This window comes from Cyanistes caeruleus, chromosome 1 (assembly GCF_971803275.1).
Source record: "Cyanistes caeruleus chromosome 1, bCyaCae1.hap1.1, whole genome shotgun sequence".
Lineage (NCBI taxonomy): Eukaryota > Metazoa > Chordata > Aves > Passeriformes > Paridae > Cyanistes > Cyanistes caeruleus.
This window is the reverse complement of record NC_141701.1, coordinates 25,940,895-26,085,073: the sequence shown is the minus strand read 5'-3', so window position 1 is coordinate 26,085,073 and position 144,179 is coordinate 25,940,895. Positions and strand designations below refer to the sequence as shown.

General features: G+C 38.0%; 3 protein-coding genes and 1 long non-coding RNA gene across 25 annotated transcripts in view; 3 read left to right on the top strand and 1 right to left on the bottom strand.

Annotated features, from left to right (window-relative positions):
- Positions 1 to 50,190: 50,190 nt before the first annotated feature.
- Positions 50,191 to 61,702, bottom strand: LOC111924571 (uncharacterized). Of its 4 annotated transcripts, XR_015285154.1 has the most exons (5): positions 61,540 to 61,702; positions 60,768 to 60,817; positions 58,188 to 58,371; positions 53,522 to 53,600; positions 50,191 to 52,917 (listed from the first exon to the last, which is right to left on the bottom strand). It is a non-coding gene; the product is annotated as an uncharacterized LOC111924571 (long non-coding RNA). The 4 variants fall into 4 exon arrangements; XR_002861714.2 differs by lacking the exon at positions 61,540 to 61,702 and having other exon boundaries at positions 60,768 to 60,848; XR_015285155.1 differs by lacking the exons at positions 58,188 to 58,371; positions 60,768 to 60,817 and having other exon boundaries at positions 61,540 to 61,625.
- On the top strand, positions 60,947 to 80,875 carry RIPK2 (receptor interacting serine/threonine kinase 2). Of its 4 annotated transcripts, XM_086883309.1 has the most exons (12): positions 61,166 to 61,301; positions 61,523 to 61,642; positions 64,793 to 64,946; positions 66,069 to 66,224; positions 68,502 to 68,659; positions 71,667 to 71,716; positions 72,059 to 72,220; positions 73,619 to 73,704; positions 73,898 to 73,987; positions 74,822 to 74,927; positions 78,985 to 79,164; positions 80,280 to 80,875. In XM_086883309.1, exons 3-12 carry the CDS (start codon positions 64,911 to 64,913, stop codon positions 80,603 to 80,605), a joined length of 1,350 nt encoding a protein of 449 aa, XP_086739435.1. In that variant the 5' UTR covers positions 61,166 to 61,301; positions 61,523 to 61,642; positions 64,793 to 64,910; the 3' UTR covers positions 80,606 to 80,875. The 4 variants fall into 4 exon arrangements, with proteins under 4 accessions (XP_086739424.1, XP_086739435.1, XP_086739447.1 ...); XM_086883298.1 differs by having other exon boundaries at positions 60,947 to 61,642; XM_086883321.1 differs by lacking the exon at positions 61,166 to 61,301 and having other exon boundaries at positions 61,634 to 61,797.
- A 790-nt stretch (positions 80,876 to 81,665) lies between these two features.
- On the top strand, positions 81,666 to 105,796 carry LOC111924569 (Y+L amino acid transporter 2-like). 14 transcript variants are annotated; one of them, XM_086883339.1, is made up of 14 exons: positions 81,666 to 81,711; positions 83,410 to 83,561; positions 85,183 to 85,279; positions 85,395 to 85,477; positions 85,976 to 86,119; positions 91,651 to 92,168; positions 93,550 to 93,675; positions 96,305 to 96,449; positions 97,288 to 97,411; positions 98,140 to 98,243; positions 98,516 to 98,612; positions 99,675 to 99,824; positions 102,041 to 102,224; positions 102,928 to 105,796. In XM_086883339.1, exons 6-14 carry the CDS (start codon positions 91,667 to 91,669, stop codon positions 103,017 to 103,019), a joined length of 1,524 nt encoding a protein of 507 aa, XP_086739465.1. In that variant the 5' UTR covers positions 81,666 to 81,711; positions 83,410 to 83,561; positions 85,183 to 85,279; positions 85,395 to 85,477; positions 85,976 to 86,119; positions 91,651 to 91,666; the 3' UTR covers positions 103,020 to 105,796. The 14 variants fall into 14 exon arrangements, with proteins under 14 accessions (XP_086739465.1, XP_086739497.1, XP_086739500.1 ...); XM_086883371.1 differs by lacking the exons at positions 83,410 to 83,561; positions 85,976 to 86,119; XM_086883374.1 differs by lacking the exons at positions 83,410 to 83,561; positions 85,976 to 86,119 and having other exon boundaries at positions 85,358 to 85,477.
- Positions 105,797 to 134,545: 28,749 nt separating this feature from the next.
- OSGIN2 (oxidative stress induced growth inhibitor family member 2) overlaps positions 134,546 to 144,179 on the top strand; it is a 14,476-nt gene continuing 4,842 nt past the window's right edge. The window contains exons 1-4 of one of the 3 annotated variants that reach the window (XM_086883265.1): positions 134,933 to 134,984; positions 135,060 to 135,254; positions 137,864 to 138,018; positions 142,623 to 142,759. In XM_086883265.1, coding sequence (XP_086739391.1) covers positions 137,952 to 138,018; positions 142,623 to 142,759 — 204 coding nt within the window. In that variant the 5' untranslated portion in view covers positions 134,933 to 134,984; positions 135,060 to 135,254; positions 137,864 to 137,951. Of the gene's footprint in view, positions 134,895 to 134,932; positions 134,985 to 135,033; positions 135,255 to 137,863; positions 138,019 to 142,622; positions 142,760 to 144,179 lie in introns of those variants that run through there. The other 2 variants (XM_086883257.1, XM_023920792.2) reach the window with 2 other exon arrangements.

Sequence of the window (144,179 nt, the reverse complement as noted above, 5' to 3'; positions counted from 1 at the left end):
CTGACACAGGTTTTCCTGTGGCTGTGGAATCTTCATCCTTGGATATACACAGAAAACCTTTGCATACAGTGCTGGCAACTGTTTTTAGGTGGCCCTGCTTTGAGTGGGGGAGTTGGACCAGATGAACTCCAGGAGCCCTTCCATCCTCAGTTATCCTATGATTCTGTGATTTTTCAATCCTGTGTGAAAAAGATTAGGAAGCAAGTTTGCAGACTGGAAGTCTGGGTGTCCTTCTGCTTTAAGCAGAAGATCAGCCTACATGCCCTCCACAGAGCTGTTTCAAAGTCAATTTTTCTGTTTATTTCACAGAACCGTCAAAGAGTATGCCAAAATACTTCCATTGGTTTTCCACTCTTTCACTGAGGAATGATAGCAATTTACAGCTGGAGAATAATTATTGTGTAAGTACAAAAATTTGTGAAAATTTAAGACAGGAATTACAGAATTGTAACATATAAAACAGACAAGAGCCAGGCATCATTTGGTTTGAGGACAGACCTTGGCATGCCTTTGACCTATGCCAGCTAGCACACATTCCCAGATAATTCCTGGGCGTATCAGAGAAACTATCATAAGCATAGGCAGTCCATGTGTAACCAACCTGCTTTGGAAGGTACAGGAGTTCAAAAATTCAGGTAAGGTTTATGATTCATTCACCTAGCAATGTGTTTTCCTTATGACAAACCATGCAAAAGTACCAACAGGGGACCACATACCCACCACGTGGGTGGTGCTACATGGGTTTTTCTCTGTCTAATCATCACCAGAATGTGTTCAGAAAATAACCAAGAGAAAACCCACCTGGAATGCAGACATGCATCCATCCATGTTGTCAGGTAGTTGCCTGTACAGCTCAGTTTGAACAAAATGGAACTGATTTCTTCTCTGTTCCTGGTTCTTCCTGAAAAATATAAGCAATAACTTTTTATCCCAGTCAGTCTTATTGCTGAGAATGTGCAGATTGCTTTGGATGCAAGATTTTACTCTTCCAAAGGGTGACATGATCTGGAAACACCTCAGTCCTGTGCTGAGGTGGGACATTTGCCAGGTCTTATATTTAACAACTCCATTCTCCCTTGCCTATGCAAATAGTAGTCTCTCCCATCCTCTTCTCCCTTCTCCTCAGCTTTGCAGCCTTATCCCCTGTCTTTGACCTCCTCTGGCATCTGTCAGGTCCTTTGTAGACCACTTTAATTCATTAATAGGGAAAAACATCATACAGCTTTCTAGTTCTGTTTTTGCAGCTTTAGCGTGTAAAAGTGCTTCACAGAGGGATCTGGCACTTGTTAAGGTTGGTACAAAATAAGCAGCAGAACTGCATGTCTGGAAGGGAGGTGGGAAAGAAGAGAGAAGAAACAAAGATGCCCCTTTCAGCACGAACCTTATTGCTGGTGTCTGACTTTGTAACACTGTCTGAGAAAATTAATTGTGCTTTCCTGGTGGCTGTTCAAGCTGCTATTAGTGCACAGTCTACTTCTGGTTTTCAAGTGAAAATGACCTTTGTGCAGTGAAAATAAAAGAAGTATATTCATCTGCCACCATGCTCCACAAAGTTGGCAGTTGTAATTTGCCCTCAAAAGAGAATAAAAAATTTAATATATCTCCTCTTGCTTCTGCTGGTTTGCTTTTTTTTTTTTCCCCTCACTCTTTTATTTGCTTTTACTCTACCTGGTTTACTTTATTCATTCAGAGCATGCAATCTGAAAAGTTCCACAAAACAGACAAACAGATTAAATCTCTCTGTTGATTGAGAAGTCTCAGTGGTTATTCATATTCATTTCCCTTCCTCATTCACCCCTCTTTGCCTTCAGATATTCTCAGATATGGGGTTTAATTCAGGTGCTTTCTATTTTACACTTTGGAATGCATTATTCATAGTAGTGCCTAGGTGACACTGTTATATGAGAATTAGTCATCTCTTATGCATTGGTTTGCCAGTAATTTGTCTGACTCTCAGACTGATTTAATAAAGTATCTAATTATCCAAGGAAAATTTCTTTGAAAACATATGAATGGATTTTTCAGTTCATTAAAACTCTACCGTGATTTCTTAATAGATATTTTTTCCAAAGGGTAATTGCAACTTATATATAAATAATGTAAATCTTTATAGTTTGTTAAAACTTTATCCTTCTGCTGGAAATGGTTGAATAGACCCCAGGGATTTTCACAGAAGCTAATTTTGGTTTTCTAAGGCTCATCTTTTCTAGCTGTCTTCAAAGTCAATGGAGAGGTAGGCTTTCAAGGACAAAAGTAGGAGGTTTCCTTAGGTGGTCTGATCACCCACTACATTCAAAGTCTGTTATGTCTGCTCTTTCTTTGATAATAAGATCAGACACTTAAGGGGGCTGACTCAGACTTTTATCCTGCAGAGAAGTTTAACTAGGATCTCTTGCAATCTACTCAGTCTGGGCTAGTAGGTATCTTATTTCTGAGGTGTCCTACATCGCATGTGGATACATGATCTCACACCTTGTACATGAAAAATCACTGGGCAAGTTACTAACATACAGAGAAATGTCTGAGTCAGTATTTTTTCGTCCTCACTGTGCTTCAATTAATTTAATTGTCATTTTACTATCTGCTGGGGCTGACAGGATAGTGAGACCTATAGCATTCTTTGAATTGATGAGGAAATTCACGAAGTTAAGAGCCTTACTGTGGAAGGTGATCTAACCCCAGAGAGTTCTGACAGGAATATTCATGCTAGGAATAGATACCAGTAAAAAGGCAACAGGAGTGACAGTCTTAAAAGGTGATTGGCAACATACTATAAAAGTAAACAAATTTGAGGTTATGATCTCAAAAGGTGCAGGTTCAGACAGCATGACATATTCAGGTCTAAAATAATAATTGCTGGACAAGAACAGTCCAAACAAGCCTCTAAGAGAACATTCTTTCCCAAAAAGGAGAAATAAACTATTGATATGCAACACTGGACATCAGCTTTTGGACTGAAGAGAGAAACAGCAAAACAAGATTCTAGTCTCAATCCTCTGTGTCTTGGCATGTGTGCTGAGAGGAACAATAAAGTCAGAAAGCAGGGCAAGAAAACATGCAGAAGTATGGTATGGCAATCAATGAACACAAGGTGAGTATTTCAAAATAGGAAAGTGAGTCGATGGTGTCCAGGGGAGACACAGAGCCCCACCAACAGGGTAGGAGTGGGGCAAGTCTTAAAGCAGTTAATCAATAAAGGGATAAACCACAATCCCTTTCCAGGTGGAAAAAAATGTTTTCCAGGTTTATTCCTGAGGATGAAATGAGGAAAACAAAAATTTAAAGAAGCAAAAAACATTTGCTATCCAATGTTTCAGAGGCACCACCAGCTGCAAGATGGGACTCCCTTACTGAACGGACGTGAGTGGCTTTATGTATTTACACCTGTTTCATCTAGATGTGCTGAAGAGCAACCAGGTTCCAATTAGTGCCCTTGTCTCAAATGTTGTCTTCCTACTTTCTCTTCTTGTCAGGGGGAAAAAAATCTATCTATCTGTCTGTCTCTATCTATCTATCTAAGTATCTATCTATCTATCTATCTATCTATCTATCTATCTATCTATCTCTGTTAGAAAGTCTTACAAGACATGTGTTTGTCAAACACTTGCTGTCAGTAGCTTTGCACAAAGACCAGAGATGACAAAATAGTAATATATATATATATATACATACATATATATATATATATATATAAATAATATAGTAATATAATAGCAATCCCCTCTAAGGAGTTCATGGTAGCTAATCACTTAGTGTCAGTGATTCTGTCCAGCAGCCAAATACATGGGGGGCTATCAGACCCATGATCTCCCAGAAAACTTTAAAAATAGTCATTCAGATCAATGCTTTCATGTTAACATGCTCTTAAGAGTAAGCTAAGTATACTACAAACCTGTCAGAATGAGACATTCAATATAATCATTCTTGGGGTTAATTGAAATTTCTTTTAAAACCCTGTAAAAATCTCAGTGTTTTTTGTTAGGCAGTACTATTTTTCATTCAGATCTATCTCTTTTTTTATATTTACTGCTCAGTTGGTTGGAAATGAATCATGTTATTATTGAGAACTGAGAACAAGGTTTATCTCACCAGGGTATAATAAATCTTGGTTAAAATACCAATTTATTTTTTAATGTAATGATTCTATGTTTGAAAAATGTTATGTTTGCGACAAAAATCAACAAAAGCCAGGAAATTCAAAGTTAATTTTGAATCATGTCCATAAAGCACCTCATTAAGCCCTCTCATTGTATGCTGTGTGGAATCATACCGTTTCCAGAGACATCTTTAATTGTTCATAATAAAAGGGCATATTAAGGGCAGAATTAGTGGACATCCCTGATCCAGCAATAAAATAATCCTAGTGTTCATATGCTCTGTAATCCATGAAAGGTGGTTCTGTCTGGATTTAGGCAACAAAACACTCTTCTTAGTGTAATCTGGAAAAAAATAAAGCTCCAATGGAAGAAACAAAGCCTTGACTTAGGTGTCAAGCAAGGCATATGAGAAATGGAGAGAGCTCCATAGCCTTCATCCAATCAAAATTTTATAAAATCACTTGTTGCTTTAGCATCAGAATTATTTGCATGTTCTTTGCTGAATGAGCTACTTAATTAAAAATTACAGTTCATCAAAAATTGTCTCCTGTAGCAAGATCTCAATTGTTAAGCATTTCACTGATGCTTAAGCAAGAACTGAAGCCCTCCAAGTTTTCCTGAAGGGTCACCATACGGGTGGCAAGAATCACAATGTTTTCAGAGGTCATAGGTTTGAAGCAAACCCACTTTATGCACTCCCAAGCCATTTCACAAAACTTTAAAAATCTCTTTGAAGAAAAAAAGTTCAAAAATCACTGAGACAAGTCTTGTAGTTGTTTGGATTTTTCTGAAAAATCAGATCTTAACTTTTTGGGGCAAAGAAAATAGGAAAATTTGAAACATTAATGTTCTCCAATTTTCTACCATACACCATGTCTACAGTACATATAATTTGGGGTTAAAATATTTTCGCTTTTGTCCTTGCAAGAGTTAAACTAGGGGAAAAAAGCACCCAGGTTTTCTTTGTTTATGAAACACATGCATATGCTGTGTAGATCTTCTGATGTCCCTGGAAGTGGAGTGTGACAGTGTGACAGTTTAGCAGAGAGGGACTTAATTTGATTATGAAAAGGGCCAGTTTAGAATGGTTTTATCTTCTGAATCTCACTTACCTTGCCATGTGCAGCATGTGGGGAACCTAAATCTTGAAAATTGTGCAGGGATCTCAGTAACAAAGAGATGGGTGATGCTCCTGAGTCCTGCAGAGGGGCAAAGTAGTGAGTGTGGGCTGATGCTCTCTGGGAGGAAGCAATCTGGGATCATGGGGCAAAATCACAACCCCAGCATGGAAGCCAAGAGCAGCTGCTCCTTATTATGGAAATGCAGGGACTTTTTGGTCTGAGCCTGAGAAGGCAGGGTAGAAACAAGTCTCTATATGCTGAGCTGGAACCAAAGCCTTTCTGGAGTTCCATCCATACCAGCAGGGTAAGGCTGCTGGGACATCATCTCAGCTGCCAGAGAAGAAAAATCAGTGGAGGCATGCACTGGCCTGGTAGAAATCCCAGGAGAGAAGGCAGCATCAAGGGAAAACAAGGGATGCTATTGGCATGAAGGAACTAACTGTTCCTGGCTGCAGGAGCACATGGACAGGACCTTTGTGGGAGGAGGAACCCTCTGTTCCAACCCTACACCATGGGATGGAACTGGCAAGGTGTAATTTATATGTACATACCTGAATGCTTGAGAATATATCCATAGAAAACAAAAAGCAGCCAGGCAGAAACACCTCAGTGCTGTCACTGGAGGAGATAATGCTCATACTATGCTGGGAGAATTTAGTTAATCAAACCACACTAAATTCTCTTAGAGACTAAGGAACTTCAAGAATAATGGATTAGAGAGCTTTGAAATGGATGTCTGATGGAAAAAAATAAAAACAACAACATAAACAAACCGTACCAAACAACCATACCCACATTAGGAAAAATATTTTTATTGCAAGATCTCTGAAAACCTCAGCTCCTTCCAATCTCTTTCTAAAATCTGGGAACATGCAATATTTCAACTTCTACCAAAACTGTCTCTGGTTAGATCCTGCCTGCTTGAACATGGATTTAGAGATGCTTATAAGACTCTCTGTGGGGATTCAAACAATATCCTGAGCAACTGCACTATGATTATCAAGATCCTTTAAGCTGTCTCAAATCAGGAGCCCCAAAATGGAAATATCAAAAATCATCAGTCACTTTGAAAATTTAGGTCATCTTTTTCTCTTTCTCAGCAAGAGTTCTCTTTGATCTGTGGCTTTTTTACTATTTTTTCCCCCAGTTAAGTGAAAATAAGCTGCAAGAGAAAAGTCAAATCTGATTTACCTGTCACTCAGAATCACAAGCTTCAGGGCTACAAAGTGTGCAAATATCCTTTGAATTGACTGTCACAAAGGCATTTTTAGGTGGATAGATCTATGTTTGTTACCTCAATGTTCTCTCAAAGAATACCAACAAGGCATGAGCTTTGTTTTGGATCTAGGGTGTCTATAAACTAGCCTAACCAGCAGAGAAACACTCCAGGTATTTTAACCCTGTTATCCTGTTAATTTTAATTTCAAGAAAATAATTTTACATTTTTTAGAATTTATTCCACTGAAAACAGAGTCAGAAACACAGTTTCTGAGTACCTGTAAATAGTATGCTTTGGCCAGAATCAAAATCGTTCTGCTTGCACTCAGAGCTTGCTGACACAACCTTTATAAATTGATTAGTAGTAGCAGGCAAATTAACATGTTTGGTGCTGAGATCCTGCTTCAATTCAGAGTTCATTTGCCATGACTCTCAACATGTTTTTAGACATGTTATGCTTCCATATTAAATCTCTTTTGACTTACAGGCATAAAGCAAGATTTAAGCTACGTTTAGGCACCTAATAAAGAAATTTTTTCACCTATTAAGTTGCTGCAGAGCTGTGAGAGTTACTAGGGCTTTCCTCCTTAGATTAAATATTTCCTTATTTTCCCTCTGAACTACCTTAGACACAATTACTTGGTTCTTTGGTCTTGCCAGGACCAAACTCCAGTCTTTAGATAAGGTACATCCAAAAACCCAAATTCTCCCCTTCCCTCCCCACAACAGGATGTCAGTGTCTAAACCATCTCTTGGCTCCATTTCTGGTGAGTGCCATTCCTCTGGGAAAAGCAAAAACTGTTCATTGCTGTCTGTCTTGACAAGTTCTTGACAATTACACTATTACTTCATCCTGCATAAGTAGGAAAATGACAAGTAAGGTGGCTTTTTTCACATGCCAGTGCCAAAATATTGATTCTTTAGTAGGAAGTACTGAGTTAATTCTAGCTATGTCTAATTTGTATTAGCTTAATCTGAGACTTAAATTTTATTGTACTTTAAAGAATGTTCCATTGTGCTTTAGCAACATTAGATAACTAAAACTGTAATCTAATTGAATAGAAAGGTACTAGAAAAGGTTTTGCAAGCATGAATGATTTGGAATATTTCAAAGTGTATAAAAATGTCTTTGCCCTTTTATTGTGATCTCTAATCTTGTCATTGTTGTGCTATATCTATGACTACAAGAGCATGCCTAGAGAAAGGACAATGTTACTCACTTAAAATACTAGCAAAACCAAAATGTTCTAAATTTTGCAGGTATTATCAGTGCTCCCTTACCTAAACTTCTGTATAGAACTCTGTATTCTGAAGCTGTATTGCACCTCAAAAGCAGTTGCAATTTGGTGATGGATGAAACAAGCTATTCAAGTTCAGTGTATTAAAGTGCTATGACACCCTTTGGGAGAAGGTATTATACATATGTATCAGAGGTACTATTGCAAGGCAGAAACTCTGCCAAATGTTAAACTGAGACTGAAGCCTTACAGCTGAGTTGTTAACCTCTGGAAACAGGAGTTTAAACTGCAAGTGCTGAGCTAACTTTACCTCTGGGGGAGAAAATGGTAATAATGAAAAATTATGCAGCTTTCACCTCCTCTCTAAAGACAAAACAAACATTTTAAGCTTCATTTTATACTTTTTCTACAGTTAATTTAGACAAGCTTGTTGGCAATATAATATTTCCTGTGCTTAGTAAGTAGTATTTCAATCTTCTGAATCCCATTCAGCAGGAAAATCACGAGGGTAGGTTGCTTTCATCTTTGGTTTGTTAGTAAAAGAGAATTCTGCTCTCTGCTTTTTTGGTGCCTCCATCAGAAAATAAAACAAACACATAACATAAATGTGCCAGATACTTAGTGGGTCCCAATGTATAAAACCACAGGAACAAGCAAGCTGAGGGGAAAATGGAGGTGAAAGATGACAGGAAAAGTATTGTCACAGATGAAGCATCTTATGTTGTTATGTTTAAAAACAAGAAAGAGAGAAAATGCTCTTCAGTTGTGTGGAAGGTGGTAGTAGGAAGAAAAAACCTGTTCTTTGGGGAGGCAGGGAGGAAGGAAAAGTTTCTTCTGCTCCACTCAGAACCAATCTTTGCAACCTCTTGGAGATAAATGTCACAAAGCAGCCTTAAGTGACTGGATTGTATTTATTCATTGAAAGTCATTCTCATTACATGTGATTAATGCTTTATTTCTTCCCTAAATATAGCTGCAGGTGGGGTAAACTGGGGTAGGACTTCCATTTCTAGCTGTGGGGAGAGAGGAGATACAGCATTTGGAGGCAGGATTACAAGGTGAGAAGAAAAGCCCAAACCAGGAATTTAAAACACATGATCCCTAGCAGAATACCTGTTGATATTTTCTTTTTTGGGGGGGGATGCAGAGGTTTGAACTTGCACAGACACTCATTTAACTGTTTATTTATCAAACACAAACATAGAACATTTGGGATTAAAAGGACCCTAAAAATCATCTAGTGCCAACCTCCTTGGCACTTTACACTAGAACAGGTTGATCAAAGACCCTTCCAACTTGGCCTTAAACTCCTCCAGGGATGAGGCATCCACAGTTTCTCTGGGCAACATGTTGCAGTGCCTTACTACCCTCACAGTAAGAATTTCTTCCTCATATTTAATCTGACCCTACTGTTTTTCAGTTTGAAGGCTTTCTTTCTTGACCTGTTAGGACATGCCCTTGTGAAAAATCCCCTTGACTTTGTCATAGGCTCCTTCAGGTGCTGGAAGGCTGCTACACAGTGTCCCCAGAGCCTTCTCTTCCCCAGGCTGAGAAGGCAAGACCCCTGGCTAAGGAAAGCATGCCCTTTCCACCAGTGTGTGGCACCAAGTGGGCAGGAGAAGGCAAGTTCAGCCTCAGAGGCTGGTTGGCATTTTCCACCACCAGCCCTCAGGTACAGATGTCTCTAAGATACCCACATATGGAAGCTGTGGAAGCAAATTGTTGTCCGCAAACTTGTAATGCCTTGAGAGGCTGCAGTAAATAATAGCCAGCACAGCTGGTCCCTGGAACAATGGGACCTTGGAACAATGCACTGTATGCATTTTCTTATCTGCACCCTATTACTTACCTGCATTGTATTTTCTCCTGGCCTCCAAGACTCTGCAAATTGCAGGAATACAGGTTATGCTCTGTTCCCAGAAAAAATGTGTTCCACCAATCTACCAAACACCAGAGCTATGAAATGTCAGTTATAACTCAGGATTGTTATGTTTCACACAGCTTTTGCCATTTTTGTGTTCCCATAATCGAAGGCACAGTCAACACCAAATGCTAAACTAAGGTTATCTTTCCACTGATCAGGAAGTGTATTGGACCCCATTGCTGTTATTAAACTGTCTCATAAACCAGTTTGATCCACAGAATGAATTGACATTCTTATCCTTCCATGGCAAGGAGACAAAAGGACAAAAAAAAAAAATCTAATGACCTTTCAAAATCTCAGATAAAAAGTTTGAATGAAGTATGGATTTTTGAAAATATTTTATTCTTGTGCCATATTGCATCAATAAAAACTGTTTTTCAAATTTTCCATAATTACGTTTAAATGAAGGCATTAGTAAAACATTATGTTGACTTAAATTGTTGATTTATAACCTCTGACCTCAGGCACAGGCTGCCATGGTAAAACTTCATTGCCATGTGACAATTCTTCAAAACACTGATAACCTCAGATAAATGCACTCAATTTTGATATAATGATTTAATTAATTAGTGTTCTTCCAGAATAAAATATTTCTGGGTCATTTCCAGATTACACAAAACAGTTGATTTACTCTCATACTTGATTGCTTCAAGTAACCAGCAAACAATCTCTAGTCTCCTTTCTGTTCTTTCCATCTTTCTCCCTGCCAAGTAAATCCCATTTTTAAAAAGGCATAGTGTTATTATTTTTTTGTTTTGTTGGTTTTGAACACATCAAAGCTACAAAGATTCAAGAGCGGTGTGAATTCTGAATATCTACTTTCTTTGGGGTGTTTTTTTAGTAAAGAATTGTAGGCAGCAGAACAATAAAGAATGTGCACTCCTCTGCTCATTACCTTGCCACTCCTTGGCCTGCCTTTTTCCAGTAATTATATTTCTACCCACAAGACACAGGTAAGCAGAAAAGGGGCTGCTTCTGCAGCCAGTGCTCCCAGCTTCTGTGGAGCCTCCTCTCTGCACTAAACGCTAATGCTCATTTATCATACATAAGATACACATGTAGGAAACAGAGGGCATGCTAATTTACTAGTAAGTTTTTTACACTTTTGATTCTGGTATTTTATCATATCTACATGCGATGGCTGTACAAGTTTTAGGTGATGTTACAGGATTTTCAATAAGTTCTGTATATTCCACTATGTTTACCATAAAAAAAAATAAAAATATAAAACCTGACCCATTTTCAGTGGCCAAGCTGAAAAATAGAAAAGAAAAAATATAAAAAAGTTGAAAACAAATTTAATTTTTACTTTTTTTTTTTTTTCAGTTTTACTGATCCAGGTTACTATTGTCTGGAAACATAACTTAAATAATGGTAAAAATAGAATAATTATTTAAGTTTATATGTTTTTATATTTGCTGATCTAGCCATTGCCCTGAACATCAAGAAAAGTCATCTATCCTGACAATATGTCTATATTAACATCTCTGCTAAGGGAGGAGACCAAAAACAGATTTTCTTACATAACCCAGTTATGAACCCAGTTTATAATAAGATACTTTAAAACCCAGTTGTTAGTAAGGTGCAAATATTTACTCTTCTGAGGCAGATTATTACCCATACTGATCTTCGGGTTAGTAAGACTGCAACTTAAGAAATCTGTACTCAAGGAAAGCAAGAAACACATCTTGAAAAATGAGAGATGTTCTATGCTTGAGGAATATTTTTTTTATTTTGGTTGCTTTTATTATGTGTTTTAATTGATGCTGAAGGAAAACATTTAGTCAATTTTATTGTAACAGTTCAATGCAGCTGCTCACATGTTGGATTATCAGGGGTATATATGCCAGTAAAACAGCAAAGATTATTAAGCAGATCTAATTTGGAAAAAATCAATATGTCTTTCCCATTTTTCATGAAGAAAATCACCACCACATTAGGATGACAAACATATCACATCCATGGTATTTGAAATGTTCCAGAAAGTATGAAATCCTTCTTAGGAGTCAACCCTTGCTTAAGTATGTGTGATCAGGAAGATTTCCCTTCTCTTTGCTACTCAACCCTTTTAACTGTTTCCCACAGTAGAATTCATTAAGTAAATTCAGAAATGCCAGGAACTACATTTTAAAAAGGCAGTTAACATCTTCATTAACTTTTTCCCATTACACAGCTTTTCTTTGCTTTGAAAGAGGACTGTGTGCATGTTGGATTCATGCAGAGAAAAGAAATTGGAAAAATTTCCAATTACACAAGATTTAATCAAACATTGCCTGCAATAGGCATACGTGTCTGGGGGGTATCTAGCTACTTTACTTGGACCCTTGGTAGCTGCTAAGTTCAAGAGCTCAGTAAGATGCTCAAAACAGAAAGTGTTTCAAGTACTGTAAAGAAGTTGAACGGAATGAGGATAAATTGCTTTTTCTCTCCCACTTCATATGAACTGTTTTGATCCTGATGTGTTCTGCAATCACTCTGTTAAAGCTGTTTGACTCTTCAGGCAGTTCAACCCTACTGCTGGAGACCTAGAGTATGGCATCAAAGTGATCACTGGTAAAACGGGCAATAAATTGTAAATATCAACCTTCCATGCCGGTTTTACCCTTTGATAAGAGCTGAGATAGTGCCCTGAAATAAAATGTCTCCTTCTACACTTCAGCATTTTCACTTTGGAAAAGACTAATACATTTCAGGTCATATAGCTTGCTCCCTAAAGTGAGATATTTACTAATTTAGAAGGTGCTATCAAAAATAGCGAGGAATAGGAAATGAAAGAGAGCAAAATAGTGATATTTTCCTGGCACAATAATCTCTGGGGCTTTGACCCAGCAAAAAATCCTCTTTTCTTAATCTGGAATGTGCTGGCAAAAGTTCCAAATAAGATATCAGGAGAGGGAAATATATTTCTGTGGTGGAGAGGATTGTATTAACCTATCATCTTTCCTGAAATGATTACATTCTTTGAAATGATTCTTCCTTAAAAGCCACAGTGGTTTTGTGTACTAACTACAGAGAGAGGCAGAACATCAAACATTAATATCTTGGCAACATCTTCATCTGACAGATATGACGTGGTTCAGGATTCTACTTTCATTTTCCTTTAGTGTAAGATTCACGTGTTAATCATCTTAGATGCAAGTAAATGTATTTAATCATATTTGCAGAAAAAAAATAAGCACTCTGTTGTAAAAGCATTCAGCTTTCTGTCAAACATGGTTTATGTGAGGTATTTTGAGATCACCAGAAAAAAACCCAAATGGTATCTCAAAAAACAACAACAACAACAATAGCAACAATATATTTCAAAAAAATAATAATCTCTTGGATGGAAGAAATTTTTTTCACAAAAATGCTAACTCCTTTGTGTTCCCACTCACAATATTCAAATAAAATATGGAGATTTTTACAACAAAATTTTGCAATTTTAAACAGTCCTCTTGATTTTAAACTTGATTTTGCAGATTACAATTGATATGATCTTTCTTTTCATGGTTTTCTGCTTAGTTGTTAGTTAGAGTGCTGTAATTAAAAAATAAAAATAAAAAAATAAAAAAATAAAAGTTTGCTATATGGCTAAGTACCATGTTAAATAGAGGTGTATTCCTTATTTGTGGAATGTTATGTTGAATTAAATTTACCAATCCAGGAGGCAAAATTCAATGCAGATTCCAAATGAGGACACAAAAAGATAACTGTCCACGTTAAAAGAAGTACTGCTGATAAGAAGTTGTGCATGATTTGGTTGTAATAATCTTGGATGCAAATATCTCTTGGCCATATAAAAGCAGCATCCTGGCTACAGAAACCAGAGGCATCTGAACATGACTAAGAATATTAGATCCAAACCACTTTTTTTCCTAAATAATTTTTTTTCTTTTATCAGATGTGTGTTAATATGCATTCCAACTTACTATTTTAGTTAAACAAAAATAAATTTCTCAGAGCTATATTGAGTTTACCATGGAAGTACTGACGTACCTTTTCCCTTAAATATAACAAGAATTCTACATAATTAGAAAGCTTGTCTAAATTCATGTCATTTTACCCTCCACTCTAAAGTCTGTTTTCTACCTTAACATTTTTTTTCCTCAGATAATTATAATTGCTGAAATTTTTGAAGCTGAAGCACTAGCGTTTTTTCTTAATTTAGAAACTGTAGAATCAGCTGGCTGGAAATGAACCAATTAAATGGCAATGTCTTTGTTCCAAGCACTTAAGCTCCCACATGCACACAGGTTCATCAGAGGATGAAGGAAATCCTGGAACAGTTACTGGTCCATTGTGATAATATCCACTTTCTAAAACAAGAATGGAGATCTGAGGGATCCTTTATGTGAATTTAAAAGCATTATTCACTTTTGTTAGCAACATATGCATATATGTGCTTATACATTGACAAACCTTTAGCTCTCCTGTCCCAAAGATAGTTGATTGCTGCACTTTCTGCTCATCATTCTCCAAACCTTGGGTCCACCTTTCATCTTGATGTGGTCCACAGATCACTGAAGGACTTAGCTACACTGACTTGTAGGGGACAGCTAGTTTCTGCAGCTACCTGACCTACCATTTTTTATATCCTTTCCCAACACTTTAGGCTTGTGATAGAGGATCAAAGAGCTCTTGTTACATATATGGTTTTCTTTGACATTGTTCTCTATTAAAAATTAAAAAAATTCTAATCATACTATGGAAAACATCCATTCCTTAGAGTATGACACAACACCAGAAACAAGGAAAATCTCCAGGAACCAGTGAAGCTCAGGGTCCCACCTTGGGTCATTTGGCCCTTGTCAAATGGAGATTTCATCTTACAGGAGATGTTCCTGGCCTTCAGCCCTGGCCCTGTAGATTCAGTACCAAACACCCTCTGCCACTGCTACTTGCCATTTTCTTGAAAAAATGGGCAACTGCTCACAGATCGTCTTCCATCAGCAATGTTTGGGTAATGCATCTCTATTTTATATAAGGTATACCTAGAGAGAATACATAATAAACTATTGTGCTGAGGCATTTATCTTTGCAACACCGAGGGATGACTTGGGAGCAATGTATAGTAGCCATGAAGATAAATAACACTGCAGGGCATAATATCATTTATAAAATATTCCTGGCACTCTAGGTTCCATTTCATTATTAGATTTTTAAAAAGAACCATTTTCTTGGTTAGTTTCCAGAGCTAGCAGTCACAGAGGCTAATTTCAAATTGCTTGAGGCCCTGGAAACAAAGATGTATTTGTGCAAACATTGCCTTAAATGCCAATAAAAAATGTGAGCAGAACCCACTCAGCCTTGTAAGTGAATTATACACAAGACAGTTTTTCTCATCACAAAACCCCATCTCCCCCAGATTTTTCTGTCATGCATTAGCATTTACAGGACAGCTTTCAAAGTGACAAAACTATTGGACAGGGAAAAGGATAGCTAACTTGGATGGTCAACTTATATAGCTTTCCAACACAGAGATCACTTCCTGCAGTGAGCACTTAATTTTGGTCAGTCCTTCCTCTTTACCTATCTCCATTGAGATCTCTCCTAGATTATATTTAAGAAGGATGGGGGACAAGAGCAGGAAGTCAAAGGCAGATCAATAGGAATGGTTAGGTGTCAAGGATTGAAAGAATTAGGTGGTTCAGCCTAAAGAAAAGGAATCTGGAAGGAAAGCATGGCAGTTACTGCTATGCAAATCACTAAAAATATTTGAAGTAAAAGACAGGATTAAATTTTCTCTATGTCTGCAGTAAATAGAAGAATTTTAGAAGACATTGAGGGAAGTTGAGGTTAGACACCAGGAAAATTTTTGCAATGTAAAAGTAAAAAAACAACAGGATAGGTTACTGGAAATGTGAAATTTTCACCACTGGAAGTCTGATGTGAGTATTTATCTAGAGATAAAACAAGTGCAATTAACACTGCTTAGGATCCAGGAGATAGACTCTCTAACCTTCTAAAATCTATTAAGACAAAGATTCTGTGATGTGTTAAAAAATACTACATAATAAATATATGCCTAAATGCTAGCAATAAAGTAGTACAAATATGAAATTAATCATAATTATTCAGCATGGCATCTTATGCCAGAACTGTTAGCTTTTTCTAAATGTAATGGCACTATTTATCAAGAGAATGATAAATTATTTATCCCAACAAATGAGTTTAGTTAGCTTAGACAAATGGGTTATTTTACAGTCAATTCAGTATGTAGACTTTAGACCTGGTGGAGAAGAGTTTAAGCCCATTTTGAAACAGACTGTATTACTTGAGATGATCAGTTGCTTTCCCCGCACCCTAATTTTTCACCTGTAAAAGGAGAATAATATCTTTTTCAGACTTTAATTAGTTACAGTAGGAAGATGTAGTATAAAAATGGAAATAAACTATTTCCAAGGGTGACCATAAGTGTAAGTAATTTCTTTAGATAAACAAATTCCCTGGGAAAAGGTAGGAAAAACCCAATAAATGTTTTAAGACTGAAGTCCTCACTGTCTACTAAATTACGGGATTTTTTTTTTCTTTTTAGGGTGCAATTGGTGGCAGTGGTTTTTCCTTTTGAATGTATCTTTTCTATTTCTAATATCATGTAATTATAGGATTGTAGCAATGAAACCAGGGCTTATTCCAAACAACAAAATTTTAACAGCTTGTATCTTCCAACAGATAAAATAAATTATACCCATTAGTGTAGTAGTAGACCACTTCTTTTAATCAAGCAGCATAAGATGAAGCTGAAATTATCTGTACACAGCATCAAGCATCAGGAATAAAAGGCCAGAATTACCATTGGTATCATTTTATTACTATTTAATAATTTCCCTAAACAACCCACAAGTTAAGGTGACATTTTATGGGTATCATTCCAAAGAATATTAATTCTTTCATATTTTGGGAGAGCAAGCATGGCAGATATAAAGATATTGAACCTTAAAAGTGTTTCTTTGACCAAATGACTCTAATGGCCATCAATTTGTTGTGAATAATTGTTTTCAGTCAGATATATTTGAGTTTATGCAACACAGTTTATATGTACTTTTCCAGAGAGGTGGATGGGAATTTAAGGCCAGCATGGAATGAAAACAAAGATTGTATACCTCTAAGGAAAACTCCTCCTGAAATGTTCAGAACCACATCCTATAAGTTTCAAACTGTCTCTTCACTCACGATCACTCAGCACACAAGCTTGACAAACCAAATAGAAGCCCTCCACCAGTGCTAGACTCCTGCTACCTGAAGATGTAACAACCCACTAATTCCTCCAGTTCATTCACCTGAAAGTGCAGATGCAAGAGCTGGATCTCTCATCCTGGGGGAGGAGGCTGTACCAGGGACTCAGCTCAGACTGTATTTGATCTTACCTGCAAGGTGACTGAGGTGCAGCACTCTGCAGAGGTGAGTGCTGCCTCTGTACCTCCTCCCCTTGGCTCTCCTGTGCACAGCAGGCTCTGACAGAATTTCTCAACTTAGTTTGTGGTCCTATGAGCTGAAATTGGCCCTCCTTATTCTTTTGGTGGTGTTAAATGTCAGTTATTTGGGGATTTGTAGTCATAATGCACTTTTTAGACTGCTTCTTTTTCTCACTTGTGGTTAGAGGGAGTGGCATATGTATTTTTAACTAGGAGCTATAAAACATAAAGACACAAATCTTAATGCTTTAGCTGAAATGCAGTGAAAAAAAGAATGTCATAAGACCCTAATTTCAGGTCTATTTTTCTGATACAAATTTACTAATAAAGTACATCTGTTTGTGAAGCATGATTCAGAAGAAAAGCATACTACTTCTAATAACTACATTTGTTTCATTGAATCCCTCCCTCAAACTAGCAGACTCTTTTCCCAGTTTTTACAAGAAATGAAAAATGAAACACTTCTATTTGACTGAAAGATATATAACTCATTTTGGTTTTGATGGACTTGCCATTTATGGCTCTCACATTAAGTTTAACACATTGCAGCATGTCACTATGAGCCTGACATGCAGAACAGATATAATAACATTTCTTCCCTGATGTTCAGTCTTGGAGCATATTCAGTGACTGCTGTCATAGCTGGACCCGTGGTGTGAGGTAGATCATTTTGCATGTGTCACAAACACACACTCATGCCTACATATGTGCAGGATCCAAGATTGTAGAGAAGCCTGGATGAATCACCTCCAGTGCTTCTCTTTTTTTGTCAGCTAGGTTGGATACAGGGGCGTCTTTTAGTGCAAAGACTTCCAGGATCATCCTCCACCTTCTCTCTTTCTCACAATCTCTTTACTTTTTTCTTCTTTTTTTTCATTGTATGTAGTTCATAAGTCCTGGTTTTGTTTCAGTCTTGTTGTTTTTCATGCCATCCTCAAAGTATATGAAAACAATGTTCATACATAAATTGATTAAAATGTCTTTTGATAAAGTGAGACAAAGAAATTTGGTTCACTGATGCTCTTTGTGTGACAATACCAGAAGATCCAGGTCTTCTTCAGAGACAGAATAATGTGTCAAGGAAGATACAAAAACAAACAAACAACAAAATAACAGCCAAAACTGCATTTAAAAGCCACATATTAAACTTTACATAATGTAGTCTATTCCAAATATATCTGCAAAAATTTATCACTAGAAAATATTGTATTCTCTCTTGACAAAAATAAGGAAGAAAATTGTTCCTATTTTACAGGTTGAGTCTAAGAGAAACTCCAACCCAAAATCTGATGTGATGGTTACTCCTTTTTTCCTTTGAGTCACTGCACTGGAAACCATTGAATGGGAAAACAAATGGTAGGATAACATGCATTCCAGAATCAGGAACATAACATATGCACATAATCTTCACTTTCAAACCATGATTTTGTTCAAAGAGATCTCATGCATCCATATAGCTTTTGTGTTTCTCAAAATTAATTTCATATTCTTACAGAGAAGTACGTAATAAAATATTTTTTTCACAACTGAACATCCAGAAGACCAAATTTTATAACATTTTGAAAGATCTTGTAGGTTTAATTGTCTTTCTTTTTGCTTATTCATTACCAAGAAATCTTTTGGTAGGTGTCCCATGACATATTTCAAATACTTTGCTACAACACTAAATAACTTTTGTGTTACTTGAAAATTAGTGGTGAAATTTTTTCTTTGTGTGTGTACATACTTCTGTTTCTCAGAGTGCTTCAACACAACTTTATTGGCTCAGCTTTTTCTGCAGGATGTCACCAACATGGGTATTTAAGGAATCTTTTGTCAAGTTATATTAAAAGGGTATTGGGTTTTGTGTTTTTATTTGCACTGTGGATAGTACTATTACTAAAGAAAATCATAAAACAAATGAAAGTGGTCATCTGATGGCCTAGAGAAGAATCAGCCAAAAGGTGTATGAAGACAGGGTAAATTGTGCATCACAATTTAGAGAGTGACACCAAGTCATTGGCAGTAGAGCTATGTTTTTTTCCAGGTGGAAAATATGTTGACTCGTCAAAAAGTTCAGGTGAGTCAAGGATGAAAAGAACATTTAGAATTCAGTGCAGCTACTAATGGAAAGCTAAAAAAAGGATATTGTGTCTTCCTAGAAAATAATCTTCGGAAAAGATTTAATCAACCTAGCGAAAAATGCACTTACTCTCTTAAGGAATGAAAATGTTTCTGCCTGAAATTCAGGTTTTTGAATATGGCTTTCAGACCTTATATTGCCAAATATAATCGGTGCATGATATTAGAGTAATGAAGACACCATGAACTCTGTCATGTTACTATGAAATCAGTTTAACAAAGGACTTCTTTTTTAGGGCTAGGTTCTCAATCACACCTTAGGGAAGATGAGCTACTTGGGGGCAAACTTCAGAGTCTCTAAGACAGATTTCTGTAGATAACTGTGTGCTAAATTACAATGAGCAGTGAGCTCTGTGACATGATGCTGCTTCAGGAACAAGAGAGCCTCTTGCACTCCTCTACACTGATGTTGTGGCTTATGTGAGGCTGTGGAGACCACGTTTTAGAAACCTTTTCTTATAAACAACTCTCCTGCCGTCTTCAGGTAAGCATCTATTTCCTCATTCACTCTTCTTGGGTTTTGGTATTACAGCTTTAAAAACTGAGATTAATGAAATGAGGAATTTGAAAAGCAAAATTATTGAGGGGCTTCCCTATGATACTGGGTTGCAACTAATAACAGCAAGCAAAGGTGTGGTCCAAGACTTCCTTCAACTGAGCTTTGAAATGGAAAAATTCTTTACAGAAACATCTGGAACTGTGCATCTCAGCGGTGGATTATCCATCCTGCCTCACCACAGACTTCAGGGGAATATCCACTCCAGCACTTGGAGCACCTCCTCCCCCTCCTTCTTCACTGGTCTTTGTGTCTGCAGAGTTGCTGCTGTCACATATTCTCACTGTTTCCTTTTGGCTGCAATTGAGCAGGTTATTTTCCCCTTGTTGCATCCATTATCCCAGGGGCACTACCTTCACCCCTGACGGGCTCAGCCTTGGTCGGCAGCAGGTCCAGCCTGGAGCTGTCTGACACTGACTCTGTCGAACATGGGGGAAGCCTCTAGTTACACCTGAAGGCCTCTACTTCTAAAATGGCTATGAAAACCCAACTCAGGACTCCCAAACACAAGTTCAGTGAGGTCTTCTTTGAAGGCTGTGGAACCAAATTAAAATCTAAGCACTTCAATTCAAATTTCTAGCACAGTGTCTTGCCAAAGATGGAGTTTTGATGTTTCTCCAAGCATTTTTCTACTAAGCTTGATGTCTCAGGTGAAAAATGACATTAAGCCAGATGGCATAGCTGTAAAAATATGTGAGCAAAAAGAGAGTCCTAGAAAAAAAAAGTAAATTTAAATGCTAAAGAATAAAAATGGAAAAAAAAAATTCAGAAGTCCCCTAAGCTATTCTATAGAAAGGTTTGAGTGGTGCCCAATGTAACAAGTAAAAGTCAAGCTAGTGATGGAGAGGAACTAAGACTAAGCAGGAATGTGCAGGGGTGGGCAGAAGTTGGAAAGGGATGCCACCATACTGCGATTGGGGTAGAATGTAAAACACTGAACAGCCACCACTGAATATATTCCCACACTCTGGGACTCTAGCTACAGACAATAACTTAGGAGAGAAATTTTAACTATACAGGGTATTATACTCTGGCAGGTGTATCACTTGATTGAAGCACTGCCAGTCTCTACAGTGACAGCAAATCATGAAAGCAAGACAAGTATGTGAGTTAGTTGTACTTTAGGAAGGTAATTCTAATTCCTCTCCTTGAAACATAGCTATAGGTGTTTGATTTTTTAACACAAAAGGCAATCACATCCCAGAACGAAGATGAATGTCTCTTCATATTTCTAACATGCAGGTGTTGAAATATTTTTCTTTCTCAGTGTAAACACACATAGTGCCTGAAGTACAGCTAGGTGCAGCAAGTTGATGGGCATCAAGCAACACAAAGCAGTAATCCGTCAGCATGGCAGAGCCGCAGGCTCGAGGCAGAGCAGCAGCTGCTAGCAGGTGCCTTATTTTATGCACCATTATTTGTGTTCAACCCCTTCCCATTCATTGCTGAGGAATGGAAAATTTGACGTTACCACTCCTAAAAACTGTTCACACTTCAAATTTCTATAACGGTTCCATTACACTCAGTGTATGTTGGACTAGAAACTACAACACAGAAGCACAGGTGTGGTATTTGCTGAAGTCAGGCAAAAAAGGACAGAAAGTTATACAAGCTATGAGGTAGGTGTGGTTCATCTGTCACAACGTGAACAGGTCAGTGTTTAACAAAAAGAAAGAAAGTTGTGGTTTCACAGGGCCAGGGATGACTCACTGTCTGACAACACAGACTCTAATGGGGCTTTCTGTGAAAAGGAGCAGACACAAACCTCCCTTTGCTCTGCACTAAAAGCACAAGATGAAATGTAGACATTACCATACACTGCTTCAGGTTTCAGCAGACCCATTCCTCTACAAATGAAATAGAAACAACACTTTTTAATCAGCTAAACCATATTTTTACAAATATTTGTCTCTGCAATGGTTTTTATTTTCAAATAAAAATAATACAAGAGAGTAAGAATATCAAAGAACCAAGCAGGACTATAACATGAACATTTTATTGTAGGTTTGTTTGTAGTTTGGTTTTGGGTTTTCTTTTTGTAGTTGCAGATATGTCATTAAGCTTTCAGTTTTTTGAAAGTCAAATACATTTTGTGAAAGGAAAAAAAGCAGTCACTAAGAAACACTAGCCTCTAATATACAAGAAAGCAAATCCCATGGCAAGCATAAAACCCTGTCAATTCATAGCCATACAGCAATACCAGCTATAAATTTGATCTAGCTTATTCCAACCAAACCCCTTGTTATCTCAGAATCCTTAATCTCCATGTTGGGCACCAAGAGGATTGTCATGGTTCATCCTCAGCTAGCACCACACAGCCACTGGCTCACTCCTCTGCAGTGACATGGGGGAGTGAATTGGAACAGCAAAAATGAGAAAGTTTGTGGATTGCAAAAAAGACAGTTTTTTGATAGATAGGTAAAGCAAAACAAAACAAGTAATTCATTTGCCCATGGGCAGATGGGTATTCCTGGCCACTTCTAGGAAAGCAGGGCTCCATCATGCCTAATGCTTACTTGGGAAGACAAAAGTCATCATTTCAAATGTTCTCCCCTTTTTTGTCTCAGCTTTATAAACTGAGAGTGACACCATCACTTGTCCCTCTTGTCAGCTGGGATCAGCTATGACCCCACCCAAATCCATGTGCACCCCCAGCCTCCTGACTGGTGAGCTGGTGAAAAAGCAGAAAAGGCCTTGGTGCTGCGTAAGCTGTGCGCATCTTCCAAAAATCATGAGTGAAAAAAAGATATAATTAAGGTAAGCAGGAATAAGGTGCATGAAGAAGCAGTATAAAGTGACTTTCATAAATACAAGAAAGATTAAGCATAAGGTTTCTAGAACTATTTGATTCTAGAAAAAAGTTATAAATTCATTTATATGCCACAGGAAGAAAATGTATCTTCACGAGCACAGACATAATGCTAATCAAATAAATGGATGTCTCAGTGTTTTAAACCAACAAGTTTTCCATTCAAGTCAACAAGAGCTATTTTCCTAAACAAAACTATTCATAGCTGTAAGCAATATTAGAACACTGGACAAAAACCCTACACCACTATGGCCATCACAAAACAATCATAATTTTACCAAAGCTTTTGATTTTTTCTTTACTGTCAGAAACTTTGAAGATCCACAACAGAGTGTCTGACCACAAAATAAAACACCCTAAAATATTCACAATAACATAAACTGCCTTATGTCCTCCAAAAGGACATATTTGGAATGAACTTACTTTCTATGCTTTCTTGCTATTCTGTTTAAGGATGTTATTGTCTCTTGGGACTCAACATTTTATGTATAATGCAATTAAGATGCAAAATTTGCATAGGTAATGTAATTAATTAATGTTAGTTGTGTAAGCTTTACTGTGAACACCTATCTAGACATCTTGTCATATAAGTCCCTTCCTATCCAAGAATCAAACATCCCATCCTGGAAAGAAAGATATTTCCTGTGGACAAAATATTTCATTTAAGTCTGAGTCCAATTCTCAGATTCTTGGGTGCACAGATCTAAAGATTTATCAGTTATTCAGTTTACCATTTTCAATATAGACTTCCTCAAATGACAGCTACCTTTGCACAGTATTAAGCTGAAGTATTCTAGGAATTGTTTTCCAAAAAAATTACTAGAATCTTTCTTTGTGCTTCCTATAATCCCCTGTTGGAACTATTGTATTCTTACAGAAGCCTACAGCCATAAAAGTGTCATTTCAGTGCTTGTGTTCAGTGCTTCATTTGTGATTAGCCTATACTACTAAAGAGTCAACTATTTTGAATTAGAAACACCAAGTTACTTGAGTGAATAAATGTGCTTGTGGGCATAGGATCCTGGACTGGATATGAACTTTTCTCATTGTAACAAACTTAACAGTGTAGCTTCAGGCAATTACTTAACCTCTTAAACTCCACCAACTCCATCTGAGGACTAGAAATTGGTATTTCTCTCCCCCATACTTTATATGCTTGACCTGTTTGAAATTCTTGTAAGACAAAAAAATCAGCTTGTGTAAATGGAAGAAATTTTCTAATTCTCTACAATATTTTTTACATCAGGTTTTGAGACACAGTCTCTTGTGTGTGAGACTTTCAGATCTGAATATCGATTCACTGTGTAGGAGCTTATGCATTGAAGAGAGTAAATCATCTTTATGGAGAGATACAAAAAACATTTTCTAAGTATTCTTTCTCTTTCTTCCCTATACCAATGTGGTTGTTTCCCTATGTCCAGGTAACAGGAACCACCATGTCAGTTTTATCAATGCTCTGTTCAGACTACGAAAATGAAAGGGACTTGATTCAGCATGGAAACCTGCTGCTATACAAGGTGTGCTACAAGGAGGCAAACTTGGTAGTGTCAGCTCAGTAATTATGCAACTGAAAAACTGCAGGTGGGAATTAGCAAGCGCTACCTAAGTGAAACAGATATAAGTACTTCAGTCCTATTTGACTCTGGATATTGGAAAAGTCAATACCCTCACCCTCTGAAAATGTTGAAAACTCAGTAAATAAGAACACTTTTTCTAGCGTTGTATCTCTATCTGCCATGCAACAAAAATATTGTCATATAAGGCCAAAAAGAGAGATCCAAATTCAGATTGTACGTATTCTGTACATTGTTAGTGGTTGGTTCTGTATTCATTTATTGCTAAAATAGCTGTAGTCTGTAGGATGCTGCCAAAGCTACAATACACATGTAGTCAATACCCCTCAGTCCTACAGTTTCTCTTCTTTTCACACAATTACATTTCAGCCATTTATATGTAGAGCTGATGATGGTTTTCATGTGGATGTTACTCAGGTCTTCACCTGTAATACATGCTCATAATTAGAGTTACTGGAAATCTATAAACACCTCATTGGAGCCCATGCAAGATTTGGTGTTGACAAAAACACCAGATTTTTGATTCTTCTACCAATGACAAGCCTATAGAAGAAATTGCTCTTATTAGACTCCAAGGGCTTTGTGTTCATTTACTTTTGGGGACATAGTAAGATTATCCTTAATCTGTGTTCTGTCATTATTGTGTAGTGGACTCATGCCTTCCTGTGTTCTTTCTATTTATACAGCTGAACAACCTTTTGCTATTTGTTTAATTTCCTTCACAAAGTCTGGCCCAAGAAAGATTTTGGCATGTCTCACATTATCCCCATACTACTTGATCTTCTAAACATAATTGCATTGCTGAGTAGAACACTTTCCTGTTCCTGGTAGGGTGTCTGATTACTACTGCAATTTTCTTTGTGGTTTTTATTCATCCAGTGAGATACAGAGTCCTACCATAAAATTTCCCCTAAAGTTCAGAACATAAATTGTCCTTTTCACTCAGTAAAATTTCACACCTCCAGTTGCTAGTCCTCGATCTTTTCAATGCACAAACCTCAACACGCTCATTCACATCCCAGATGCCAGACACCATGATACTTCCTTAGCATCTGGAAAAATTCTGGCCACACAAGCAATCAAGAGACACAGTAACCTCTAAAAAAATCCATTCATCAGACCATCACCCAGATAGCTCGTCTTCCACCATCACCTTCTTTGCATTGTCCTCTTGCCTGAGGTTGATTTGCCTCACAGTTTTTGCCTCATCTAGCCTGGCCTCTTTTCTAGTTCTGGACAGATCTCATGACTGTCACTGTTCAAAGAAGGATCTACAGACCCATAACTGAAAACTGTTGTATATTCATTTATGCAACTTATCTAAGAAATTCACAATTGTCTCCTCTTGTGTTAACAAAGTTAGGAATTCTCCTCTTCTATATATTTGACCTTTCAAGTATCAAACTAGTGTACTTAGGGTCTCAGTGTCCTGTCAAAAAATTCATAAATTTTAAAGATTAATTCATGTCATCAGTTAGAGCTTTTTCTATCACGTGTATCCTATCTATGCCCCAAGGGGACAAGTCATCATGGCCACAAACAGCTGACCCATTTTCCTGACTATCTCTAGGAAATAAGCTATTATTTACATTTTAATTGGTCATTTTAACTTAGGTCATGTCAGTGAAAGAGGTCATATTAACCACCCTTGTATGTCCATAGTACTATGACTACTTTGCATGCACCCCCTGCCATGCATCAGAGTTATGACAGAGGTGACTGGTTCCTTTTCAGCCAGCAGCTGCTCCCTGACCTCTCTAACACGAATCTTAAGTGTAGTAACTGCTGCTCCCTTTTGTTGATGCCATTTTTCCTGAGCACTCTCACCTGTTCTTGGTTTGATAAATGTCTCCTTCATCTCTTGCATTCCCCTTTCAGACTTGCACAAACAGAAGACTTTATTTTTTGTATGTGGAGGGTCCAGTACTTGCCAGCTTGCACCCCTGGTTCATTTCCATATTCCCTGACCTAACCTGAACACCGGTTAACATTCTTTTGGCAGCTCCCACTGACATCCATACTGGTGAATCCCTCTCACTCCCAGGAAACAATGAGGCCAGAAATTATCTCAGCCACAGCCAAAACAATATGCAGAGCAGCCAGGAGTGAATTGACCCTTGATTGTTTTAGACCCCATGCAGCATGCGTGAGTCGATGCTCAGAAAATGGGTTGTGCATTGGGCCATATGGTGAGGGGCACTGGAATGACAGGAGCTGCTCATTTAGGAGGGATGAGCACCAGAGGCTTCACAGTGTGAGGGGCCATGGTGGAGGTAGGTGTTCACATGCTCTATAATTGATGTGGAGGGATATAACTGCTATGATGAAGAATTAGGCTGCTACGAGGAGTAGCAGTGTAGGCAGGCAAACCTCATTTCTACAACCATTCTATACCTGCAAGGATATCTTAATTTCTCCAAATAAATGATACAAATCTGTAAACAGATAGCAAGCTTCACTCTGCAAGACAGCAGTAGAAATAACAGCTGGAGAGACGTCCATGGCACCAAAAGGAAAATTTTGCAAAGTATTTTTAAGAACTTTTTTAGCAATGTATGCCGCTGCTTGGCAAAAGTACTGAACAAATCTTACAGCCAAACTTTGTTAAAATGTCATCATCTTTAATGCAAATAGGTTTGTTTAGTACACAACCTCACAAGAAGTACAAAGGTGGATTATTGGCTCAGAAATTAAAACCCTTAAGCTTTGAAATACCGAAAGAAAATTAAAAATAAAAAAAACCTCAGTGAAAATTTCCCTTGAAGAAGAACTTTCTCAAAATGTAAATATTTTTAGACAGTAAATACTGCAAAGCTTTCATTATCAATGCCATTATTATTGCTTCTGCTGCATAAAGACATCTGAGAAAGTACATGAAAACTACTCAGTGAACCCATTAAAACAGCAGCATTATCTGAAAAACAAATTCTAATAACACATAAATTTAAAGCTCATAATAATCCCATAATAGGAGAAAAAGAACTATTATTTCAGCATAGACAGTGCTGGTATGGGGTGTGATTTAACTTGAATCTCACAGCTCTGTCAGACTAACCAATGCCCTGGGTGCCTTGATAAACTACAAGAAGCAGATGCATAATAAGATAACTCAGACAGCTTGCTGAAGTTTCATCTGCCAGTGGGACCCACTTGGTACAGCCAGAGCCCTTTGCCAAGTCTACTTTCTCACTCTGTACATGGCACTGCTCCAGCAGCAGCTCTGATCTATCCAGCTGCTCCACACACAATCTCAGAAAGAGATCTTTCATTATGCTTACTTACAAAGGCCTACAAAGGACAATAAGACCTACCCACTACCCCTTAGCAGGTGGTTCAGCATTTTCAAAAGCTGATTTTTAAAAGCCCTAGAGGTGACAAAACTCAGCTTCCAAAAATGGTTCAGGGCAAAGTGGACCTTGAGCCCAAAAGAATGTGAGGGCTCAACATCAGAAACCACACTTGGGATTTATTAAGCTCTAAAGTTTTAATAGAAAATTCTGACACTGTAAAAGTACTGAATTTCTTATGTGTAGGTCTTGAAATCATTTGGCTTCCCAGCTATATTGCAGTCTCTTTAGAAGGTTTCTTTCTACGTGTACATGCTCATGGCAGAGGTTTAGCTCCTTCCTTGAATTGCTCCACTTAAGCTTGCCTAACCTTGAGGGAATCATGATCTGAGGGATCTTCTGAGCTTCAAATGAGCCAAAACTGCTGTCCCTGGTCATGTAAATCTGTGAAATTCCTACAAAGTTCATCCCATAGCTCTGTGATTGCAGCAAGCCATGTTACTCTGTCATGCCTTTGCTGAAATACAGTAGCAGAACTTTGACGTTTCTAAAGGATATTCTATCTTCCAGGTTTAGCTTGGAAGAAAGAAGTCTTTGGGGAGACCTCAATGCAGACTTTCAATATTTAAGGGGGTCTTATAAAAAAGATGGATAAAGACTTTTTATCAGGTCTTGAAGTGACAGTATAAAAGGCAACAATTTTAAACTGAAAGAGGGTATATAAATAAATAAAAGGAATAAATTCTTTACAGTAAGTGTGTTGAGGCACTGGAACAAGTTGCTCAGACAAACTGTGAATGTCCAGTGCCTGGAAATGTTCAAGGTCAGGCTGGATGAGGCTTTGAGAAACCTGATCTAGTGGAAGGTGTTCCTGTCTGAGTCAGGTCCCTTCCAACAAAACCCATTGTATGATTCTGTGTTTCAATGACTCTATTTATTTGTCTTATTTGAAGCATTGAAGTGAATAATACAAAATACAAAATAAGAAAAATACCAGATTCACCTAAAGAGCTGAATAACTATGCTAGTAGTATTTATATTAAGAATGTAAACCCTCCTTTCCTTCATGTAAGCTATTGCACAAACACTCAAGTGTTTCTTAGGAAACAAATTCATAGGATCTTCCTATAGTGTAGCAATCACACTGGGAATCAAACCTCTCAAAACAGACAGGACAGTCATTCAGCTAAATGGTACCAGAAATCTTTCTTGCAAGGGTCCTTACAATGGCCCATTCACTAAACTATATGTGCTGATAAATTCTTATGATCCAGTGTTTTTTTCTGTGTGGTGCAGTAAACAGCCTCCTGGAGTTTGTGCTGTGATGTCCTCATTCTGCACATTTCTTACCAGATCCCACACCTATTTATTATGATTCCTCAATTTTGATATATTCCAAAATTGTCCTTTACTGACAGTTGCATGTCTCAAAAATTTGCAGATTCTTTCGTTATATTTTACATAATGGATGCATATCTTGCATGTTTTAATACTTCCTCATTAATCCTCAGATTATTTATGGAGAAAACATCTGCATCCATTGATTTGGAGGTTTCTTTTTATTGAAAACAAAGCAAATAATTTCTTTTAATTGAAAATAAAAGAAATAATGATCTAAACATTTATAGATCCTGATTATTCAGAGACATTCTTAATCTTAGGAAGTAACATAAACTCTTTGTCTCTCTTACTTTGGCTACCAATCACTTTTAAGTAGTATAATTGTGAAATGGACTGTTTAGATGCAAAACATTAACTTCCACTAACAAACTTTTGCTTAAGTAATGAAACTGTAACCACATACTCCACATTTCTTACTACAGCAAATCAGCATTGCCCACACACTCAAACTGAAGATTATACAAGCACATGTACTTCTCGTTAGGTATTCTAAAAAAAAAAACTGACTTGAATTTAGTTTAGGGATACTTTACTGCCTTAGCTGGCTGCTCCCATATTTTGGGGTCTAGTTTTGTGAAGCTGAAATGTGATAAACTGAATATAAGCTGGCTGCCTCTTATAGATCATTAATAGGACAGGAATTTTTTTTTTTTTTCAATGTGATTTCTACCCTAAAGTGAAAGACAATGCTCTGGTGAATTTAGTGAAAATTTGGGTTCTGTAATGAGCATGGAGTCCAGACTTTTGGATTATGATCTTTGACATTATTAAATTATGCATAACTTTTTATGGTTTCTTTTCCCCATTACTAGATTGAATTATTATAAAAATTAATGATTTTCCTACCAGATCCTTCAAATAAGGATCAGCAAGTCAAAACTGAGATAACTTTCAAGCCATATAGTCTCTTTAAAAACCTGTCAACAGACTCCAGAAAAACAAGTTCTAGAACTTGAATATCCATGAAGAAAAAGTTCTGAAACAGATTGGGAAAAATTATTCAGCATAAGATTTTTTCAGCACAAAACCAGACATGTCAATGACATTTTTATGTCCTTTTCATAGGAAGTTGCAGAATGAAGCCAACCAATCTGCAGAAATTGTACATGTACCGTAAGTCAGCAAATATTCCTCCTGTTGCCTGGGCTGTTTGATCTCACAGTCTAGAAGAGAAGCAGAACTATATTTAACGACTCTCACAGCCAGAATTTCAATTTAAAAAACCATCCCTGAGCTCTATAGTCCTTTGAAATACAAAACCCTCCTCTCATTTTCCTGTTCAGAGAGCTTGAAACAGATGACGGCAGGATCCCTCCAGTAAATTGCTGACAGGTAGCTGTCTGCCAGGATTCCAGCCGGAAGCCAAATTCACAGAGGTCAAGGGTTGTGGTGAACGTTATGCATCCACAGACAAACCTTATAACAGCCTAGTACAGAAGAGAAGGCTTTTGAGAACCTTCACAAGGATGTCAGAAGAAGTGTATAAGGAATGGGCAAGATATGCTTCAGTCCCTTGCACTCGTGACAGAAATACTGGAGATATTTTATCAGTATCTGGATTATCAGGTCCTCAGAAATATATTATTCGTAGTTTGCTCATGTGCTATGTCACCATCCCAAAACAGTTTGTTAGTACTTTACTATTTCATTTCTTAGGATGACTAGCAAATTCTTCTCTGCCGCAGCAATATTTGCACTTTCTGTTTAAAGGAGAAGCTGGGGTTCATCACTGTAATGCAAGCAGCACAAATATTACTTCTGGAGTTTCGTCTTTACCTTTGAAGAAAAAAAGGACTCTTCATGTAATTCCTATGTTACATTAGTGAGAAGTAAGATAACCTAGAGGTCAAAGCCCCTTCAGTTGCTCTTACCAAAGAAAAGTTTTACATGGGTTAATGTGTGACAGATGGCAATGACAGACTCTGCAGACTCATTCAAGAAAGTAAGACAACTGAGGCTAGAACAAGAGTACTGACAACAAAGAAAAGGTAAATTTAATAGAGTTTGTAGGCACTAAATGAAGCATTAGTGGAGATTTGCAGAATAAAGTAGGAGAAAAGAGTAAAAACTTCCAATATTCTCTGCACAACAGTGATATTCAGGTTGTGGTGGAGCACAGAAACACTGGTAATAGGGAGTTTACCTACATTTCCTATTTAACTGTCCTCCCTATTTTCCTCTGCTTCATGTTTGTGTGCTTAGAATGATAGGTGACACCAATTTATTCTAGCTTGAACTCATTCCTGCTTTATCCACTCTGCAAGTAGCTTATTTAACTTGAAATGCAAAACCATTTCACATTCCAGGACCTAAATGCAGACAGTGTAAGGAGCAAGTCCTTTGCAGTTAGAATGATGGGTTGTGATTCTATAAGCATTTAGTGACAGGAAAGAGCTTCTATATATTCCACTCCCAGTCAGGCATCTTAACTAAGCTTAAAATTTCTGTTATAACATCCTGTAAGTATGGCCATCTCTGTTTATAAAGATAAACTTTATTTCCTGATAGTCCAAGGTGAAACATTGTGGGCTTTTGAGTGAGGTGGGCATCTTGGTTACATTTTGCAAACAGGGATTTCTCTCTCTCTCTGTCACATTGTAACATAAATAACATACCATGTATGAATGCATGGACAGGTTTAAGGCATACTGCAACAGCTCTTTCTCTCAAGAGTCTGCTGGTAGTTTGATAATGGTCTCAGACCTTGACATCAGTGCCTTCTGGCAATTGACCTACACAAGACATGTACCAGCTAATGATGCTGACTGTAGATAAGGGATAAAAAATACATGATGAAGATAAATCTTCCTTCCTTACTAACAGGAAAAAAAAAAAAAAAAGTGGTAAAAGAGTGTCCTCGATTACTGATATACAGAGAATCTGAAGAGCCAAAGGCTGTTTACAGTGAAATGACAAAGTGGTGATGGAAAATCTCTTTGGCAGCATGTGAGGAAATGGGGAAGTGAGCAAAAGACAAAGGAAACAGACAATTTAAAATTTCCTGCCTGCACAAAAATCCTATATCAACCTTCCTAGCTCTACAGAAATTGCAAGTTAAATGTTTTATTCCTCATATTTATTTATTACTTTTAAGTGCCCAAATTTTATACAATGCTTCCAGAATTGAGTGGTGGTTTATGCTAAAAGGTGCACAGCACGTTGTTAATGTGAGATAGGGAATTGCTAGAGGTGTTATTTGGAATATTGTGTGCTGGGCTGGTCATCTGGTCATCTATGTTCAAAAAGATAAAATTGAACTGGAAGAGAAGCAGAAACAATCTACAGAAATGATTAAGAGAAATTATTAAAGAGAAAGACTTACAAAGTGACCTTGCAGAGGTTGTTTAGCCAAGGTTGTTTAACCAAGCAGTAAAATAAATGGAAGAGGATAAATGAGGACTCTAGAAATACGTCTTTGGAGGAATAGAATGGCTTAAGCTAAATACATGCACTAACATAAAATCAAATTATTATAAATCAATCATGAATAAATCTATTCTGAAAATTCCTAGTATCTGAGGAGTAAAAGTTTAAGACTATCCACATAGGCTCTGGGAGAAGTGAAGCTAAACTTGTTTTAAGATGAAGTTCAGTTGATGTATAGGGAGATCTATATAACAGAGTAAGGAAATGTCTGGGACTGGGGCATTGGTGGCTCACTTCAGACCCCTACAGAGCAGCTAGTGCCATATCCTCAGGCACTGCTCCTGGCCTCCAGCTGCCAGTCCAGGAAAGTTCTTCTACAAGATCTGAGTAGTATTGGCCAGATGTATGTAGATTTTTCAGGTAAGTTGTAGTGTTTCAAATGGGATAGGGTGACTGTCTTTAAGCTTCTGAGTCAGGCTGTGGGCATGGACAACCCCAGTAATGTCATAGGCAGAGACATACCCCAAGAACTGGAACTTTATGAGCCTGTATTGAATTTATAATGTGTTCTCAAGACATTTTGCATGTCACATATGGAGGCATGGGAGTATTTCACTGGGTGGATGCTCTAGTTTGTAGGGGAGGCAGATTTTGCTTTCAGTTTTGAAACTGAAAAGCATTCACCATAACTGCAGGGAGGAACCATTTGAGGGTCCTAATGCATTATATACATTCAGGCTGATGCTAAGGGCTAAAGAAGGTGTAGATCAAGAGAGGGGGTTTCTTGCAAGTTTTAGTTTAAAGAACTCTTTTCTCTTGCCTTTCTATATAGAGAAGAAAGTAGTCAGTCCTTGAGTGAGTTTTGTTTAACATATACTATGCTAGTAGAGAGATGTTCTCGGTTTCTCACTCATGCTTCCCATGGCACAGCTGTGGAACTTTGCCTGTGTAAAACTACAAATTCAGTACAGGGTGATGAAGATGCTTTGCAGTCTAGGGGATTAGTTACTTGGGGAGTCTCTACAGCCTTTGGAACTTGAGATTTTTTTCTCTGTTGTCCACAGCTCTGGGTGTTTTAACCTACATGATCCAGACTGTCTACTAGGTTATGACCTGGACAGTATCTTCCAGCCATATGCTTCTATTTTTATGGCCATATTAGCATAATAATCAATGCTGAATTCTAGGAGAACTTGTATTATGCTGTCCTGAATTTTCTGTGAAGGCTAGCAGTATGTATTTTTACATTGATTTGCTAGCTCCCAGACAGGTTTTTCCACATGTTAGAATAAATGCTATTTTATTTTAGATGTTCAGTGTCTTTTCTGTGCTCTGGTTCTTTCCCAGAATCATCTCAATGGATTTTTAGAGTTGCTTGCTTTTTTGCTACAGTTACATATTTAAAAGTACCCACACAACTGTAAGTATAAAGTAACATGCACAGAGAACATAAACTACACTATATTAAGCTGTGAGCATTGTACGTGCCATCTGAGTTTTCAGTTGTTTTACCTGCGGCTGCTATGTGGTTATGAGGAGGGGAGTATAAATGGTAGAAATTAAAAGCAAGAAATAAAACATTTAGCAATACAATGTGTCTATAAAAAAAACCTTTAGCATAATAGGTGGGTGTGTCTCAAGATCTCAGGCCTTATATTCAAAAGCTGTCTTGGGAGAGATTTTGGGAGAAAAATAACTAATAAATATAACAAAAAATAAAAAATAAAATAAAAAGTAACAAAATTACCTCCTGAGACAGCCACTGCTTCAGGAGGGGGCTGGGTGGGAATCTGAGTTGTCACAGGAATGCAATGCTGAGTCAGAGTATTCTTGTGGGAAATGCCCCAGTTTAGGATGCCTGTGAGTTTACCAGGGATAGTGAGCCAGCATGTAAGCTGTGACATTGATCTGCCATCCCCCTGGCCTGGGCATGAGGAAGCAAATCAGGATCCTGGTGCAGAGAGCTGTAGTTACTCTTTCCAGTACCTCAGTCATTAGTCACAGCTGTCACCTGAGACTTGGTAGCTGATTCCAGGCCAAAATCAACAGGCTGGCTACAATCACAGAATGTAAGAATATATTGAAGGAAGCAGGAATTACGCTAGGTACTATGGCTCATATTTTAGTTCCTTGCCCTAACACTAGAAAAAGAGGAGGTGGAGCTGAAACCAGTGTACAAATCACTGAATCACTGAATCACAGCATAAATTAAGTTGAAAAATACATCTGAGATCATTGAGATCCAACCACCATATCAACTAGACCCTAGCACCTTGTCTGGTCTTTCCTTAAATACCCCTCTAGACAGTGATTCCACACCTCATTGGGGAGTCCATTCCAATATCTAATCAACCTTTCTGTGAAGAAGAAATTCCTCCTAATGTCCCTCTCCCCCTGATGCACATTAATACCATGTCTTCTTGTCCTGTCTGGTTGCCTGGGAGAAGGGACTGACCCCCACCTCACTACAGCCTCCTTTCAGCTACTTGTAGAGAATAATAAGGGCCCCCTGAGCCTCCTCTTCTCCAGGCTAAGCACCCCCAGCTCCCTCAGCTACTCCTCATAGGTCTGGTGCTCCAGATACTTCAGCAGCTCTATTGGCCTTGTCTGGACACGTTCTAGCACCTCAATATCCAATTCCCAAATTGATAGGGCAGAATTTTCTTTTTGCTCTGCCGTGTTTTAAGCCACTTTAGTGTAATAAAAAGCTTTCTTGACCTGGACCTGAAATGAGCTAAAAGCATGCATTAAGGTCCAGAAGACCTCAGGTTCTTGCTTTCTGAGCTGAGTTAAAGTGGAGATCCTGACTGAATCCATAAGTCTGGGCTTTGCAGTCACTGATATTCCAAATCCAGCTGCAAATTTAGCATGCGTACGCTGATGACTGAACTCAGGGCTAAGGTTCAGTCACAAACTATTGCAACTTGCTCTGATACAGAGGCAAGGCACAGGAAGTCTGAAGGAGGCACCTGTGTTTAGCCAACAGCTGGACAGTGATGAATTGTGTGCAGGAAGATGGCAGTGTATAGACTGTGGATCATTTTATTGTTTTGTTGTTTTCCTATGTAATGCAGTGTTACTGTGAACAGGATCTTGAAAATGCTCAGCATGCTCACAGTTCCCAAGAGCAGAACAGCAGGTGAAGAACATTTTTCAGGCTTGCTGAAGCAATCCCAGCTTAGCACACAGGCATCTGATATCTGAAGTCTCTTTTATATGTGTAAGAACCACTGGATTCAGTTCCAGGCAAGCAACCTTTTCTAAAGTCTTATTGAGATCAGAGAGTGGTATTGGTGGAAGGATTTTATACTTTATTTCAGAAGTCCTTTTAACTTCATCTTAGCAAAGGACTGATAAAATTTTTGTTAACAAAGTTAACAACTCATTTTTTATGGATTCATTCTATATGTGTAAGCTTTGATACCCCCTCAAGGAAACTGGTGACATGTCCTTCTATTTTCTTCATGACAGCGACATCAATTTTAAAGGAATTTGTCTTTAGCATTGCCATTTAGCACTAGCACTCTAATTAGGGCTCTTTTTTTATTAGAGATTTTCCCCCAAAAAAAAACTTTGTATGTTCTGGGAACATAAAAGGTTAAGAAAACCATATCTAATTCCAGAATCAATCTAATTGGAATTTTTAAGCATTCAGCTCACCAAAGCAATGCTATCAGGTGCTTCTTTGCATCACATTCTGGTGAAAAGAGGTCCAATAGATGAATTCTCATCCCTTTTAGGAACACAGAAACAAACAACAGAGTTCAGCAAACACAGGCTGGAGAGAGAAATAGACTTGAATTTCTGGAGGTATTCTTTTCTCACAACTGGAAAAGTAGGAATCAGACCACATGTACAATCTTTGTTCCTGGCCTGCTCCATAAATTAGTTCATTCTGTTTTCCCCACAGCTTGAATTTTTTTTCTTCTCTTTCATCCTCTGACAAGATTCAGCCTGTCAACCCCAAAGTCGTGCTAATATGACTATTACTATCCTGCAGGCATGGGACCATTAAGAAGGATAACCACTAAAATCTTGTATAACAGTGTGGCACAGTATGGTTCATATTTGTTTTTTGATATCAGCTAAAGCAGTAGAATGACTTGAATGTTCTTCTTTCTGTATTGGTGAAGTTGGAGTTTTATAACTTGAATTTGGAAACAGGAAAAGAAAAGTTGCAGCTCAGGACCTGACAACACTGTGTAAAACAAAAGGGAGATCAATTGCAAAGCAAAACATCTTTGAAACTTATAAGAATTTGTATTCTTGAATTAACTCCTTGCAATTAAATATCTTTATAGCCATATTAGCCATCATATGTCACAAATGCATTTTGTCTCTTAATAAAAAAATACAAGCAATTGTGATTTAAGAAGAAAATATATTAGGAGTTTCTTGTTCCATTTGCCAGAACAATAGTAGCAGGTTACTTATAAAAACATCATCTCACAAGCCTTATTTTCTCAAATGCTGCAGTTGTCTTCTACTTTAATTTTTATTTCATGGTATCACTTTCCTCACACCTACATCCCTGGCCTTACTGTTTTGCCAGCTGATGGTTGCATGAATCAGCCTTAGATACAAAAGGCTGACTTCTGGAAGGCAGAGTTATTGAGGACAACTGATGACAAAGCACTGAAGTTAGTAGATGTTAGCCATTAAATTGTTCTCAATGAATGAATCCCCCAACAGCAAAAGCAGGGCTCACCAGACAATGAGGAAAGTGGCTGGATGTACTTGTGCAATGCATGGAAATAACATGACAAAAAACACAGTGTTCTAGACTGGAGCAGCATCCACTTCTCCTCATTCTACAAAAACATATAATGAAGACATTTATTACAACAAAAGTAAGCACAGAGCAAAAAAAAAGACATGATACAGATGTTTGGTTCTACATGTCACAAATAAAGACCAGATATAAAATAGAGCAGGGAAAGTTAGGTTATAATGAAGGCTGACATTTCACAGACCTTAATTCATGCACAGGTGTTCAGGTTTGATCTCTTGGATCAGAGTCAAATTACTGAACTTAAGTCATATAAGCTAACCTGAACTCTAGTGCATTTCAAAAGAAGAGAATCTAGGAGATAGAGGAGTTGGTGACAAGGATGTGATGTCTTCATTCAGTTTTTAATGTTTTCCTGAAAGCTTGGCCAAGTCTGATCCTGCTCATTCAACACTCATTATCTGTTGGAGGGCAGGTATTTTCCTGCAGCATTTCTACCAGTTTAGTTTCAGAAAACCAGAAATCCAGTCTGTTATCCAAATGTGAACTCTGAGGTCAGCAGGGGAATGAATTCACACTCTTGCTCCTTATCCAAACTAGAACACCTAGACATAAGGTCTACAAATGTGTCTGCCTTATACCTATAGTGTCTACCCAGCTGTGTCTTTAGGGCACTCACATTTGTGAGACTACATTCCCTGCCTCCTTCAATTACACATATCCTATTATTAAAGTATTATGACCCAATATCTCTTATATTCTTTGGCTCTGATTTTATGGGAGCCCATAAAACAGAGTCATATCTTCCTTTCTGCTAAGGAACCGATTGAACACCTGCTGGACTTGTGTGAAAGTCTTTCTGATGACTTCAAGCAATTGTGGAACAGCTTCCAGGTAAAATGCTCACTCAGTTGCTTTGAGTTGTGTTTTTAAGTTAATTTAATTGTTATTCAGTAGTGCTGCTTTGTCTCAGAATCAGTGCAGGACTTATTTTGTATTGTCAGGAGCAAAGATTCCTTCTGCTGAGAGGACAAGAGATTTTACAGACCCAGCTACAGTTTCTGTAGTTCCAGTGCTTTCCCAGCACCTTCCAACACCAACACTTTGGCAGCTGCCAGCAAAATCTGACCTCAAGCACTGTATCAGTTTTTCACATCTACTGCTCTCTGCAGTAACATCTTTTATTTTTCACTTTTACCATGATTGGATGTATTTTGCATCGCTTTTTTTCCTCTATTAGCTCAAGGTCTGACAATAGTGTAATTTCATGGCTACAAAAAATACTATTTACATTTAAAAAATAGTCAAGTATTCACCTGGATGAAACCTAAAACTGCTCCATGCTTCACATTGGTCTGTCTACTGTTCTTCTTCCCTCTGTGACTATATTCTTACACCATTGCATCATGAGGCATGTAACACAGTAAAGTACTGCCAGCAACAGCCACATCTCTGTCCAGGGAACATATCCCTTTTCACTCAGCAACTTCTCTGCTGCAATGGGTATGGTTCATTTCCTCTCACTGAAAAGCAGGTCCCTAGAGGAAAGTGCCTGCTGCACATGAAAATACACTGTCAGGCAAAAATGATGTATTCTTTGGTTTAAATGTTTAATGTGATTCCATGATGACCCTCAGCCCACACAGCAGGAACTTTTAACCTAGATGGTACTGGGCAACAGAGGGAATCAGTTAAACAAATGTACTTTCCATTCAGAAAGTCACTCCCTATATGTTCTAGCACTGAGCATTTTTATTGCAAAATTAGGTTTGTTTGAAGTAAAGCTGGCAGATAATTTTGTGATTAAATAATTGTTTGTCGGAAACTGTTGATGTGTCCAAATAGAAAGGTATTACTGAGAAGTCCTCACTCTACTTCTAAAGGACAAATCCAAACTGCTCAAATTCAGACAAATGTCATGTCCATTGAGTTAAAAACAGTTTCAGGCTGGCACATGGAGGTAAAAATCCAGCCATGATGTTCTTGCTTTGTGTATGTCAGATCATGGATCTGAAACTCACACACCCACATACCCAGCAGGTCTTCTGTTTTCTGGACTATTAAGTCATCTTCCCTTATGCTCTCTCCAAACAGATAATGCAGTTATCCATGATAACTGCATGTGGAGTGTAGTATCTCCAACAGGAATGGCTGAGGCACAGAAATTTGGTCAAAAAAGAAGGAAGTGTGGAAGGAAGTGCGGAAGTGCGGGAGGGAGGGAGGAAGTTCAATCCTAAACAGAACAGAGCCTTTAACAGAGCTCTAGATTTGTAGAGTGCTAGATGTTGAGATATTATTACATAATATGGACTGTCTTTTTCGCTGGGAACTTTGAAAAGTCCTAATGCCATCTCAATGTATAATATCCACACATGGCTCAAAACATCAAATCTGCACAAAAAATCATCATGGAAGATAGAAAATATTTTTTACTGAGTTTAACTCAACTGTCTGTACTACAGGAGTGGGAAAATCAGTACTGCTTTGCACTTGTGTGACCCTTTGAGAGCTCATATTCATTTTTAAGGAGTTTATTAACTCATGTTCATGGATTCCTTGAGGTAGGTATTAGCCTCATTTTGAGAAAAATGTAGTATCAAGGTAACTAGTTCTCCATACTAAATAAAAATTAATTGACAAAACTGCAAAAAGAACATAAACATATTGATCTCAGCCTTACCTATTACATTATCCTTTACTAAAAAGCGTTCTTCCTTCTGAAGGTATCACAGTTAGAGTTGAAGGAAAAGATGCTCTTTCACCTTATCTATCTTGAGTTTTCTCCTTTTCTCCTATTCCACCAGAGGGGTTCAAGTGCTGTCTGAGAGGGAAAAGAGAATTACTTAGATCATCCAGTACTCTGTATTATAAAGCATATCCATAAACAAAGCAGTTTGAAGTATTTGGCCTTGGATCTCCTTTCCCAATGTTGAACAATCTCTACTGTACACTAGAGAAATGATGAGGGATTTTTTTACAACTTTTTCATTAGAGCATCACACTTCAACAAACTATTTCAATGAACCACTTTCTTTTTTTCCAATGAAAACACGTTTTGCTGAGAAATTTCTAATCACTTGACTTTCAGAATAAGTTAATAAACTGGACTTAAATCCTGAATTCCTTCTTGAGGCATACCTCATCCTTTCAAGGGTTTGATCTGCCAAATAAAAATAGTTGGTAGTAGTACTAGAAATAACAGTGTTTTATCATTTGTAATTTCTTAAGAAAGCAATTTTACTCATAGTGAAAACCCCTGGGCAAGTTTCTTTTGACTGCAGTGACATCTACTGGTATCCAGAAAATTTTCTGGACACGGAGAAAAAAATCAAAATGACACTAAGTATGGGGTCCAGCAGCTTGGCATTTTACTTGTAAGGAAAGACAGAAAAAAGCAGATGTTCCAGAGTTCAAGCATGTATCCTCCTAAGGACTGCAGGCTTGCTCGTGTGTCTTGATGTCAGAATACACAGCTCAAACGGAGAGAGAACAAATGCAAGCGTTTTAAGAGGCAAGGGAACCTAGATCACCTGATGCAGGAGGAGGGGATCACTGCTCACTTTCTGTTCTGAAGTGAACAAAAGAAAGGAAAAGACTGCAACAGGGAAAAGAATTCAAGAGTGCTGAGCAGTCTATGTAAGCACCAGTACTGGCAGATGTAGCAGTGGGCTAATGGCTTGATCTGTCAGACATCTCCTCCCTGAGACTGAAATCAAACACCAGTAAAGTGAACCCAGCACAGTGGTTAGCTGAGGAGCTGCAATCCTGCAGAGACCACCCTCGAGCATCCAAACCCCATCTCCTGCTTTGTTTGAGTGTTGATTGCTTCGTGTAGCCTCCAGGAGACTGCATTCTCAACATCGACATCTTCCTTCTCACTAACATAGTCCTTGTTCTGCCTCTACCTCTCAAATAGATAGTGGGTGCTTAAGAAAATACTATATAAGAACTAAGGATTTCCTTAAGATACTCATATAGCTATTTTTCATTGTAAATTCTCTCCTGCCACATTTTTTATCTGGGGTTTAACCGCAAATTCATAAGAACATATACTATGCTCATGCGGCATTGTCAAACACACCTTTGAAGAAACACCATGTAGAGTAACACCCTCAAAAGTTATTTATACATAAGGATCTCCCCATTTTCTTTCTCAAACAAACAGAAAATCTTGTATTCTTAAGCTGAACTCTATGTGAGAATATACACAATGGAGAAAGTACCTACAAATGTGTCCTTTCTTTAGTAATGGCATAGGAGCATTTTGAAAATTAATACTAAGCATATTCCGATATCAAACTCTTACTAGATATTTCTGATATGACTGAGAAATGTATCAAGAAATATTGTCCAATGCCAATAATATAATCCTAGTCAAAGTAAGAAAGCTGTATTTTCTAATGTATTAAATTACTCTGTTCTCTTCTGTCCTTCAGTGAAAATCAAGAAGATGTACATTAATGAGAGCCACCTCTCAGGACTTCACAAGCTTCCACACTCTCTATGCCTCTATTCTGTAGTCATTTGGAGAAGCACTGGGAGAAAATGAGTTATGAGTCATGGGAAGAAAATAAAAGGCATGTCACAAATATTGAGATTAAATGCAAAGGGAAATGACAAGTACTGGAAATATGAGCTGCCTAACAAACGACAGATAGTAAAATAAGGCAAGTGCTGGAAATGGCAAATAATACAAGAAGACAAATGCTGGAAAGAAAACACAATGAAATAAGAGAATGAAAACAAATATAGAACTAATGGCATCATTGATCCTAAGGATTCTTGAAAGGGTAAGACAAAAACACTGAAACAAGCAAAGCTTTAGGGAAGATGTTAAATTAAAGCACAGTACTAAAAAAGAGATCAAAAGATTCACTTAGAAGCTTGATCAGAAGCATCAGACTTGTCACTGATGAGCTCTTTGTCCTTTTTTTTTCTTTGTTGTTGTTGTGATGGTGGTGGTGGTGGTGTAACTTCAGTATACTCTCTTTTCTGGCATATTAAAGTACACTTAGATACTATCTTCAGCACTGTGGAAATTTTTTAAGATCTTTGGCCATTGTTTTAATGCAGCCATTCAGATTTTGATTTACACCTTGATTAGCCTTAATGACTTACAGAAAGTACACTTGCTAAGCAAAGCAGAAATTTCTCCAAGCTCATTTATTGATTCTAAAGAAAAAAGAAAGAAGAGACCATGAGAATAAAGATTAAAGGCCACAGTCTCAGCTGAGATGTATGAGTGCAGTTAGATGAGCTTCTGATTTATATTACTTAGGAGCTCACCTCGAGATTCTGTCACTGGGAGAGAACTTCTGTAATCTGCTATCAGAGCAAGGCCTAGGGAGGAAATAGATTTGCAGTTAAGAACACTTTTACATTTTTAAATTTTACATTTACATTAAGAACTATTTACTTTGCCTAACCTAAGGCAGCTTCATCAGGCATCTGTTCTCAGTGACATTTGACTGGACACTCTCTGTGCACTGATTTTGGGTGAAACCAAGGGAAGATACAGCAAAACTGAAAAGGCTTGGAAGTAACTACACCAGCACATTTATGAAAAACCTTACTAGTGTGAAACTAATAAGTGAACCTGAAAGTACTGGAGAACTTAAGGAGGAGGTAGAAGGTTGACTTATATCACTAGGAAGATAAAAGTAGATAAAACAGTAAAACTCTCATCAAGACAAATGCTAAAATTATCATGGTTAAATAAGTAATAAAACTGCAAGTAAGAAGACTACAATGCTAATTCAACTTCCTAATATCTATTGATTTTTGCTTAATTTTCACGAATATAATTTCTTTCTGAGTCAATACATCACCAAGAGAAGTTTGCAGGTAGTATTCCATGATCATGGACTCTAATATAATGATGGCATCAGGTATAATAGATCAAGAGATTACTGAAAATTCAACTTTATTTTATACAATGTTATAAAATTTGTCAAACCAGTACATTCAAGCAGATTATCTTTGCACTGATTTAACTTCTACTTGGAAAATAATTACCTATATTTGTTTAAGAGATGCACGTAAATATCAAATTGCATTGATGTCAGCCCTATCTAGGTTGCCTTAATCACAAGGATTTTTTTCCCCCAAAATCAATAATGAAACGTGAGCTTCACTGAAGAGGGTGAGTTCCAAAATTAAGAATTTACAAGTTTGCATGAGGAATGAGTCATATAAAATTAATGATTAGCCACAGGAATCTTGAACACATAAAACTTTTTGTCATCTGCTGAGATTGCACAGCCAAATTAATGTACATGGGAATACTTGCTTACACTCTGAGTTGTATGATTTGTTAATGAATATATGAACAAACATGGCTTCAGTCATGGCCATGTGGAATTCTTACAACTTTTCGGAAGCACAAGCCTTAGAAAATATACCCAGAAAAAAAATAATGTCAATATTTAAAATGGCTAAAGAATGACATCCAAGAGCTTGCTTTAGTCTAATATGAATTTTGTTTGTATAATGATATTGATTATTTGTTTCAAGGACAAACTTTGAAGGGGGTAAGAAAACTATTAATATTAATATTTTAAACTCAAAGAGAAGGTTACTATGATATTTCAGACCACTCCAAATACTCTTACATAAATGGTAATAAAGCCAAAAATTACAAGCCCCTTTGCATTTCCTTGTGGTTAAATCCATATGCAGAATTAATACTAACCAAACTGAAGGTGGCATGTCAAGATCAAAGCATTTGTATTTTAGTCTTCCACTCTTTAGTGCTGGAAAGAACAAATTACCAAGTTCATAGTACCATGCCTCTTATCCAAAGATCTTGATGTGCTTCATAAACTTTAATTAAGCTTCACAGCATGACTACCAGTCAGGCAGAAATCTTATCATTTTCAGAAAAAGTATGACATGGCCTTCATTCCTTGCACAGTTGCTCTGACTACATACTGCATTTTCTCTGCTGTGATGTATTGTGGAAAAATATATAATGGCAAAGCAAAAGACCCCAGCATGCCCAACATCTATTAGCTTAACTTCTTCTGCTTTTATTTCTTACTTTTTTGATAATAGCTTAAATGGACTGTTGTATTTTTTACTTTACCACTCTATTTGTGTATGTACATCTAAACTGATTTTTTAAGTTAGAAAATGTTATAATTTAGGTTGCATTTTCCTCTAGAATCGACTATAGAAAATACATCTGAGAAAAGCACACAGAGTCTACGCAGATTTTTAAATTAGTTGCCAGAGCAGTTGTACTTCTCAAGAGCACAAATCCTTTTCTACCCACATTTGCAAGCATGTAGAGCAATTAGACCAAATTTCCTTTTGGGATACTTGAACCCCTCAAAAAAAGAGAAGACCACCATATAATTAAGTGATCCTTTTCCTTCTTCATAGAGTGCCTAAATGTTTATGCTTCTTTTAAATACACTGCTATAAAGTAAGCCACTAAAGTGAGAGGGATATATTCATTAGCTTTTTTGCTAATTGCAGTTGCAATGTTAGTGGTCTTGGGATACTTCTGACCAAAACCATGTTCATCTGGATACAAGCCATTTGAACTGAAGTTTGATATAAATAAGAAAAACACATTTATGAAATGCTGGATTTAAACCAAAGTGCAAATACCTTGAAAGAGACAGTAAATTATGAAAGTATATGTGATCAGCTTTCCTAGGTATCTATGGTTCAGAGCAACAATTAAAAAATATGTCTGAAATGTAGCATATGCAGCTCAGTCAACAAAATATAAATCAGAAGAAATACTGTGCAGTGTGAAAACTTTGCAATAAATTGTAATACTTGATGAGTTAAGGAAAAATTCTACAGGACTGTTCTTAAAGCATGGAGATGTGAGTAAAAATACAAAGCCCACAGAAAAAAAAAACCATTTGTGATAAGGAGGTCAAAGTATTTCCCAAAAATATTGAGAAATTATGTATTACCCAATTTATTTGAGGTACAGATGATGTTAGCATTTAAAATTGAACTGGAAGGCAATGTTTTCTTCAACAAATTCAATTCAAAGCCAAAACAAAATAGGAGCTGGTAGCATGAAGATGTTTCTGATTTAATAGACCAGGTTTTGTCAGAAGGACAGTATAAGCAGTGCTATAGCTCCAGTTAGAATGGGATCACCTCATGGGCTCTCCTGGTGGCAAATGGTCAGGTTCATGTGCAGGCTTGGAGATGCCTGTATCTGTGACCCTCCATGGTGTTATTCAGTGATGAGGCAAAGGCAGAAAAAGTTCCCTTTCTAATCTTTTTAGAGAAATACATGTATTTCAACATTGATTAAAATGTTATCTGTAAGAATTTTTAGCTTACATGTACTTATAGCAGTATCTTCTGAGAAGGAATATGTATGCAGGTTTGTGTCTGTATGTTTGCTTACATTTTTTCTGTTATGAACACTAATAACTTGAAGCTGTAATTGCTAAATTTTATTTTAATGAAAGACGTTATCTATAAAGCTTGGTATACCAGCTTCAATCAATCACACACAATTTTCCTGGCAGGATATATTTAACCTTAGTCTCATCACATTGTAGCAGTATCCATAAAGTATAAAGTGTTAGCAAAAGAGTGAATCTGTATATTTAATCCCATTACCTACAAAGTTTACTTTATAATGGAGTTCATGGGTATCACAAATACCTCTTTGCCCTGCAAGGGCTCCAGCACAGGGCTGTGCCCAGCATCCCAACATACCAGCCTTGCCCTTCACTGCTGCAGTGACACTAAAACTGACAATTTGTGTCATATAAAAATGACAATAAGTGTCATTATCTCCTTTCCCATAAGACCTGCCTTCATATTACTGAAAAAAACAACAACAACAACAAAAAAACCCCAAACCAAACAAACAAACAAGCTCTTCCCCAGTCTTTTATTTCTTTAGTTATACGACATGAATGTTTTCTGCTTTCAAGTATTTTAGGTTACATGATACACTTTGCCAAAACATTATTTTATGTATGGGCCATTCACTTTAGAGTTGGATTTGATGGTCATTGCATGTCCCTTCTATTTCATGTTCTGTGATATATGAGTATCTATCTTATTTTAAAATTCTTTTGCATGCAAACAGAAGAATTTCTCTATTGCTTTCAGTCCACAACAGCTTCTGAACTGAAAAATCTACATCTCCAGATTCTACACATATGCTATATACCAGCTTAGCCTCTGTACAGATTTATTTGACCCTCTTGAAATCACTTGGCTGCTGAAGAGATAGTAAGAAATCATTAATAATTTTAAAATCTGCAAATTTTAAGAATATTTAAGAACATGCTGTCACGGCAATAACTGGTTGTGATAGCAGCTCCTAAAAATACTCCTGAATTTATTATACAATTAGCATAGACATGATTCCAAAAAGAACCATTTCATAGAGTACTTTTGAGGGCCTAGTGCCAGTGCATTAATGTTTTTGGTGCTATAAAATCACTGGAAGACAATCTGTTATGAATAGAGATATTTCCTTTGCAGTGAAGGAAAGTCTGATTTTCATGATCAAACCTTTCATGGCTTCTTGGAAAATCTGGTACCTAATAAAATTATATAGTAGGGGAAGTTCCCCCACGTTGTAATTTTTTATCAACAATAGTAAGCTTTCATCTATTTCTATTAACACTGTGTTTAAAATCAGGTCAGACATGGTTTCCAAAACATGAAACAGTTGATTCAGCATTTAACTCACAATAGCACTTACCTGTAATAGTCAGGGAATTCTGCTGCTTTATTGACATACAGAATAAAGAAAAAAATTGAGATCTCATTTAAAAATTGGCCTCCAAAGGGGTGTTCTGATGTTAGCCTGGAGGAGTATGGCATAATTTAAATGTGATTTTTATGTGCAGAGATAGAGTTTCAAAGCAAGGAACATAACTCCTCACTAAATCATCGTGAGTGCTTCACTCGTAAAAAAGCTGCTTGCCTGAGCATTCTGTCAGTAGCTTAGTTATGTCCTTCTGCCTGACAGATGTGGAATAGTGTGTAACAATACGATGATGCAGCATTAGCTTACTCAGCACTCTTCTGAATGCAAAGTGCATTAATGGTCGAGCTGCCACAAAGTGTCCTGAGACAGAATGGAAACTACGGCTCGGATTAGTGCAAGGCATATCCATCCTACATTCTTATATTGTTAAACAGAAGCGGCACTTCAGGCAACTGTTTAAATGTCTCGCAAGATTTAACTAGAGAAATTAGTTATTTTTTCATACTTCAGAGAAAAGAAAAGTTTAAATTTCAAACAATATTTTCGTATCAATCAAGGACACCAGCAATCATAATTGCTAATGAACTACTTCCAGAACAGCAGGGAACAACACAATCCCCTTTTCCACAGAGTAGCTGCCACAGCAAAGATACTGCTGCATTTAATTGGAAATATAATACAGGGCCCTGGAAAATGTGTCTCTGGAAATGAGGCTTCAGGTATCTTCCAGATACTGCTAAGACATTAAGAATCAACAGGGTGCAGGTAGCAGGTTGTCAGTGGGCTATTTTAAAATTTAGCAAGCCCTTCTACATTAATAATTGGGAAGAGAACCCAGTCTCCAAAAATTTAGTTTACCAAAAGCAAGAGCAGAAGTTTACACTGACTGTGGAAACAACAGTTATAGTCCATTGCAGGTTGAATTATTTCACAAACTAAATATCCCTCTCATAAATTGTTTGAATTGGCACTGGTTAACAACAAATTGAATTTACAACTGTACAGGTAGAAAGAAAATGCAGAAATTGCACTTTTGAAGCATGTGTCCTTGGCATCTACTTTAGAATGAGATAACTGGATTCAGGGGTGATGATTTTTCTACTCAAACCATAAAAGGCGTCTAATGACTTGTTTAGATTAAGACATCTATACTTGTTTAGGTTATTCACATATCAGACTCTTCAAGACAATAAAAACAAAGTCATTGTATACTTAAGAGAATGGGACTTTGATAAAAAGCAGAAATCTTAAAACTGCAGGTGACTTTGATGTACCCCTTAGACTCATTCAGTAAATTGAATGAGAAGCATATAGAAGGCAAAAAACCAACCAAACAAAAAAAAATTCAAAACAAACCCAAAAAACCCACCACACACACAGCCCTTATGGTTGATCTTATACTGAGGGAAGCCCCAGATAAAACTGAGAATAGAACCTTGTTTACTTGACAAGCTGTTGCTTCTACTCCTGTTCTCACAGAAACTATTTACAGCCAATTAAAGAGCTTTAGGCTTTATTAAAACAGCATATAGGTACAAGTTATAATTAGAAAGAAAGAGATCTCCCTGCTGTTCAGTGCTGTAACATGCCTTTTCATGGGCAAACTGTGCTGGCATTTGTTGTCACTGGCACTTGGAGTAGATGATCCTTTTAAGTCACTTCCAACTGAAATATTCTAAAGTTTTGAAGAATTTTTAGAAGGAACCCAGGGCTTTCAATGAATAGTCAACACTTGAGACCCTCAAGGAGTCAACAGAAAGAAAAGCAAAACTTACTTCCTGCTTTTTGGAAAATCAAAACAACACAGTCCTAAAAACAAAGATAAACTTTCCTGGGAAGAGCACACAAACACCAAGAAACAGAGACATTATGAATACACACAGCTAGAATGGCATTGCAGAGCAACATTAATTGACCTCCTCTGGGCCAACGGGCTTCATGAATGCTCTGAAACATCTGCCAATGACAAGTCTACAAGTCGTGTCTCTTAAGTAATGCCCAAGTTCATGCAACATATCCTCCTCCTGCTCCTGCAGCTGCTTTATTGCTTCTGTCAGCTGTCGAGGCTCAGGTGGTGCTGCTGCAGGCAGCACTTCCAATGGATGCCAAGCATAAATAAATCACAACATTTTAGCCAACTGATGCAATTGCAAGCACATGAAAAGTCTAATGCAAGCACATGAAAAATGATTGACAGAAAATTACCACCAAAACAAATATTGTATTAGCTGTCAACTTATGGTAGTGAAGTTTTATTTGTAAAACACTCTTACCTGCACCGTTTTTTGATGCAGGAGATTCAGCAGCTTGTTTTATTAATTAGGTCCCCCCCAAAAAATCTTCTTTCAGCACAGGTAGACCACAGGATTTTGAAAACTTCTTTGTGATCATTATTAAACAATATTTTTATCTAAATCATAAAGAAAAAAGATATTTCAAATATAAGACCACACAATTGTTTTTAGATTTTATTCCAAAAGAATGAGTACCTTAATTAAACTGAATACTCATCTGGATAAGAAAAGCTATGAAAAGTTATTTTTGTGGCCTTAAAAGGTTAGATTTTCATAGTATGGAAAAATAAAATACCTTTTTTAGTTTAAACTCTGTGAAAAAATAAGATAAACCAATGACACAGGGCTAAGATTCACCACTTCCAAGGCTGCCTATTTTGTACTTACCTGTTTTGCTGTCCTTTAACTTGAATCTTTATGGCTGCTACAGAAGAAACAGGCACATTTCAGCAGGGAAGTACTGGTTTTTCGGAAAGGTGTTTTGGTTTTTTTTTAAATTTTGTTTTCAATAATTTAAATGAGATTTCTCAAGTCATGTATTTCCAAATTGTACTCTGTTTTTCCATCTCTACTAACAAAAGGCATGGAAGGAATTTCAAACCTTATTTTTGAAAGCATTTATTAACAGTATTAAAACTTCTTCTACTGAGAAAAAATAGTCAGAGCAGCACATTCATATTTTGAACACCTTCCTTAAATGCACACTCTTAGATGTCTAGAAAGTTCAGTACATTCTCTTAATGTTTTTTTTTAAGGAATACAACTAAAAATGTATTTCCAAGATATCCTTCAAGAGATGGGCTTCATCAAACTGCCACAGTACTTAGCACCTTTCCTTTGGTTGTCCTTTTTTTGCAAGACTGTGGCTTCCAAGCTGTTCTCCCAGTGATCAAGATGAAAAACATACATAAAAATATCCCCCTCTTCAGGATAGAGCTTCTTTGGCAAAGGCAGCACAAACTCTCTCATACAAGCTTTGGCACCAAGGGGAAGGGAAGGACAGAGCCATTTTTTTCACAGCTAAATAAAGTTCCCAAGGGCTCAAGCTATGCTAAGAGTAAATAATGTGTGTCAACAAGTGTCTAGGCTTCAAGACTTCATGCATTTTCTGCAGAGGCCATAAAAGAAATACCTGACTCAGAGAAATGAATGTAGGTCTGAAATTTCTTCACTCTTTGTAAAGTTCTTCAGGGATTTAGACAGTTACACCTAAATGGCTCTGCCTTTCTGGCACTTCCTCTGCAGGCTGAAATTCATGAGTACACTGAAAGAGACTTTAATCTCTTTCTTGCTCTCTTAAATCCTCTGTGCTGACCTGAACTTAAGAAACAGAAAATAGGACCAACTAATGCAAAAGCTGATCAGCATTTATTTTGATTTTCTTTTCAAATGCAAATTATAAAATATACCAGGAGAGAAATAATATCCAAGCAATTATTTTAAAATACTTTCCATATCTTTTAACTCTAATACAATCATTAACAGCAGTTTATGGCAAATAGTTACCAAAGTTGATAACAATTTTGTACAGCTGTTCTTCCAAAAAGTCATGTGTTCTTCTCTAGCACTACAAAATGTATATGAATACTTTAAACTGCATCAAATAAACACCTCTGTAACAAATTAAAATACTGAAAGATCTCATGAAATGTGCTTGTGTATGAAGGATAGTCACTAAAAATATACTGACATGTAAAAGCTTCTACCCATAGATTTGTAATACAGATGGCACCTTAAATTACCCTGAGTATATTTTAAAGGGATTCTATGAAAAAATAAGAAATTCAGATCACAACATTTTTTATAGTTATATTCTACAAGGACTTGAGGAACACACAGAAGAAAAATCTATCCTCCCTCAAGAGTGTTTCACGAAGCTGATTATTAAACAGCTGTTTGAAAAGATGTGTCAAGCTGCTCATCTGAAATGTCACATTCACATCCTCACAAACATAAAAACACAGCTGAAATCTTTTCAAGTCCGGATTTGAATGACAGCAGTGACATCGAGCGGTCATTGTTGTTAAACGCTGCTGTGTATTGGCATGAAACCCCTGCTGTGATGGTAATGCCAACGTGTGGACAATGCCAGTGGCACACAGTGCCAGGTCAGCTCTTGTGCAGCAGCTAGAGGGGAATTCATTACAGACTGTCAGCCTGCAGGTTAAGTTCACTTTGCTCTCCTGAGCAGCAGGTGAGCACAGATCACTCACTAGTCAAGAATTCAATGAACCACTCGTAGTTTTGGTGCTCACTAAATCATGTTCCTAATATGTTGATTCTTTCTTCACTCCCTTTCCAGTGCCTATTGCCACATCAAGAGAGGATTTATACTAAAAATTCCCCATCCTTTTGACTCCTCTATGTTTTCATTGGTTTGTTTCATTTCTACATTTAAAAATGCTGCTCACACATTAAGGCTGTATGTAGCCTTAGCTGTGAGGCCAGACACCTTCCATCAGTGACAAACTTCAGAAATCACTGGAACCCTTCACAGGATTGAGTGTAAACATGGCTCTCATTCAAAGCACATCTCAATAACACATTCTCTGCTCAAACACACTTACATATCATGCCCTGCACCTGCAGGCTGTGCCTTCAACAGAAAGCCCTTATCAGAATCTAGAGCTATACTGAGGGAACATGCTAAGAGTCCAATGTAAAAACTTTGATCTTCAGAGTTCAAGGAAGAAGTGGTCTTTTGTCTGTATGACATCTAACAGCTTCTGCACATGGTGTGAGATTTTTGGAGGAACTGATGAATAATGCAGAAGAGGAAAACCTTTTTATCGTTGTAATAACAGCTCACATGGATAAGCGACCCCCTTCTCAAATTCATATGGTATGCACAAAATGTCCTATTTCATTTGCTAGTTGCTTTCTTATTCTGATGCCCCTAGTCATTATTCCCTGATATGCTACATTGGAAATAATTTTTTTCTGCAACATTTCTATAAGAAAACTAATTGAGAGTACTTAAGTATTGGATATTCAAAATGGGGTCTAAGCAGATGAAAAACATAGCAAACTTTGGTACATACACAGGAGGCTGAGGTATCAAAAGACTTTCTGCAACTGAGATGATTCCAGCACAGACCTGCAGCAGTGCCCTTCCTGGAGCACCTCAGAGCACTGGTAAAGATAACCAGCACAGGAGAAAAGGGAGATGTTTCCAAGCTCCCAAAGAATGTACAAAGATGTAAAAGGATGGCAGCTGGGCCCAAAACATAGTCTGTATATAGAAACATTTGGAGGAGTGGAGGAGGCCCATGGAATTGGAGAATAATAAATATCTGTTAAGGGACCCAGGATAACACTTAATGAGAATATATAAATCTGTACATTGAGTATAAAGATAATTTAAATAATGCAACATAAACTGGGTTGCTAAGAAAATATTTCAGTAATGAGTTTTAAACACAAAAGGATAGTTTGAAGAGGTATAATTGTATTCAATTATGTGGGACATAAGCATGATGCAAATGGTATGGATAAGGAATGGAGATTGTCTTGAGTGTGGCTGGGATGGAATCAACCTTTCCACAGCAGCTCTCAGTGCTGTGCACTGTACCTGTAGTTAGGAAGGTGTCAGTATCACTCACAAGTGTTTTGGCTACTCCTGAGCACTGCTCCCACAGCACCAAGGAAGTCTCTCCAATATCCTCTGGGTTATTTTACCCCATACAAAGGTGAGTACCCCTAAAGGCCAGTAGGCTGGGGGTGGCCAAGTGCTTGAGAGAGTACAAGGCCAGGACAGCTGACTCAAGCTGAACAAGGAGACATTGTAGTCAGCAATAAAACTAAGATAAAGAAGAAGGAAGAGGGGCATTTTTCATTCAGGTGTTTATTTTCTAGAGAATCCACTATGCACACCAAAGCCCTGTTTCCCAGGCATTGGCGAGAGATCACCTGTGATGGGAAGTAGAGAATAGGTCTGCTTTCCTTTTGCTTCCATGTGCAGTCTTTCCTTTTTTCTGATTAAACTGCCTTCATCTCAGTCTATGAGTTTTTCTTCATCCTATATTCCTCCCCTGGACCCTGCTGAGGAGGGCAGTGATAAAGCAGCTGGATGGCACCTGGAGACAGACAAGGTGATCCTGTCACTACTTTATACAGCACAAAATCAGTTCTTCCCAGCAAGCTCTTCCCTGCGAGAACTTGACACAATAGAACTTCTGAAAGGTCACAGCCTAATTACAGCCCAATTTATTCTCCTATATGTGTCTTTCTAGTTGTCCTGGCCATTTCCATCAATAAAACAATTAATCATCTGTATTATTTGTCTGACACCTAAATAGACTGCTGAAAAGGTATCCAAAAGGTTAGAAGCAGGCATCTACTCAATGACAGCATGAAAACAAAATCTCGGTTTGTACTCCAAAATGTACAATGACTGTGTTTTTCAAAGAAGTATGGGACACTTAGACATCAGAAAAGGCTGATAATTCTTTTTTAATTGTCAGGCAGACATAGCACCTAAAAAGCAGACACTTTTAGAGCAACAGTCATAAGCTAGGAAGTTTTTACATAAGCCAACCTAAAGCTATTATCTCCTTCCTGACAGTCCAAATTGATGGTTTCATTATAAAGAATTGGGCAACTAACATATGCATAATAAATGAATAACCAGAACTCTGGAAGATTTCTTTTTAAATATCAGATGCATAAAATTCATCTTACCTGTCCTCCTCCTTGTTATTTTTTCCCTCTTTCCCATCTCTCCCTTGTACTCTTCAATTATCTTTGATCAAATTAGACACTATTTAAGAAAACGGAATATATTTTGAGCTGTCTGTGTTAAAAATTTTAAGTACAGATATTTATAACCCAAGATTAAGCCTTTGAATTAATAAATAATAAAATTAAAAAATAAAATAAAATAAATAAAATTAAATTTAAAAAAATAAATTTAAAAATTGAGCATTTTCCTAAAAGAACTTTAAACCCTTCCAGTCTTACAGAAACAGGTTAGACTCAAAGTTCCAATCTCAATTTGTCTCAGAGGTTCTCATTTAACTGAAACTTAAATGAAATTAGCTTCCCATTTTGACGTTCAAAGTGCAACAGGAAAACAAACTTAATTGTTGTAAAACAGCAATGTTATCCTGTTCAAAATTCTAACTCTTTTTTAGGTACTGAAAATTTTGTATAATCATAACTTGGTAGATTTTCCAGAATCAATTTCTCATGACAACAGTTCCTGTAGTCAGTACTTCTGACTAAATCACAGTTGTTTCCCTGCCCATGCTTCTATGCAAGAGATGAAAATTATTTACATCCTGCATATTTCCTCTTTTATTTTGCCTATAGGTACAGCACAACTACCACAATATAAATACCTTCAGCTTGAAGGTCACGTTCTAAACTAATTTGTATTTGATGCCCTGAAAAGGCACTTTTTATAAAATGTTTGAAATTTGGCTTCAATAAATTGGTTGAGATATGGATCTACACTAGAGTTTTTCACTTACTGAAAATATTTACACAGAAATGTATTTCCAGTTTACCAAATCATACAAACTTTCTCTTTTTCCTTGAAGACCACAAGGTGGCATGTGAAACATATGATAATACTAACAACATACTTGAAATAATACAGTAGAAAAGTGGTATGCAGTTCTACCAGATGACCATAACATGAATATGCAAACAGTTTTAAGAACCAGTCTAAATCATTTGTAGGAGTTTGCCTTTTTCAGTCCAAGCTTTTTGCACTGGAAAAGGAACAAGAGGTGCAAGCCTTCCACTAACAAGGAGAGATTATTCTTTTTTTATATAAAAGTATATTAAGGCATTCTAACAGATCACGGGCCTTGCTACCCACAGAGTTATCAGAGTGAACTCTAGCAAATTTCTTCCAGGATTTCCATTTAGCCATAAGAACCAGATGACCATCATGTATGCATGCTAAATCTTCATTTTAGTGAAAAATCATTAGAATATTTTAGTAAGCATGAAATTTTTTTTAATGGTATTTTAAAATGGAAAACTATGGACTCTGGCACTGTTTTGCTACACCATGGAAATTCTGAGCCTGTTGACACTGATGTCTGAGTACAATGAAAAGATTTTCGCTTATCTCACATACTTCTAAATTCAGCAGATCCAGGAGATGCCATTGGGATGTCTAAAGGACACCAAAGATCTAACAGTGTTAACTGTTAGGAGTGATTGTTGAGGTATCTTCTTCTCACGTGCTTTACCCAAGATGATAATATTACATTTTTGCCATTACCAACAAAACTTGAGTCATGTTGATGTGTCCGGTTTTCTGAATTGCACTCCAGAGAAATACCTTCATTCCTCATATCACTTCAAATGCATTCCAAACCCGATCTTTCTGCTCCATCCCAACTACAATCTCAGCCCTTCTAGGTTATTTTACCCTGTATGAAGGTGAGCTGTGGTAACCCCAGGCCAGTTAACTCCTTACAGGCATTTCCTGTACTGACCAGGTGTCAGTGCATTCAGGGAAGACAGCCACATAAAAGTGGCTGCTCCACTCCACAAACGCTTGTCAATGTGTCATGTTAATGACCTGCTAATACCTACGGGCATTCAGACAAACTGAACCTGTAAGAGGGTTGCACCCTGTGTAAACGGAGACCTCACTTCATACAGGTTTTGCATATATATTGCTCAAGAAAACATTCCATCTTCATTTCTGTTTTGGTTTTTTGGTCTAGTTTCGTTTGGGGTTTTTGGCCTTTTTTTTTTTTTTTTTTTCTATTTTAGAGAATTTACCCAAGTGCAAACTGTTACATTTGTGACAAAAATATGCCTTACGTTACTCCCAGATGACACATGCTAATTGTTTATACAAACAGGAAGAAAGGACCATGTGTTTATGCCTGAAAAGATGATTAACAGGTTGATTCATTATGGCTTACTATAAATTCTGGGACGTGTAAGCACTGTTGCTAAAAGTCATAGACTTTCAACATAATACTTATCAGGAAATATTTGCTCCTAAATGAACAAGAAGTAATTGCACTTACTAAAAAAAATACTGAGGTTTTGACTATCAGAATCACAGAATCTAGGCAAAAATGGACCTTGGAAGGTTTTCAAACCTGGAGCAGTTAACTGGGGCTATTTTTCCTATTATGAATGTAGTCCTGTATGCTACAAAGTATGCTAAGTTCTTACAAGTCTTAACTCCTCATTTCATTTACAGATAGGCTGCATCTTAATTTGATTTCAAAGCACAGAGATGTTGTCAAGTAAACATGCCAAATTTTCTCTTATTTAAGTGCCAACACAAACCACAAAAAAAGCAAATGTAAATGTATAACATTTCCAACTCCCACATTCCCACCTGGTTCTGTGCATCCACTTGATTATCTAGACCTTGCCTTGCAGTCTTGTAATTAAGTAATGAATGTTTTTCTCCTTTATGACTCTGTCATGACTGACAGCTTGACAGCTATTTGGAAAGAATTGTAGCTATTCAAGCTAGAGGACAGAGCTCCAACACATTATGTATTTCTGGGAACTGAAATTACAGACCTAGAAGATTTGTTACACTCCAGGAGGTACCTTGAATCATAAAATCATAAAATGGGTTGGGTTGGAAGGGACCTTAAAGATCATCTAATTCCAATCCTCCTGCCATAGGCAGGGACACCTCCACTAGATCAGCCTGCTCAGAGCTCCATCCAACCTGCCTTGAACACTTTCAGGGATTCACAGCTTCTCTGGGAAACCTGTTCCAGTGCCTCACCATCCTCACAGTAAAGAACTTTTCCTGGTATCTAATCTAAATCTACTCTCCATTTGATTCCATATCCCCTGTAACTACATGCTCTTATAAAATGTCCCTCTTCATTTTTCTTGTACAGTCCTTTCAGGTACTGGAAGGCTGAAAATACCCCAAAGCCTTTACTTTTCCAGGCTAAACAAACCAAATTCCCTCGCATTTCCTTGTGGGAGAGGTGTTCCATCCCTCTGATCATCTTGCTGGCCTCCCTTTGACTCACTCCAACAGGTTCATGTCTTTCCTGTGCTGGGGATCTCAGAGCTGGATGCACCATTCCAGGTGGCTCTCAGCACAGCAGAGCTGAGGGGCAGAATCACCTCTCCTGACCTGCTGGCTTTGCATCAAATATGCTGCACTTGTAGAATAGTTTAAATTTTAAAAGAGAAAATAAAAGGGAAAAAAAAACTTGCTCCAAGTCACTGCTGAAAGAAAATTTTTCAGCTTTCTCTCAGGTGAACTAATTTTATGAGAAACACCAAGAAGAGCAACACTTTAGACTGAAAACCAAAATAAAGGTTATAACCTAGGAGTAGGCGAAAGGGGGAAGCTGAAGTATTTGGGGAAATACTCAGCATAAAAAAATGCACATAGACTAATCCTGAATGCAGAAGAGCACTGAATACCTAATACTACCTGTGCTTGTAAAGTTGGAGATGACAGGGAATGCTCCAAGGCCTGGCACTCATCTTCCAACAGGAGATAATTCTGTAAGAATTTTATTAGAATAATCCTTTTTGTCTCATGAGAAATACTGCTCTCCTAATAATCTCCATGGTTCAGAAATCAGAGCTAGGAACTGCTCTTAACTGGCACTTCTGATGCAGATTCTGTTTTGGATGGATGACAGTCATCCCATGCAAGTTGTCCTTGTTGCTAAGAAATGGTCAAACACATTTTTATTGGATTCAGCACCTAGGATGGACCTGGGCTTCACCTGGCCCCAAAGGATCCACATGTAAATGTACAGAAGAGTACCACAGTGTTATTGTGTCTAAGGAGAAGCTTTCAAAATCACTCCCTCTTTTCCTTCCTCCTCTGCCAAATTTTTGCCTCTTCATTACTTCCACATGGAAAGTTTCACTGGGTTCATGTAAAGCCAGGGGCTAGGAAGAGGACCACTTTCATAAAGGTGCTCAGGTCCCACAATCAAGTGGAGAAAAGAAGAAGCTGAGTGGAAATAGCAAATAAACATTGAAATGTTTCAAGTATGGGATGGCTTTGCTAAACTGCTAGGGCTGAAAGAAAATGCCTGTTACCTTCAAAAGAGCACTAGAGTTTATCCTTATATTACCCTCATGATGTGTCATCACCACATGGGCATCAACAGTAGCACAACAGGGAAATAAAAATCCAGGTGACTCAGAAGCATCAAACCTCAAGCACTCCCTCCCTCCTTCCCTCCAAACTTCTAGAAAAGCTCTCAGCAGCTCTGTTCTTCAATTCAGCCAGCTGGGTTTTGTCAACATGTTGTAATAGCTGGGTACAAGTACTTTCATGCAGCTCTCTTAATATAAAATTGTGTCAACAGACATCTAAAACCATAGGAAACAACTTCCAAAATAGTTCACATGCTCAGGAATGGCTCACCTAGAGTGTGGCAAACACTGACAAGGAAGGGTTGATTGAGGCTGGCAGGAGAATACACAGAGGATTTCAAGGGCTGTTGGTTTCCATGGTTGTAGCACTCATTACCAATAGTTCTGAGCAAGTGTATCATTACATTGCCAGTGTGACAGCAGGCAAACCAGGATCTCAGCCAGAATCTAAACACCTGATCCATTATTTCAGAAAAAAAATGCTTGTTTCAGTAAGAACAAACGCAATTGAAGAGGTTACTACCACTGTCCTGCAATGTGGTTAGTACAAAATATTCAGGCAAAATATTACAGGTGATTATAACCAAATATGCCTTATCTTTTTATGTAAAACCTTGAAAAATCCACAAAATAAAAAGTGGGGACAAAGGCATTGTGATTACTGAATAAAAACTCATTTTCTAAAACAGAACCTTTTATTCAGCTCCAAAGACACACTAAAATTTAGAGACTATCAAGTGCTAAGAGAAAAAAAAAAAAGCCATTTCCCAAAATTTTTCAGAATATTTTATAGGCAACGGAGTCTGTCATGTTTAATTCCAACAGCAAACATATAGTAAAGTAGTTTGAGATATAAAATCATCATCATGCAACCATGCTTTCAATCTGTACATCTTGTCTTGACAACAAAGAGATTCTTGCTGTTGTGGAAACACAGTCAATCTGGTGAACTGAAAAAAACCCACAACTAGATTTGGTGCTTAATATCCATAAAAATAAAGGCACTAAATTTTTTTGGTGGAGGATAAGACTGAAAGAAATTGGGGAAAAAAAGAGTCTTTATATTAGTTAAGACATGCAGGTAGTGTGAATTTTTTGAAACATACACATGAATATAAAAAGTTGCATGTATATCTATGTATAAGAGGCCTGGTTTTCAGGTGGAGATGCACAAGAAAAGATATGCATTTTGTAGCCTCTTCTCAGCATCAGTGTGAATACCTGTTTACAGTAGAAAGCGAAAAGCTCTTTCCAGACTATGCTGCCCACAGGGAAGAATGTCAAAAAGCAAATACCACCTCAGTCTGGAAAGCATGTTTAATTTCAGTTGTTATTTTCCTTGATCTTTTACAGAGATACAAGGAACAGAAAGTGTTTTACAAGTCAGCATCATGATGTACTAATCACACAGTAGCTAGCTGCCCTCCTAGATTTCGCAAGCTTAAGGAAGACTAAGCCCATTCCCATTGCTTTTACACTTTCAGAACTATTTTTCCCATTTTAAATTCAAAAAAATTATAGTCATTACAACACTAATCAAACCACTATGAATACTACACACAAAAAAAAAATTCCCTTTGCTGTGGACTTTTCTTACCTCATTATCAGTGGGGATTTTCAGGAAATTTCCATGTGAAAGGAGGAGTCAGAGCCAACACTTAAAAATGAAAAGGACCATGTGGAAAATCTCACAAATTAAAATTTCAAAGAAGTAAGCCACAGGCAGCTATTTATCTGCCACATGCTATAAATACTGTTTCTATCATTTAGAAGCAGTATTTAACAAAAACCTTAGATTTATCAAAAATTTAGTCTACCTTACTTAGGACCTCAGCCTGGTCCCCAAGCTGCCATTAGGGTTAGGGTTAGGGTTTGAGGTGTCACAAGGACTACAGCTCCAGGAACACTGGAATAGGCAGGACAAGAGAAGCATTGCACTGCTCCAACAGCGCTGCCTCCACATCCACTTTTAGAACCACAATCATTTTCCTGGGGTTTAAGTACTTTACACTGTAAATAAACATTAAATCAACACAGCACACAGTAACATGTTCTGCAAATAAATTTTCAACATAGTGACATCTTAATGGCAAAGACTCGTGGTAATTGTTGTTTGCATATCATTTGCTTTTGGAAACAAAATCTTCCTTATACATCAAATTTAAAATTGTATGACCAATGGTACTACCAACACAGTTAACACAGAGAGGGATATGCATAAGCAGATACCCAAAACTTGCATATTGCAAGCATCCTCAAGATTACTGTTTTGGAAAACCCCCTAGTGTGTCTAAAGGACACAGACTAACTGAAAACTGAAAGTAGAGTAAGTCACCTGTTGCTTTATGTGGTTGCTTTTATGTTCATAAGGCTGAAGCACTTGGAGAACATAAATCATCCAAGATACAAGAAAATTTGAAAAAACAAAAATCTACTAAAGTTCTAGGACCTAGATAGAACTGAAAAGTTGTTGCCATGTCTTAAAATGAATGCTGTGAAATACTGAACATATTGTATTTTGAAAACTTATGTATTTTCCCTCATTCTCTGGTCCACATCCGTGAGTGGGAGAAAAGAGAGGAGAAAAGCCACAGGGGTTTAGCCCCTGATCCACATGCATGGAAAGGCAAGTTGGCAAGTGACTTTAATTTCATGTGTGGAACTGCCACTACTTGTGGAAAGCTACAAACCTCTACCTTTAAATTGAATTACTTTGTTAGTCTGTGAGAACTTGGCTCGGTGAACAAGCTTTACAAAATCTTCCTGCTCAACCTTCATCTAAAACTCTCATAAATACATCAGGTATCAGGCAGCTCGTCATGAGCAGGGGCAAGGGTGAACTTGCACTTACTGGAAATTTCGAAATTATCTTTTTGAAATGCCGCTATCCTGAAAATCTTCCTAGGACAAACACGGAGGAGTTAAGCGACTGTATGAGACAAAGATTTTCTCACTTTGCTTGAGCAATGAGTATACACCGGCTGGGGCTCTGAGCAACATGGTCTAGTGGAAGGTGTGTCCCGTCCTGGCAGAGGAGCTGTGACTAGATGATCTTTTAAAGTTCCAACACACATAATTCTGTCATTCTATTTAGTGAACAATTCACTGCGGCGATCTGTGCTCGGCTCTGGCATCCTGCATCATCTATCGAGAGCCGAACTCGCACACCCCTCCCGGCCCCGGACGCAGGGGATGCTCCCTCGGACAGCGTGTGGGGATGCTCCCTGCACGGCCCAGGGATGTGTCCCGGCACGGCGCTCCCTCACGGCGAGGCCGGGCCCGGCCCGGCTCTGCGGGCACCGCCGGCACCGCGCTCCCTCGGCTCGCTCCTCCCAGCCCGGCTGCTCCGCCTTCCCCGACCCGCGAACCGTGGGACGCTTTTTCCGTGAGGAAGTGGCTCGTCGGTGGGGTGGAAGGAGGAGAGAACTGCTGCCCAACTGGAGAGCAGGCGGGGCAGGGAGGTGCGGGGGGAAGCGAGGAAGTGGGGCCAGAGGAGCGGCGCTCCGGGCCGCGCTGCGCCCGGCGGAGTGCGAGCATGAGCGGCGGGGATGCCGGTGGGGGCCGGACGGGCACCCTCAGCTACGGCCTCCCCTCCATCCCCTCCAGCAAACTCCCAGACTTGCGTTTTATCAGCCGGGGCGCTTACGGGACCGTGTCCGCCGCCCGCCACGCCGACTGGAGGGTCCCGGTGGCCCTCAAGTGCCTGCAGGGGCCGCTGCTAGACAGGTAACGGGGTGGGCCGGGGGCCGCGGCTGGGCCATGGCCGGGGAGCGCCGAGCCGAACCCGCCTTTCCCTAAAGCAGCCCCCAGAAACGGTCCAGGTGCCGGCCGCGGTGCCCGCGTGGGCTCCTGAGGTCTGTGGATCAGATGCTGGTGTTTCGGTAGGCAGCCTTGCTTTAATTCCACGAGGAGAGGGGGTCCCACGAGGATGATTCAGCTTGGGCCGAGAGAAAGCACGGGCCGGCCCCGGAGCTTCCTCTCTTTGGATTATTGTAAAGGGTTGGTTTCGGTCTCGGTCTGTGAGACACTAAGTTGTTTCTTTTGGAGTTTTTTCTGCACCATGCAGCTGGAGCCCTCCTCAAGGTGGGATTGACAGGGTTTGGCTTCTTGCTGGGTCTGTTGGTTGCTAACCATATTGCTGAGGTATCAGCAGGATACTAAAGTGTGGTGATTACTATAGATTTAGTGTTTATAGAGACATATAGTGTTCTATATGTCTCTATAGTTACATATGTTACATAGTGTTCTATGCACTAGAGATTGCTTCTAGAAGAAGCTTCTCTGGTACAACGCAAAATTCTTATTTTCCCCAGATCTCACAGTACTGAGAGAATCTGATTTAAAATAATAGGCTTCTAGGCCCCCTTGTAAAACTGGTATTTTCCGTGTAATAATCGGGTTTCCCGTTTTCCAGGTATCCAAGTGGCAGCATATTTATTACAGGAGCTGTCACTCCATGTAGGGGGGCAGCAAGTTGTATTTTTTCATTCATCTCTGTCTTATTCAATCCCCATAGTTTCAATTTGTTAATGTATCAGTGTAAATTTGCCTCTTCTTAGGCTGTCTGAAGCCTACCTGACTGTAAACCTGCCTCTTTGTCTTATCTTGGTGTCTTCAGGCTTTTGCTTCAGGTTTCTTTGATCTAGTATTAGGTCTTTAGGTAGGAGAGCTTCACTCTGAATATCTTCTAGTCTCGCGACTCAGTGTACTTGAATATAAGACATGTTTTAAGCTTTTTCACCTCTTATTGCCCAGGTTTGTGTATATACAGGCTTTATCTCTGAAATCTTGCCAGAAATGGAATCTCAGTTATGTTGTGTTTTCTGATAAGTTAAGGGAGCGGGGGGGACGGACCAATGTTGTGGGATTTTTTGTTTGTTTGGGGATTTTTTTTTTTAATGTCTGCTTAAATCCCATCTAATTGGAAATACAGTCTTTATCCTCACAACACAGCTGGGAAAAACCACCAAGGTGATTTTTAGCCTTGCAAGAATTTGGAGTGGGACATCTAACCTGTGAAATTATGATTAAAAGGGCAAGTGAGGTAATCAAAATAATTCAATCACCTACCATATATCATGCAAAGCCCAGAAATGCTATCAGAAGACTCAAAGTGGTAAAAAAATCCATTATACTCTAATCTCAGCAGCAAGTGCTTTGTTGTTTGTACAGTAGGCAATATAAAATGCCAGCCTGTAAATGCTGTCATGAAAAGGGATTCATGGTGCCATTAATTCCCAAGTGGGAAGTGTGTGCTGTGCATCCCAGGATGTGGTATGTGACCAGCCAAAGAGCAAAGCCAGTTGGCAAGCTGTTGTGGGAATGTGCTCTTTAGGCATTACTCAATGCTATTCTGGCATGGAGCAGACAAAGGTGAAGTGACTGACAGACACAGGAATAGACTTCAGTATGTTGCAATTTGTTTCCTGACCACAGCTGAATCCCATGCTAATGTGCCTTACTTTCTGGGAAAACCCCAAAATTCCTCAAACCTAGTCATTTCTGGAGAGAGGGAGGAAGGTGTAGTTGTGTCTTCTATCCTATGCTTGTCTCAAAGGCTGCCTTTTTACTTCTGTTGTTTCCTGTAAGTTTCCTATAAGTCTTTTTCCATCACAAAAATAAAAGGACCTTAATTTCATATTCATCTAAATTCAAAATTTCCTGCTGCTAGGAGCTGCAGGCTTTAGTTCACAAGGCTTCTACTTTTTCCCATATAGCGTGACAGCCTTTTCTTTGTGAGTGCTAAACCCACCTTGATGGATCCAGACTGCCCTGAGTGCTTTGGGGTGTGCCCTGAGCTCGATGGGAGGGCTGTGCACATAACACAGTGCTGTGCTGAACAAATCGTGGTGGGCATAGCCCTGTCCCCCAGCACAGCCCTGAGTCAGACTGGCTCACATCCAAAGGATCTTAAATGTGTTGTAAATGTCCTGTGTTTGAATATCCTAGTCATGTACTTGTCCCAGTCTCCACTGATATAAGATCTAAATTCTTTTTTCACTGAATTATGCTTCATGGTCCAACTATCCTCATTGACAACAAACCCATTTCTTTCAAGACTATTAGAGATATAAGACATACCAAATAGTTTCTATTTTTAGGGATGAAACTCAATCTTAAATAAAACTTGACCTTCTCAAATCCACGAGCTGCAAGGTCTCAATTTGTAAAGATGCATCAAAACTACATTTTTGAGGAGTTTCAAGGTAACAGATCAAATTCAGGCATCCAAACATCATGAGGCTGGTCTGTTCCTGCTTCCTTTGTGTCTAGGGGATATTTTTTCCAGAGAGTGATTCAAAGCAGGGGTTGTTTAAGGGAACAATTTATGTGAAAACAAAGCATGATTAATTGTTCAGTTTCCTTCAGAAAGGAACTTCCTTCAGAAGTCAAAAGTGCATTCCTTTAACCCCTATTATTTTAGTGTACATCAGAGTCCACTAAATTTAAATGGTTGGAGAATCATGTGTATTAAAATCTCTACTTTCTAGGAGATAATATTGGGTGAAAACTCAGGGTTTGAAGGTGTTCAGTAAAGTGGGAGAAATGCATTCTGGTTGTTACAAGGAATGGTAGAAGCTGGAAGTTCTGACTGTATCCTTATTTACTGGAAACATGGATGAAATGTGTGAAGGAAATACATTTGTGTGGTACAACAAAACTAGGGAAGCTGTCTTGTCTTTGCATTTACAGATTCTGATTTGTCTTACACTGTCTTGTTCTCAAAACAGCATGGTAGAAATTAAATGGTGAAAAGGTGGTGATATTGCATACAGGGATATAATTGACAGAGAATAGAGTGAACCCAGCATTTGCTTTGAGTTTCCTAGTACTGGTATGGTAATGTATTTTATTTGTTTGCTTGTTTTATTTAAGCGATAGAAACCACCTTCTAAAAGAAGCAGAGATACTGCACAAAGCCAGGTTTAGTTACATACTGCCAATTTTGGGAATTTGCAACGAGCCTGAATTTCTGGGGATAGTAACAGAATACATGGCCAATGGGTCATTAAACCAGCTATTACATGGGGTAAGTGTACTTATGGTCTTTAAATATGATACCTGGCTGCTTCAAGTAGATTGCAATTTCCATAATTAATTAGTAAAGTATTTTATTTATAATATTTCATGCTAGAAGACAGTCATTATCCCTAGTAGTTTTTGGTGCTCAGTTAGACCTGTATCTCAAAAAGACAACTAAACTTAGCTGACATAAGTTTTGTTAAACTTTTTTCTTTAATAAAGTGACCTATAAGGAGCTTTATGTTGAATTATTACATACAGTCACTTTAAAAATCTCAGTTGTTCTCTAATTAGATTCTGAAATACTTATGCTTTCTTCAGTCTGGGTTTCTGAATTACTGCCAATACAAATATTGATTTTTTTAATGAGTTTTGAATAATTAAAAAAAAATACTTCAGTTTATAGAAGCCAAATATTAATAATATAAACAAGTATGAATATTTCTATCAGATCTTATTCGCTGAGTAACTTCTCTTGTGCTGAACTCTCAGTTGCTCCCCTTAGCTTGGCCTGAACAGTGTTGTAATGCAAAGCGACTGCAGTTTTGTCTCAATGGCACTAAAGTCCACGTTTAACCAATATACATCTCGTGCCTTAGAGAGCTCAACTGTGTGTTTTTCATAAAGGCATTAGCATCAATGTAACTTTTAATATTTCAGTTGAGTTTTACTTTTTTTTATTTGTTGTTACTGTATTATTATTTATACAGGTAGTGTTTTGTGCATAGTTTCAATAGTTTTTTTGCTCCCCAATGTCAGTTGAAGATACGATTACTGCCATTCTTCATGTAGGACTCAAAAATTGTGGGTTGCAAGTTTCGTGCAGAAGTTCATCTGTAATTCATATTTCCATATGAATGAGTAATGTAATAAATTTTCTACATCATGCATAGCAGTCATGAACTACTATGTGAATGCTAGGGAATGGAAACATAGCACTGCCTAACTATTATTTTTTGATAATGTTTCTTTTAACAGCTAATGAGTCTTAAAGAGTTTGTGTAATGTATATTTGTAAAGATTACTGCTTGCCCAAGTCACTTTCTTCTTCTTATAAAATAGGTCTTTGTGTATGCTGTTAGATCAGAATAGAGGATTACATTCTGGTTTTGTGGTTTTATCTTGGCAGAAAGATGTATATCCTGACATTCCCTGGTGCCTGAGATTCCGCATTCTTCATGAAATTGCTTTGGGAGTAAACTATTTGCACAACATGAATCCTCCATTACTGCACCATGACTTAAAAACCCAAAACATTTTGCTGGATGATGAGTTTCATATCAAGGTAGGGTTATTTAATTCTTCTGTTCCTCAGTATCCAAAATGAGTGAAAGTGTTTTCATTGTTGTGTAGAGGAGGAAGGCTGAGGTTGTGGCCATGCAGAGAGGATGTAATTGTATTATGGATTTTTTCTTCTGTCCTTGCAGACAAAACGTGGGAGTTTTTCTTTTGGAAGCTCTGTATTATTCAGTTGTGGATTTTATCTGTCTGAAAAGACCAGAAAGAATTTGGGCTGCTTCTGCTATAGCAGTAGTTGATATCACTCAATAGTGGTGACACTCTTGTTTGTCAGCCTTTCAAGAAAGCTACATTTGGCCCTTTCTGAGAAGAAAATGGAAAGTGTTCCTGCCGAGGATGCTCTGACAAGTTATTTCTGATAGGCAGTAGGTCAAATTCAAATGTAAATGCTCTACTTGATACTTACCATGCAATATGGACATATCTGCTCCGTTGATGTAGTATAAGAACATGTAAAACAAGACTGTGAAGTCTTACTTGGTTGGAAGGTGGCTTTTGTGAAGCTCCTTAGAACAAGCAAATATACATGTGGAAGTGTCAGTAGTTCAAAACTTTAATTCAGCCTTTTAAAATATCACTGCCATGATGCAAAAAAGACACTGAAAGTACTTCTGGCAAAATGTTTAGGTGCTTCCATAATTGCAAGAGTTAGGTTCATTTTTTCTTGTTTTTTTAAAAAGATCTGTTTTTATAATTGTCAGAATATGTTACTCAAGTAAATGGAAATAAGAGATATTGTGCACTGAATATATACTTAGAAAGTGAATGTTTCAGTTGTTACTGTAGATTTAGTCTCTTTGTGAGTCCTTTGAGCAAAGATCCACTGCTGGTTTCTTCCTTTTCTGTTGCACAGAAATTTTTCTTGGCAGCAAAGTGCCTCACATGGCTTTGTCTCTGCTCACACCCTCAGCAGGTCATACTTCCTCCCACTCAATTGTGCTGGTGTTGCCAGCTCTCGAGCTTCCTGATAAACCTGATCGGGGAACGAGTCCAAGCCATTTTTTATCCACTCTCTTTTTAATCTCTAACAGCTTTGGTGTGGCCTGGTGCTCTGCCTGATCATATCTGAACAGTTTCTTTGCTGAGGCTATTGAAGGGAAGAGGTTAATTATTGCATACCTGCCCAGCCTCCTGTAAGGAGTGTCCTTAGGGTTTTAAGTGAAGCAAGATTCTCTAAATTAGTACTGTTGACAGGAAATGCAAACAAGGTTTTCATACTTGCCAAATAGAAGAGATACTTCGTATGTATAGAGGTAACACCATTGACAGAGTGCTTCTGACTGTCCCTGATCTACTGAATGAGAAAGAATCAAGACTAATTACAATGAGGAAGGCTTGATGAGAATGAGTTGTAGAGAAGAAAGCTTAATTTTCATTGTGGATTTTGATGTATGCTCTTCAGAAAGCTTGTTTCTGTTATCTTAATTGACACAGCACTTGCACAGGCATCTTTTGAAAATGTTTTTGATATTACGCAAATGCTGGGCAAGTGCAGAGCTGGTAGCTGGTTGCTTATCTCCCATGTATGCCAGACACTGCAGCTCAGCCAGCAGGTGCATTCTGCTAAATGTTTCTTTCCTTATCCATAACCTAATCTGACATCAGGTGCCCTGGCTCATGGATGCCTGAGGATGTAAACTGATGTCAGTTTCTTCTTCATGTAGAGGCACTGTATCCTGTGGAAAGGAGCAAAGGCCCAGAGTGCACAGTAAAGTAAATATTCAGCAACTTTTTGCAGCACAGAATTTCAGAATATCAAATTTATTAATTCAAGATTAATACATCATAGTTTTGGGAGTGAGGTGAAATGCCCTGAGATATTTCTGTGAGAGGAGCTGCCTCTGGATATTGGCAAGCTGAGTTATGTGCAACTATTATGATTCATATTGAACTTGTGCTTTCTTCATAACCAGGGAGCTACTAGTAATTAATGATTTTTTGTTTGCTTCTTTTTAACACAAGGAAGTGATTTTCTTCATATGGTACAGCTATCTACAGCAGATTCCTCAGCTGTAGCATACATGAGTCCTTCCTTAAAAGAACAGATAGAGTAGTGCTATAGGGACAGCATGAGTCATGAGCTGGGAATGCTTTATGGACTGGAGTTGATGTTTCCTGTTGCTAGGAGAACCACATAGCTTTTGTGTGTCGGGTTAGGAGCTTTGGGTGACCCCTGCTTCTGGGCACATTTCAGGAATTTCTAACAACTGTCAGCAGATAAATCCAGTTTTTCTTCTCAGAACAACTGATTTGACCTTTCCAGATTGCAGATTTTGGCATGTCCAAATGGCGTGTCATATCCATGTCGCAATCACGAAGTGAATCCTCTTTGCCAGAAGGAGGGACAATTATCTACATGCCACCTGAGGATTACAACCCCAGTCAGAAAACCCGGGCAAGTGTGAAACATGATATCTACAGGTAACTCCTGTTGTTCTCTAGTGGGGCTTGAAATCTGAACTCAGATATGATTTACTGAACCTAGATTTTAACATATTCTTAGCAATTTTATTCTTTTCAATGATAATATCATAGCTATATTGGCTAAATTGGGAAATAAATAATTGAGTGATAGCTGGATTTAATGACTCATTTGTTTTGTGCTGTGACAAGTGTAATGCTCCAAAATTAAACTGAGACTACAGAAATAGGTAGGGGACTGGTTTCTGTAGATGAGCATACACATACAGACAATTCAGGTCAAGAAGAAAGCCATTCATGTAATCATGTAGAATGTACTTGGGGAAAGAAGAAAATGTATTTTTGGAAAGGAGGCAGATAAAAACAGGATAGTGGGTTTAGAGAAAGTAGTTACAATTATCTCCTTAAGGAATAATTTACCTTATGAAAGTTGTGGTAGTTTTGTGTTGGGCAGTCCTGAGTACAAGTAGTAGAATAGTTAATAGAGTGATGGTGGCCCATATAGCGAAAGGAAATCTCTCTGAGATTATAACTGAGTTACAATTAGCTGGTCTGAAATGGTTTGGAGAGCTCAGAGATTACTTGAAAGATTTTGGGAGGAATTGTCATAGTGTAAAGGAAGATTGAGAAGGCATGAACTGGCTAGTCACTGTTACAAAGTCCATCATTCTGGTGCAGTCTGCCACCTTTACCTTCACTGATCTCTGACATGGTGGTTGTATCTTAGTGATAGATGACTCAGTCTCAGAGGGTCCTACTGACTTCCAGGGAAATCACTATTTCCCTTACCCTTAGAAGCACAGAAAGTTCCTTGGAATTCCTGTCCAAAGAATACAGATGACAACATACCTGTTTTCCTTACCCTTTGATGAGAAGATATGGATAAGGAAAACACTGAAAAGACAGCAAGGTGTATTAAGGGGAAAAAAAGGGTGACTGGCAGCTATATGAATGGGTGGAGATGAAGAAGACAAATGTTTCTTAGAAAGAAAATAATATTTTCAGACGAATAACAACCAAATAGGAGAAAATATGAGAAGACATCAGTAGATGAGTGTAGAAAACAGGTAATTTAGGAAGGAAAGAGGTTATGTGAGAAGAAAGAAGAGAAACTGAGACAACATTGGAAAGAGAGATGTTCAAGGCAGGAAGACATGAAGGTTCAGAGACAGTAAAGGATCACCAGAAATGCCACACAGGAGATTCTGTGCTCACAATCAGATGGAGATGCTACAAAGCAGAAATAAGAAAGGAAAACAGGAATAGTGTATAGGGGAATGCTGCAGTGATGTAGAACTGAGAAAATAATCTTTAACTGTAGAGAGATTCCAAACTGAATGAAAGATATTACTAAATATTTGGATATTTTTCTGGATGTCTAATTAATTGATCACAGCTGAATGTTGTTGAGATACTGAAGCTAATTTGTGAGGAAGTATCTTTCTTAAAGAAACAAATTGTTTAAACAACAGTCAAGCAGTTTAATTTCTACAAAAGGGATTATTTGCTTTACAAAATAAATCAGCCTGCATGGATCTGTCAGGAATACATGAAAAGCAGACTTTATAACAGGGAGGACTGCTTTTATTAAAAGCTGCATGAGTAAATTTTATCATTGAAGAATGTTAAAATACAAACAGAATAAATAGTTAGGTGAACTCAATTTATATAATTTGATTTTAAGCACCAATTATTTGTTTTTTACTTTGTTTTTCCTAATTCTTACTTGGTAGCTGTCAGATGGTACAGTGCTCTAAGGCAGTTAAATGTAACCTATATGCAAAGCTGGGTACTTCTTAGTGATGCAGGAAGGAAGCTCAGTACATTCATACCAAAGGTGGGGAAAAAGCCTTAACAACAATTTATCAGAGTGATTATTTTCTGGAATGACACTGTCACAATGCTTAATAAAGACTTGGACTGAAAACATGGAAATACACGCTTGTCAGCACCTTGCATGTATTCTGAAGTTATGGCAGCGTTGAAGCTTTAGCCTCTTTTTACTCAGAAAAGTCTGAGTAGTGGAACCAGATACTTGAATACAGTGGTGGGATTAATATTAGGACTTTTTAGGATAAATCATGTAATAGAACTTCATTCAGATACTGTAGAGTATGTGAGGAAAAATTGGAGAGGACCGAGAATTCAATGCTGCTTTTAAATTAAATCAGCTAACCTTATTTAAATTACAAAGTTGTTTAAAATTAGCTCTTTCTAGTATATCCTGGTGGCTAAGGAGAGTGACTAGTTTACTAGACATGGGGCAAGTTTGTACTCGCTGAACTGCTTGCCATTCATGTTGTTGTGAATGGAAAAGAAGGTCACTGGTTTGAGTAAGCACATCTGTGTTCAGTCTCCTGGCATTAGGTCAGAGTAGTCTTCCCAAGAGTCTGTTTTGGAAAGTGAATGCTGTGTGTAAGTGACATCTCTCCCTATGGAAAAGATTGCAAATGTTGAAAGCATAATATGGGGAGGGAGGAAGCTGGAGTGGGCGTCCCAAGTGCAAGTTTGTATCTTACCTCTCTGTGTCACACTGTGTTGGGATAGAGCTCTGTGTCAGAGCCATCCTCCCTGCTAATACTCAGCTTCCCTTTGGAATGTCAGGGAGTGTCAGTCCATACTGGGAATATTCCAGAGTATTGCAGTTAGGACAGAGCAGTTAGCTCTCTGGGGCTCACTTTAATTTGTTTGCTGAGATTTAAGCTCCATGTATGTAATTCACAATGTGTTAGCACAGACAAGTGGATACAGATTTGGAATAGGAGTTTATATGCCATGGATTTTGTCTGTACTTAATAGTATTAACTAGTTCTAGATCAAGTTACCTGCTTTCATATAATAGATTTCATATGTTCATGTCATCATTTTAGTTAGCTATAGTCAGTCCCATGTGTGCTTACAGGACCATTTTACCAAAATGTTTTAAATAAAATGTAAAACTGAACATATTGTGTTGTTAAGTGTTGGTAGTCTAAAATAACATCTCTACTTTTTATACTGTAAACAGTTATGCAGTTATCATGTGGGAAGTAATGTCAAGGAAACAGCCATTTGAAGGTAAGTCCATGTCTTCCTTTAATTTATTTTTCCTGCTTTACCTAGAGGTTAAATGTGAAACCTGGAGACTTAATTTTAGGGGTTACTTTCTAATAACTTTTAAACTTGTTGAAGAACACTTTGAAATACTTTTTGAATTAGATTATTTTTTTAGTATCTTTTTCTTTTTTAATCAGTTTAGTTTCATAAATTAAAAATACTTTTTCATTAATTAAAAAAGAAATATAACATTATTTTGATGAGCTATAAATTCTATGTCTGCAAGCAGAATTACTCCTCCTATATAGTAAGCTCTTTATATTGCATATATTTCTAATGACTTCACAATGTCTGTTTTGACAGAAGTTATAAACCCCTTGCAGATAATGTACAGCGTGTCACAGGGACAGCGACTAGACTTGAGTGAAGGAAGTCTACCAATGGACATTCCTCATCGAGGGCTTATCATAAGACTGATGGAAAGTGGCTGGGCACAAAACCCAGATGAAAGACCATCGTTCTTAAGTGAGTTTACCTTGCCAGAGTTCTGTTGAACATGGTACTTACAGAGCAAGGTTATAGTCGTGAAAGGGAAGTGTTAAAGATGTCAGGAGATCTATGTGCTCAGTCTTGTTGCTTATAATAAGGTGCTTGGCTGCTTTCTTCATGTCTGTAAACAAACTTTTATGAAAGGAATTATGTGTGTGCTGCAAAACCAGGTTGGTTGTTGGAGTCTTGTGCATCTACCGTCTCTTAATTTACCTGTAAAAAAGCAGCATGTTTTGTTTAATTACTTGTGTTTGGAGGTTTTTTTTATTGTTGAAATTAATTTGGGGTTTTTAAGGGGGGGTGGGAGAAGTGAAGTATAAAATGAGTACTGTGGGATTTACGAGCACCCAATCAACACCAAAGGACCATTGCACACAAGCTGTAGTGATTTCAATTTGTATTTGCATCTCAGTGTAAATCTCTCACTGACACTTTGTTTTACTGTTCCATCTCCTTTATCAAGCAAGAACTGGAATTTTTTTCCAATCAAGGGAATGTGTCTAAATACAGTGTTTTCCAAAATCAAAAAAGAATAGATACATGATATTTCCATATGCATTTTTGTTTTCCTGTGCCAACTAACAAAAAAAAAAGTAGCAATTTAAGTGTGTGGTCACACTGAAGGGAAAATTATCTGGGATATGTACTACAGTGTGAGCTAACTTAGATTCTCTTTTTAGTGCCATGTGTGTAGTAAGATGGTCTTTGAAAAAAAACATGTATTGCTTTTGCCACTACTTAACTATCATAAAAAGAAAGAAGAAGTTGCAAAACTGTTGCAAAATTAGGGGAAGTACAGCTCACTGCTGGGAAATTTAAGCAATTACCATAGCATAGGGATGCAGACACACTGAGGCCAGTGTCATTTGGTTTCACTGGATGTGATAGGTCAGTGCTCTGACTATCCCATGTAATCTGGCCCTGCCTCATGCCTTAAGCATGTATTCTGGATATTGCTGTGTTGGGAGTGTGTTTATTTTTCTGGTATAAATCTTTAACACCTCTTCTGGAGTGGGAAGACAGCAACACACTCTGAGATGGTATTTGTTTCCATTCAGCTGATCAGGTAGCTGATGGGGCTACCTTAAAACACAGCAAACTCACCAGTCTCTCCATTCCATGAACATGAGACTTGTGGTCCAGCACTGTCCTGGATCTCTTTTGGTATGCAGTGATGAGGTGGCCAGGTCAGGGCAGGATTTCTGTTGGTGGTGTAAACTGTTCTAACAGAAGCAAGCAGCTTCTGTTTTAGCAGTGTAAGTGGTTTGATAGTGTCAGACAAATTATTTTTGTAAATATGAGGAAGACACTTTAGTACAGTGACAACTTGATTTCCACTTCAAGCCATTCACCAGGTACTCTTCCCTTGTTTAGAATGTTTAATAGACCTGGAGCCAGTTCTGCGAACATTTGATGAAATAGCTATGCTGGAAGCAGTAATTCTGTTGAAGAGATCGAAGGTAAGTAGCTTTTGTTACAGTCATGAGTTAGTCAAATAAGTTGCTAGTTTTCACTTGCTAAAAGAAGTGTAATCTCCTTTGTCATTTCTCCTCAGTTTCCTTTGTCTAATCTTGTATCTGTTTGAAACCAGTGTTTGTGCGAGGCTGTAATCTTACAGCAGAAATTTAATACAGGTAAATATTTCTCTTCCAGTCACTATATGAATCACAAAGTATTTACAAGAGTGGAAAGAAAGCAAATGTGGAACAGATATCTCTAAATATACCTCTGAATCCTGAAAAGGTAAATACTTTATGTGTTGCATTTGGTATGTCAGCATCCTGCGAGATTAAAGGAAGTTTAGCTTGGTATGAGGAGTTCTGTACTTTACTTTCCTGTGCAGTCAGGAAAGGCATAAAATGCATTACTTGAGCCAGACAAATGCAAAGTCATATATGTGAAGATAGTAAAGGGTGAATATGCAGAAATCAGAAGGGCATCTAAATATGGGAAAGCTCTAAATATGTCATGAAGCTGTCCAGGGGAGGTTTAGGTTGGATATCAGGAAAAGGTTCTTCACCCAGAGGGCAACCAGGCACTGGAGCAGGCTCCTCAGGGAATTGGTCACAGCACCAAGCCCAGTTTCTGAAGTGTTTATACGATGCTCTCAGGCAAATGATTCTTGGGGTGGTCTTGTGCAGGGCCAGCAGTTGGACTTAGGATCCTTGTGGGCCTCTTCCCTCTCCACATATTCTGTAAGTCTGTGATCCCCTCAAGAAGGAATGCAGCACAAAATGCCTGCCAGTAGTAAGAGATTGTCTACTGCTCCCTTATACCTCTGCAGAGTTTGCTTGTATAGGGTCATATAGATTTGCATTTATATTTTGATTCTTAATGCTGCTGCTGCTTTTGGTTCTTACTAGTAGTTAAACTTGTACACAAAATTGCTGTCATCTTTGAAAATACATAAGTATTGGGATTACATAATTTCTTCTGATTTATCGTATTTTCATTGTGCTGTCTATTGAGCATTTAGATAGCAGGGAAAACATAGGTGATGGGAAGGTTTTCTGTAAAAAAATTGCAACTTCATATTTGTTTAATGTTCCTGTTCCAATCCACCTGGATTTCTTTCAGCCAACGTACTATAGCTCCATACAGTGTGATGCACTTCCTCTTCGGAGCATCTCTCCAGATACATCAAAATTCAAGTCTATTCCCCAGTGTAATATCCTCTCATCAGGTGAGATAATTTGTGTAAATTTAATTTGCCATTGCAGCTTTACATTCACATTGTGACATTGTATTTGTGTAGTAAAAAGTTGGGTCCTCTATGTCAGAAAAAAATGTCTTCTGTAAACTTTGTGGTCTGGGTAAAAACACCACATTTTTTTAAGCTCTGATTTTCTGTTCCTATCACCTGAGAAATCTCTACAGGTCACAGGTTCAGTTTTCCTATTCAAAGTTTCCAGTGCAAGTTTCTATATAATTTTTAATTCAATAGGTAAAAATGTCTTTAATAGATTGCTTTGCAAAAGTATATAGTGTTATCTGTTCTATCTAGAAATGGAAGCTGTGTTCTTACTATGTTTTCATTATGTCTAGAACTAGATTAAGTCTGTAAAAAGTAACACTACTGAACTTTAAACTAGACTTTAAGGTTTTTCATTAGCTAACACAGTTTCTTAAAGCACTTCAGATATATTTCTACTTACTTATACTCTTTATGTGATTTAATATATTTTAGTTCTTTTCTCTGAGGGACTCAGAGAGGCTTTTATTTCAAATTCCAACATACCTGGACAGACCTTTTGTAGCTGTCCCATTTTATGAATAAAAGTTGGCAAAATTCTCTGAGAAAACTCAATTTTGAGGTTTTGCTGACATCAGAAGCCAGAAAAATACAATGGAGCCCAGGTGGAGTAGCAGTACATTCTGAAACTAAAACTGCATTTAAGTTTCTTCTCTTGACACAATGTAAACATATTTCAAAAGATTAGAGTGTCCTCTGGCATTTTAGGGACCAGTAGTATGAAAGCAGACAAGGCTATTGAATTCACTGCTATAATATAAAGGCATCAAAAAGTATTCTGAGGTCCTGCAAAACCAGAGATACTCTAAAAGAAGTAGGAGAGCACAGGCAGTTCCTTTTTCAGCTCCTGTTTGAACACATACACAATTTTGAACTTCTACTCAGTGTACTAGAAAGGTATAAATACAGAAAGAATTTGGGTAAATAAATTATGGGAGGCATAAGCACTTTCAGTTACTGGAGAAAATGGCAGAAAGCAAGTACAGGGTACTTTGGCTGTATCTCAACTGAAGCATTTATCTGTACAGCAAAAAAACCTCAGTGATGAAGATAACTCATACTTACCTAGCTTAATAAGTATGTTGTGATGAATTTTAGAACATGGAGTATTAGTTTGAACATGAGCATGGACTACTGTAAGTGTAATCATAAGATAATGATAAATATCATTATGATAAACATAAGATAATGATAAATATCAGCCTTTCTTGCTGCTGGTTTTTGTTATAAATTGTTGTATCTGCCTATGGAGGGCTTCAATGAAAATTTATTGGTACAATTAATCTGATTGGTCAGCTAGTGGTTATTTTATAGTCATTCCTTAGATTTTACTGTGTTTATGTATAGATACTGTAAAACTTGTGAAAATAGTGCCTATAAAACCCTACTGCAGAAGTGTTTGTTATTACTTTGCCAATAGCTGCATCAGGTAGTGTTGCAGTGGAAAGCAAAACTGACATTCCTCTTGCTTTTCAAACTCAGATGCAATTGTTTCAGGTGAAGATTCTATTCCAGGAAGCTGTTAGCAAGAGAGGAGTTTGGCATGGCCAAAGGCAGAAATTAATGACTACAGAGTCTAGCTGAGTTAATGACTATAGATTATTGTTTTTTCCATCAGTACAATCAGAATACTTTTTCAGAAAATTGCTTCTTCAGAGTTAAGGCTTGTCTTCTAGCCTTTAGCCTTTCTTTTCATCTTATTTTTTTCCCTACACTAGCGAGCTTTTTGTGGGTATTTCTTTAAACAGCTCTTTTCCCTCTTCCCATTTAATTTCTGATACAGAGAGTAATCCTTTAATATACTTTGTTTTGCTAGATGAGCAGGATTCACTCTTTTGAAATCCCTTTGTAAAATAAACTTCTTTATTCTTAGTATCCTAACAAGTCCTCCTGGTGCATGTTCTAACTTAAGTCATTGAACTACATAGTATTATGTGTCTATATATGTATGTATACATAGTACAAGTCATTGAGCTACATAGTATTATGAGAGACATGAGAAACTTTTTTTGTCTACGAAATTCCCCTTACTTAGTATACCTTAGAATTTTATTTTTCCTTTCTCACAAGGTCCTTCCTTGCAGTATTACCTACTGAGGGATTGTTTTTATTCCTCATCTCACTTCTAATCGTTAGCCCCAGCTTGAAACAGAAAGTCTAGATTTCATATTTTTCCATCTTTTTTCTATTTCTGTTACTCCTGTCTTCTAGGTCACCTAAGTTCTTTTTGAGTAACTTGAGTCAATCTGTTTTTTTCTGAATAACATCTGAAAAACTCTCATTAGCTTTTTTGTGGGTTTTTTTTTTTGAGGGAACTGGAGTTGTTTCGTTTAGCCTGGAGAAAAGGAGGCTCAGAGAGGAAATTTTGCTCCTTTCCTCTCTGCAACTATCTGAGAGAAGATTGTGGCCTGATGGGGGCCTCTTAACTGCCAAGCAATAGCAACAAGCAGTAGGATGAGAGGAAATGGCCCTGAGTTGTGCCAGGGGAGGTTTAGATTGGACATTAGGAAAAATTTCTCCATGGAAAGAGTTGTCAAGCATTGGAACAGGCTGCCCAGGGAAGTGGTTGAGTCACCAGCCCTGGAGGTATTTAAAAGACGTGTGGACGTGACCCTTCAGGGTATAGGGCAGTGGTGGGCCTGGCAGTGCTGGACCCAATGATCTGAAGGAAGGGTCTTTCCAATGGAAACGATTGTGTGATTTTATGATTGTATTTTTTTATGCTGTGGTCACTGGTCAAGGTCATTCTCTCATACCAGTACAATCCCAGTAGTTTTGTCTTTATGTTATGAAACTAAATATATGTGCCCAAAAATGTATAACAATCTATCCCAGCACAGCTGTTTGAAATACTTTCCTGAAATGATCTTTTACTCACAGTGGTTGTCTCCTAATCCCCTTTTCATGCAGTAGATAATATCTGCTGCTTCACAGTAGATAGCTCTGCCCAGCTTTCTCTCTTGTTCATGAAATAAAATACTAGTTACTATGAGTTCTAGTCCACCATTTTAAAATACTCAGAATGGAGTTTCTTCCACATTTTCATATTCCTGCTCTGTGTACTTACAGACATATTCTTCTACAGGTCAAGAAAGAGCTGGGAATACACCTTCAGATTTCCCCATTGGACAGGTAATCTCAAACTGTCCATGGGGCTACCTCATTGTGTCTTTAGATGCTCATCTGAATTCTTGCATCTCTGATTCTTAGTTAACATCTTAGCTATTGTGTCTTTATCAAGTGACACTATGAAAGTCTAATCAAAGTTATTTGCAGAGTTAGGCACATGTCCTGTAGTTCATTTCTTATCAGCTGTTTGTCATCTCTTTCTTGTGTCATTCCTACTGCTGCTTTCATATCTGTCATCCTTTTCTACTATAAAAAAAATCCTAAAACTAGAAACTGTTAAACTTCCCACCTGATAGAAATCCTTATACTTTTGTTTGCAAAAGTTTATGTGAAGCTTTCATGAGGTTATATTCTATTTTGATGGACTACAAAAAGCTTCCATATGCCTCCCATTGAATGTTAACTTCTCCCACTGTTCTTACTTTTCCCCCACCTGAATCTTCATTTTAATATTTTCACCTTTGTTACAGTGCCATACTTCATCAAAATAAATTGGTTTGCTTTCCTGCTGACTTTCAGTTATCTCTCCAAATATTCAAAGGATTTATTTTGTTCTTTTTGTCCCTACAAAAATTTTCTCTCAAGCAGAGCTTTTTCGTTACTTTTCTTACACTCCCAATATTTCTTTAAAATAAAGCAGGACCCCAAACCGTAGCCAAGCCCTGGTAAAATAAAAAAGGGACATAAATGTACTCAGAATTTGAGTATAAGGACTAATTTGTTGTATATCATGTAAAAGTAGTTGGTTTATGGCTTCTTTTGTGAAATTGCTCTAAATAATCTCTGATGGGTGTATTTTATTTGAACACAGAAGTAATATAGCTTGTTCTTTTCCTTCTCTTTTTTCTTGTTGTCTAAGATGGAGATTCTGGGTGTCTACACTCTCTCAGCAGCCAGAGCATGGATGGAAATCTGTCTGTAACTCAGAGTGCCAGACCCCTTGTGCATCCAAACAGTACTGTTCTCTCATCTGACAAGAATATTTCAGATGCCTCAAGTTCTGCATCCTCTGTGCTGACATCATCACCAATTCCTTCAGGTACAGCAAACACCATTTGGTACCAAGACCCACAATAAGTGTTCTAACATTGAGCATATGTCTAATATGAAATGGAAACTGGAACTGCTATTCACCTGCAAAATGAAAACAAAATATCTGCAAATTAAAAGTGCAAAACTAAGTAATTCTGTCCTTGTAAACTTACAAGGTAAGCAAAAATGTGACCAAGTACAGGTACCTGTAGCTACTAGCTTTTTTTCTCTCCTCTTAATCAGATTCCTGGTGCCATAAGTCTTCTTTATCCCATTCCCTTTGCTCATATTGTTTTTCCTATCTCGTACTGCTGTAGAAGTGCTACAGACCAGCAAAACAGGAGAAAAACTTAGCTCAAACTTAGTCACCTTGTTGCATGTCACTTCTTACTTTTTAGGCTTTCCAGTCTTCCATTTAGTAATGGTGGGGCTGAGAGAAGCAGCAGCTGTGTCAGCATCTCACCTGTAATGATCCTCTGTGTTAGTTGAGAGCCCACTACATTATATTCTTATGCATCAAATAGCTGTTAAAAGTGAACACAAAAGTTAACAAAAATAAACTTTAATGATTAATTATTCAGAATTATTTTTTTAGGGGCCACACAATAACATGCAACTTTATAAAGATCTGTTGCATCTCCCCTCTTCTGGAAATATGAGAATGAACATCTTCTCACTGTGTGAAACCTCATCTTGAGAAAAATACCAGGAAACTACAGGGATGTTTTCAGTAATTTTCAATAAAAATCCCCCTGGAAAGTGAATTTACCACCTGTCTCTTTTTAGTACCAGGTCGGGTTGAACACTGGAACAGGTTGCCCATGGAGGCTGCAGAAGTACCATCACTTGGAGATGCTCAAAATTCAGCTGGACAAGGCCCTGAGCAACCTGAATTATCCTTGAAGTTGGCCCAGCTTTGAGCAGGCCATTACATCAGATGACCTCCTTGAGGGTCCCTTCCAAACTAAATTATTCTGTGATTCAGATAGAATAAATACTCTGACCACCATATTTGTCAATTGGATCATTTTAACAGCTTTTTTTCAGCTTGTTCTTTGTTCTGTGGCAATATTTGTTGTCAGACAGTTACAATCCCTTTTTTCTAATCCTTTCCAATCTCAGATTTTGTATTGGAAACCATACAACAGAATGTAGCACATCAGTGGATCCAAAGTAAAAGAGAAGAAATTATTGATCAGATGACTGAAGCATGTTTGAATCAATCACTGGATGCTCTTCTATCAAGATTTTTGCTCATGAAAGAAGATTATGAACTTATAAGCACTAAACCTACAAGGACATCAAAAGTACGACAACTTCTTGATACTTCAGACAGCCAAGGAGAGGAATTTGCCAGAGTTATAGTACAGAAGTTGAAAGATAACAAACAGCTAGGACTTCAACCTTATCCAGATATTGTATCTAATTCTCAAAGACTGCATCTTTAAATTTATTCTTTCTTTTTGAAACCATGTGAATATTTCTTACATGATTCTTGATTCTATATAGTATTTTATACATGTGCAGCTTTGTCTTTACTGTGCCTTTCTAGAGTCTCAGAAATGGCCCTGAGTTCTAGCCTGCATTTGGTCAGTGACCAAATAATAAGTTGGAGTGCAATCATAAAGCCAAACACTTGACAGTTGTTGACTCATTTTGTAAATGTATTTTGTTTATACATGGCAAAGAAAAACATTAAAGTTTTACCATTTTACATATTTGCTGTTTATACACATCCTTTCCTTTCATCTCACAGGACTGAGACATCCCATCTTAGCTTGGCATGTTGGTTTTTCTCCTGCCATCTGCACTTAGAAAAATCTAGGTGTTCTTTCCTAGGGCTGTTCTGCTGTGTGAATAATAAACTTTCTTCCTTAAGCCATGCTGGTGTGCATACAGGAGACGAGTGGTAGGTGGGAGGAAGTTTACATTGTGTTTTTACAGGATTTTTTTATTGTTTTGGTTTTGGTTTTTTTCCCATTTTGTTGCCAGAGCAAGTGGCTCAGACCACTGTATAAGAAAAATATTAGTCCAAAGAGGAGCCCAAGAGCAAGGAGGACACTGTGCTTGTCATCTTTGTTCAGTTCAGAGGTGATATAGTAGAAAGGCTGCAACTATAGCATTTTACATTGTGTGGTTATAACCACTTCAGCTAATCTTGAAATCATAGTAGGGTGAGATCCAGAAAGAATTTACGTAGGGGCATCCTCAGTTAATACCTCTTGAACATTTCCTTGGTCATCTGCCTTGCCTTTGTCACCTGCCATCTTACCACCCCTTACCTTTGTCATCTGCCATAAATACTTCTCATGTCATGTTGCTAGATCTTTTAACTTTTATCTCAATTTTATTTTTGGTATTTACATAACGAACAGTAGCTGGGTCTGTGCACAGATCAATCATGCCCTGCCTGGCCACACTGGAAGTAATGTGCAGGGGTCTCTTCTGCTATGACCTGCCTTGACCTTCTCCAGATCACATCTCTGCTGTCCTTTTTTTTGTCTGAAGGATGGTAGCATGTTGAGGCACAGATGGGGCCACCAGAGAGGAAAAGGTACGTGGAATTTTTTTTCAGTTCGTTTCACAAGACCTTAGTGACTTTATCTAGATGACCTCAAAACTAGTTAAAAAATTACTTGCTTTAATTTGTCAGAACATAGCACAGGCAGATTATTTTTGAAAGCACTAATAAATAATTTCTATTTCTGCTCAGGCTGTCTAAAATTTGAGGAAATCCAAACTCTGCATACAAGAACAGTGAAGTTTACCTAAATTACCATATAGAAAAGAGCAGATAAATGAAAACTCCTAAGTGATGGCTGTTTCAAAACCTATGGAGATGTGCTTCAATGTATAGTTTATTGGATAGGAGGGGTTTAAAATTGTTTCTAATAAAGTATGTTTTGGACATAAACTGGATATTTGCCTTTTATCCTGCTTGCTGGAGTCTGTAAAACTAAAGTTAGATAGCTGAAACCAGGGCTATGGTGCAATGAATGCTTGTGCTTTTCCTGGAGCAGACCTAATGATGTCTAGCAGGGGAGAGAACTGAGGAAAGGTGGTGCCAGAACTGTGTGTTTCACTGCACATCACATTTTAAGAGACAGTTGTTCATTATTATTGGTGCTTAAAATAAGATTTGTGTCTTGCAAGGTAGCAAAGTAACATTTCTTCGATGTGTGTCCAAAATTCATCAGGTATTAGGAACTTTCTTGAGGACCCACTGTCAGACAGCTATGTGAGGGAAAAGGGCATCCTGCAGCTTTCAAAGGCTCCCTGCTGACTCCTGCCTGTCTGTACAGAACTTGCTTGGTTTCACTTAATTGCAGTGATAAATGTGGCCCTATGGAGTCACATTCAGGAATGGTGCTGTCACACTGCTGCAATCAATGTGGGCTGTTCCTCTACGTGTGCTATCACCCTGAGGTGGCACAGTTGCAGAAAAAGTAATTTTCTTTCCCCAGCTCTGAAAATGCCCGTCTGTAAGGCCATGAGCATTCCAGCCAAAGACCAGCCCTCCAAGGAAACCCTGAGACCATTCAGTATAAAAACTTGGGCCAATCTCCCTCTTTCCTTGGACCCTGAGCCTCCCTCCATGATGGACTACAATCATAGAATAGTTCAGGTTAGAAGGGACCACTAAGGCTCAGCTAGTCCAGCCCTTCTGCCACGGTCAGGGACATCTTCAACTAGATCAGATTGCTCAGAGCCCTGTCCAGAATGACCTGGAATGTTTCTAGGGCATCAGACAGTACCACTCTGGGCAGCATCACCCTGTCCTCTCCAATGTGTTAGGCACACACAGGTATCCTTAAGTGAAAGAGGGAAAGAGGCAGCCACAGCTGGGGCTACAGAGATAGCAGCAAGGGCATTTAGGAGAGTGATTTGGGGTCATCATGAGGGAAAAGAGGTGAAGGTTGTATGCTCGGCCACACAGAGTGAAGGGTGTGTGGAGGTGACAGACATGAGAGTCAATATGAGCAGTCTGACACTTCTGTTGTTTTACAGTTGTTTTAACAGTATTCTGTACAGTCCTCATTTCTTCCTTGCAATTCCTAACAGATTTTCCTTCTTTTTCATTCCAAGGGGAAATGCTACTGATGTTTCAAACTGACAGAAAAAGCTTTTCTCTGAGTCATAATAGCTCACTGAAAGCCTTTCAAAATGTGCACATAGAAATGTCTTTCTACATGTACATGGGGGAAATAGAAACATAGGACTACACATATTATTTTGTGTTTGTTTGCATTAGATTTTGTATGGTATTTTAGCACCTTGTCACTTAGTAGTGGCTGCTCCTTGTGTTCTGCTCCCATACCTGAAGTTAACATGGTTGGAAGAAGTTTGTTGGTCTGTGAGCCAACACCTTCATGGTTCAACCTCCTTCACCAACTTCACGGTGAGGTAAGTAAAGATCTGATTTTACCAAGATGACACAGATGGTAGCCTTTGTCATTCAGAGTCTTGCAGCTAATGGTAAAAGGGTGTTTGGCAGTGTGTTTTCAACCAGGGTTCAGTGTAAGTGCATGTGTTGTGGATGAGGACAGTAGGGGCCTGTGCTGGCTGACGCACAGAGGGCAGAGTTAAGGAGGAAGCAAAGGACTTGGCAGGGGCACCACAGAGCTGTTTGCTGCAGCTGAGCAATGGTATGAATGAAGAGGGCTCTGGAAATAATTGAACTAGTCTTGTTTCCAGTGTGCAGTATGAAAAGCCTTTCTGTAATGGAAGTGTGGGCAAGAAACCAGAAAATGCCACAGGTTTATTCAGGCAAGCGTGCCTTATTTTGCTGTTCAAAAAGGAATTGCATGTTTATATGTAACAAGAGAAACAAAAAAAATTACTGTGAACAGTAAGTTAGTACAGGAGAAGCCTCACTGCAAACATTCTTATCAAATCCTGAAATACTGTAAAAATGAGTAAGAAAAACTTGTTACAGAGGCACATTAACTTCTTCACATTATCCATCCTTCTCACTTAAAATGCAAGATTAAATGTAATCTTCCTTGGCAAAGGGACTTTTAGATTTTGTGTTTACAGTATAAATGTTCAAGAAAAATCCTTTTCATGCCCAGTGCATGCTTTATGATTGCTCAATGTTGATTTATGTGCTGTTCCTGTAAATCTATGGCAAATATCCAGTCGTGTGTAACCATGAGGGTCAGACCAATAGAAATACGGGAGGCATTAATGAAGAAAAGACTCTTTTTCATGTTCCAGCATGCAGCTTCTACAGGCTTGAAACAAAGAACTGAGGCTGGCTCAGGAGTGGCATAAATGGACAATATAAAGGTGCTCTGATAGCAGAGTCCCTCAGTATGACACACAATCAGAAAACCAGTTTGGTGCCCCAAATCAGAAACAGGACAAACTCAAGTTCTAATTTCAGAGTGGAAGTAATTATGCAGTCTTGAAAATATGCATTCTGGATTTTAGGCTATGGTTTGTTAACATTGCCCTGGCAGAAGAAAAAAGACTTTGAGATGGCAGAGGCCCTGATTAAGGAACATGGTTCTCAGCCTCTCTGTTTTTCCAATAAGGAACAACATCTCTGCAAAACAATCCTGTTGCCAAAGTGCTTTTGCCACGTAAAAATGTACGTAACCACGAACTTGCAGGCAGCTGGAATTGTGCAATCTTTTCAGGCAGACTTAGAGAGCTCTCATCCTTCATAGATAAAACAGCTTGAAAGCTGTTTACTAAAAGAATTTGTCCTATACCTGCTTTGAATAGGGTTTTAAGGAAGCACAGCCATTCTGTGTAAACATTAACATTATACCTGTCTCAATCTATCACAAAAGGCATGTTTATATAAGATGTTACTTTAAAATGAAGAAATAAGAGGAGCTCTGGCTTATAAAAAAAAGACTTGTGGTTTTTTTATTATTCTTTTTGGTCACCGTGGATTACAGAATGGAACGTGCAACGTGATTCTACGCTCCTGCTTGTTTCTTAGTTGGACTGCTCAGGCGTATTGGAAGGATATCTGTGCTTGGATTCAAATATTTTATTTTTCTGTGTGGATTAGTGGTCCAACCTGATGAAGTGCTGTTATCTGGTGCCTCAGCTCTAGTGACAAGACTCTTGACCTGCTGGATCAGCTCCTTCCAGGTGCCCTTTGGCACGTGAGTACATCTTTCTTCACGGAAAACAAAAATCCCAAGTTAGTACTCTTGCATTCATTAACTTTTCACTCTGCCCAGGAGATTTTATTTTCTGGATGTTTTCTTGTTTCATTAGACATTATGCTGTATACCATACTGGCTTTGCTAAAGGACATCATAGGACAAATATTATTTCAGAAGACTAAGTGAATACACTGGGTAAATAATTTCTTTGCTTATTTTTAGCTTAGATTTTTTTTTTAAACTTGTTGATCTGGTTGATCTTAATTTAATTCAATACCAGATCAACCTGTTTTGGGTCTCATGCATCATCTATAAAAGACACAGGTCTATAATTCTGAAGTTAAGAAAAATAATTGAGTTGATTAATATTTAACAAGGCATAGGTTAAACTTAGAAGAAAATTTGGGGAAAAAAAACCAAAAATATTTGTTTTTTTGAAATTAAATAATGCCTATGATTTTCAGTTAACTGCAGCTCTTTGCTAGTCTGCCCCATCTGAAAGACTTTCTGATTTAGCAAGTTGTGCCACTAGAATAAACATCTTTGTGTAGTGTTAGTAAAAATTGCATTGTGGCTTTCTAAATCATAAAGAAAGAATTAGACTGCATTATTATTCATGGTTTCAGTGACACATGGATGAAGGATTTTTTTTTTCCCCAAACTTTCCTTTTATTTCTATCACAATTTTCCTAGGAATAGAGAGCAGCTGTTGCCTGCTTCTGCCTAATGACCTCAGTTGAGGCTGTTTGGAAAAAACCACATTCCAGAAGAGTCTGAGATCTTTCTTGAAAGCTCTCATTGATTCTAATGTTCATGCTACTGTAATAAAAATAGCAGGTAAGGCAAGGCTAAATGGAGAGTGAGAGACGAGGCTATTCATATTACCCATCCTGGTGAAATAGAGTTGTTTATTTAGAGCAGCAGCCTGGGAGGCACTGTTCTGTTACAGCAGCCTTTCTGCTAAAGGAAGCAAGCATATCACCTACCCTCTGGTAAGCTGCTAACTTCTTTTTAATAGCTCCTTAAATTTGGGCTACAGTAGCTTTTTTCTCAAATCTCCTCTTTGATTTGCTTTGGAATGGGAATGGAGTGCTGGGGGCGGAGCAAGTCCCTCCTGTGGGAAAGCCGGTCTGTGACCATAGTAATGCCTTTGGAGCGTGTGAAGCAATAATTCATTGAATATTTTTATAAACATAGAAATTGAAAACCAAAAGGAAGTATGCTTGTTTCCTATTGAGTGAGAAATGTTTGTTTCAGATGAGATCAAAGTGGATTTTTGTTGCTGTTGTTCGAGTTTTTAGTATTATAATTTCTGAGAGTATTTGAGTTTATGCTGTTTCCTCATACTGCATAATCTTGTTTTGTTTGCTTTCCTCATCCGGAAATGTCCAACAGTACAATTTGCCATGAATACTCCCTTTGAGACCTGTTGATGCTCATACTCAGTAGTAGTCTTTTGAAGTTTGAACTACACGTTTTTGGTCATGTTGAAAACTGCTTGCTCATCTGATTTCATGTTCCAATAGCTATTAATATAAATGTATATGGGGTTTTTAACTTTTGGTTAATCTTCTACAGGCAGGAGAAAACTGCCCAGAATATACTTGAAGAAAGTAAGAGATTGCTCATGACTTTTGCAATGGCTATGCAAAATCTATATTGATACATTTTCTACATGCATATTGATTTCTAATACCCATATAATTAAAATATGCTAGGTTTTAATTTTATATGTTATTCTTAATCTCTCTAGTTTTCTGACTGAAACTAGAAAATATTGTGAGTTTATCAGTTTTCTTAGCTGGTTTGACTTGGCCTGGTTCACTGGTGGCATAGCACACTTTCATTATTGAGAAATTTTGTGGAGGTAGACATAATTCACTGAAAGAAAAGACCACAAAATGAGATATAAATTTGATGTCCATGTTCCAACATCTTTCAGAGGAGGTGACTTTCTAAATGCCCTCATCTTCCAAGGGAATCTGCTGAAGGCAACAATAATTTGTCTCTGATACCTTACAGATTTACTAATATTTCTTGAATTAAAAGATGAGAATTGCTAAATGCTCTAACAGATAGGGGCACCTCAGTCCCTCTGGAAGATTATGGAGCAGTTTGTGAGACTTCACAAGTCTGTGAGTTCCTGTGGAACTACATAAGCACTTCCCTGACCGAGCCTTGCTGAATCATTTGGCAGAGGTGAATTATCCCTTCAGAAGGAAGTTGTCACTCATGAAGTGTAGACCCCTGAATAATGGGAAGTGTCTGAGAAAATCCTCCCCTGCCAAACCAGCTCAATAGTAATTTATGGAAGAACTGTTTTTGATTTCAGCTCTACTTTTCAACTACTATCAACTTGTCCCTTCCTCCTTCACTTTTCTGTATGACTTTTGGCAGAGGATCAAGTAAGAAAGAGCTACTGAGAATTACCTGAATATGGTGTTACTGTTTTCTTTAATTTCTCAGGTTTCAGTCTCCAAGGTCCTTTCTGTTGCTCTTTGCACATCTGGGAGGTAAACATGAAGGTGCAAAGGATTTAGGGCCGTTTTGGCTGTCTGGGCTCTCAAGGCACTGTGCTTTCCCTGAGAGGAAAATTTCCCTCCATTTATTGGAAGAGTCCCTAAGGGAAAGGAAAATCTGCCTGAAAACAGAGTTCTGAAGTTGTGTAACAGAGCTCACTTCCTGACACAAGGCAGAGGCAAGTGTTGGCAGCTGTGTCATCCAGCCTGCTGTGTCCTCGGAGGCACACTGGCACATTGATTCCAGAAACCAATAGCTCTTTCTGCTCATCCCAGTCTGTGGGACCAAGACAGCAAGGACCTTCCTTAGCATCAGAAAGCTTTTAAGCTTTACTCCTCAGACTTCATGCTCAAGAGTTACTAAAAATACCTGTACTGGTATTTTTGCTGCCATAAAATTTTATCATCACAATACCCAACCATTTTAAAGCAGGATGCAAAGAACCTCAGTTTTTTAATTACTGCATAAATTTAAACTTCCTGGTCTCAGGTCTCTGACTGCTAGAAGCTTCACCATAAATGTTTGTCATCTACTATAATACAGGATTTTACAACTGAAAATGGCCACCCCTGTAAGAAATCACCTTATTACAGCTCTGATGGTTGTCCCCACCCAATAAGCTCTCTCAGTAGCTTTTGCTGTCTCTCACTTGGATTATATGCATCCTCAAAATCTGACCTAGATGTCCAAATGATGGAGAAGAGCTATTAAAGCATTCTTGAACATGTAAGCTTCTCAGCTAAAGCTTCTTGGCACACCAGTTTGAGGCAGAGGCAACAGTGATGGTCCCAGAAAGAGGACATGGTGGCATGAGGATGAAGTGATGACAGTAGGACAGGACTGTTGACCAGGTTCAGTAGGAGAAAATGTAACAGCAATAAATGCTTTATACACTTGACAAAAAAAAATATTCTTTTGCTATTGTACAGGGAGATCTGTACAGGAGACTATTTCCGATATTCCACGTGTTTTCTTAATAGCAGTAATACTTTGCTGAGAACAAGCATGAGTCATGACTCAGAGAATCTTGATTATTTAAGAAAGACATAATCTTGAATAAAGAAATCAGTAACTGCTCCAACATTTTTATGTCACTGAATGAAATCAGTGCATTGTCAAACTGCTGGAAATAATACCATTGTCTTGGTGGAGAAGGACAGACAGAGGCTGTTTCAGGTGATATAAATTAATAGTGAAGTTACATATCTTTGTTGTGGAAACTGAATCTCTTACCCTTTGATTCTCAGGCCATACCTATTTGTAGATTTATTTGAGTGTCTGGGTAAAAATTTTGCTCATGTGACATGTCTCAAAGTACTGAATTTTGAACTGTTTCTTCTACTTGTTTTTCTTTCATAATGGTTTCATCCACACTCACTTATTTATGGAAGAAATACTTCCCTACTCAGCTCTGGTTACACATTTTTAGAAATCGGAAATAATCTTTTGGTAGCGCAAGAGATAAGAGAAAAATATGCAAAACATGGTGTTACTTAAGAAAACAATTTAAACTTTACCTTTGTGCTTTCATGAATGCTGCAGATTGTAAAAGTGCTACTAGGCTTTGGTGGCATTGCCAGTTTAAATTATCAAATTCCCTTTAGCTAGCCAGCCATCTGTACTAGACATCAAAGTTCAGGTTTGATACCATGTACCCAAGTTACCTGTACCTACCAATTACTTGATGCATTCTTTTTTACAGGAAAATAACTGTATCTTACTTACCGGTGAGGCTTCATTTCAGGAAAAGTGATAGCTGCTGGGTTTGATCACTGCTTGCATAGCTCCACTTTCCCATCACCTGGGTAGCAACTGCATTTTAAATTCCCACATCCTTGAGCTGTCCCAACTGAAATATCTTTGCATTTCAGCTCACAGCCAGAACATGCATTTAAAAATCTGGAAAAAAAAAATTAAAAAGTTGTACATCAAGCATAAGAAGCACAAGATAATTTTAAACCAGCTATGATGAAAAAGGAGTATTAATACAGAATTGTGCCCAGATTTTTAGCATGCTGCTATCATGATAAATTCTCCAAATAGCTGCCATCATGGGAGGGGTTTCTGCCAATATTTCACATAGCCATTGAGAAAAGAAATGGAGACAGGAAGTTCTGGAAGTATTGGCTTGTATTTTGGGGCTGGGAGGGTGACTTTTTCCTCCTTTCTGTCACACAGAAGGAAACAGGTGAGGGTTATAAGGAATTTAAAAGAAGATGTATGAATGCTGTATTGGATGCATGAAATTTCTCTCTGCAAACCAGGATAATGCCTTTTATTCATAGAGGGATGATGTGAGAAGTAAGAGGAGTCACTTGAGTGTGTGAGGAGGAGGTCAGAAAAAAAAAAAAGGAGACTGCAGTCATGCTTGGGCACTTTTGACAAGAGTTAATATTTAACTTTATTCCAGTGTTCCCACAGTGTTCCTGTGGTTAAAGAACGTGCCATTGGGATGAGAAAAGCATTTAATCTTTAAAGAGAATTTGGCATCTTTTAATTTTTAATACTCAAGAAGTCTTGCTTGCTATTTGATCAATTAAGAAAGTAAGTTGCATCAAAAAACCCGGGAAAGAACACATTGAATTATAATATATTCAGGGTTGCTGAAACAGTCATACTTTATAAAGGAAAGCAGACCTTTCAGGATGTTTGGGGAGGGCAGATGGTTTTAAACTGGCCATTGACCCACGTTTTAACATAAATTGTGAATCACATGTAATATGTAAATGTAGTGTGTAAACATTTGTAATCAAATGGGTTTTGTTTTGCCAGTGTTTCATGGATGAGCTTTGTTCTACTAAGAAAACTTGGATCTAAGTCATAGAATTTTGAGGAAGGTATCTTCAGAAGTTCTTTATAGTGTGTGTGGAGGGGGGAAGGGAAAGAGTAACAAACGTCTTTTGAGACAGACACCAAAAATTAACTGTTGGTCTAAGGACCCTTATCCATCAGCAGGACCCAAGAAGTGGGACAGCCACAGCAGTCCTGGGTTCCTCATCCCCAGGGACCTCAGCCCCGGAGCTGTGCATGTGTGCATCACACGCACATCGGTGCACTGATCCATGGAGCTATGCAGTTAGGTCATTTTTGCCAGCTCCCAGCATATTTGGATCTTGTCCTGCAAGCACCAGAGGGAGATGCTTTACAGGCATGTTTTTTTGGACTCTCTCATACAGAGGCATTCCAGGGACAGAGTGTTCCAGACTCAATCCCTGTGAATGTTAGTGGCTTCTCCTGAGAAGTCAAGTGAGGTTAATAGCTAACCAAGCTGCAATATTCACTGCAGCAGCAGTCTCATCTCTGGGAGCAGTAAAACTCTTTTTTTACCCTTACATTAACATTTACCTTGTGAAATTAGAGGTTTTGAGGCTCCTTTTCTGTCTTTTCTCTGGTGTTCCCCAGCAGAACAGTTTTCAAGTGAATGTCATTTGATGAAACAAATAATAATGAAATTAAAATTCTTTCTGGGATAAGAACAAATTTTAGGAAGAGGTATTCTTAGAGAGGACACTCCAGCTGTATGAGAATGTATTACCAGGGATACAGTGTCTCCTTCCTTAAAATATTTTCAATAACATAACATAGAATTACAATTCAAGACAAATAATAATAGTGAACTGAGAGTTAACAGGCTTCAGAATCTATCACCAAAGACAGTGGCTTCATATTTATCCATTGAAAAGATATGCAACCATAAAAGTTAAGAAAATTCACTAGCGTGCTGTTCCTGTATTGCAAGGTAAAATCAGGCAAAATAGTTTTCTTTGCATCATTTATGCCTTGTATGTTAATTATCTTATCCATGTTTCTGATGCATTAAAAAATATGTTCTCTCCTCTTGCTTTCAGGTGATGTGATTTGAAGATGCCAGCCCCTTGGCAAATATGCTGCGATAAAAAGTCCAGAACTAGAAATGCAAAAGCTGAAATGGACAATATGGCAGAGACAAGTGAAAAAATGCAGATGAAAAAAGAAATCACGTTACTAAATGGAGTTTCCTTAATTGTAGGGAACATGATTGGCTCTGGCATATTTGTATCACCCAGAGGTGTTTTAATGTACAGTGCTTCCTATGGACTCTCACTCGTCATCTGGGCGCTTGGTGGGATTTTTTCCCTGTTTGGAGCTTTGTGTTACGTTGAACTGGGAACATCCATTGTGAAATCTGGAGGCAGTTATGCCTATATTCTGGAGGCATTTGGGGCCTTTGTGGCCTTCATCAGACTCTGGTCTTCCTTGCTAATTATCGAACCAACAACTCAGGCAGTGATAGCAATCACATTTGCTAACTATATTGTTCAGCCAATTTTCCCCCATTGTGAACCGCCGTATGATGCAGTCAGGTTGATTGCAGCTGCATGTATATGTAAGTAGTGATTGCTAGAAGTTAAGAACTGTAACTGTATGTAGCCAGAAGGGGTTTTTCTAAATTTATATTTCTTTGAATTCTGTGAAAATAATTATTAAGCTATCTAAAACATGTTCTTAGAAACTAATAATTTTTTATTCAGATGTATTGTGTTTGGGGCTGGTATTACTAGAGAGGGAGAAGAGGATTACAACAATTTGGCAGGGAGAAATTGTGACTGTTGATTAAAGATACATGGATGTCTATGGTTTGCTGGCCTAACTGGCTGATAGGACACTGTCACATGCACAGATTCATTTATGAAAATGAAGGCAAGAAGTTCTTTGAGCATGTGTGGTTGCATGCTAGTGCCCTTACTATATAGAATGATTTCTAAATTATTTTCAATGTGAGCATTACAAAACATTTTTTCTTCCTTTCAAAACCAAAGTATAGATTATAGGCAGGTCAAAGAAGCAGAAGCAAAGACCAAGACTTCTAGATAAGAAATAGCTCACTTTGATCCATGCTTGGGAGCACTCTAGGTCACCATGCCACATTTGTTCTGCTCTCTTCTCCATCAGCTGGGCTTTACCTGGTGCCAATGCACACCATTACCTTTCCTCATTTACCTCTGTTCTGAATCATGGGATTGCAAGAGGGAGAAGTTGCCTGTGATATCATGTGTGTGTGCTAGAGTGAGAGCAGATGGGCACTGACCTGCTGCCAGCCAAGGGACAAACCTGACTGCAGGGAATATGGCAAAAGGAGGAAAGGAAAACTGGCTGATCCCACCCGCTCTCTGCAACCAACTGCTTTGGTATTTTTGTTAGATTCTGTAAAAACTGTAGATTCTGTAAAAAACATCGAAAGGATGCTGTAAGTATGTGCTATGCAGTCTTCAGACTCAGGGCCAAAATGTGAATGACACAACTTCAAACCCATGAGCACAGAGTAATAGCTTGCTCAATTCAGTGTCTTGTCACAGCATGCAAACTGTTTCTGTGCAGAAATTGTCCTTATTCTATACCTAAATTAGAGCTTAACTCAGCATGAAGAAATTTATGATATACAGGATATAAAGAAATGAATGTGAACAACTTCGTTGAGTTTAATAAAATGTAAATATTATTTAAAAGGAAAAGAAGTCCTAAAATTCAAAAACTGATGTGTTTTGTCTTACCTACTGTCATGGAAACAGTGTTCTTCAGAAAACCATTGTGTAAATTTTAAACCAGGTATTTCATTTTAATAAATCCGTGTGGTCCTGAAGTGGAGAAATTTGATTCTGTTTTACCTCTTAAAAGAGGAGTGGTATCTGAAAAGGTGCGTTTGAAATATGGCTTAAGTGATGTTAAACATCCAGTGCTTTTTTCATGCATATTCTTTTTCTTTGCAGGTTCCTTAACATTTATTAATTGTGTTAATGTAAAGTGGGGTACCCGTGTACAAGATGTTTTCACATATGCAAAAGTTATGGCTCTTATCTTGGTGATATCTGTTGGTCTTTACAAAATTGGTAAAGGTAAGAATAATTTTCATTTACGTAAATTCTATGAAATGAACCATATATGAGTTTCAAAATCCACATAGGGAGATCCTTAAGACTTAAATATGAAGTGTTATTTATTGTGGAAAAACAAAAGTCTGCCTTAGGAAGATCAGATGTATTTTCTGGCTTGTTAAGCAATAGGGGATTAATTATTGAGGCCAAGTTCTGCGCTGCTTGGTCTGAATACCAAATAGCAGCTGAATTGGCATCACTTTACTGCTGACTAGTTTAAAGTCAGCCTCGGTGTTGACTCATGCATTACCTGTCCTATAACAGGACAGGAACAGAAGTTGTATTGCTTCTCACAGTTCCCCCCACCACCATTCTTGCCCTACCTCACCCCACTGGCACCACCCCCAGCCAGGGGGTGATGACCAGAGAGGGTGAATCGTAGGTGGGGTTTGTGGGAGGGCATGTTTGTTCTAGAAACAGAGGAGAAGAGTGTAACAGTGCAGTTCTGTGAATCACTGTGGTATGGTGTTACTGTGAGGCATCACAGGGCAGCTGAGCCACCTCCTATCAGCAATAACTGGACTGAACTGAACACACTAAAAAGCTGGAGAGCAGTTTATTCTGGTGCCACCTCAGAGCTTTGCATATGGCAGTAGATTTGATTTTATTAATTTGGGCCTCTGGCACAGTGAAGTCTCTTCCAGTTTTAGCTCTGCTGGTTAGATTATTAAGGTTTTTACATTTTCATTTCCTTTGAAATTCTTAAATTGTATAGCCGTTTTATCTTTGTTCAGTTGAAATAAAAGTGGTTTACCCTCTTCAGTTTAGGAATTATCATTTTCTCCTGCTAAATTAACTTATAAATCCTAACAAGCATGCTTACTATTCCATGTTTGCTGGCCTCCTTTCCTTGGTGGCAGTTGCATCAGCTGTTACACTGTAAAGCTACATTAGACTTTAGGAAAGCATTTTTGTTTAGCCATTACCCCTGCATGTCAGTTGGCACCAGCTGGCTGAAGTCCAAAGAAACCTGGACAACCAAGCCCAGTCCTAAGGGCAGAGATGTGAAGATTCAGAGAAGCAGCATTGCTTAAGGGTCCCAGTTGCATGAAGGAGTAGTTCCCCTCACAAAACTGCTCGAGTTTTGCAAAAGTGTGATTCTGTGATGTCACCTCTGTAGCAGCATTGCCCCTGCTTTCAAATTGCCTCTTTCAAAATTGCCTCCTGTCCTGCTCACTGGTGTGCTGTTGGACCCAGGGGCTGCTCCCTCTGGTCCCACATACGGCCCCTTTGTTTCCTCTGCATTGCTCTGGGGGCTCAGGGAGGGTTAAAGCACAGAAAAAACATTATGGTGAGGCACACAAAATGCTGACAGCTTTTACTGGCAGTAAAGGCCTCACCTCTGCTTTGTTGAAGCAGAACCAAGCACTTAAATACAGGAAAGACTGTGAGGAGGAATGATGCAGACTTCTGGAGGAAGCTGTGATCAGGTCAATGACCCTTTTAAATTCAGCAGCTGTTTAAATTAAAAGAACAGTTATGATGTTTTAGCCCCTTCATATTCTTTCTGATGTGCTTGGATATACTTCTTGTGCTAAAGGACTGTAAATATATCTGATTTTGAATATGAGCTGTCTTTAGCCAAAGGAAAAAAAAAAAAAAAAACCGAAAATCTTTTCTTGAACATTTTGGATTTTTCTTTCTTTTATCTTCCAACCATTTTCTTCTGCAAAGTATGTGTACATCTTATAGCTTCTCTTCTTTGGATCAGACTCCTGATCTTCGATACTGAATCTTTTGATACTACTTTTGTAGTATCTATAAACTCCTTAGTTGAATCAGTGCTTTCATTTTACAAAAAAAAGACGTTACTTTCTTTCCTAATTGAGTTTTCAGCATGTTTCTGTCAGTTCTTAATACTTAACTCACTTCCATTTTCACTAGACAGCAGACTTTCCTTCTGCAAACTAAGGCCTTTCTTCCCCTTTCCAGGATGGCAGTGAAGGCTTATGCAGTTTCACCAACATTTCGCCTATTTTGCAGCATTCTGCAGGCTGTCATCTCAACCGATGGAGCTAAACTACAGCAGAATTTTGAAAGGAAAGATTTTTAATCTCTTCTCTTAGTTCTGGGGAACAGCCTTGTGGGTCAGAGCATCCTACTGAAAACCACGCCTAAAGGAGGTCCCCCTCTAGTGGCCACTAATTCATCCGGTGAAAATAAAAGCACAGCTGTTAGGAAGAAATAGGAGAGAGAGATTCAGGAACTGAAACTGGGTTTGCCAAGTACCTCATCCTGGCTGCCAGGGTACTGCATGCCCTTGGTATGGCTCCCTCCTTCGGTAGGGTCAGCAGTAATGTCAGAAGAGGACTGTGAATTCTGGTAGGATTACAAAAGTCACATCCAAAGAACAATCATGTGAAAATGTTCTGTTTCCTCCCTGCACAAGTGTAGCTGTCTAAACATCTGCCTGAAATTCTCCTGTTTGTTAAGTAAAAATGTAAGTTGTGTACTTTTAGATACAGTGATCAAACCTGGATGCAGTGGGGAGTTATTTCCTTTTGGTTAGCTGACACTTCAGGTGTAGTGCCCTTCTAAGTTGCAATCCTTGAAAAATGTAACAGGCAATTGGCACCTGCCATTTGTACAGGGGAAACGGAAAACCTGAGAGCTCCATTCGAGAGCTCAGCAACAAACCCAGGGATGATCGCCCTGGCTCTCTACTCTGCCCTCTTCTCCTACTCAGGATGGGACACACTCAACTATGTCACCGAGGAAATGCAGAATCCTGAGAGGTAAACACATGCTTTTCCTTTGAATCACTGGCAGGTGATGGCAGGACAAACCACTCTGTATCTGTTTCTGACTGGAAATTAGTTATTTTCTCTTCAAAAACCTTATTTTTTTCAAATGAAGGAGTAAGTAGGAGAGCTCTTTCTGATTATTCTGTTCATTTATCAGTTGTATCACACTAATAAATCATTTACGTGTATATATGTATTTTACATCTTACACTTTGGACTACAATTTTTAGAGGAGAACAAATCCCTGCTGAAAGCAAAGAAAAGCAAAGGTGCATCTAGCCCTCTAAAATTCCCTGCTTCTTTTCAGTTCAGCAGAATTATTTTTCCAAGATATTTTTTGCCACCAGTAGAGTAAGACTGTGTCAGATTTATGACTTTTATGATGTGATCTTCAGCATTACTGTTTATGGGAAAATATCACCTCCTCCCTTCTCTAGGGATGTCAGCCCTGTTGAGTTGTGTGCATCAGCCATTCAAGCTGAAGGAAAAAAATGCCACAATCAAGAAAATACCAAAGTCTGCACTTAAATCTCATTATTTGAGAGCTCTCTTAAATTGCTGTATATAACAGACTGTGTATTAAATTTACATGTATTAATGTTTTAAGGTTTGGATTTTTTAAACTTGTGACAGACACACAGGCAACAAACTAAGCTTTTTATGGAATTGTTTCACACATGGCTGCATGTTATTTTGTCATCCCATGATTCAAAATGATGGATTACAAGACATGATAGAGATAAAAAACGCTTGAATCTGGGAACAATCTTCTATTTAAGTATTTCTCATTTAAGTAACATGAAGTAATTTTTCCATTTTGCTTTTTCAGGAACCTACCTCTTTCTATTGCAATTTCAATGCCTATTGTAGCTGTTATTTACTTATTGACTAATGTAGCATACTATGTAGTGTTGGACATGTCAGCTCTCCTCACAAGTGATGCCGTGGCTGTGGTAAGTTGTGGAACATAACCCAAACAAAAAACACTACAGGAAAATTTCAGGTAGCATGCTTGACAAACAACTGAAATATTGTCATGCTCAAGGCTGCTTAAAATACCTTTTTCATGTAACAGTACCAGTATTTTAGAAGATGCATATCAAGAACGTATCTATATAAATATGCTCTTGAAAAATCATCTTGTATACTCTGCAAATCCTGCTCTTAACACTACATCATAGGAAAGATGCTTTTGCCAGGATCAGAGAGCTATAGAAATTCTGGGTGGTTGAAGAACCATTTTTTTTTGTTATCATTCTAATGCACAGTATGCAATGTTTAATGCACAGCCACAGCAATATTTTCAACACAGAAGTGTGCGCTGAAATGTTTTTTTAAAACCTTATCATTACTTGATACAGAAATAAAATGATAATTCATGGATTACTACAGCTGGGATTTGTCAGAATACTTTTAAGCCAATACATCATCTTCTTTTCCATCATTGAATGAATCTAGGCTTAGAATTTATTTTTTTTAATCTTTTTTGGTATATCTGCCAATTTTATTTCGATGCTGGTCAGCTCTTCCAAATTCTAATTTCCTAAGTAATTTTTGGGTGCCATAAAAATGCATGGGCTATGACACTACATTTGGGATGATGTGTTTTCATGAGAGTTCCTCAGGATTATCCATATGCCTAACACAGTGGGCCTCACCATTATTTTTTTTTCTGTTACAGACATTTGGAGGTGAAACCCTTAGTCACGCCAAGTGGATAATTCCTATAGCTGTGGCCATGTCTTGCTATAGTGGCTTAAACTCATCAATTATTGCAGCATCTCGGTATGAAATCTAAGATTTATTTTAAATAATTGAAAAGGAGTTATTAATAAGCATTCTTTACTAATGTTTGATAATTTTTGCCATGCCAAGTCATTCATTTATGGAGGTATTGTTACAATCAGATGTCTTTTCATGACCAGCACCATTTGACAAACTAAAGCCACTTGAGAAGAGAGCAGCACTTACAACAGAGTAATAAAAAGATTCTTTCTTTGCTTTGTCAGGAAGCAAAAAGCCACTGCTATGGTTGAGTTTCCTTAGTCTTTTTTTAGGCTTTTCTATGTTGGAGCCAGGGAAGGACACCTCCCTGTCAGTCTGAGCTTGATTCACGTTAAGTGCTTCACACCAGTCCCTGCTCTCCTGTTCAATGTAAGTGACACCCCAGCCTCGTGCCTGGCTGGGGTAGTTGGGGTTTGGACCTGGGGTAAAACATCTCTGCTCTGCCCTGGACTTCTCACAGGCTTCTCCTGCCCTGGAGACATCTTCTGCAAATGCCCACAACTTCTAAAACTCATTGAAGGGGTGGGAGTGGTGTTATTTTGTATGACAGAGGTTTTTTTTCAGTGAAAAGAGAATGGCTTGATTCATGTTCATAAGCTCTCCAAACAATATTAGAGAGAAGTACAATAGCATTGCTGAGAAAACAAAGAATGGCTAAATATGTAATGGTATAGACAGGAGCTGTTTAAGTCTTTAATGTGAGCTTTTAGAGTGTCACTGGAGGAGAATATGTCAAGAACATCTCTTTGTTCATCCACCCTGCCGTAGGCTGATGTTCTACCACTGCAGCTATAACAGGAGTGACAAAGCCCTTAAAATTAAATTTCTGCCATCAAATGCCTATAGCTCTGTTAATTTTTTACTACTGTTACTATGCAAATGAGATCTTGTGACACAAAATTGTAGATCTATGAGTTATAGCATTAGTGGAAATTATTTTCATAAACAATCCACATATTTGATCATGCATTTTATTTGGTGTCTGCCATTGCCCCATATTTATGAATATTCATATAATTTATGAATAAATTATCATACTGATCTTGTTTGACATTAAATAATTTACTAAAATTTATAATCTCACTATGAAGACTCTTCTCACAGGGTTTCTGTTTGCACTAGTAAGATGATTTTTACTCTCTTAATATACCACCATTCACATTTTTCATGTGGAAAGTGGAATTTTTTTCTGCTATTTTGTCTGTTAAAATAGACATTGAATTCCTGATGGTTTAGGTCTTTCTGTGCAGGCAGTATAGCACACCTGCAGGGAACCAAAGTTATTCTAGTGATCTCAGTTTTTGAGTGGACTGGGTACTTTCAAGGATCTGCTATCCCAAACCCATACAAATAGGTTGGAAACAGGCCAGTTAATAACTTTACTCTGATTTTATTTTTGCATTAAAAGGTCTTTGTTTTTGTTATCTCTAGGGCTTAATGACTTTGCTTTATCTCCTTGTGGAAGATGTTTTCCTCCTTATTAATTACTACTGCTTCAACTACTGGCTCTTTGTGGGTTTATCTATTGCAGGACTAATATATTTGAGATATACTCAACCACATAGACCACGGCCTGTTAAAGTAAGTAAAAAAGACAGGAAGAAATCTCTAAAAGCCATCTATTGCATGTGTTTATATGATCTTTAATATCACAACCATAACAGTACCAGTTGTGTTATAGATTTATTAGCCGTATAAATTCTTTCTAAATACAAGATGAAGAAGCAAAACCCATCAGAGTCCACAAGAACATCAGTTCCGGTAGTTTTCCTGTGATATTGAAATGATATATACCATTTTTTATTTTTTTTTTATTCAGACTTATAATATATTTTGTTTCAAAACAAATAAGGAATAGGAAAATTTCTGGGGTTCTTAGCCCATCCTGGATGAATAGCAGACCTCAGTAGAGCTGGTGATGGATGCTCCAGAGAGATTAATAGTCTGATCAAACCTACATGATTTAACAAACACAGTAAAATCCCTCCAAAGCCCATAAATGTCCACAATTCTGCCCACACAGAAGTTAGCTTAAATAATCAAATATATTTTGAATATTCCCTCCCACTGCATAGTGGTCATAGACAGTAAAATGCAAGTTTAATGCTTGACCTAGAAGAGCATTTGACTATCAGTTAGACAAGGGAGACTGCACAGAAACAAAGTGTGCCTAAAACCTGTTTCTAGTGTTAATCCAGTGATTTTCCAGGAAGGAAGGATGGAAACACAGCAGGCATACAAAACCATGCACTGGCTCCATTTGCTGGCTCCACAGCCTGCATTTTGGCTCTGCAGTGATGCAGTAAAAATCAAGAGAATTACAAATTAACACCCCCCAAACATTTCTTCTTTGTCAATCTCTCTTCCTAGACTCCTGCATCATTTTCATAAACACATTTTTTTTCCATATAAGTGTAACATCCTGATTAAGTTTAAAAAAGATTCAAACAAACATAAAACATCCTAAGCACTTGCTGCTAGAAACCTTCTCAATTTTCCACAGCAGACTCAGTTTTCCTGAAGCATGTTCACACCCAATTTCCAAACTTTCCCACAGAATATGTGGAAGATAAAGATTAAATCTTGCCTTATTAGCAGTTTTGCTTCTGACTCTGCTAAGGATTAGAGTCAGATTATACACCATGGCTGTTTAATTCCTGTCAGTATTTGCCAACTTAGTCAACTTCACATACACCATTTCCTTTTTTGAAATGTAGCAGTTGGTTTTTATCAACTTACATTTTTAACCTTTATAAGCATTTATACCAGTAAACTCTCACCAATTTCAGCTGGTATTCAAATGTTAACTCCTGGGTCCTTGAGAAGGCTCACTCCTAGAGACATTAAAAAAAAAAAAAAGTGAAAAAATCCATAAAGAAGTTATTGAAACTTTCATAGAATCATAGAATCATAAAATGTTAAGGTTTGGAAGGGACCATAAAGATCACCTAGTCCTAACCATCCCTGCCACAGGCAGGGAGAATTTCCACCAGAACAAGTTGCTCAAGGATTTATCCAACTGAGCCTTGAACTACTTGGGGCATACACAACCTCCCTGGGCAACCTGTTCCAGTGTCTCACCACTTTCACAGTAGAGAATTTCTTCCTAACCTAACCTAAATTTCCCCCCTTTCAGTTTGTACCCATTACTCCATGTCCTGTCACTACAGTTCCCGACAAAGAATCCCTCTCCAGCTTTCCTGTAGGTCCCCTTAAGACGCTGGAATGTTGCTATGAGGTGTCCATGCAACCTTTTTTCTTTTTGGTTGAACAGCCCCAACTTTCTCAACCTGCTCTTGCAGGGAAGGTGCTCCAGTCTTCTTATCAGCTTTGTGGCCCAACTTTCCTTGTTTGTGATATGATACTTGTTAAGTGCCCACACAAAATGGTTGTAAATCTGTCCATTAGTTCTACAACTTCAAGATGGTAATTGAAGGTCTAGTGAGCTAGTTCCCAACCAAAACCACATGTGAAAATCCAGAACTGAAGCTGGAGAGAAAGCTACCCATTACTTAAAATATTTCTTTCAAAGGTTGATCCTTTACTAATTGTAAAGCAACTGGGTTTATGCAGGCCTGAAAAAAATAAAATAGTCAGATTCTCAGTGTGTACCAAATAAGAGGCTCTCAGCAGTGTACACAGAAGCTAAAAAAATATGCTGACTGTAAGCAGTCAAAAGATTCAGTACATACTTTTATTATTGATATGTCTAACTTTAATCTGCAAAGCCTGAATTTTTACAATAGAGTATTTGTTGCATCTTTTAACAAATGCTGTAATTTTTTTTGTCTTCACAGCTTAGCCTCTTCTTCCCTATAGTATATTGTCTATGTTCCCTATTCCTGGTTATAGTGCCTCTCTACAGTGATACAATCAATTCCCTTATTGGTGTTGGTATTGCCCTCTCAGGCATACCTGCATATTATTTGGGAGTCTATCTGCCAGTTGAAAAACGACCTAAATGTCTACTTTGGCTCTCTGGTAAGTAACATCATGTCCCAGTCACCATGACAAAACTTTGGTCAGAAGAAGGAGAAAATAATTTTTCCTAAAATTCTTTTCTTTATAAGTTTTGCTATGATTTGGTATATGGCATGTCTGAGATCATCTACTTTATCTCATGGTCCTGAAAACAAAACCATGCTTACCTGTACAAAACAGTCCAATATGTAGATGTCATATGGTCATCTGATATTTGTGGTGCTGAGCCTTTGCAGTATGAGCCTCAATAAAAAGGATTGTGAATACTAAACCTAAGCATTTTAAAGGAAGGCAGAAATACCAGAACATCTTTGCTTCACTTTCTATCCAAGGAAACAATCCAAATCAGATGAGTCCACAGATTTTCAGAAACAATGAAATAATTAAATATGGGCTTGAAGGGTGGTTGTCAGTCCTCAAATTGAGGCAGTCTTGAAAAGAAAATCTTTAATATTTTTATTTATTATATTTTTAATTCAGCTATCAATTCAATGAAAATGTTGATGAAAATCTGATTAAACAAGAATTTCAGTTTCGTTATTGACTCATTTTGCCTTTATCTATTTATAACATATGCTTAATTCTATTCATTAAGGTGTTCCAAGATTTTCCTAGTATCTGTGTAGTGTTTTCAAATCCTCAAAATCCAGATGTATGTCTAAGATACATTATAAATTTCTCTCACACATTTTTGCCAGTACAGCTACAACAACGAAGTATGTTCAGATGCTCTTCTACTGTGCTCTGTCAGACCTGGACATAGACGTGGAACCCACAGCAGCCAAGAGTAAATAGAGTTGCCTCTATGTTGAGAATTGTGCCTTGACATCTCCTATCTGGAACAATTTTTATCATCTGAAGTTCTCCCCAAATGTTCAGTCATACTAGAGCACTAAGCACTGTTCTGTGCATCAGTCTGATGTCAGTTAAGTCGTGATGGTTTTATAAAACACTATGTTTTCCAGGATTTCTTTTTAAAATTCTGTTTGTTAATAGTGAGTTATCATGTGACATTTTAAAGCTATAAAGCACTTAATGAACATTTATTAGTGAAGTGCTAAATATTAAAGGCAAAAGAAAAGTAAAAAATATTAGATCAGATCTTCGAAAGACTCAAAAACTGAGTTTGAAAGCAGAAACCATAGTGTTCGTCTAAAAATATAGCTAAATTCTTAGCCAAAGTGAAAAAAATATATAATTCTTGCTGGTAGATATGCTTTAAGTCAATGTAATATTCGTGTTAAAGTATTCTAATGCATAATTCCTGGTATACATAGTTTACCAAAAGCAGACAACCAAAGGGTTTGGTCATTTAAGCTAAGTGTGAGAAATTCTAATTTGATGACAGTCCACATTCATTATTCATTTGTAGGAAATGTATTTCCAACAAACAAATGATACCATTGTACAGAAGTACTTTTACTTTCCAGCAGAACATTCTGCCATGGCATTGAAGGCACTGAGTCACATTCCAGCTAGTGTATATTCAGGGAAAACACTTCACCTTCTCAGACGGTCTTTTGCTTGCCTGGAAGTATCAGAAGTGTGATCCCATTAATCATACTGATTTTTCCACAGCAGAACTTACTCAAGAAATTCACAAGAACAAATTAAAAACTGACATTTTTCAAAATTCCTTGAGCCCCTTCTTAACCCTTGAGACTCACCAGTTTCTGCTGGCAATGTAACCTGCAGGTCTCCTACTGAGCACACAGGGAGCCTCCAGATGGGTCTTCACACCACACATTGTGCCTGTTGCACAGTACCCAGCACAGACACTTGCAATGGACAAGTGCACCCATCAGTGGGTGCCATGAAAGAAAAGGGCAGTTAAGAACTAGGGATGTTCTCTTGAACGTTGCATTTTTCAGGGTGACACACAAGAATGTGCAACTAGTCCTAATTCTTAGCCTCCTGAAATGGAAAATATAATAAGTGTTGTTAGTAAACCAGCCTTGCAACCTAGACCTTCAAATTCTTCAGCTCTAATATGGTTTGCTGATATGCAGTACCATTCGCAATCCTTGTTGGCAAGTCATACCTCCTTTCTGTTTTTATATTTAAAAGTAACATATTTTGTTTCTAATTTGAATTTCACCATTCCTCTTCAATTAACCTTAACTAAGGTAATTTAATCTTACAGTAGCTTCTAGAACTGTTGTGTATTATTGATGTCTGCTCAGAGAAAGAGCGATGGAACAGGCAATTTTTACTATTTAAGCCTCTCTTCACTCCCTCCCCACACTGCAAAGTCATTTGGAAGATTGTAATTTCGTGCATCTGGGGTGTAGTTTAGTTTGCCCAGCTCAGAACCACATACTCTTCACACTCAACACATGTCTCTGGTACAGTATAGCACCACTGTGATCCTGCCCTATGATTGTACAGAAATTCTGCATTTTCACCTCATCTCTTGCAAAGCACTGGTTGGTGACAGAGCTGTGGTTCAGAGACAAAGACAGAGTACAAACCCTCCAGCGCAAAGCTGACCCTCTGCCTCCACAGAGTTCAAAGTCATGCTGGGTACTGAGCCATGTCACACCAAGACAGCACTGTACCATCCTCTGAAGTTTTCCAGTGCAGGACCAAAGTTTCTAAATTATTTGGGTCACCTGAGGTGACATCTTAGGTGGTAACAAGCAGGCATTACAGGAATGCAATAAGAGCTATGAAATATGAACATTTCCAAACAAAAGTCTGAGCTGAGAAACTCCTTTCATTGTCTGTTCTTTGCCAAAACCTTTTTTTTTGCATGACTCTGTATATTTGTTCTGGCTGGGATAGAGTTAATTTTCCCCACAGCAGCCCTCAAGGATGTGCTTTTCATTGCTGGCTGGAAAGGTGTTGATAACACACCAGTGCTTTGGCCATCGCTGAGCAGTGCTGGCACAGCATCAGCGCTGTCTCCCCAACATTCCACTCCCCATCAGTAGGCTGGGAAGATCCTGGGAGGGGACACAGCTGACCCAAATTAACCAAAGGGGTTTTCCATACCGTGTGACATCAGCTTAGAAAAGTAGGAGGAAGGTGGGGCATTTGTTGGTTTCAAAGTTTGCCTTCTGGAGAAATCACTATCCATGCTGAAGCCCCACTTCCCAGGATGTGGTTGGACAATGCTCTCTTTTCTGATAGAAAATAGAGATTAAATTTTTTTCCCTCTTTGTTTGTGCACACACAAACTTTTTCTTTTGCTTTAGTAAACTACTTTATCCCAACCTACAAGTTGTTTTCCATCTTATTTTCTCTTCCCTGTCCCATTGAGAAGGGGGAGTGATGGAGCAGCTTCATGGGCACTGGGAGTCCAACAAAGGTCAACTCAGCACAGCCTTTTGACTTTCTGGGCATGATGCACAAGCCTTTGTTTTGTTTCTGGACAGAAGAAGAGTAATAGTCAGATACAAGTTTATAAATGTAAATAAAAGTACTGAAATTCTCTGGACGTTGGAATCTCAGAAATGTTAATGTGATTGTTGATTTTTCACTCCTTACAAATGTAAGTTATTGTCAAATATCTAAAGCAAGTCGTAGATGCTGAAAGTGTTTAAACAAATAAACATTTGATTCTTGGCAAATGCTATAGCTGTGTGGCTTTAAAGCATAAATATTATACTGTGAGATAAATTTACCCTGCTTCACATCTCACCAGCTGGATTGCCAGGAGAGAAGTTAGACTAACTCTTCTTTGTGTTCTCTATATATCAATTAAAAAAGCCTTTATGGAAGAAAGAATTTCTAGTTGGTCTCAGATGAGACATATAAGCAATTCAAGCACTTTCTTGCTCTAGGAGTTAATATTTATTCTTCTACATTATTACATTATTCACAGATGCTCAATTACACAGCGAGACGATAAACCATTTCACTTTTTCAGAGACAGTCTTGGCACCTAGGCTAAGTATCTCTTCACTAAATATCAAAATATTAGGAGGGGGCTGTTTGAAATCTAGTTTGGCAGCTGGCTTCTCTCTGGTGGAAGAGACTGGGATGTGGACCACACTGAGAACCTCTGGAGGATGCAGCCCCTGGAGGTGAAGGCTCGGCAGTAGCCTGCCAGACTGCAGGGACAAGAGACCCTGGTAAAGAGCCCATATGCAGAGCTTGGGAAGGACCTTTCAGGACCAAAAGCTGGGCTGATACAGTATGAGAGGATAATACTAGCTCTTATTTAGAATTAAGAACATACGGGATTCTTGCTTCTTACAGAAAGTCACAGCTCTTTAAATAAAAAGAGGAGGATTGGTATCAGATGCCATTTCTGTATCAGCAAAGGAAAACAAGCTGCTGTTGGTAGAGGAAGCACTGTCAGCCATAGCAAGTCTGAAGATACCTGGGCTTTGCATGAGCCTGAAGAGGCATAAGGGCTGTTGTGTGTTCCCTGGCTACAGAGGTGAGGTAATCCCTTCATACATCACACAGGGTGAGGATATAGAGGCGTGAAACTATCTGAGATTGCACAACTGGACACTGGGACAGGTCACAGCTCTGTTACACTCTGGAAGATGAAAGGCCTTCACCACATGTGAAACTTGAAACTGAAGGTACTTCCTAATATATTTCTTGAAATTTACCTTCATTGTGTAACCGAAACTTAAGAAGTATTGCACAATTTTTCAATCTGTACTACGAACTTTGTCAAGTCCCTATTTTGGTAAGTTAGCAGGTTTTGTTCCCATTTTTTTCTGTATGATTGATTTTTTGACTTAGGAGGAGTGACAGCCAGGCAACTATATGAAGTTCCACAATTTTATAAGCTGCTCAAAAGCTCTAAAATTGAAATAAAAGAAAGTGAATAAGAAAAATAAAATGCAAACCTAAATATGCCACACAGTAAGGGGAAAATTATCTATTTTGTCTTGTACATCAAGAGCCTTGATTATTAACACAAGAAAAATTTATAAATACTTATTTAGGAGCACACAATTAATGTATTGGAAGTTACTGAAAAACAAAAGATAAGTGGGCCACTGAAATGTCTGGTTATTAGCTACCTTGAAAGGTCAATATTAGCATCAAAAGAATGAAGTGGAATTTCAGTTGCATGACCATGGGTTTGAAGCATGAGTGGTCAACATTAAAGAAAATGATCAAGAGTTGATCTTCTTAGAAAGAATAAATGAAAATTAATCTGTTCATGCTACAATTCAGTTAAAAAAACAGTAGAAATGAGTAGGTGTTTAAACAGCTGTTCATCCAAAATGTTCTGTCTGTGAAGTGATAGAAATGAATACAGTTCAGCATACACAGAGAACAAAGATCAATTCAGCAATATATTTACATAATGCTCAGAAATGTTCATTTCCCAGAGCCAAAAACCACTGGGAGCAACACCTGCTGGAGGGAGGGAGGGCAAAAAGAGTTTACACTGGAAGAAAACCTTCTTGGTGATGTTTGAGAACATTCTACCTACATGCAGAGACCAGAGGGGGAAAAAAAAGAAAAAGGAAAAGATCATGCAGTGGTTTAAAACTGTAATAAATCCTTCCTGTATGTAGAAGGGCAAAGAGTCATTTAGAAACAGAAGAAAGGCAAATTTGATAGTAATGGTCATAAATTAAAGGACAAGCTGCTGAACCAGATGATTTGCAAAAGAATTTCGGAACTGTTGCAATGCACAGTGTTTATTCAGGTCAAAATACGGTCTTCTTAGTGATATTACCTATTCCTGATTAGACCTTCCTCTTGCCCATATTGTGCCATCATATGAGGAATCCTGCAAATTACATTCATCTTTCTCCTGCTATCTTAGGACCTGTCTGTCTCTGAGACTGGGTGATCATGGAAGCAGAATTTAAATTGCCAGTGGAGTTACATTTGACTCCACAAGAGGGAGAGCTCCTCTGCCTGATGATATCACGAAAAAGAGCCTGTTGTTTTTACACCTTCTGCTTGGAGCAGTAGAACCAGAGCGCTGTGTATATTCCTGCCCACAGCAAAAGTCCTGAGATGTACCAGCTTAACTCCAGTGTAAAGTGTCAGCTATATATTCTATATAATAGATATAACATATCATAACGTATTTACAACAACCTGCTGCAAGTCCAATGAAGATGAGATTAAAGTTCAAACATTCCTCTTTCTTTATAGGATTATCTTGGTGTCTGTAGCAGCAGACAGATTTTTTTCATTCTGGCTGTTTCCAATATGTAACAGCATGAATGAAAAGGATTGAGGACATCCTTTTCAGAATTCCCACATTAAGCATAAATAATAAATGAGCTAATCATAGCTAAGGGATAATAAATTAGCTATTTTATGGAAATGAAAAAAATTGTTCTGCTTGAATGTCTAAGTAGTTTTCCATCCTTGTACGTCCCTTTTTTCTTCTCTATCTTTTTGTCAGATAAAACTTGTGAAATATCCAAGTCTCTCTGCTATTTGGTAGTGAAGAAGTATTTATAAACACACTCTTTGGAAACTACAATATTGATATCAGTTGCCTGTTGACCTGCTGCCACTATGATATCAGTACATGGGCAGCTATGGACTTTGTTCTGTAGTTGTTATTTTTCCATATCACTGTTGAATTAATTTCTACTTTAACTACCTTCTAGAGTGATCCCCTAACTCTGCTCACTTAGTGGAATACCAAGCCAGCCTTACCTTCCATCTCAGCTTATGATCTTTCATCTGCTGCCAGTAATTCTCTCAATACATCAAGGTACTCTTAATCAGCCCATCCCAGTAATATCTGCAAGTAAACAATAGGCACAAAGTAGGCAAGGTATCTGTAAGAACTAGGCAGCAAAAGGCAGCAAGTGGAGAAGGGTATGCAGATTTCATATTCTTTTCTTCATTTTCCTTACTTTACTCTCAGACAGAGTACCTGCATTAGTTGTAGTGCTTGCTACAAGTCCAGATGGTAAAGAGATGGGAAGAGTATGGAGATGGGAAGTAGGGATGCTTCCCAGTTTTGTATGGGCGAGGTCAGGAAGGCCAAGATGCAGCTGGAGCTGAACTTAGCAGGGGATGTGAAGAGAAATAAAAGCTGCAGGTGTGTCTTCCAGGAAAGGAAGCTCAAAGAAATCCCCACCCTGGAAAGGTTCTAGATCAGCTTGCATGGTGGTCTGAGCAACCTGATTCAGTTGAAGATATCCCTGACCATGGCAGGGTGGCAGGACTCTTAAAAGATCCTTTCCAACCCAAATTATTCTATGATTCTATGAGTCTGAGTCTATGATTCTTCATTATGACTAAATTTCTGAGTGGTGCACAGGGTGTGCTGAGCTCCTGCACTGTAATTTTTTTTTGTCCTGTTGATATCCATGGCAAAATATTATTTAGTTCCAGGTTAAAGGATGGGGACTGACAGCTCAGCCTCCTGTGTGACTGGGAAGATGTATTAGCACAGGCCATGGTGGCACAGTGCAGTCTCCTGAATACAGCACAGACAATCCATTTCTGCTAATGGTTCAGAGCAGGGTGCTTTTGCAAAATCAGTTCCCTGGAAACAGGACATAGGACAGAAGATTTTCACAGTGAATCATCTTCATGTCTTCAATACCCATGGCTCAAGCCATGCTGGTTTTCAGCTGCTCTGTGGTTCTACCACATTGCTTTGGTAGAACAAAATAGGCTGTAACACAAACATGGGCACTAGGAAATAATCATCTGGGAATGATTTCTGTGTGCAGTAAGGCCACAATATATATTTCTCACCCCTAAGTGATCTGTAGGGCACTGTCAGAGAAATGCTGTGCTCTGGCTGAGCACAGGCAGCAGAGCAGTCCTGTGGTGGTGCCAGGGAGAGGATAAATGACAGTGGCTGGAGCACAGCTGAAGATGACAGCCAGGCAGACAGGGAAATAGCATTGCTGGGGACATGAGGAGGGGCAGCTTTCTGCACAAATGGGATCCTTCTGATCGGCCAGAACAGGAATATTCACACTCTGACATCTACCAGGATATAAATAATCCTTATAAAGTGGCTGCTGCATTGATAGACTGGAGGCTGCCAGCCTTTAAGTGATGTGAGCTATGCACTTCTGCTGCTCTCTCTGCAAGAGCCAGCATGGCTAGGCAGTGCCTGTGGGGAACAAGGCAGGACAGCAGCTGGTATTCAGGCTCTCAAATTAATAAACCTAAAAAACCCCCCTGAGATATAATACAGCAGTGTTGATTATTTTCTGTCAGGCCTTTTAATTTCTCTGTTTATTCTTTAGTTGCATTTCAAACCTTCCACTGCAATAATGAGGCATGGAAAGGGCATTTGTTCAGGTAGGTTTGTTCTTTTATCAGGTACTTTTTGGTTTTAAAAAGAGAAAACACTATAGAATCAAAAGATTAAAGTTAGGGTTTTGCCACAAATATGGAGTAGTTTAAAGCAGAAATGCAATTAACAGCTTCAGAGGTGATATGGAACAAGGGAAGAAATCAACAACTGGTGTGGAAGGACAACATCAACCTTTCTGCAACAGCTGTGCCAGCAGACAGCCCACAAAAATTTTAGAATGCCATATACCTGTTTTTTAGCTTTTTCCTTTCATATACCAACAGTTTACTTCTTTTTATTTTATTTCTTTTGCTTCTCCCCTACTCTTCCTTTCCTTATGATTTCACTGCCATAAGTAGAATTCACATGAGACTGATTTTACTTTGTACAGAAGTATTAAGGACAGTGATTTCTTCTCATTGCCTCCTTTTTCCCCTCCGCCCCCTCAAGATTTGCTTTAATGACTTGTCCTAATTAAGTTTGAAACAATTCTTTATTATGTTCCCAGATTTTCTGTGGTGTGATCATTTAACCTGTAAATTATAATTGCAGATTTGGTACCCATGCAGACTGATTATTTTAATTGGTACATGCTACCTCCCTTTTTGCTTTTATTATATTTTTGCACTCAAAGAAGCCAAGACAGTTACATTTTAGAAATAAACAGGATACAAAAAAAATAATATGTTTGTCTTTCAAGTGCTTATTGCTTTCATATAATATCATTAACTATTAAAAAGAGAATGTGCTGAGTACTGTCTGGGTGTGGTAAGAGTTAGACCACAGTTTGAAATAAAAACAATATTTCTGAGCACATTAAAAATGGACCAAAATTCAAACTACTGTTCGTGAGGTCAAAATGTTACCTGAAAACTTGACCAAATATATTTTCAAAAGCAGCTCTGCCTTGCTGTTGCATTGATCAATCTATTGATTTTCACTGAAAAGATGAATGGTACAGGCCTTCTTTCAGAAACTTAGCTTCCTTACAGTCTTCCATGTAATGAAGAGAACTGTTCAAGATCTGAGCTAACGATTTTGTAGGAATGTCCTGCAAAGCAGAAAAAAAGTCAAAACAAATTGATTTCTGAGTTTGGTCTAGCAAGGAAAGAATGGGAAGAAAAGTGAAAGAAGGCTCTGAAACAGTCCAAATAGGCTGGTTGAATAACACCATTAAAATTGTCACTTCTTTTTCATAAAAAATATGCTTCTGTAAAAAGCATCAGACATGAAAAATTAATCAAGTAATCTTCACAGAAATAGGATAAAGTTTTAATTGGTGAACATTTAGGATTTTTTTTTTTTCCTTTCATTCAGTATGAACTTGGGTAAATGGGTAGAAGAAAAGTGACTGAATTAAAAGATTATTTTAAGATCTGATATTTTTTAATTACCAGCACATCACTGATGCTGGGTAAAAATAAGAACCCATTTTCATCTGCTATAAATGGCAGAAATTAATACAAACTGACATTACTCTCTTGCCACCAAATAGTCTGTAAAACCAAGCCACAAGGATTTAATTGATAACATTTTTTGGTTTTGTCTTTGGTTGCTTGTTGTACCTCTTGTGCTTTACCATTTCACTCACAATAGCACTTAGATACCAGCTCAAAGATTTTTAAATGTTATTGACTTTGTGTCTGTATCTTTATTGACCCATCTGATTTAATTCCAAGCTTTTTTCTTTATCAGACCTAGCCTGACAATTTTGCTCTGCATTCTCATTCCTGAGGGTGCTTTACATTCGTCTGTTCTCAGTTTTAGGAGATGCAGATTTGTCAGAGGAATGGAAAGGACTTCTATGACCCTTGCCAAGACATTCTTTCCAGCATCAAGTTTTTCTTATTTAGTTCTGTGTAGATTTGATTCAGATGTGGCTTTTCTTCCTTAGAATGAGAGAATCAGAATCATTTATATCATAGTTGGAAAACACCTTTATATCATCAAGTCCAACTGTTAATCCAGCATTACAAAGAACACCATTGAGCCCTGTCCCTAACAACAATGTCTACCATCTTTGAAATTACTCCAGGGATGGTGACTCCACCACCTCCCTGGGCAGCCTGTTCCATCTTCATCAAATTAAAATGCAATGCATAAAATACAGAAAATGATAAAAGAAGATAAATGAGAACTACACTACTATAGATATGTACTACAAATATGTACTGTTTCTATAAAAGAGAGATATAAATAAAATGCAGAAATGCATTTCAGCTACTGCTGTAGAGCAAGACATTTAATCCTATGGGTGAAATAGTTCTTGGTACCAGCATTAGCCCTGCCCTATGGCTGTCTAATGTAGTGTATTCACAGGCTAGTACAGCTTTCTCAGTGCAATCATAACAGAGACATTCTGTAACTCATCCAGCAGAGCCCAACAAAGCAGCACTATGTTCTCCCTTCCACAATTCCCTTTCTGTGCAGCTAATCTCCCTTCTTAGGAAGCTTGTAAGGAAGCTTTACCTGTTTCTCCTACCATTCCCATCTTGGTTTCCCAATTCCTCCTTGCCCTGATGCCTGTCAGCTATCACATCATTCTGTGTATTTCAGATGTATTTCAGCCCTCCTCTTCCCTTTCACCCAGTCTTGCTAGTAAGTTCTGTGGGATGTGGGCGTTCAGGGTTTGCACATAGTGTTGCACTTGTGATTGTTGCAAGTCTATTGTTTACATTGCAGGCAGCCTTCTTAAGCTATTTGCAAATACAAAATTCACTATATTGTTGCATATTCACAAACTTTCAGCTAAAAAGCATTCCTGGCTTGTCATAAGCATCAATTTACACCATAGAAATAAGAAACCACCTCAATAAAGCGAATTGTTTCCACTGGTGATCATGTTACTTTAAAAGGATAGAGACCCTGTTCTATCATAGGATATAGACACATTGTCTAGATTAATTTCAAGCTGTGATAGTATAAACTGTGTCAAGCTGTTCACAATGGGTAATGTGCTAAAAAAAAAGAATCAGAGTGAGGAGTGAAACTTGCTGAAAAATTTATTTTAGCTGTTTTTACCTAAGGGGCGGCCATGTCCTAAAAAAGCAATGTTGTGGAGGGGGTTTCCTATGACCACTGGCACACAACAGAAAGTTCCTTTTGCAACCCAGGGAGGGCCACTGCTGGGATCAGATGAAAGGGAAGCAATGGCAGCCTGGAGAGGTGGGAGGGGAAAAGCCCAGCTTCCAGAGAAGAAGGAGACACAGGGCTAGCAGGTCCCCAAAAGTGAGTCACAGAGCCATACCAGCCCTTTGCTGGAAATGGGTGGGTATCCCAGTCCAGATGAGAGCAATCAGAATAGATTTACACTCTAAGGAGAGTTATGTTATTTAAAATGAAGTAAAATACTAAGCAATGAAGCCGAACTTGTGCTAATGAATGGTAAAAAATGTCTGAGGAAGGCCTGATACCCACTTGTCCACAGTACAGTTTCCTTCAGAAAGAAGTAGGCTGCTAGGTCATGGAGCTTGGTTTACTGCTTGTATTGATGCTGGCTTACTCAACTAATTAAAATCCTCATTAGTGATCTTAACTGAAAATCTGCTATTTTCAGGTCAGGCTTCTGCCTGCATTCATTTGTCTGATCCTGGGGTTAAAGCACATGGACTCAATAGCAGAAAATAACTCTTCCCAGCTACCTCGCTCTCTTCTGGTGCGTCCTTGACAAGACACTTGATTTGTTCGACTTTCTTTGCCAGGCTGTAAATGTGAAGGCAAGAAATTCCCACTTGTCAGACACACAGAAGCTAATTTCTTAGCCTTTGGAAAACAAGGTGTCTGATGAAAAGGTAGCAGTTGTATTTATTCTATCACCGACATTAGTCTGAGCAGTGTGTGAGCACAAACAGGCTGACTGGCTAAGTACTCTGAAGACTTCGTGCTGCAGCATTAAGCTGCTTACACACAAGTGGCAAAGCACTCTGAAAACCCGTGACTAAGATACCCAGCGATATTATTGTTGTGTGCAGGTAATACAGACTTGCTTGGTTAAACAGGGAGTGAAGGATTTGCACACAGAAGTGTGTAAGATTGTATAAGAACACTGTTGAAAGTCAAGTACTGAGTCATCAGCTTCCCCTAAAGCACACTGATGAAATAAGTTTTCCATGGCTCATTATGTCCTTTAAGGTCTGAACAGCCTTTTGTTCTTCAGGTAATCAATTCACAGTACAGTGTGGCTGCAGTGCACTTTTAAAAGGAATATTCTGAGCCACATATACTAAATACAACTGCCAATTCATGCTGATTGAAATAATAAATGCCTGTTAAAGCTGAATGTAGCTACAGAAAACAGAAATGTACACTAGAGTTTATGCCCTCAACCTCCTCCTCATTCTCTCATGAACAAAGATTAAACTGGGTCTAAGAACATTTGAAAGTTTTGTTTCTGTGGTGGAAATCTTACCCTGTTATCTTGTCACCCAGGATGTTTTGCAGTTTGTTTCACCCATACTTGAATGTCTAGTCCACAGATGCAAACACGTAAAGCAAAATAGTGAAGAAATCTTTCCTTATTTTTCAAGTTCTGTATGTCTGTAATGTACAACATCTCTTTAAACGTTGCTGATTAATACTTCATTTTCTACTTTAGAATTATTGATAATTATTGTTAATTAATAATTACAAAATGCTAGTGTAAATTGCACTTCTCTGAAAAATAAATTTTTAACATTAACTGCTTTACTGGAGAATTTAATCATACTCTCAGCTAATAACAAAACTATATGCTTTCTGTTGTTTTTCTAAACATGGGAAAAAAGCTCTTTTCCAGATGACAAATCTTAATACTTTATAAGCTTATAAGGTGTCGTCTGGAATGAAATAATTGTTTTACATCCCATGTAGGATATAATGACCCAGATATATTCTGAAAAATGATTTCATATTCTGAATGATGATTTCATAGGCCAAAGAGAAATATCACTCAGGGAGGTGGTGGCTTTTGAGCACAGTGGTGACTGGGGGCTAATGTGGGAGGGAGAGCCTCTGCAGGTATGTTCTTGGGGACTGCCTGTTTTCAGAGATTTCATCTTCAAAAAGCACTAAGAATTTACCTCACATTTTATTTTGTATTGAACATATGCCATCATCTTTACAAATGGCTTTCCACAATATATGTCTCTACTGGGAAGGAATGAAACAATTCTGGTACAGCCAGCTGGAAGGTATAGAAAACACTGTGGGAAGTTTTGTCATGAAAGAAGACATGAATTTAAAACAAAATATTTCTGCTCAATATTTTAAAATCAGGCTATAAAGCACAGGTCACAAGAGCCTTTATCCTTAAATTAGTATTCTCTAAATGCTGAGAACACCAGCACACTATGTCACTATTAAAACCACAGGCTTTTTCATGTTTCCTCTGATTTTGTAGGATGAAAAAAAAGGAAAGGCATTTTGGAAACATATTGTTCCAGCTGCAAATGAGACAATTGCGCAGTATGAATTGCTTTGGAAGTATCTGGCTTCTAGTGAGAAGTAGAAAGAGAAACAATTTCAAGTTCAGGAAGTGCTGGAGATCAAGAACCGCTGCAATACTCCATGCTCCTTTTTTACTATTATTATTTTATTTTCCCATGGAGAAGCGCTACTTTTATCTTCTCAAAACTCATGGTCTGCCAGAATGTCATCCGTCCTCTCCACTCTTTTTAACCAACAAACCCTCAGAAAAGATTCTGCCCCAACTGCAAGTTCCTCGGATCTCTCTCTCAGATGAGACACTGTGAGAACATTTTCACTGCCCTTTGCCAAATAATTACAAGCTCTTTCCTCTTGTGCTCCACTAAGAAATATGACACTTTGTGGAAGTTTTCCTGAAAAGCACTGTCATCTCCAAACCCTAAAGAATTACAAGTAGTCATAGCACAACTTCATAAACGTTTTCCAATGTTTAATACTAAATAGTGTTGATGATATTATTTGCTGTAATACTCATGTTACAAACATCACAAAGGCAAATTACCTACCTATACTATGTATTTGATGAAATTCCAGAGACTTCCCTCTTGTGGAATCCTTGGTCATGTAGGGACAGAATACACAACTGGAGCTTCAGGGAACAAGGATTTGGGGAAAATATTTGGCTGAAAGAGAAGATATCATGAGACAGCTTTATGGGAAACCATGGAGAAGTGGATTGTAAATCATTACCCAGATAGAGGAGGCACAGTTGTCTGGTTATTTAGATTTGGATTCCCTACAGAGAACAGGACAGTGTAGGCTGTTCACTTGGACAGTATAGACACAATATTTCAGCACTGTCACCAAGAAAGACCATTGGTAGCAGAAGTGAAAAAGGCTGATGAAGATGAGGTTAACAAATGTTAACAGGGTTCATACATACACACTGATCATCATGCTGGACTCTTTCCTAAACAAAGAGATTTAGGGAAAAGGTTAAATGTAACACTAATAGAAAATCCTCCCTCATGGAGTGATTCATAAATAATGTTTTAACTATGGTGCAATGAACATTCTTGACACATGGTGATGCAGACTGTACAAAAGCTAATCTTAACATAATTTATCTTTTTTTTTTTTTTTATGTTAGGACCTGTTCTTTAACAAGCAGGGGCATATTCTTTAGGTTTCTATTATTAACAATATATTGCATTAGACTGACTGCTACAAGTACAGGTCCAACTGTTGGACATGCACAATGTTGAAATAGCGTAGTGGTAGCAGATCATCAAGCCCTTACACATCCTTCCCACTTGCAATTTCATGTGCTGGAACACACATACAAGCATTGAAAGATGTGTTAAAAAACAATCCTCTTTTGAAATAGGGTTCACCAGATCCTCCCTTGGGGCACAGACCCCACTAAACCCACTAGGAGAGGCATGTTGCCTGTGGCCAAAACAAACTAAATGTATTTAGGCCCTTCATAAGTACAAAACTTAACCAACATCTCTCCACTACCAGCACAACAAATATTTCTTAACACAGAACAATCAAATCTGATGCCTGGGGACCTTTTATCAGGTGCATTGAGTGCTCTCAGGGTAAAAGGTGAAACTAAGAAACTACTGGACACCAGAAAGAATGAACATACACGAGTAAAAGACAGAAGCTCCCCATTTATCAGGGAGAGAGTATTTCTCAGAAGATAAACACTGCATTTTAAATATCTTAGGCCAGACCCTCAAGGATGCCTACATTTTCCAAAAAAAATCTTGGGTGCTTTCACAAATCTGCTGGATACCAAAACCCATGAATTCAGAGTCAGTGTTTCTGTGAGAGAAAAACCTCCCCACCTTCCCCTTGATGTATCTTTTCTTCAGACTCACTCTTCCTTCCTTTAACTTCCCCTTTGAGATGGTCTGAGCACAATTAATGTGATAAGACAATGCACTCAACTTGTACTTAGCTTTGAAGACTTCTGCTTCTATTTCAGACCTGAAAAAGGACTCACATGCCCAAAAACTCATCTAATTTTGCCGGTGATACAAGCTGATCTAATAAAAGATACTGCTTTCAGCAAGAAAATCTGTCTTGATTATGTCTTTAGGCTGTCATAACAACAGCGCCACCACCATTATTTTTCATGTGACACAGTCAATCAGTAGATATTTTTTGTCTTTCCATAAGTGATCCATAAAGCTAAAATAAATGAGGCACTGGATTTTTTTTAGACTGATGGCTCAGAGAAAGAAGGAGAGAGCACTACAAATAATACTCCAACCACCAGAGCCATAATTCAGACAGAAAGTGTGTGTGGGAAAGGAAGGGGCAGAGCTGGGGGAATGTGTAGTTTCAGAAGACATATACAAACACCTGAATTAAAAAATTAAATTCAAAACCACAGTATGGTGATAACAGACAGATATGTTCAACCAATGACAGCTAAAGGTCAAATAAACTCATGAATTATATCAATATTATTTGTGGGAAAATTATAATGTTAAATTAAACTGATTGTTACTCTTAATCAAACACTGAGGTTGAGTATTTCTGCTTCCAGTTTTCCTTTTATTCCTTTTAAAGACTCATATCTATCAGGAGTGTCATTTTGAGAAGAAACAGAAAAGAAAGAGATGTAACAAGAGAAGGAGATAATTTGCCAAACAAATACAGAGCTTAACACTAACATAGAGTGAGAAGGAACATAGGCAAAATAAGGAGTTAGGAGTGTTTGAATAAGCACACTGAGGAAAAGGAAAATGGAGGAAATAAAAGAGATGCAAATATTTTTACTAAAGGTCCAAAAAGGCAAAAAAATTGGTGACTCCTAGAAACATGACATAGATCAAAAGTACCTGTGAAGAGACAGAGGGGAATGATACACAGCTTAATCAACAAGAGAGGAAGATGATTCCTGTGGCAGCATTGTAACTTCCATAAAAGACTATACAACAAAAAGAATCATAACCAATAGTTTTACTAATTATGCATCAGAAACAGAAATTCAGGGAAGCTGATTTTTTCCACTGTTTTCTCATAATTTCTGTTATAAAATGTTAAAGTTTAATCTCAAACTACAGCATTTATTATAAAACAGCTTCTAAACTTGATAACTGTTTCATATACTCAGATTAGTTTACTTTATTTGATGCCTGATCTGCTAAAAGTAATGCAAACACTGTCATATCAAACTTTTTTCATTGACTGCTGTATTGCTTTCAGGGAGTAACAGCAACTTGTTTCCAAGTACGTATTTCCTTGAAAAAGATGTCTATTTAAAGAAATGAGTGGGGTGATTTTCACATATATTTTCAGACTTCCAGCTTGGATCCATCAGAGTTTTAGTCATACAATCATTCTTCAGCCTTCTCTAAGGACAGTCATAACAACCAGACATCTGAATTACAGCATAGGAATTTATCTCTACTGAATATCATCTTCTACCCAGGAGTAATTACACTCAATTGTCAGTGTTATAAAATGTGGATAAGTCAAGAATGCTTGCTGTAGTGCTCCATAAAGGCATGGAACTCTCAACAAAATCTTTGAGATGTGCTTTACCTATTGTATCCAGTCTTTGCTCCTCCTCAGGGTATTTAAGACATAAGTCCTGAGCTGCTCCACACCATCTGAGCAGCAGCAAGGGTGTTTTGAAAAAAGCACTGAACTGAGCAGTGAAAACATAGTATGGTGACAAAACATTCCACATTAGTTTTCCTCTGCAAGATAATTCTCCTCAGCTACTCTGTTGGGGTTTCCTTTCACTGTTTTAAGTACAGTGACCTCTTTCTTTGATTGTGTTCCTTCTCACGTATTACTTTGGACTATGAGGAGCTTACTTTCTTTTCTCATTTATATTTCAAAATACAAATCATGCTTACTAACTCTCTTGCATCCCATTTACTTTTTAAAAGTTTACATTTTTTCTGTTTAAAAAAAAGAAAAAGACCACATAAAAAACATACAAAATACCGCAGCCTTAATGTCATGTGTCCAATTCTCCTCGAAGAATTGGAGAGGTCCTTCTGAAATGTACAGAACTGAGCTAACTACACCAATGGGTTAATATAAACCACTCAGGTTTTTTTCCTCAAGAGACTAAACACTTGCTAAAGATAGAGGTATGTTGCAGAAAAATAACTCATTTCCTAAAATAATGTTGTTATTTCTTGCATTCTGGTCTTTCTCTACTAATAGTCTGTTTATGTATTTTCCATAAGAATTCCTGTTGGATTTTCTGGTCATGCTTTTTATTTTCTGCTCATGTAATCATATTAATGAATTTCTTGGGCAGCAGCTTTCCTTCTCAAGAATGAGGTGTCAACTGAGTTCATTTGTAATCTGAAATATTTGCACCTAGCAACCAAGCTTAAAAAATACTGTATTCAAATTCCAAACTGTGTATTCATTACTTCCAGAATAAAGCAATCATATCAGCTTTTTACAGAAGTGGAAAGGCTGATTGCATGATGTCAATTTAAAACAAAACTATTTTGATACATTTTGTATTTAAATTCAGACAATTTTTTACAAACTTTTCACGTCAAGTAGTCTCAAAAAAAAAAAAAGAAGAAAAAGAAAACTAAATAAAAAAAGAAAATATCAGTTTTTTGCTTTTTAGTACCTCTGTTAACACTGAACATCTACATGCTGGATGGTTTTGTAATTTAATATTTATAGAAATTAAAGTAAAATTTAACTGTTCTGCCAATACAGTAAACTTTGTAGTGTGCATTTATTTTTATAATCATTTATATCTTTAAACTGTGACATATGACCAAAATAATTCAGGTCAGGCATCATGGTAAAATCCTTTATTAGCTAAATTAGCTTTATTAGTTAAAAACTCATTTATGTATGAGCTCTTTCTTGATTGACACACATTAAAGCAATTAATGTGCAACATCATTTCTCCTTGCTCATTGAATTTCTCGTTTGTAGTAAGATAACTGTGCTTAGGTAACCAAGCCACAATAGTGAATTCCCTGTTTTTAACAAAAAAACCAAAACAACAGATGTAGGTTTTGAGGTTTTTTTGCAAGTAGTTATCTGTTCAAACAGTAATAATGTGGCCTCTGATGAAACAACCATTACACTAAGTCTGTGATTTGCAGTGGAAACCTACTGCAAGTACAAGAGGAAAAAAAACAATGCACTCTGCAGCTATGTACTCTCAAAATTCATCACTTTCTGTTCTAAACTGAATTATTAGTAATACTTGGAGAAGAGACTTTTAAGTTACAGCTTTCCTACCTTCATTTTGATCAATTTGTTGGCAGGAACAGGAGTCTTACATAAAAATAAGGCTTGTGGACTAAAACAGGAAAACATTTGCACCACCAGCATATTTAGATATTAGCATTTGCACATTTGCCATTCCATTCCTGTCTCTAACCATGAGCAAATCTTGCAACAATGCTTTTACCAATTAGATTATATTTCTTATTTGAAATAAAGCTTATGATTAGGTTTTGTTGATGGGTGCAGACAGTTCACCATTATCAGGTTCTTACCTGGCTGTGTGTGACTTTATCACTAGAAGAGTGTTGTGCTTCTGCTAATAAAGTCTCCTGGAGAGCAGTGCTTAGACACAGTCATTTATCCAACTGTTCTGCTTTCAGACCTGAGCAGAATTAAAATCTCACCACACAGACTATGAGCAGAGCAAACACAGAGCAGTTACCACCTGCCTCTCTGGAGACAGCATCTTACTTTCCTACAGTGACAGGAGATGCTTTATGCAATATTCATGTTTGGGGCTTCCCCCCTCATTTGGCAATAAAATAATATAAATATAATATAAAAATAATAAAAAATATAATATTTTAAGTGTAATAGGAAAATAGGAGGAAAATAAGAATGTAGTCAAATTAAATTGTAACTTCAATAAGGACATCAATATGCTTGTAACTTCAATATGCTTGTACAAGCATAATTAAAAAGTAAGGCTCATGATGCCAATAAAGCTGATAAGATGGAGAATCCTTGCAAAAATGTAGTTGCTTAGACTAGTGAATCTGATATAGACTTAGTTCTTATAACACTGCTCAATTTTACACAAATGAATGAAATCCTAGCAATATTTTTCACCTTGCCAAGGGTGACTTTCCACCTTCAGCCCACACTCTGTATCATATGCACTTACCATCTGATTGAATAAACAGTTTAATTTATATATTAGTGGTAGTAAGTTTTGGTATGAAGGTAAAATTTGCCACTAAAATGAGCTTGAATGTAACTTTTTCCCCATTGATCTCTGCTCCAATTTGATATATCTCTTTTCAGCAGATGGCATTTTTAGAAAACAACCACATTTCAGCTGTTTCTACCAAAAGAAGATCTGGATTCAATGGGAAAAAAAGGGTTGTGCTAAATGCCTGTCACTACCAACTCCAGATCTCGTAATTTAAGCTGAACGGTTGACTTGGATGAAACAGCAAATTGATTTACAGGCAAGAAAGATTTCTCACAAATCCCTGCTCCCCAGCTGCCTGCTAGCTACTAAAATAGGGTCAGTGGTTTGGTGAATGGTTCTCCAGAGGAGGGAAAGGGAAGTAAAATGAGAAAGAATTATATAAAATTTTTAGCAAAAGTTTTCAAAAAAAAAAACCCTGAAATTTAGCAGACAGTGGAATCAGCACACAGGTGTGCTGATTGACACCAGGAAACTGAAGGACTTAACAGTGTAATAAAAAGTGTAACACAAAATATGGATGAGGATGTATGTTCTTCAGCAACAACTCCACTGCAAATAAAATGCTTCAAAATGTTCCAGAAACCTGGGAAATTAACAAAACGTCCTGTGCATAAAAATTATCTATTCATTTTGTAATAAGTGTTTGCTAAAGAAATTTTGCTCAAGAAATGAATTGAAAATTTAATCAAGTATGTGAAGTGTTAAAATGCTATATTTATTATATTATATTATATTATATTATATTATATTATGCTTTTTATTGTCAATTTGAACAGCATGCATTACTGGTTTTCTTTTTCTGGGCTAAACACTACTTTACTTACAAGGTGAATGAGTGGTACTTGTGGAGCTGTCAGTTGAACAGCCCTGTGATCATAAGATCAGAGATTTTGCAGTTATTTGAGTCACATTAGTAACAGCTCAGCTAATCAGCAATTTTAAAAGGATCAACTCACTAACAAATTAAAAGAAGTATCTGTATACAAAGAGAGATTGTTCGATTTGGCTCCAGTCTTGATAGTAATAAATAAAAGCATCTATTGTGTGAAAGCGGGGAAATGTCTCATCTGTAGTGATAGGGATTCATTTCGGATGACACAGCCGCAGTTTCTATTTTCTCAGTGTTTTGTGGGATATGTTTTGGTTTCTGCTTATTGAGAGTGAAATTTAAGGTCAGAGGCTAAATGATGTCAAAATGCCTTCCAATCATCTGATGTGACAAGGCAGCTGAGCTGTTCAGGATGTGTCCCGAACGCCACAAATATGTGGCAATGTTTAAGAGAACACTGTTGGTGGACTTAACTGTTTCTGCTTGCAGATAATTTTTCAAAAGTAAAGTTAACAAGGACATCTTTGAAAATATTGCCATACTCTAAAAGTGGAAATGCTTTTGTTCTGAAACAGAGACTGCAATAGCAAAAGTGTTTCTAGAGGCATTGGCTGAATGCCCCGTTGCCCCAAGCACTGTAATGTCTTTTATGGATTCTATGAAACATTTCAGTTTGCCTTGGATTAGGACACTGGCAGTACAGAGCATGTGATCCCAGCCTCTGCAAAGCATTCTTTCTCTTTGGGATACAGCTATGGAGTGATTTTTCCTAGGAGATTAGATGAATCTAGCCTGGGCATCTGCAATACTTTTTTCTTTCACATAATGGAAAGCTTTTAATCAGAAATGTGACACGAGCCAGTAACAGGAGCCCTTTTGGTTTTCTCAAAGCAAAGACATCAGACAAAATTAAAAACTACAATGACCTTAAACTAGTACCCTAAATATGCAGCAGAGACTCTTATTACTCAGAGAAAACAAGGACCCACATATTCCAAAAAGAAGTTGTTACTGCAAGTTTAAAAAGTATTCTGAAGCAAGCTACTTGCTGGCATAACATCATCCTTGTATCATAACTAAAAAACCAAAAAAAATAAACAAAATTAAAATGACTTCAGAATTGCTAGTCTGAACATATCAGGAGTTCTATAAACACAGTGCTCTGACTTTCAGGGGGCTGGTATCAGGCACTATGGAAAGAACAGATGGCCAAAGCCAAGGATTTATTCTGTGACTATGAAGTCAATAGATTTTGTAAGTGCATGCCAGGAGCCAGGACAGGATGTATAGACTACAGCTCAGCAATTTCTGAGAGGAATATTATGAAAATACATTGCTTTTAATGTATTAAAAGCTCTGTCATTATCTGTTATTTCCTGAGATGAAGCCTTTCTGTCATTGATTCATACTGAGCACAGTAGCCCACTTCTGCCGTAACACCACACCAAAAAAGGCAAAATTTCAGCTGGTGGATCTCCAAGGATTGATTTTAAACAGCCCAGAAAGAGTCTAATAACAAATTAAAAATGTCCTGTAGGTTTTGATTGAAGTTGAAATTAAATACAGTTATATATATATTCTGCTAAGATAATTTTTATAGTGATGGAGTTTTCTTGTTTTTAGTTGAAGCATTTCTGAACAATATGTTAGATAAATCACAACAAATAAAAATAAATAAAGGAAAGGTATCAGCACAAAGTCCTGTAGGAAAAGTAAGAGTTTAATATAAGCAACCTGAACACTGATGTTCATATGCTGGTGGTCTGAGGCATGATGTGTTGGAGAAAGTGTTTGGAGAAATTTAAATGGTTTTAAAGAGAAGAAGGAAAGTATATCTGACATTTAAATAGTCATTAGTGTCATAAGTATCTTCAAATATTTAACCCAAAGTCATGAACAGCTGAAGCTAAGTGGACTTTTTTTTTAATAAAGAACGTAACTGAAGAGTGAAAAAAAAAAATAGTGCATATCTGAAAAAGCAAAATCAAATAATTATCATATAATAACCATGCAATCAAGAAACTAAAGGCAACAAGAAAAAAATCTGGTTTTCGTACTGAAATTTATCAAGAGGAATAATTTTAATTGTAACAAGTGACCCATACTCAGGGAAAAAAAATATCTCAAAAATTAAATTCAAAACATATAAAGCATTGTTTTTCTCCTTCCCTTGTCTCTAATCTATTTTACACCAGCTTTACAATGTAGAATTTACAAGCATGAGCACATCAAGGACCCAAAAAGGACAAGTGCAAATAAACAGGCTCTACACTATTTCCATCACAATTTGGTAGAAATCCTTTTCTCATTTTTCAATGCCTTTGAGCCTAGAAGAGCTGCATAGGTCAACCCTAAATAGAAAGATGATGTTTTTCCCTAAACCATCTGGTACAGCTGTGGCAAGCAGACCTGACTGGCTCCAGATGATGCAAGGCTGCACCTAACTGGGCTTTGCAGGCAGCAACTACAAATCATTCCTGATTCCAGCTCCAGGTGGGTTACTAGAGTCTCATAGCTTCCTTACCCTGCCTGATCAGTGTAAAATGGGCAAGCCTAAATTCTGTCCCAGAGTTCCTGGAGTGTCAGAAAATTAAAACAATATCTTCACTTTCATCTGAATACGTGACAGCAAAATTGAAATGTATGTAACACACAGTTTTCCAGAGATGAGGTCCCCGACACGGATCACTCGGCAGTGCGAGTGCATCAGGGCTAAGTGCTCAGATCCCACATTCCCAAGTAGTTTGGCTGAATGTCTACTGAAACACTAAATGCTTGCAATTGTTTTCTGTAATACACAAGGGCCAGTTGGCTGGCATGTAGAACAGTTAAGCCTTTATTGTTGCTAGACTTAGCATTTCCAGCAAGGTTGAATAAAGCTATTATCAGTGAGACTTCCATCTGTTGTTTCAGGAATATAGCATGGGGCTTTTTAGGCAAATGAAGAGACCTGTGTGCACTACTGAGGCTGAGCCCAAACCAAAGGTAACAGAAACACTAAGCCACTTAAGAACAGGGAAAATTAAGGGTCTTGTCTGCTTCTGTACCAGTTGTTCACAGCATCTTGTCTCCATAGATTTTCATGAAATCCCAGCAGGAGGTAGATGACTTTATTTCTGTCAGGCATTCATCAAAAAATACTCCTTGAAGATGCAAATTACTACATCTGGTCACCAGGACAGTATATTTGACTACTGAGATAAATACTTCATGCAGGGGATAATAGCATCTGCTTTTACCTGGTACTGTACACTGCTTATTTATCTAAAATACAATTATAAATATGCCTTTATATTGTAGTATTCCAAATGATTACAATCCAGACTACATTATAATGGTACTGCATGCTGTAGAAATAAAGCAAAAAAACATTACTTTTCCATCAGATTCTGTAGAATTCAGTACAGGAGTGACAAAAAAAAATAATAATAAAAAAAAGGACAGAGTGATGAAGATCATCCTAATAAGAATTAGAAAAATAGAAATATTTGTTATAAACATTTTAGAGCATTATTATTAAATAGCCCTTAGATTCTATTTCCCTGCTTTTCTCCTCAACATAATTGCTATTTTTTTCCTTCAGACACAACAAAGGTGAAGCAAGTCTTAAAGGTGATTTCAGGTAATGTGTCATGGTTCATTTGGATGGTTTGGATTTTCTTATCTAATTTCACCATCACTGTGTTACTCATGCAGATTTAATGAAGAAAATCAGCCTGTTGAGGGTGGGGTTGCTTATACCTCTTTCACTTCTTCCAAAGTGATTTGCTCTTCCATGGTTGAAGACTCCCTAACTCTATGAAAAGTACATGTGTTTCAGCTGTGAAATGTGTAGGAGGTGGTCAGATGTTTAACTTTGTTTTACCACTTGCTGGAAAAAATAAAAAAATATTTGCAGCGGTGAAGCTGCTAATTTTTTCAGACAGAAATGCTCTTTGAGGAATTAATGTCCTTATATATATTGACCTTAAAGTATCTAAAAAGCAGTTTCTTTTAACCTTTCTTTTTGGAATTCATCACAGCTATTACAGGTGGTCTGTGACCTATTAGCAAATATTTTCTACTGTTCTATTATATTGAGGAGTTTGGCTCAATGATCTTGATGGGTTCCTTCCAACTAAGTATATTCTATCTTTTTGTCTTCATCTTATGGGTTCTCCAGTTTAAAAGCAATTTCCACTCCTGACCTTTGATATTAAATACCCTTTGGTATAAAAAAAAATAACAATATTGGGTAAGGCAATTTGCTTGTTTTTTAACAGCTGTTTTAAAATATGAAGACTTTAAAATACAATTTCAAGAAAAAAAAATAAGATAAAATTAAATTAAAATGTTTCAAAAACATCTATATCACACCACATGAGACATATTCATTACTTAAACACTCACACACACGCACACATATATGTGTGTGTGTGTATATATATATATGAGTTCTCTTTTAGAAACTCTGATGGAAAATTTTACTATGCAAATCTAAGAAGGGAAACTGACAATATTTGGATCCAAAGTTTGATATTTCCTAAGGAGCAAAACCGCATGAAAAAAAATACGGCTCTTAGCATTTCACACCAAGAGGCCTGTGTTTACTCTCAAAATGTGTCTTTGAAGTTGTAATTTATTCTGCATTTTCTCTAACATAAAGAGGAACAACCGCATTGGAATCCATCACATCTTATGCAAACTGCTGCTGAATTTGCAGCAATGAGAGAGGAATAATCACACAAATTCAGGCAAATTATCCTTTAGCCCATGCACAAGGAAATCAGAGAGAGAGAGGGGAAAAAAAAAAAAAAAAAGATTGTGGAATAATCCATTTACTCTCAGACAGGAAAACACATAGTAAGCTCTTATTTCTTTATGTGCCTCAAATTGGTCCTTAAAAGTGCCCATCTAGTACAATACATACGTTCTTTAGAAAAACAAACAATCTGAGTACAGTTATTACTGGCAAATGCTTCCAAAAGTTTTGCCAAGTCACCACCCAAGACAAAATGCCATTCTATCATCAAGCTCATGTAAAACCAAGTGCAAGCTGCACACCATTCCTGCAGTTTGCAAAAACAAGACAGAATGAAAAACAAAAGACTGGGTTACAAAAGAATGAGAAAAATTATTGTTAGGCAGGCTTACAAGAGGCTTGATAATATATTTGGTACAGAGCATAAAATCCTGATGTTGTTTCTAGAGCTTTCTGCAATACTTGGTAACGGTCAGGTTTACTTTTTGGGGTGGACTTTGTTATTCTTTCAGGATACCTATGTGTAGTAAAAGCACACAGAGAGGTACAGCCATGATAAGAACACCCTTTTGGTTCCCTCTCTTGTAACCTGCACTCTCCGCTTTCCACCTACTTACCCCATTAAAGACTGGTCACACCTCAGTTCACTCTTTAAGTTCCAAGGTCTGTGCAGTCATGCCTTTTACAGACAGGAAGCAGTTAACAGATGTGACAATTAAAACAGTATGACTTAAAATAATGAGGCACATTCATATGTGCTGCAAAGTGTGGTTGAAGTGCTGTTGCTACGGAGGTGCAGCTATAACCAAGCTGTCAGTGGGTACTGGGCTCCTAGAATACAGAAATCTAGCATTTATAGAGAGAAAAAAAATTGTATGGCTGTTCTTTTGCTTCCTTTGGTGCCTAATGGAAGGAAAGGCAGAAAGTTTCAAATAGGCCTATGGTGGGTATTGGATATTGTGAGAAGAGACTTCTCTTAATTTTTGGCAACTACCTCTCGCATTCTGTGACAAAGCTGTAAATCATTGGCAATAAAGGAAAAAAAAATCCAACATTTGTCGCTTTTAATTATTATAGATCAACTTTAGGAAATGAGAGTATTAGAAAAGAACAGAGACTAGCATTTTGATCATCTTGCAGCAGAATCATGAAAGTACTGACGGTCTTAACTACATTAAATTGAGACTGACTGATACATAAAGGTTAGTGAAATTCCATATCAGCAGTAACTGTCATTTTCACCAAAATATTTTCATCATCTCCTGTTTTGTGGGTTTTTTTTCATTCTCACTGGATTTGGTTTACTGCACAAGTTGAAAGGCCTAATCAAAAACAAGGCTCCAGGACAGCAGTGCCTACCCAAACACACATTCCTCTCCTAAGAATACAGAATATTACAGATAGATGTGGCAGATAATAGTAAAAACAGGAATGAAAAAAGCAGCTATTATTCTAAGACCCAGTAAGTAATTGCATTGTCCAGTTCTGTAAATGAAAGCCTTTATTTTCCTTTTTAATTAATTATCTTTAAGAGCTATTTTTGATGGCTCCATCTCTCACTACTTGATATCCTCTCTCCTATAATCTCCTTCACTCCCCACTCGTGCAATACAACCCAAGTGTAATTTAAAGAAATGTGTGAAGTAGAAAAGGCAATAGGATATTTATTGCTGGATTTTGAATAGATTAAAGGAGGGAGGAATGTAGAAGCCACAACAAAAGCCCTTCAGTAGGCTGGAGTACAATAAACTTCAACCTACAGTAATGGAATAATTTCAGCTCTTTCAACCTCTGGGGTTCTGTCCTTGTTTTGAAAACTATTGTTATCATTCTTTATAATATTGTTCAAAGCCCTTGGGTCTTTGTATATGCCAGCCTTGACCGGTTTGCTTGGCACACAATCTGCTCCTCACGCTTTTCAAGCATTGAGTACATGTACATACGAGTACACAGAGCTTCCCTATGGATTTGGCACTATCCCTAAGAGATGCAACCTGACTGCCATAACAGGCAGCTTGGGCAGTGGCTGGGAACAATCTGCGTTTCAAAACAGAAAAACTGAGAAACATGAAATTAACATTAATCCAGTTGCAATTTTGACACTTTTAGAACTATGTTACCCTTTTTTCCAACATCTCCTATGACATCTCAGTCCTCAACAAAGTGTGCCCCACTTGCTGAGAAGGCAGCACAACACATCCACTGGATACTGCCAGGAACAAGCTGTGCATTATCACATTTATTAAAAAATGCTGTTAGGAACACAGCGCTACATTTAAAAGCAAGCAAAGCAACACAATAGAGACAGGCCTACTTCTATAAGAAATTATAAATCAGACTTACAAAAATATGGATTTGAAATAAATTTATAGTTAAGGAGTTACTTTTTGCAAGGCTTTTGCACAATCAGAAATATGATTGTGACACATTTTTCAGATTTTTGGGGGATAGAGGATTAGATAGATGTAGCCTATATAATAATTTATCTCTAGATAAATTACTGTAAAGTACTGTACTGTACTGTACTGTACTGTACTAGATAAATTTGCTGTACTTTGGCAAAATAACAAGCACAAATATCTGGAAGAAATTGGGAAGGGAAAATTCTATTCTTCTAAAAACTCTTTAGAAATATAAAAACTCTGTGGTAATAGGAAGTCTTTCCTAATTAAAAATTGTAAATTGCTTCCCTAGAAGTGAATGTGCTTCTTGATAGTTACATGCAATATAAAGTAGAATTCTTAGCTGCTAGCATCAATATCATCACTGATTTTAGGTGGGATTAGTTACAGACTAAAACATTAAGCCACTGCTCTGGAACTGGCTTGGCACTGGAGAGCAGATGGTGAATTTTGTACATTCTTTTATAGTTATTATTATTTTTCTTTCCTTTTCTGTCCTATGAAAGTGCAGTTATCTCAACTTCTGAGTTCTACCTTTTTGCTGATTCTCTGCCCCATTCCACTGGGGGCAGTGAACACATGGTTATGTGGAGTTTTATCTTCTAGACTGAGTTAAACCAATGGCAGAATTCTTTGTCTCTTCTTTAATCTCAGAATACTCCATAGACACTTTTTGGGACGTTCACCCTGAGATGCAAAAGGCCCATAAAACCACCCTGTCAGAACTTCTATACTAGTAAGATAGTTATTTGACACAGAAATTGTTGAATCTTTATTCTCAAGCAAGTATTATTTCATTAGTACTTAGTAACATCTGAAGAGGACCACTGAAAATAATTTTATTCACAGATGATGAAAATATCCCAGGAACCTTACAGACCTGCTAAAACCTGTAATCCTAAGATTATTTTATACACATCTTTTATAAACATCTTTTACTGGTCCCTCTTGACAAGTATCTTGACTTCCTGGCAGGATCTGTTAGAACTACAACTCCTTCACTGAGATTCCCCATTTTTAATTTTTTTTTTTTTAACTTGGTGAGGCAGAAAGTTGTTTTGCAACCAGGCTGTCTAGCTGCCATCTTGCTTAACAGTATGAGATCAAATCAACTCAAACCTTCCTAATCTCTCCTGGCCTTTTTTCAGCACCTCGTGCTTCGGGCTGAGTGCCACAGGCTTGTGGCAAACTTTCTATTTGCTCATCTCAGAGAATGTTTCACTACACTGTCACTTGCTGGGCCTTGCAGCTCACACATCTTTTGGAGTCATTTGATGTCACAAGGAGCAAGTTTGCTCTTGATGAGACATCTGTCCTGGGTAAGCTCCAGAACTGAGATACTGCATTATTCATGCAGACAGAGTTGATAATAATCCTGTAGTGATATTTGAAACCTTGCAGATCTATTTCCTACTTAGTTTGTATTTTAATCTCATATTGCAGTGGGTGGGGGCCTGGGAATCTTACCAGAAAGTTGCAGTGACTCTCCTTGTTTCCCGTGCTGTATTACAACGTGCAGGTTGTGTTCAGCACACAGGTGGAGGAGTCATTCTGCAGCTACTCACTGACCGTGCCACATCTACACAAGAGGATGAAGTCCTTTTTTTCCAAGCTGTGTATTGGGATTTGAGGCAACAGTCTCCTCTTCTGATGCTCCCACCTCAGGCAGGATTTTTAGGAATTTTGATGTGTCAAGTACTAAACATATTTAGTTACCAAGCAGTAGATCAGAAGAAGCTACAAATTTTGTTAAAAATACCCTTGTGCTTAACAAAAAGCTGTTTAATGCATTTCCCAACATCACTGGTTGAGATAATGACTCCTGAATTAACGATTCCTGAATACTTGAGGAAAAAATATTTTCAAATTAAATTGATTTTGAAAAAAAAATGTTCTTGAACAAATGTACAATTTTATTACCTAAATTAGTATAGTGAGTGTTAGCAAAAGAAGGGAGATTTAAATAAGGTAATTGGCTAGCATGATTTAAAATGTATAGATTTGGAATAAAGCTAACAGACAATAACTGTTTGAACCTCTTTACAAAAATGAACTCAACAGGAAAAATAGATCCCTTTAAAATATGAGGGATGTTTCCTGTGCCTTGATGTGTCTTAGTCTCTTCCCATTTGTTCCAACATTAGTGAAAAAAAAAAAAAAACAACACAAAGGTACATCTAAAGAAAATGTATTTTATTCTGAGACATGGAATTGAAATAAATCCCAACCACAAAACTAAGACATTTGGAAAATACAGGTTAACATATAGAATTTAAAGGGAACAGAAAATTTTACTTCTGGGAGAAACATATAATTGATGGAAAATCAGGATATCTACGCAGAACATAATTTCTAGGGAAGGCCCATTAGTACCTTTTCCAGACTACCTCTTTATATTAAAAACATAAGGTCCAATGTAATGTTCTAAATTTAAATGTGAAAGCATGCTGGGAAAAGACATGTCCTGATCCTAGACATGGACACAGGTGTTTTTGCTTTTCTTCTCAAGTGTATATACATAAAGGTAAGAACACAAACTAATAATAGTACCAGTACAGCTGAGGTTCTGTGTTATATTCTAGATAGCTAGATTTGTTTATGGGAGGAAATAAGGGCAGTACTTAAAGCCAAATACATCCTCAATACTTTGATTTTTGAAGTCAATGCCATCTGATGCTGCCACCAAGTAACTGGCAAAACCCAAAGAACTTTTGCTTGGTTATAGCTAGTTTCCTTGAAATGTGAGGTCCTGAAGACATGGAGTTTTGTATCTCAGAGGAGGTTGTCCTGACTATGAACAAACTCTTATGTGAAAAAAAGAATATTTTTTTTTCAATTTCTGCTGTAGTTTTCTGCAACTTATTGAAAAGCAGAAAACAATTTTAATCAAACAGTATGAATATTCAAACAGTATGAGTTATCTGGTCAACAAAAAAATCATTCACATAGTTTCCTGGACTAAAAGCAGTAGTTTTGAGGACAGAGCCAACTAAATGCAGCTTTATATTGTTAATTCTGGTCTAAAGACATATTAGATCTGGTGCTGCACTTGAAGAACAATGAGTTTAACTGAAAATGTTTCATCCTTTCAAAATATAGATTTTATATCAATATTCTGTATTTTCTTTAGTGGTACATCTTAGCTCCTGTGTTCTCTTACCTTAAGCTTTTACAGAACACTTATCTAATAAAGTTATCCTTTTTACTGGAATCAGGCCAGATCTATTAAATAATTATTAATTTTAATTAGTATTAGAGAATAATATTTGTAATTATTCTCTGACTACAGACATGATAGTCTGTTGAATGAACAACCTTGAGGTGAACGGGACTGCCAGCTACCAACAGCTGCTTCAGACAGCAACTCCACAGCTATAAGATCTTGGTATTGTGGATTTATAGAACAGATTCACAATGAAGACATTTCTAATTGTCAGGTTTAACTCTGTGCAGAAGGCTGTAACTGTTTAATAAACAGTCACAGATTTATTGGCATTCACGCTTATTGTTTGGTAGACTTTGAGAGAAAAAAGCAGTGTAAGACATGGGTGTCTCATCAGACTGACTACAATGAGCAGAGCCTTAGAAAGCTGAGACTGTTCAGCCTGTGGAAGAGAAGGGGTGGAGGGAAGCTTAATCCATAAATACCCAATGGGAGGGAATGAAGAAGACTCCATCACAAGATGGGAGGGAACTCAGTGACTCCCTGGGAAAGGATGAAAGTCAAAGGGCACAACCTAAAAGAAGAAAATCTAGGTGAACATAACAACGTTTTCATTGCCAAGAGTGGTCAAACACCTGAGCAGGTTGCTCAGGGAGGTCATGAATTCTCCATCCTTGGAGATAGTCAAAATTGACCTGGGCTTGGTTTTGGGCTGCTGGCTCAGACGGCTCAGCCTGGGCAGGGGGTTGGACGGGATGATCTCCTGAGGTCTTGCCAACCACAGTCACTGACACGGCTGTGACTAGGGAAGGAGTGCTTTCTCCCCAAATAAGCACTCCTGCAAAATATTTATGATAGCACACAGTTCAAAGCAACTAACTAATTGTATATTAAGTATTGTTCCCGAATAGGTGACTGCTAGTCAAAAGGTGCGTCGAAAACTTTTTAAGTGCTTGATTTCTGTCAATTTCTTCATGCGCATCTCACGAGAAACCCGATGGGCGCAGCAGGACGCTGCGGGCCGGGAGCCTCCCGCGACGGCCCCGCAGCCCGGTGTGAGCCCCCGGAGCCCGGTGTGAGCCCCTGGAGCCCGGTGTGAGCCCCTGGAGCCCGGTGTGAGCCCCCGGAGCCCGGTGTGAGCTCCCCCAGCCCAGTGTGAGCCTTCGGAGCCCGGTGTGAGCCCCCGCAGCCCGGTGTGAGCCCCCGGAGCCCGGTGTGAGCCCCCGGAGCCCAGTGTGAGCTCCCGCAGCCCGGTGTGAGCCCCCGCAGCCCGGTGTGAGCCCTCAGGAACGGCCCCCTCACGGGGCCGCCTCGCTTCCCACCCCCCCGCGCCCGTGCCAGGCCGGGGTTCCCCGCCCTCCCCGGGGGAGGCGGTGCGGGCCGCAGCCCGCAGCCTCCTGCGGGAGCGGGGCCGCGGGGCCGCGGCAAAAGGAAACGGCACTCTCCTCCCCGCTCCGCTCCCCTCCGCTTCTCTCCTCCTGTCTGCTCATCCCGCTCGGCCCTCCTCCCCGCCGGTGCTGGCGGCGGCTCCTCCTCCCGCGTGTGACCCGGTGCCGCATGTGAGCGGGGAGGAGGGACCGCGCGGCGCGGGCCCCACTGTGGCGGCGGCAGGAGGAGGAGCGGGAGCCGGCGTGCCGTGTCCCCCCGCAGCCTCATCGCTGGGCCCCGCCGGCGCTCCCCATGCCCGTGTGGTGCTGCCGCTGCTCCCTGGCCGGTCACTTCAGGTGAGGCGGGCGCGGGGGGGCGGTGGGGCGGCGCGGGAGCCGGGCCGCGGGGCGGCGGGCGGAGGCGGTGCGGGCAGGACGGGGACACCGGCGGGGCCGCGGCCTCCGCGGGGCTGCGGCGGCGAGCGCGGCGCTGCCCGGCCCCGCACGGCCCCGCCGGGGAAGGGATGGCGGCGGCGGGGCCCGGCGGGCTCGCCGTGACCTTGGGCAGCGCTGAGGCGCAGCCGGGCCGGGAGCAGCCCGCGCCCGCTGATGCTCGGTGTCGCTCCGGGGTTCGCAGCGCTGCACCGCCCGGGATGCCGGCCCCGAGGGGCAGCGCTCCGCCCGCTTAGCTGAACGAAATCCAACAGTCTGGCAGTGGTAAATTCTCTTCTCGAAGTGTTAGCTTGAGACCAATTTCAGATTCCTTTTATATAACGAGTTTTCTGTTAACCGCCCACCACAGTCCGTTTGTTTCTTTCTTTCTTTTGGTTTTTTTTTTTTCTTTTTCCCTGGAAGTACGCAGTGTATTCTAGCATCTGTCAAAACGGCTACCTGGAAAATATTCCATTTATTTTAATAACCTGCAATAATTTGCGAGTTGCTACCGAATTACTATTATTAGCTTTTTTAAACGGGGGCAAAACCTGTTATGCGTATATTGTGTTTTTTCTCTTAATGGGTTTAAAAAAAAAGAAAAAGCGCAAAACAATTGATGCACATGTTCATACATATTTGGAATCTGAGCGATTAGCGGAATGCAATTGCTCAGGGTATTAGAGTGACCAGTATAAAAAAAATTCGGCACTAGTGTTGGAACTGACTCATCTTGTGCCCACTTGCATGTCTGCAGAACTAGAGCCATAGGTAATTGTGCCAAGTCCCCACCACTGCAAACTGTCTACCGTGAGCTTTATCAAGATAAAAACTGCTGGTACTTGGTGGCTTTCAGTGTTGTTCAGAGGTTAGGAAGGTGATGGCCCCTAACTTCAGATCTTGCTGGGTTCCGGTATGATGTTCTTGCAAAGGAAGAACGTGCTGCTGACAACAGTCCTTCACATGCACGGCATTTTGTGTGCAGGTGTTCCTGTGCAAAGAACGAGAAACTGCACATGTGTGCATATGTTCCTGTGAAAAATCACCGGTTTGGTAGTTTGTGATATACTAAGCTACACAGAAGCAACATTTTTATAGTTAAAGGATTCTTCTGTAGCCTACAGCATTATGCATATATCTCTTAAAAGAAGTTTTGAAATTTCTTTTGAAATTTTGAAGTTTGTTTTGGTTTTATATTCCATCGAGCACAGCAAGTGTAGTAAAGCTACGCTAAAGCGTACATGCTCCACTTAAGCCTGTTTTTTGCAAAACATAAGGTAGCATTTCCTTGGTCAACTTTGAGCAAAGGCTGGAAATAAAACAGTCTACCTGCTCCTTTCTAAAAGTAGAGGTGAAAAATTCAGTGTGACAGTTAGATATCCCCTCTCTGGCTCCTCTTCATCTAACTCATGTTGTTTGGATGTTAGGTGGCTGCAAGAGCCAATGTGCAGCTGTAATCGAGCAGTAAGCAAGTAATTTGCTTTTTTTTTCTGTAGTACTGCAGGGAATAGTGATATCAAGTACTTTCCAAAATAAATGCAACCTCAGAATAGCTCCCCACCCTTTTGAACAATGCCATCAGAGGGATGTGTTACAGAGTGTGCTACTGCTGTTGTTATTGCACAGCTCTGTCTCCAGTTTACTTCTGACTTCCCCATTGAGGAAAGGCTTTTGAAACAGAATCCTGGGTGCTGTGGGAATTGAGGCAGTACGCAGTGTATGTGGCTTCTCGAAGGCCCTGGGAATTGGACCAGCATCTTACAGTTTTGATCCTCTGTATAAAATAATTACTGAAACTGTAGAATTGCTTTATGATATGCAAAGTCTTAGGAAATAGATGAGTACTTTTATTTATTATTGATAATGAACCATGTTTATAAAGAGAAAATTTTTTATAAATTTTTCTAAAAATATATCCCCCTGTTGATAGGGGTATTTTTAATTCAAAATTGGTTTTCCTTAGTTTTCAAAAGACTTTATAAAATAACTGCAGTAACAGACTATTTTTAATTTGACTGTCTTTCTTGCTAGACTGATAGTTTGTGTGCTTCTTCAATGACCTGGAAAGGTTTTGGAAAGGACTCCTAAATAATTAAATAGAAAACATTATAATACAAGTCTTTGTATTCTAGAAGCACATCTAGATGGTGAAGAGTTACAAGAGAAGTTTAAGTATATTTTTCAGAGGAAGGACTGAGAAATCTAGGAACATGGCTAGTGGTGAAAGCAGTCTGCTGTGCAGGAGCTGATCTGACTACATGGCAATTCTTCCTGTAAAATTTTTTAACAGTGGTGGGATGGGTTATGTCTAGGGCTTAAAGGGATCACTTCGCAAGGATCCATCCTCACGCCACTGCCAGCTTTAACCAGACTCACTTCTCTCTGAATGGAAATTTGTTGAGGTGAAGTCCTGTGTGCTGCTCAGCCAGCAGGAAGGGATATGAACGCTGCTGTTGTACCTTAGCTGCTCCTTCAGGCTTTGTCTGGCCTTAATGTTGCTAATTGGCTAGGCAGTGTGTATCTCCTCATTTGATAAGGATAATGAGGAATGAGTTCTACTGTGTGTGGGATCAAAATAATGCTTGTGGTTATACTTTGGCTTTGTATAAACTGAGATTAGAAATCTGTACTTCTCTGGAGCCATCTGTGCCTTTTTGTTATCCTTCTGTAGACTTGCTAGGAGAAAGTGGACTTTTAAAAAATCTTCTATTAGAAAAGCTGTGCTGAAAAGTAAAATTGTTTAGATTGGATAAAACATATATGTTTTGGTCTCTATTTTGCCAGTTTCGTAGCTTTTAAAGTAAAACATCAAAAGAGCCTATTTTTGAAGAGACTCTTCTGACAACAGTTCACAGTTTCATTTTAGTTTTTTCCCATCTGTCCTTCTTAATTAGAACTTACAGCGGCACTGAAACCGAAGGACAGCTTTTGAATTCCTTTGTTCAGTACTTTGGTGACAGCCTTGGGAGGAAGATTAAAAGAATGCCTTTAATTGAAGAAACTGTTCTGCCTGGGGACTCCCTTCTTACTCTGCCTGTAGTAATAATAGGTGAGTTTTTTCACTTTTTTAAAGATTCACTGTCACTGCCATTGCCTTTATAGACCTGCTGCATGAAATAATTTATCATTAAATAACTAATGCTTAGGACCTTTACAGTGAAGATGTTTATTAGAGTAATATAGTTATTATAATTATCAACAGCAGCATTATATTATATTAAAGGACTTTTTTGGGTATATTTGAATTCAAATTGTGCTTTAAAAAAATTAGCTGCATTATTTGGCAGCAGATATGGGAGTATTAATGGAAGAACTGTATTGATTCTAGTGTTGATAACATAGGGTTTGATTAATGTGATATGTCTATTTCTGTATGCATGTAGGTTGTCAATGGTACACCAGTAGAAATCTGTGGGGTCATGTGGGAGCGTAAAAAGCATAATGTATGTTGATGAGGTGCTAACCTCTCATTAATTGCCTTTTTCTCTGTTGCATCCATCACCAATGTCAAAATATTCTCCCATCCTTTCCAAAATAAATCCAATTCAATTCAGCTAGTTTAAAATAATAAATTGTAGTATTGATTGAACACTTAAGGGCTTGTACTTGTAAAATGACAGGATAACAGAGGGAGGAGGCTCCACAGTACACAACTTAATTGAAAGTGCCAGCATAATGTGTATTGGACCAAGGTTTTTCAACAACAGCTGGTCACCAGCTCATTATTGCCATGACTTCATGAGGGGATAAAGAAAAGATTTGAAGTAAAGAAGGTTTTCAATAATCTAGTCCAAAGCTGTTGAGACTAGAGCAAGTACTTACCTGCAAACAAGCAGAGATTTTGGAGATTGATGTTGAAACATAACTGTGTTCACAGTAAGTCTCCTCAACTTTGAAAGCCTGTAGTTTGTACAGTGCCTATTCTCAAAGCTCTCTTTGATATATAAATAGTGCTCATGTAGTAGATTTACGTATGTGTGACAGACATGAATCACTTGATGGGTTCTGCATCACAGTTGAAGAGAATGGTGTCCTGGCATTTTGTCAGCCTTAGTATAGGTTTGTCGTATGGTTTATGACTCAGTTTCCACAGTTTAGTTCTGCAAATACGCATTATGCAAATACCTGTGCTCAATACTTACTTTGTCTAGAGCCCCTTCCAGGTGCTGACAGCAAACACAGCTGCCTTGACTACTTCTCCAACATCCAAATGCTTCTTCACAAATATATTGGAGATACCTCACAAACTTATCTTCTCCATTGACAGCCTATTATTACTGAAGAGCCCTTTGAAGGGATCGAATATGATTTGATAATGTAGTAGGAGTATGAAAATAGTTTTCATCCCCCCATATATAAACACTCTCTACTGGTTTAAGAACTTCTGTGTAGTACATGTGTTGGGAAGAAACAGTTCCATCGGGGTTGAACAATTTCATGCTGAAACTCTTAAGTTTAGAGCGTGTTCTATGCTAAACATTTTCATCTTCTGCACTAGTTTTGATCATTACTGTGTAGAATGTTGTCGCTTCTCATCCAAAGAACAAGACTGTTATGATACTTGAAGTTGAATATTTACTTTAAATTTAGACACATAATGTAAAGGTGATTGTACTGTAGTTTGCTGTTAATCAAGAGAACATTTTGCTGATATTTAAACAAATTTCTCACCACTTCTTGAATTAACATGGTGTTTTTGATTATATTGACTGTATAACTAAAGTTTTTTAATAGTATATCCTGATTGCAGTCAGAGGTCTTATTGGAGGCACTGTGTGTCAATAAAGAACAAAACCCTTGGGTATTAATTTGTCATTTCAAAAATATTTTTTTTCTTCCTTTCCCAAGAATTTTCTGAGAAAATCATAGCAAGTCTAATTGCAGATCTTAGCTGAACATTCATCCTGTGTGTTCTTGACAGCATATCTCAAGGGATTTCCTTTCCCTTGGATTCAGTCTGCTTAAAGAATAGGAACTAGGTTTGGATCTGCTCTCTGGATGGTCCCAGAAAAGTTCAGGGAGCTCAGTGACAGTAATTCACCTTCATATCACAGAATCACTAGGTTGGAAGAGACCTTTGAGATCATAGAGTCCAACCCAGCCCTAACACCTCAACTAAACCATGGTATCAAGTGCCACATCCAATCTTTTTTTAAACACATCCAGGGATGGTGACTCCACCAACTCTCTGGGCATACCATTCCAGTGCTTTATCACGCTTTCTGTAAAAAACTTTTTCCTAATATCCAGCCTAAATTTCCCTTGGTGCAGTTTAAGACTCTGTTCCCTCATTCTGTCAGCTGCAGCCTGGAGAAAGAGACCAACCCCCACCTGACCACAATAGCCTTTCAGGAAGTTGTAGAGGGTGATAAGGTCACCTCTGTGTCTCCTTTTCTGCAGGCTTAACAACCCCAGCTCCCTCAGCTGTTCCTCACAGGGTTTGTGTTCCAAACCCCTCACCAGCCTCGCTGCGTCCTCTGGACGCGCTCCAGCGTCTCAACGTCCTTCCCAAACTGAGGGCCCAGAACTGGACACAGCACTCCAGGTGTGGCCTCACCAGTGCCCAGTGCAGGGGGAGAATGACCTCCCTGCTCCTGCTGGCCACACCAGTCCTGATACAGGCCAAGATGCTGCTGGCCTTCTTGGCCACCAAGGCACACTGTTGGACTTCACCTCAACCTCAAATTTCAGAGAGAAGCAGGGCTGGTTGAAGTTGGCAGTGGTGTGAGGATATATCCTTATGAAGTGATCCCTTTAAGTCCTAGACATAACCCATCCATCCCATCCTCCAGTAATGTCCTTGGCCCTTGCCAGTCTTTCTTTGGGCAACATTTGTTACCTGTTCAGTTATTTTAGACTTATCCAGTAGGAATGATATTTAACATTGCATCTTTGGCTGTGGCACACATTTTCCTCTTTCTATTGTGTACGAGCTTTCTTTATACCCCAGCAGGAAAATAAAGCTAGCTGTGCAGTTCTAAAAAGATAAAAAAATCTTTACTGCATTCAAGCTATAATTCTAAAAACTGTTAAGAATTTACCCAGCCATAGAAATGCTTTTGAACTACTGATATGATTAAAGTGTTTTCATGATTTCATGTGATTTTTGTTAGGGATAGTTTCTCTGTATTGCTACAGTTCTCACATCTGTCTCATGGCAAATGGGTGACAGGAGAGGCTTGCATCTTTTTTAAGCATTAAAATCCTGGACTGAAGCATATCCAGCTATCTTATGTTGATCTGTTTGTGGGAGGGCAGAACAGCGTAAATAAGGAAGAACTTTTTCACTGTCTTTAGATTTTTAGATTATTTTCTCGTAGCCTATGGCTATGACCAGCCTGTGTGCACAGCACTGTAATAAAGTATGGGATATTTTGCTACTGGGGTCCAGGTGAGTATAGCCGGGAGAGACTGGGAATGAACAGGGCCTCAGCAAAGTAATGGGGGATGTAGGACAGAGGAATCAGAAAACGGAGAAGAGACAGGCATTGGAGAAGTGGCATTGTTAACAGGTGATGAAAATAATATGTGCAAAGGTGATGGGGAAAAGTAAATGACCTGTGAACTCTTGACATCAAGAGATGAAATCGTTAGAAGTAAGAATTTTCTCACATTCAACATCCAACAATGCCTGCTATATTAAATGATGAATAAATTAATAATACCATGTGTACAAAGACAAAGTACTGACAAGTGGCTCATTAGGAGAACATTGTGCTTTTCATTTAGTTAATGAATAAGAGGAGCTGTAGAAATAACAATACATAGCCACATATTTAAATTGTGTATCATAGCACATACTTTTCTGATTTAGCTTTCCATAACTTTTGATGTCTGACTTTGTAACATGAATGTTACTTCTGTATTTGCATGTGATAAATATGGTCCCCTTCTTTGTTTAATACTATTCAAATAAAATGTTTACCTATGGTAATGTTTTGTTCCCATCTATCTCGTACCTTTAATAACATTTTAAAAATAAGTGTGTATTAAAATTGCAGCAATACACATATAGAAATTAAAAATACTACAGAGCTGATAAAATGTTTGACTTGATGCTCTTCCTGAACAATGAATGTGGTCTTACATGAGATTCTTGTATTTTACCACTTACCTATGGGAGGTCTGTGTTCACTTAGCTTTTATGTTGCTGTTTTGCTGTGTCTGTAACTTCTCATCTGACTTTCAGTTTTATGATGTCTATTTGTCTCTTTCTTCCTTTTATTTTATGGACAGACCTGAAGAGCATATAATCCAGATTGCCTTTTTGCTCTTTGTTGTACAGTGCCTGTGGGAACGCAAAGTTGTAACATGGCAATAATATTCAGCTGTCACTGCGACTGACAGGCAGACCATTATCTGTCAGGCCATTTTCACACAAGAATAGTGAATTTGACGTACTAAATTAGAGAACTTTAAATTTGTTTTTCTTCCTAAATTTGTTTCTCTTCACTGAAAAAAAAATTTGCTCTGTTAATTTGAAGGATGGTCCTATAAAAAGCTCTATTTTACTGCAAAGTTTATAAGCTGCTTTGAATCAAGACAGTCTGGCATTATACTACTTCAGTATTATTTGGTTGCTGTATATTTAGTGATTAACAAATTGTATATTATAAACATTTTTCCTAAAGCAGTAAATGTTTTCTTTAATAGGAAATGGACCTTCAGGAATTTGCCTTTCTTACCTGCTCTCTGGATATAGGCCATATTTATCTCCTGAAGCTATACACCCAAACCCCATCCTACATACAAAATTAGAAGAAGCTCGACATCTTTCCATTGTTGATCAAGTAAGCTTTGGTTTCCATCTTGTCTAGCTCTTTTCCTACTAATGCCAGCATTAGTGCATTAATAAGTTATTTTGTTATTCTGTTAATTTAAATAGAATTAACTCACAACCATTATATCCAAACCTGGGCCATGTAGTGTTGTTTGTGGTTCTTGAAGGCTTGTAGTTTGTGGTGTTTTTTGGTTTTACAGTCTCTTTGCTGAATTCTTACTACTTGCCAGGAGTATCTAAAACATGACTTGGTCAGTGGTTGATGCAGGAATTCCAGTTGTTGTGTCCTGGGATGTTTGGGCACTGTCACCAAGGATACATGCTAGTAAAATACATAAAGTACACATAGTTAAGTTAAAATATTCTTAAATACTACAATTCTTTCTAAGATTTCATTTTTAGTTATATTGGGGACATATATCCTCTATAAACAATCCATTTTTTCTTTTTGGAACAATATGCATTTTTCAGTGTTTGTGTTGCATTGACAGTTGCTCTTGTGCTGTAGTTGTTACCCATACACACATCCGATTTTTCTCTCTGATCTGGTTCGTTAAATCTTCTCCAGCATTTTCCTTTCCACTTGTCTGTTGGTTTGCCATGTTAACACTGTTTTCCACTCAACTCACTGTACTCCTGATGGATTACAGACAATGCTCTCACTGTATTGCCTTTGTGACTAATTTATTTGAAATACAAACATGGATTTATGTTTGTAGGGGGTAAGTAGGGGTTTGTTTGGCTTTGGATTTTGGAGGGTGTTTTTGTTTCAGTGCTGTGCCATTTACATGTAATGTTTACCCTATGTCTCAAGGTCTTTTTCTTTTGCATGAGAGTAAATTGCCTAAGTTTTGGCTACAGATGTTTCATGTGCTTCATCCTCTCCCAACCCCCTGATATTTTGCCTAATTAGGAAGCTAAGCTGTACTGACTTTGTCAGCAAAAATTGATCTTATATCCAGTTCTTTCTTCAAATCTCTGTTCTTTCCTCAAATATGTGCTATTGCATAATTTTTGCAATTACTGCAATTTTTAGAACAAGACTGGTTAATAGATGCTGAAATGTGAACATTTTACAAAATTCTAGAAATTTTTCTCAACGTTAACTGCTGTGTAAAATTATCCTAGTTTTACTTTTTGAAAATAATGCTTATATTTATCTCCATTATTTTAAGATATAATACAGTTGGTGTTGGAACTAGCTAAGAGCTGTCAAAAGAGCCTTTTCTACTTGATATTAAAGCTTAACGATTCCAGATTTCAATTTTGCTTTATCAAAATGGGGCTCCTAGAAATATTAGCAGTCCTTTGTTAAAAGCAGTCTGCTGTCTATAAATATAGATGTTACTAAGTTGCTCTGATCTCTGACTATTTTTCCACATACTTCTTGTTCTACAATGACTATCAAATACTGATTTGCCCCAGAATTA

Excerpts from the sequence above, each read along its gene's own strand:
- RIPK2 (XM_086883298.1), top strand. The coding sequence starts at position 61,134 with ATGCTCCCTGCACGGCCCAGGGATGTGTCCCGGCACGGCGCTCCCTCA. Across the intron at positions 66,225-68,501 it reads ATGATGAGTTTCATATCAAG|ATTGCAGATTTTGGCATGTC; the intron begins GTAGGGTTATTT and ends TGACCTTTCCAG. Across the intron at positions 71,717-72,058 it reads AAGGAAACAGCCATTTGAAG|AAGTTATAAACCCCTTGCAG; the intron begins GTAAGTCCATGT and ends CTGTTTTGACAG.
- LOC111924569 (XM_086883347.1), top strand. The coding sequence starts at position 91,667 with ATGCCAGCCCCTTGGCAAATATGCTGCGATAAAAAGTCCAGAACTAGA. Across the intron at positions 96,450-97,287 it reads GAAATGCAGAATCCTGAGAG|GAACCTACCTCTTTCTATTG; the intron begins GTAAACACATGC and ends TTGCTTTTTCAG. Across the intron at positions 97,412-98,139 it reads CAAGTGATGCCGTGGCTGTG|ACATTTGGAGGTGAAACCCT; the intron begins GTAAGTTGTGGA and ends TTTCTGTTACAG.